At 37.8% G+C, this 144179-nt stretch overlaps 1 protein-coding gene and 1 long non-coding RNA gene across 6 annotated transcripts; one reads left to right on the top strand and one right to left on the bottom strand.

Annotated features, from left to right (window-relative positions):
• Nucleotides 1-63979: 63979 nt before the first annotated feature.
• Nucleotides 63980-69186, bottom strand: LOC149750532 (uncharacterized). The gene is made up of 2 exons (XR_016393286.1): nt 68937-69186; nt 63980-66290 (listed from the first exon to the last, which is right to left on the bottom strand). It is a non-coding gene; the product is annotated as an uncharacterized LOC149750532 (long non-coding RNA).
• Nucleotides 69187-69248: 62 nt separating this feature from the next.
• On the top strand, nt 69249-112313 carry NUF2 (NUF2 component of NDC80 kinetochore complex). 5 transcript variants are annotated; one of them, XM_022563272.2, is made up of 15 exons: nt 69249-69388; nt 72050-72167; nt 72785-72927; nt 74130-74204; nt 75190-75266; nt 75779-75840; nt 81578-81675; nt 82878-82951; nt 84295-84391; nt 85282-85344; nt 88128-88265; nt 90274-90414; nt 91414-91589; nt 92549-92684; nt 98638-112313. In XM_022563272.2, exons 3-15 carry the CDS (start codon nt 72805-72807, stop codon nt 98770-98772), a joined length of 1395 nt encoding a protein of 464 aa, XP_022418980.1. In that variant the 5' UTR covers nt 69249-69388; nt 72050-72167; nt 72785-72804; the 3' UTR covers nt 98773-112313. The 5 variants fall into 5 exon arrangements, with proteins under 5 accessions (XP_022418980.1, XP_022418981.1, XP_022418982.1 ...); XM_022563273.2 differs by having other exon boundaries at nt 69249-69392; XM_022563274.2 differs by lacking the exon at nt 72050-72167.
• The last annotated feature ends 31866 nt before the right edge of the window (nt 112314-144179 follow it).

Raw genomic sequence — 144179 nt, 5'->3', positions numbered from 1 at the left:
TAAAACTGCTTGAATCAGGGCTTATGTTATTTGTAATGCAAATCAATGGGTACAAAAATTGGTACTCAGAGTACGGTGCTATGAATAACAAATCCTAAAATGCAGAATCGAGTGTAAGAGGTTGGACGTGGGGCAATGAGGAACACACTATTTATAATGGTGGCTTGTGTTGACCATTTGTTGTAGATCTGTACAAGATTAAGAAAAGCTGACTCTAAAAGTGTCCAATCTAAAGAGGGAAGTGGGAAACGTGACTTAGCTATAGTCTGCAGACCAGGTGGACTGAGAGTCTGGTAATTTGGAGCTATGCAAAACTGGTTAGAAAAACTGAATCTGACCCATGAGTTCTTAATCTGATCTCCATATATCTCATGTGCTTTGAGGTTCTGTTAACAAAATTCATAGCATATATGTATTTGGATGGAGAAAAGAAATTACATCTTTCTTTTCACTAACCTCTAACTGAAATTTAACATTTCCTTTAATTATAAATGTAGACCAAACAAACCAACTCACAGGTGGGTCTGTGTGATTCCATTTGCTATCCATAGAATTCATAGATACTTTCATATCATATTATAGTTATTACAGATGTCTCAAAATATTATTTAGTTAACTACTTTGAAATTTCAGTAGACTCACTGTTAGATATTGAATTAATTTTGAGTATCCTAAGTATTAAATTTCATGAATTAGTAAACAAGTATTTATCAGAAATATGTTTTTAATATTTTCATGTCTATATTTCAATCTCATTTTTCTTGTAACCCTATGCATTTTATTTTATGAACTTAGACACAAACACATTATTCCATGTCTGTAAGTGTCACCGAAGTTCCAAAGGAGTTAGTGGCATAAAAAAGGTTAAGAACAATTACCCACAGTAAAATTAGTGAGAGAGGAGATGGGGAAATAGGAAATTTAGGAATGGGATTGTGGTAAAAGACAAACATTGCCTCAGGCTACTCCCTAATAAATGTTCTCCACCCTACAAAAGGGACAAAGGTATTTATTGTGAAGATGCATCTGGGAAAGAGCTGGGGACAAAGAAGTGGATTATGGCGGTGCTTCCACACCCAAAAGTATTGTTTATAATCCCTCAGACTGAGGTCATTCATGTGAAGGCCAGAGGTTATGCGCTGAAGTCAAAAGCTTGTTGCCGGGAGCCTGGAATTCTCAGACTCTATCTGGACAGACTTGATGACTCTGAGTGGTAAATAGATTTGCAGCTTACTAAGTTTTTATAATATTTTTGATTATTTGTTTTATTCTTTATTGAAGTGTAATAAGTGTAAAGAAAAGTGTTACAAGGCTACAGATCTATAAATTTTCAAACTGAACACACCTATATAACTAGCGTCCAGATTAGGAAACAAAGCGCTAAGAGCACCCCAGCAGTGCCCCCTTGAGTTCCCTTCCAGTCATACTCCCCTATTGTCACTTTTAATAGCATAGTTTAGTTTGCCTGCTCCTGTACTTTCTATATAAATGGGATCATACAATATGTACTCTTGTGTCAGTCTTCTTCATTAAGTTTGGGAAATTAATCCACATTTTTGCATGTTTGTTAAATTGCATTGTTGTGTAAGCAGAGGTTTTCAAAGTGTTTTCTAGGGATTCCAGGGGTTTCTGGGACCTCTTCAGGGTTCCCATAATGCCAAAAGCTCAGCCTCTGTGCACAGGTGCCGAATCAAAACTCGGAGACAGAATTTTGGGTGAAGTAGAAAAGAATAGCTTTATTGCTTTGCCAGGCAAAAGGGCACACATCAGGCTCCTGCCCTCGAAAACTCTGTGTCCCAACCTGGAAGGAGTTGGTGAGGAGTTTTATAGCAATAGTTCAAGGGTGGGGTTGCTGATAAGATTAGGGTTATGCAGGGCCTGCATTCCTTTAATCTGGCCTCAGGTAATGTCTTGATGAGCTTATCTGGTTACTTTAATCTGGCCTCAGGTGGTCTTCTCTGGAATGAAGAATGCTACATCTTCTATTTGGGAGATTTCAGTTCCATAAAGAGCTCAAAGGTATTGTTATGTGTATCCCTTGAGATGGAACAGGACCCTGCCCCAAGGCTGCACTATTGTTTCTTGACTGCTCCTCCCTTGTCTGTGCATTCCCTCCCTTCCTTGATTAGCAACTATTTGAACCTGTCCTTTGGAACTCAGGGAAGGTCTTGGAGGCTGAACAGAAAGGCTTCCTTGCTCAGGAGCCCCACAGCGTCCTGCTCAGTTTCATCCACAAAGTCTCAATCACTTTCTTAGTAAAACTAAAATATCATTTGCCTTTTCACTCACATTCTCTCAGGAGTGTACTGTGGAGTTTCCTAGAGGCTACAGGACATGTAAAGGTACTTACGTATTCCCATCTTTTAAAATTTCTCAGTCTTAATTTCCAATAATGTAAAGACTGATAGATATAACTCGCATAAACAAAAACTCCTTGGGTTTTGCAGTAATTTTCAAGAATTTAAAGAGGTTCTGAGATCAAAAAGCTTGAGAACCATGACTGTAATTGTGAGATTATACTATAATTTATTTTTTCATTCAGTATTGATGAGCATTTGGGTTGTTTCCTGTTTTTAGCTGTTATGAATATTGCTTCTATGAACATGACTTTTGGTGAATATATGGACTCATTTCTGTTGGATATATATACCTGGGAGTAGGTTTGCTGGAACATAGAGTATATATTTAATTTCTAGTAGATACCATCAGTTTTCCAGAATGTCTATATCCACTCCCACCACCAGTTTATGAGTTTCAATTCTATATTCTCACCAGCAGTAAGTACTGTTATCATTTAAATTATTCTGTTGGTCATGTGGTGGTAGTATATCAAGGTTTTAACATGCATTTCTCTGATGACAAATGAAGTCAGGCACCTTTATATGTATGTTGACTATTTAAATATTGTTTTGTAAATTGTTCAATTATGCTACTGGGTTGTGTGTCCTTTCTTATTGATTTGTAGGAATTCTTAACATTTTAAATGTTTTTTCTGTACCTATTGAAATAATCATATGTTCCTCTGTCCCTTTTTTTTTGTCAATGTACATTACACTTATTAATTTTTAAAAATTAAACTACCCTAGAAAAATTGGGTGAATTCTACTTGGTTATGATGTATATCTATTTCTGTATATTGCTGGATTTGATATGCTAATTTTTCAAAAGGCTTTTGCATCTATGTTCATGAGAGAATTTCATCTACAATTTTCCAGTTTTGAAATGTCCTTTTCAATAAGGTTAGGTTGGATTCTAAAAATGATTGTAAAATGTTCCTTCTTTTCTTATTCTCAGGAAAATGTTGTGCAACATTGGTGTTATTTCTTCCTTAAACATCAGAAAGAATTAACCCATTAAATCATCCAGGTTTGGGGTTTTCCTCTCCCCCTCCAGTTTTATTGAGATATAATTGACATGTTAACATTTTATTAGTTTCAGAAGTACAGTATAATGAATATATATGTATATTATATATAGAAATGATCACCACAATAAGTTTAGTTAACATCCATCACCTCACATAGTTGCAATCTTTTTTCCTTGTGATGAGAACTTTTAAGATCTACTCTCTTAGCAACTTTCAAATATACAATACAGTATTATTCACTACAATCACTATGTTGCACTTTACATTCCCCAGAAGTTATTTATCATATAATTGGAAGTTTGTCCCCTTTGACCACCTTCACCCATCACCACCTGTGGCAACTATCAATCTGTTCTCTGTTTTATGAGTTCACTGTTTTTAGATTCCACATATAAGTGAGAGTATACAGTATTTTTCTTTCTTTATCTGACTTATTTCACTTAGCATAATACCTTCAGGGTCCATCCATGTTGTCCAAAATGGCAGGATTTCCTTCTTTTTATGACTGAATAATATTCCATCATATATATATATATATATATATATATATAAAAAACACATTTTCTTTATCCATTCATCTAACCTAAGCTACTTAGGTTGCTTCCATATCTTGGCTATTGTAAATAATGCTGCAATGAACATAGGGGTGCATATATCTTTTCTAATTAGTATTTTTGTTTTCTACAGATAAATACAGGGGATGGAATTGCTGGATCATATGTTAGTTTTATTTTTAATTTTTTTGAGGAATCTCTATACTGTTTCCCATAGTGGCTATACCAATTTAAATTTCCACCAACAGGCACAAGGGTACCCTTTTTGTCATGTCCTGGCCAACACTTGTTATATCTTGTCTTTTTGATGATAGCCATTCTAACAGGTGTGAGGTGACATCTCATTGTGATTTTGATTTGCATTTCCTAGATGATTAATGATGTTGAGTGCATTTTCATATACTGTTGGCCAACTGTATGTCTTTCTCAAAAAAATGTCTATTCAGATCTTCTGCCCATTTTTTAAAAAACTGGACTGTTTGGGGCTTCCCTCGTGGCACAGTGGTTGAGAGTCCGCCAGCTGATGCAGGGGACACGGGTTTGTGCTCCGGTCCGGGAAGATCCCACATGCCACGGAGCAGCTGGGCCCGTGAGCCATGGCTGCTGAGCCTGCGCGTCCGGAGCCTGTGCTCTGCGATGGGAGAGGCCACAACAGTGAGAGGCCCGCATATCGCAAAAAAAAAAAAAAAAAAAAAAAAATTGGACTGTTTGTTTTTTTGCTATTGAGTTGTATGAGTTCTTTATATATTTGGATATTAGCCCCTTGTCAGATGTATGATTTGCAAATATTTTCAGATATTTTGTGATTTTCTTTATAGCAGGATCTTATTTTATTTTATTTATTTATTTTAAATTTTTTCTTTACTTTTTTGGCTGTGTCGGGTCTTTGTTGCACCACACGGGATCTTTCATTGCAGCACTTGGGCTTTTCTCTATTGTGGCACGCGAGGTTTCTCTCTCTAGTTGTGGTGCGCAGGTTCCAGGGCACGTGGGCTCTATAATTGTGGTGCGTAGGTTCCAGATCATGTAGTTTGCGGCACATGGGCTCTCAATAATTATAGCACGTAGGTTTAGTTGCCCCACGGCACGGGGCATCTTAGATCCCTGACCAGGGATTGAACCCATGTGCCCTGCATTGGAAGGCAGATTCTTTACCACTAAACCACCAGAGAAGTCCCTATAGCAGGATTTTAAATGACAGATTTAATGTTTTAGTAGATATCAGTCTTCAGATTCTACTTCTTCTTCTTTTTTTTTTTTTGTGGTACGCGGGCCTCCCACTGCCGCGGCATCTCCCGTTGTGGAGCACAGGCTCCGGATGTGCAGGCCCAGCGGCCATGGCCCACGGGCCCAACCGCTCCACAGCACATGGGATCCTCCTGGACCGGGGCACGAACCCGCGTCCCCTGAATTGGCAGGCAGACTCTCAACAACTGCACCACCAGGGAAGCCCCTCTACTTCTTTATTTGTCTGTTTTAATAAATTGCCTTTTTGTGGAAGTTATTTTATCAAAATTTTCACATGTATTTGTATAAAGTTCTTCACAGTATCCTCTTTTCATCCTTTCGATGTTCATAGGATCTATGGGAATATTGCATTTTTTATTACTGTTATTGTTAATTTTTTTACCTTAAAATAGTTTTATTTCAAAACAGTTTCAAGCCTACAAAGTTACAATAATAATAAAAGAATCCCCATATTCCTTAATCCAGATTCCCTAATTGTTATTTTTTTTCACATTTGCCCTCCATTCCCTCCCTCTACACACACACACACACAACTTTTCTCTGCAATGATTTCCCATCAGTGTAAATACTTCAGTATGAGACCAACCAAAATAAGGACACTTACAGACTTCATCACCCTCCTAATCAGGAAATCAATTTTAACATAACACCATTAACCAATCCACACACCCTATTCAAATTTTACTAATTATCTAAACAATGTCTTTTTTCTTTTTGTTACAGAATCCTTTGTGTCAAATTTAATCATGTCTTATTGATTTCCTTTTTAATCTGCAACAGTTCCTCTTTTCCTTTTCTCATGTCTTTGACAATCTTAAAGAGTTCAGCTCTTTCATTCTATAAGATGCCTTTCAATCTTAGTCTATCTGATATTTTCACATGGTCAATTCTATGGAAAACCATAGAATTAATGCTGTGCTCTTGTGGTAGTCTGAATAATGTACCCTCAAAGATGTCCATACCCCAACTCCCTGTGAACCTGTAGCTTTACATGGGACTTTTCAGATGTGTAGCAGACATTTGGTATCCTGAGGCACTTGCCTCAGTAGGTGCATCAATCCAATCAATCACAGGCAATAATTTAAGTGTGATATCATTGCATTCCATAAATTACTAGCGTTCCATTTATCATGGTCAGAAGCTCAGCACTGAGTTCAAGCCCAAAGACATGACCAAACCAATCTCAAAATTCTATCTTTGAGCTATTGTTTCTGGGGACAATCAGTTTCAGTTTCTGAGTCAATTAGGGTTCAGTTAGGAGGTAAGAATCATATGTAATTTTTAAAGAATGCAATATGAAAAACTGTTAAACAAGTTTAAAACTGTTCACAAGGTATATTTAAAGACAAGAAAAAGCAAACACAATTATCACTGAGGTAGAAACTGCAGGAAGCAGCTACCAACTCTAGGGGGACAAAAAGGTAAGGCTGGAAAGACTAAACTGAACAGCTTAGAGGAGTAGTCTATAACTAGAACCCACACATCTGAGGAGGGAACACTGCTCAATTGGTGTTTGTGTCTCCGAGCTCCACAGAGGGGCACTTAGGACTCGGACCAAGACCTCTGAGGAGCAAGCCTGTTCCATGAATCTATCGTGGTTTCTGAGATGTCCCTCAACTCTACTAAACATGCTCAATATGTTGGCCATGGAATGTTCTGTGACTTAATTTTGCCCATGAAACAAACACCAATCATGTGTACAAAGAACAGCTAAACTGCAGGTTTACTCTCTTCTAATCAACAATAGAAAAACGATTACAAATGCTGCTGAGTTTTATGTGACGTGAGTCTTTGAAGATGATTGCTGTCATATCCAGCTGAAAATAGGGTTTTATTGTTATCTGTGCTTAATTCTCCTAAGAGAGAAAACTAAATATGCTTCTTGCTTACTCCATAATGGCCCTTCAAGGCCAAAAGTTATTTTGCTTTTCTCAACCGCTTCAGTTTTTTTGAAAAATCATCATTATAAACACTGGCCATTCACTTAAGTGATGTGAGTGACAAGACAGCAGGAGTGATAGTCCTAAGTGTTAAACAGAATACAACACTGTCACTCTTTCCACCGCTAGCAGCCTGGTCCAAGACACCAGCACCTCACATATGAATTAGTAACTTAGCCTCCTAGATGTTCACCATTTCTACACACTTCTAAGTGTCCCTTTCAATCTGTTCTTGACACAGCCACCAGAGCGATCATGCTGCGTTAAAAGCTAGGTCAGAGTGTGGTTATTCCTCTGTTAAAAACATCGTGATGACTTCCTATCATGCTGTAGAAAAGGCAATGCTGGGGTCACAGTAGCCTTTAAGGTCTCGCGAGACTTGCAGATCTCCCCTCCATTCCCTGGCTCAGTGACTGCTACCTGTCTGACCTCGCTTTCCGCTCTTCTCTCCTCACTCACCTGTCCTAGCCACACTACCCTCCTTGCTGCACACTGTCCACAGAGGCAGGCACATGTGAACCTCAGAGCACGTGACCTCGCAATGCCCCCTCCTGGAAAACTCTCCCCAGATATCTGCATGGCTTTCCTCCACATCCTCCTTCGGAATTTTACTCAGATATATTTTCTAAGTGAGACTTTCTCTGTGATTCTAATTAAGATTTTAACACACACAGACCTTCTGTTCTTATCCTCTTCCTGCTTTATTGCCTGATTTCTCCCACAAAGATCTAAGTTCCATAAGGTCAGGGATTTCCACCTCTCTCTCTCTTTTTTTTTTTCATCACTGAATTCCCAGTATCTTCCAGATACCTGGCACATAGTATGGCATTAACAAATATTTACCAAATTAATAATTAGATGAGCAAATGATATATAATAAACTAACAATTATTGGCTGGTTGGAAGCAAGCCTCTTCCATCTCTCTCTTTTTAAATATTAAATCATAACAGGTGGTACTGAAGAAATTTACCTCTTAGGGGGCCCTGACAACCATATAATCCTGTGCATTTGTACAGTGTCTTAAAATTTGTAAAATACCTTTACATATATTTATGTAACTAGAGTCGCAATAACTAGAGCAGTTACGATTATTTTTCTCATTTTCCAGGAAAGAAGATAGAAGCACGGCCATGAGGGGGCTTGCTGAAGTTTGTGTACTAATAAAAGACAAAGCCTGTGTTCATATTATGAGGAACTGGGAGGGAAGGATGACTTCTGGGAATGAGGGAAGGAAAACCTTAGATTTTGTGATCCCCAAATGTAATCTCTTGGGAAAAAACACTTTGCCTGGAGTACTTAACAATAGTAAAGCAAACAATGTTCCAGGAATAAACATTGGGTCTAATTTTAGTCCAGTGGTATGCACAAGGCTACAGTAAGTCTGAAGGAATGTGTTTTGTATGATGAAGAATAAACTGAACTTATTTGGTACTGTTTCCTTTTATCCACTGCCTCAGCGAGTCCCGAAGACCATTTATGCTTATTAAGGTTCTGTTATCTTATGCACTGGGAATAAACAAATGGTAAAATGAGACAAAGGCTGAATGGGAAATCTCTTTGGTGTTAAAATTGGTGACTTAAAATGCATGGAGAATATCAGAACTTCCACCTTCCCTTGCTATTGCTACATGTAGAAGTAGAGTATTTCCACAACTATAGTAGTTGATATAAACTAAAAGATGTATTTTTCATATTTAAGGGCAAAAATCAGAGAAGTTGAAATGCAGAGAAAATTTTAAAAATAAGTTATGAGACCTAGATTCTAGACTTCCATTTGCTTTGTTTTGTTTTGTCTTGTTATACTTCGCTTTGTTTTGTTTTCCTGTAAAATGGGGTGGGGATGGGGGGGACAGCGAACTAAGTGTCACTTAGTTTGATTTAAGATGTACCACTATAATTCTTTGATAGGTTGTTTTATGGAAAAACCATGGGATGGAGACTGGTCAATTTGTCTAAAGTTTAAAGTAGGCACACAGCTTTGGTATCTCTTCATTCATTGTTCATACTCAGTGATATCTTCCTGTGCCTTTTGAAGGAAATATGTCTGGTATAGTTCTGGTATTGTTTTCTCCAGACTCTTAAAGATCAGTAAAAACTGGTTATGGGACACCTAGTTTTGTACTCAGTAAGTCTGGGTACAATATTGGCTGTGACTGGAAGTTTGCCATGTGTATTAGTATAGATAGGTATATGCCTCTTGAGAGATTGGGGGTCAGTGGGCAACAAGGGAGTCCACTAGAACAAAGTGAAGCAACATGTAAGAGTGAAAGTTATTAAACAGAAGACATGCCCAGGCACTGAATCTTGCCTCTTCAGTCTCCTGGTATGCTGTGACTTCCAGTTGATCAACTAACCAGTCAATACAGTAATGTATTGCACACAATTGATACTACAAGAGTTCTGAGGAGGGAGAGATGATTATGGACAGAAGTCATTAGAAAAGATTTCAGAGAAGAGGTAGAATTTAAGAAGGAACTTGAAGAAACAGGAGAAAATGCATAGATAGAGAAAATAATAATAATGTTTCTGATGTGAAGGACAGCATAAGCCCAGATGGAAAGAACAGAAATGTCTCTGGGAGTACTGGGGCGGATCAGATTAACTAGCATCAAAGATTAAGAGTAGAAAGCAAGAGGGAGGAGATATGGGGGTGTATGTATATGTATAGCTGATTCACTTTGTTATACAGCAGAAACTAACACACCATTGTAAAGCAATTATACTCCAATAAAGATGTTAAAAAGAAAAAAAAAGAGTGGGAAGCAGTGAAGACATGTCTGTAAAGATAAATTAGGTTGAGACTGAGGATGGTTTAGAAAAGAAGTCTGAACTTGAGATTGTAGAGTTTAAGAGGTTGCAACATCGTGACCCATGACTTGGAACTGACTTTCTGATATCATTTCTTCCTTCCTCCCCTCCTTCCTTCCTTCCTTCCTTCCTTCCTTTCTTTTGCTTTCTTTTTCTTTTTTATTTTCATAGGATTTTTAAAAGCAGAATTTGAATGCAGTAGGCTAAGCATGTGTTATCCTGTTTATGATAGTTTCCACCACTTTTTAGAAACACTTTTTATTTTGAAATTATTTGAAAGTTATGTAAGAGTTATAGGAACAATAAGGCACTTCTTCATATCCTCCATCTGTACACACACATAGAGACATCTACTTTATTCTGAATCATCTGAGAGTACATTACAAATATAATAACCCTTTATGTCCTAAGAATTCAATATGCATTTCCTAACAACAAGGGCATTCTCCTATAAAACCACTGTACATTGATCAAATTCAGAAAATTTAGCATCAATATAATAACATGATTTATTATACTGCCTATATTCAAATTTTATGTTCTCTATATCACTTTTTCCCTAATTCAGGAGCCAATTCAAGAGCTCTATTTTTTTTTTCATTGTCATGACTCTTTAATCTTTTAGCCCATTATGACCTTGACATTTTGGGAGAGTAAGGGTCAGTTTTTAGAATGTTACTCAATTTTTAAAAATATTTCTTCATGGTTACATTCAGGTTATGCCTCTTGGACAAAAATACTACCTGAGTGATGTTTTGTTCTTTATGGTACCTCACATCAAGAGGCACATGTTTGGTGACATTAACCTTCTCCCATTATGTGTCCCATTATTGGTGATATTAGCTTTGATCACTTGATTAAAATGATGTCTGTGAGGTTTCTCTGTAGTAAATTTAACCATTGCTTAGCTTTGTAATTGATAAGTGATATGTGGGGAGATGTTTTGAAATTCTCTAAGTATCCTGTTCCTCTTTAAACTTTCACCAAATAACTTTGCTATCTATTGATGATACATGAGCAGTTTATTTCTTTGCTTTAAAAATTCCAAGTGGTGGCAGGATTCTTTGGAAATTTCTATGTGAATAATCATGTTATTAAAAATATATATATTTAAATCAATCAATATTTGTTCATTTCCCACCCCAAACCTTTTATTTATGTTTCTTGACCTACTATTTACTAGGACCTCAAGTACAATGTTGAATAGAAGGGATAAGAGCAAATATCCTTGTTTTCTTTTGGATTTTAGGGACAAAGTATTCTGTCTGTTCATTGTAGGATTTTAATAGGTGTTCTTTATCAGAGGACGTTCTTTTCTATTACTATTTTTCTCAGTGTTTCTTAATCATAAAAAGGCATCAATTTTCAAATTTTTATGCATTGATTGAGATGACCATATTTTCCCCCTTTATTCTACTAAGATGGCAAATTATTGGTTGATTATCATTAGACGAAACTTGCATTCCTGAGATAAAACTCACTTGGAACTAATGGATTTTTCATTTTATAAATTTCCTGATTCAATTTTCCAATATTTTCTTAGGGATATTAGCAGGTACGTTCAAAAGGGATATTGACCTAACACTTGTAATAAATATACTTTGTTACATCAGTTTTGCTGACATCAAAAAACTAGATGTGAAATGTTCCTTCCTCCTTTATTTTAGGAAGAGTTTGTGTAGAATGGCTTTATTTATTTAATAAATATTTTATAATTCACTTGTGAAGGCATCTAAGCCAGGGGTTTTCTTTGGGAGAAAAATTTTGATAAAATCAATTTCTGCTTTAGTTGTCTATTGCTGTGTAATAAAGCACACATGCATTTACGGGCTTAAAACGATGACAATTTATTGTTTCTCAAATTTCTGTGAATTGTCTGACTTTGTCTGGGCTCACTCATAGGTTTGTGCTAGGAGTCCCAAGGTGGCTTCACCCCAAGTATGTTGGTTGGGGCTGGCTGATGGTTCAGCCTTTTCCTTCATGTTTTCTTTCATCCTGAGAAGTCTCAGAAGGATGTTCCAAAAGATTAAAGGTGGAAGCTTCATGGCATCACATTCTGGAATTCTGCCAGGCCTCAGTAGTTACACACCATCACTTCTGCACATTTTATTGATCAAAGCAAGTCACAGGGCCGTTCCAGATCAGGAGCAGGGGAAGAGACTCTGCTTCTGAATGGAAAGAGTAAAAGGACATGCAGAATATAAGGGGTTGCTGCGGCTAGCTTTGCAAATAACCTACCACAGTCAATTAAGGCCAGAATAATCCATATCCCTTCCACATGCAAAGCATACTCACACCTCTTTCAGATCCCAAAATTTCATCCAATCAGAGCATCAAGCATCCCTGATCTCATCACGTAAATCTTATCCAGATATAGATGAAATACTTTGGATGTAGTTTATCGTGTAGTTCCTCCATACTCTTAATGCAGAGACCTGTGGACTAAAAATAACATTATCTCCTCCCACTCATACAAGATATAATGTTGAAAGAGGGGTAGGATATTTGCTATAGATACTCCATTAAAAAGTCAAAGGACAGGAAACTCATGGAACTGCTGGTCTGTAGCAATTCTCACCTCTAACCATATATGTGTTAATTCTACCTTCTACAGGTGTAAAGAATGTTTCTTGATTAGGGCCCAATACTAAACCCTGAGAGGAGTCCCATAACTCATAATTCTTCTCAGCTCTTGGTTTTTCCCTCTGGGTGTCAGTACTGTGCTCTAGATATCTTTCTTTATTCATAGGAAATGGCTGTGCTTGTAGCTGACTAACATTTCCACCTTGCTTTCAGCCTGAAGAAAGTTAGGGTCCCAGAGATCTCTTTCATTTTCCATTGTCTTTGACCCTTCTTAGTATAATCTAATAGCCTTTCCTTAAATACTTTTTGGGATTTCTATGTATCATGTTCTAGTTCATTCCACAAGATAAAATCCGTTTACACAATCCATTTTCAGACAGACTTCCCTCTACTTGGAGCATGTCAGGACAGTGCCTTTGAGATTCTTAGATGCTCTTTTGCTTAGCTGAGAGAGTATAGCAAATATCACCTTAAATCTTTCAAAGAATTTTTAAAAAGGGTTTTACACTCTTGCCCTTGATTTTATCTGTATCCTGGGGTGATTTCTTACTTTGAGAAACTTACACTAATTATAGAGACTCGAAATGTGAAAAAGTTTCATTTTCTAACCTTATGTATCCTTGGTCCATATTTCCTCTGAATTGTTTGGAAACTATTACTGCTCTAGATTGTTTCTCTTTTCTCATGCCTTATGCAACTTAAAAAAATGGATACTTTCAAACTTCTGCTCGAGAAACGTCTTATCCTTGACTGGCTACAATCTATTTTTCACACAAAATACGGAATGATCCTTGTGAAAGTTCATGACAGTGGTCCACCTCTAACACAAGTAGTGTTTTTGAGTGAGTTTTAAAAAGTTGTCTCTTCCTGAAGACAGTTGCTGATATCTTATGGAGAATTGTAATGGATATACATATCTATGATGTCTACAAATGTGAATGGCAGCCTCTGAAGTTGTACAGTGCAAAATCTGTATATATCTATGACTGGTTTTGCATTATTCCATGCTCAAAACCTTCTGATGCCTTCCCTTCGCAGTCAGAAAGCAATAAAGTTGAAAGTCCCATGTACGCAGAATATATAAATAATTCCTACAAACTAATAATGTAATTGGTAAAACACTTGGATAGACTCTCTACAAAGAATGATATAAAAATGGTCAATATGCACAAAGTATTCAACATCATTAGATGTCAGAGAAATGCACATTAAAACTCCAATGAGATAGTTCTATGCACCCACTAGAATGGCTAAAATGAGAAAAGGCTGACAATACCAAATGTTGGAGAGGATATGGAAGAACCAGAACTCTAATGTTGCTGAAGGGAATAAAGAAGGATACAACTCTTTTAGAAAGTCATTTAGCAGTTTCGTTTCATTTAAAGTCAAAAATACACTTACCCTATGACCTAGCAATTTCAGTTTAAAATATTTACCCAAGAGAAATGAAAAGATATGTCAACACAATGACTTGTATACAGTAACGGCCAGAGGAAATAATTCAAATAAATACTAATGAAAATAGATAAATAATTTTGGTATGTTCATACATTGGAATACTAATTAATTAGAAGTAAAAAATAGGCTAATCATACATGCAAGAACCTGGATAAATTTCAAAAAAACATATTGAGCAAACAAAGACTTACCAAAAGAATGTATACTCTGTGATTCCATTCATATGAAGTTATAGGATGGGTGAAACTAATCCATGATAGAAAAAAATTAGACTGTATGCTTCAGGAGGCAGGGTGGAGACTGACTGGAAGTGGATATGAAAGAACTTTCAGGGGTGATGGAGACATTCTATACCGTGTTTGAGATGGGGTTACAAGGGTGAATATAATTATCAAAATGTATCTGATTATCTACCTAAGATCTGTGCATTTCACTGTATACTAATTTTATTTAAAAAAGAATCAGGGGCTTCCCTGGTGGCACAGTGGTTAAGAATCTGCCTGCCAATGTAGGGGACATGGGTTCAAGCCCTGGTCCGGGAAGATCTCACACGCTGCGGAGCAACTAAGCCCATGCACCACAACTACTGAGCCTGTGCTCTAGAGCCCCCAAGCCACAACTACTGAGCCCGCGTGCCACAACTACTGAAGCCCACGTACCTAGATCCCATGCTCTGCAACAAGGGAAGCCACCGCAATGAGAAGCCCATGCACTGCAATAAAGAGTAGTCCCTGCTCACCACAACTAGAGAAAGCCTGCGCTCAGCAACAAAGTCCCAACGCAGCCATAAATAAATACATTTTTAAAAATTTAAAAAATAAAAAAGAATCAGTGCCTGGGTCCAACACGATCCTTCTCCTGGCTGCTTCCCCCGTCTCATATCCTACCACTCTACTTCTAACTTACAGTGCCCCAGGCACTATGCCCTGCTTGTTCCTCAAACCTACCAAATACACTCGCTCATTCTTTTTTTTTTTTAAGTCTGTTCAGTTCTTCTGCCCATTTTTAAAAAAATAATTAATTAATTAACTTTTGGTAGGCTTTCTCTAGTTGCGGCGAGTGTGGGCTACCCTTCATTGCTGTGAGTGGGCTTCTCATTATGCTGGCTTATCTTGTTTCAGAGCATGGGCTCTAGGCACACAGGCTTCAGTAGTTGTGGCACACAGGCTCAGTTGCTGTGGCTCACGGGCTCTAGAGCACAGGCTCACTAGCTGAGGCACACGGGCTTTGTTGCTCTGCAGCATGTGGGATCTTCCCGGACCAGGGATCGAACCCATGTCCCTTGCATTGGCAGGCGGATTCTTAACCACTGGTGATAGTATTTACCAGAAGAAACTTGAGGTCTACAGTCAGGAAGATAAAGCCCATGTGCTCCATGACAATGGTTTTACAGTTTTAACAAATTAATATCCATACACAGAACACAGAATCCTCCAAAGTCTGTTTCAGGTTTAATTCCCAGAAATTACTTCAATGAGTAAATACTTTCTAACTCACTTGCAGCTTCACTATGTCCTGCTAATTCATTGTGCTGCTCTTGCTCAGGAATGATCTTCAAAGCATTTAACCTAGCAAAGTTTATCAAACATATTGTTCCCCAACTGCTTGAAGCTTATTCTACGACAGCTTCTATGACTCATGGAGAAAGCAAGCTATAAGGATTACAAGTGATTTTTTAACCTTTTTAAATAACAACAACAAAAATAACTTTAGTAGAAACAATATTCCTGACATAATATTTATTGAATCAGTATTGAGAAGGCAAAAGCAAATCCTAGCTTTTACCACTGACTACCCATGAAAATTTAAGAACAGTATTTTACCTCTTGGAAACTCTGATTCCTCGTCTGTAAAAATGATTACAAAAATGTAAATTTCAAAGAGGTGCTGTAAAGACTCACTATGACAGTATATGTAAAGCACTTGGAATGGCACTTGACCCATTGCGTGTGTTCAACAAATGATAGCTTAAACAACTTCTGTGTTCTGTACGGTTGAGGTGTAGTAATTATATTCTCCAGATAACTCATTCAGATAATGTCCTCAATTTGGCCTGCAATTAAAAGCAGGACAGCCACCTGTGAGAAAGAATATCTAAGTACTTAATGACAGCTCTAATCTACAAGAAGAACAGCTCTTCTTAAGGTGACTTATTGTCACCAAACCCATTTGTCTCTATGAACAATTTACTCTGCAACTAGTCTAGTATTAGCTGCCAAATCCTCTGGGATTTATTGCAATGATAAACTTCCCAAACTATGGAAAGTCTTCCCAAGGGACATTAAATAGCTATCTGGATAATTTAAAGAAAAACTTTGATGGGAAAATGCGAGTTTTGTTCTAGTCAAGTGAATTGGTGGGGTTTCAGGGCTCTTCACAGCCTTGCAGTATGGTACCATTCTTAAGCCATGTCTTTCCAACCATATTGTCTGTGACGTGGGTGAATTTCTATTTCAGATCAATTTAGTATGTAATCAGTAACTATTAGGATTGACTATCAGGCAAACATGTTCAATTAAATTACATTTAACTGTACCATAACATTTCAAATCATCTATATACTTCTTTAGTTTTTGAAATTATATTGCATATTGCAATTGGATTGAAGTATGTACATATTTCCTTTCCTGGAAAAATGGCCACTCCTTCCTGACTGATCCCATTGTATATTACACAAAGTTCTTTCACAGCACTACCAATACATTATTGCTCCTGGGGGGCAGGCAGCAACTAATATTTACTCATCTTTTAATTCTACTCTTAGAGCCTAGCACAAAGCTGGCCCATGGTAGAGGATCAACAGTTTATTCTTTCAGTCAATTCATACGCTTTCTCAGTTGCTCCTACTCCATCACTAAGTTTCTCTGTGATGTCAAGTAGATCATTTCTCTGGGTAATGCCTCTGTTTTCTCCATGGAAAAGGAAGGACTTGAATCTCTGAAATTCTATAATTTTATGAAAACAAGGAAACAGAATGAAAAGAGACATTGAATACAATAGGTTTATCCCTAGGGCACTCACAGATATGTGGGCGAGACAGTCCTGGTGCTCAGCTTTCCAGATCTCATTTTCTTCCTACCCATATTATCTCCCTCAGGACAGAGAGTGACAGTGTTAGTAAGAGCAGAGATAAAACCACCTTCTTTATTAGATCTGCGTGAGACCAACAGGCCTCCCATACATGTAGAGATTCAGATCTTCCTTGGCTTTAATATGGTTAGAGAGCGTTGCTGGACCTCACCCTTTAATTTTTTAATGAACTGATTACCGGGCCCAGGGATCAAAGACTCCTGTTGTTTATCTTTACTCTTTTAGTTTAATGATTGCTGACACTCGATCAGGGTGTCCTAAAGACCCAGATGAAGTTTGATTGCCATTCAAGATAAAATAATAAAAAAACTCACCAAGCTCTATAGTGTCCTACTATGAACCTAAGGGGTGATGGACAATAGCATTACCCATGTTTAAAATGAGCTATCCCTGATCCTTATTTGACAGATAAGGAACCTAAGACTCAGAGACAAACTGATTTCCTTGTTCTGGGCACTAGTCAAGCAGGGAAGCAGGGTTTCCTCAAAATATTAGGGAAGGATTTTCCTAGAAAAACACTGCTTGATGAACACAAATCTTTTATTTGTATCCCCACTGATGCTCCTCTTGGAATCCCAGGTGTTAATGCTTCCTCTAGGATTATAGCAGGTATATAGAGATAAAAGGTGGAAAGAATCAGCTTTACTGACGGCTGTTCAGTACACACAAAATTCAGAACTTCTCGATAAGTTGGATTTGAAATTGTGGCTAGGATCTTGGGCCAAACTAGGACCATCTTAACACTTAGCCCTAAATGTAGACATTGACATCAGTGGGAACGGTAGGGTTTGATTTACTCATTCAAATGGCAAGGAAGAAACTGGAAAATGGTCCACCTTCAACAAACGGAGGAACATCTACCCCATTTATCTGCTTTGTGATGGGAGGAAGAGTTGTCCCCTCTTATAAAACTAGGGGCAGAAAGTACACGAGAGAAGGAGAATGAGAAAAGTACTTACAATGCCATTCAATTTAGTAAACATACTGCAAGTGAAGTTACCCCACTGAGCATGAGGTTCTCGAATTTCGAATCATCTGCACCTGCTCCTTGAGTTGGAACAAAAATGGGTGGAAAGAGACAGGAAGTGTCCACTCCAATAATCTACTTCATGGAGAGTAGAGTAAAAGTGTCTCTTCTATGGAAATGTAAGTAAGGAAGAATCAGTTCCTCCTTCTGGAAGCTTTTAGTTTAGGTCTTCATTTCTCTCCTGTAGTATGGCCAATAAGCCTCTTAGTATGTTTATCAAGATTCTTCTAATTTATGTTTTTCATGGCATGAAGGAAGGTCTTCTTTATAGAAGATGAAATAATGCCTCCAACTTTCTACCAAACCTTCAATATTTCCTTGAGAAAGTCATCCACTCTTTCCTCAGATTCCTATTAAATGGGGGAATGATGGTAATTGCTGTGCAAGGTTTTTGTGAAGGTTAAATGAGTTAATATCATAAATCACTAGTTAGTACTAGTTATTAGTTTCCTCATTATATTTACCTTCCACTGCCTTCTCTCAGCTACCCCTGGCTCAGTACATGGTATTCCAATCAGTAGGTACAATACTACCATCGTTCCTAGGGAAACATGGGCTTGAGCCTGGAAGTACTTAGCTCATTCATTTAATTTAACAACACCTTATAGATCTCGGCTGACCCAGAACACAAGGTCCCAAAGACATCCATTGGGTTCTCCAGTTGAGTCCTAAGTCTTTCTGCAAACATGGGTTAGGCTATGGTGTTGCAGAACTAACTGCTGATCATCTAGAACTGAGGCACTAGTAGACAACATGACTAGAGACACAGTTGTGAATTTAATATTTTGGAAACAATCACTAAAGCTATGAAATTATCATAAACTGAGTGCAAAGAAAAAAGAAAGCCAAAGACAAATATGTAAAGAATATCTATTTTTAGAGCAATGACCTTTAACCATCTATGTGTCTTGAACCAATCATGAATATTGTCACAAGTGTTCCCACAGCAAATTTAAAAGGTGGTTAGGGTGAGTCATTATAGCTTCAAGATTAAATGGCTTGTCCAAAGTCACACAGTGAGCTAGTTGCATAGCTATGAATAGAACCTAGGTTTCCTAAATCCCTGCTAAAGAAAAGCTGCTAAAGTCAGGTAAGGCGGGACTGGAGAAAGCCTTACTGTTGCTGATGCTAGGGTGAACTTTCAAGATTTGGTCTTTGGAGCAGAAATGCCTTTCCCTGCTCACCTCACTACTTTTAAACTCTTGGCAGAGAGAAACTGAAAACATAGAAAATATTATTAGTGTTAGAAAAGTGCCAATCTCAGCTAAGCTCTGTTGAGTCAGTAATTCAACATAAGAGGATTGGTAGAGAGGGTAAGAATAAATAACTTCTAAGGTTCTCTGAGCATTTGAATTTATGATCTATAAAATTCCATCCATAAAAGGGAAAAAATTTGGACATGTAAAATTATAGACCAGTTCTGCCCAGGGCTTAGTCATTAGCAAGGGAGTTTTTCATAAATAAAAGGTTAGGGGTGTTTCTGGGTTTTTAACAGACCTAAATGTCTCAGATGTTATGGAAACTTGCTAAGTGGAAGGCACTGTGCAAAAAACTTGATAGGTACTATCCCTCACCTTATGAAGCTTAGAATCAAGAGGAGAAAAAATTCAGTGCTAAAAGTTGTCCAGTAATGCATTCAGATTGTTTTCTTTTTTCCTCAAGTTACATTTATGTAAGACAACATAACACATACCCAGAGGAACTCAATCCTCTGTCATGCCTATTAAACATCTTAGCCAATATATTCCTTGATTTAACAAGTTCTTTGTGAAGATATTGGTTTCTCAGTGGAGCCAGAGTATATATAAGGATCACTGAGCAAGCAGTAGATTTTTTTTTCTTTTGTCTTTAAGGAGCTTAGAAACATAACAAAAAAGCTTTAGTTGTACTTTTTTCATTTTTGAAGGAATAAAACTACACTGAGAAAAATATGAAAAAGAAAAAAAAATGTCACCCATAATCCCACTATTCTAACACTCTCTGGTCACATCTTAGTTTCTTTTGCTGATCTCTCCTTTTCTCAAGGATTCTTAACTATCTCGAGACCTAGGACTTGGTCCTTGGACTCTTCATCTTTTCTGTCTTAACTTTCTCCAAAGTGATCTCACTTAATCTCCTGGCTTTGTGTGCCATCTGTATGTTGATGACTCCCAAATGTATAACTCCAGCCTAGATTTCCAGCTAACTCCTTTATAGTTATACCCATCTCCCTCCTTAGCCTCCAGCAACCAATAGTATGTTCACTACCTCTATAATTTGGTAATTTTGAGAATGTTACTTAAATAATATCATACAGCATGTAACCTTTTGAGATTAGTTTTTTTTTTTTTTTTTTTTTTTTTGCGGTTATGTGAGCCTCTCACTGTTGTGGCCTCTCCCGTTGTGGAGCACAGGCTCTGGACCCACAGGCTCAGCGGCCATGGCTCACAGGCCCAGCCACTCCATGGCATGCGGGATCTTCCCGGACCGGGGCACGAACCCGTGTCCCCTGCATTGGCAGGCGGACTCTCAACCACTGCGCCACCAGGGAAGCCCCTGAGATTAACTTTTTTTGTTCAGCATAATTCCCTTGAAATACTTTCAAGTTGCTACATATATCAATTGTCCATTCATTTTCTCATTATGTATGTACCACAGTTTATTTAAACACTTATCCATTGAAAGATACTTGAATTGTTTATACTTTTTGGCTATTACAAATAAAGCTTACAAATAATGTTATATGAACACTCATATACATTTTTGTGTGGACATTTCATTTCTCTGCAATAAACCCCCAGGAATGTGATTGCTGAATTGTATGTTAAGTATATATTTAGTCTTCTAGGAAGCTGCCAAATTATTTTCCAGAGCAGCCGTACCATTTTAGCTTCCCATCAGCAACGTAGGAGAGATCTAGTTTCTCCACACACCTGTCAACACCTATTATTGTTTGTCTGTTAGATTATAGCCATTCTAGTGGGTGTATAGTGGTATCTTGTAGGGTTTTCTTTTCCTTGGTGTTTAATGATGTTGAACATCTTTTCATGCATTTACTTGCCATCTGTATACTCTTCTTGATGAAATATCTTTTTCATGTCTTTTGCCATTTTTCCAGTTGTAATTTTTTTGGGAGTTCTTTATATATACTTGATAAATCTTTTGTCAAATATGTGGTTTGCAGATATTTTCTGCCTGCAGCTTGTGTTTTCATTCTCTTTACAGAGTATTTTGCAGAGTAAAAGTTAAAAATTTCACTTAACTGTGTTTATCCCAGTATTTCTCAATTGATTTTACCATGATTACCTTTTTTGGCCCATAATTAGCATCTTAAGATACTGAGCATCTGCAAACACAGATTTAGAAATGCTGTTTCAGCCGTTTCCTTACTCTACCTCTGACATCCAAGTGCACCTGTCTGATGCACCCAATTCTCTCAGGGTAGAGGCCAGGAGCTAATCTGAAATCCAAATTTATGGCAGTGAGTGCTATGAGAATGCACCATATCCCCAGTTTCATATTGTATTCTGTCAGGGGGCTTTCTAGAGGCAAACTCAAAGCAAGTAGGAAGTGATTTGGAAGGTGAAAATTTTAGTCTCCATGGAAGCTGGAAGGGAAAAGACTTCAGATTGCTAAAAGAGAAGCACTAGATGTGGATTCTAATCCTAGATTTGTCGTTAATTGTCTGGGTAACATTAAATAAGCCACTCCATTCTGGGCCTCAGTTACCTCATTTGTAAAAGTGAAAGGGCTAGCTACAGCAAATTTAATATTCTGTCATTCTAAATTACACCAATACACCAGCTGATTGCAAATATGAATCTCATCTTTGATGAAGTTATTTCATGATTCTACTTGGAAGCTCTTAAAGGGGGATAATTTGAGCATTGGGTGTGTTTAAATAAGCCCTTAGACCCCTCCAGGGTGAGCCAATCTTCTGCACCACTTTTCTAATAAAGACATAAGGTTTTCACTCTGTTTCTTCTAGGATCAAAGTGTTGAAGCAAGCCTCCACTTCTACAGGTTTCCCATGTCAAGATACTCTGAAATCTACACTCTGGTTCTTTGATGTTTTATTTCTAATCTAAATCAACATAGAAAATCAGCGATCAGGAATAAATTAGGACAGAATGAAACCATCTTTTCTAAAGTTAAATGGAGCTTGAGGATAGAGAGGGTACAAGAATGGGAGAAGAGGAAGAGGAAGTTGGTGAAAAGGCTAGGATGATGATTAATTAGCCAGTAGGCAGATACACATCCGTCCAATAAAAGAGTGTCATTGAGATTGGTTTATAATTAATTGCAACAGCATCTTTGCTTAAAAGGAACTTCACACAAAAAAAGTACATCACTTAAACAATTTGGTAATCGGTTTCAAAAGATGCTTTTTTCCCAGCCTGTCATCCCAAGACAGGGGAACAAAGAATACTGTCCATATATGGAGGGGAAAGAAGGATGAAAGTAACTGTCAGTCTAACAATGCTGATATCCTGGTGCGGGAGGAAAGAAAGGCAGAAATGTTAAGTGCAAGAAACAGGTACATAGAAGTCTAAGAAAACAGGCACTGAGGGTTGATGTGGAAGAACATCATCACAAAATCATGCTGCTATTTAGAAAGCTATTAGTTAGATCAATAAAAGTTTAACAATCTCAGATCTGAAAGGATTTGGAAGGTAATGTTGTCATCCACCTTTCCCTTTTTCGTGTGCTCACATTTCTTTTCAACACAATCATTCATTCATTCTTCCATTTAGCACTTATTTTTTTGAAGTCCTACTATGCACCAAGTACCACCATGAATCCTGAGAACACTGAAGTGATTAAGACACAATCTTTTTCATCAAGGAGCTGTCATTCTAGTCCATTCTAGTCTAGATTCGACAACCAAAGAAATATTTATGAAATAATGTGATGTGTTTTTTGGCAATACCGACTGGGGGCTATTGAAAGCAAAAAGGAAGAATTCTGCCTGGGTGAGTGGGAAACCCACAGGAAGGGGATTTGTGGTTTGGGAGGGTAAGATTGGGAAAGGATTCTTAGGATTATTTAAATCTAGAATTCCCTTTGGGGATCTAAAAGCGTGAGTTTTTTTCTCTCTTAGGTATTCAACGGGTGAATGTGAGGTGGGGAGGATGGGGGATCTTCAAATTACCAGCCTGCCACCAAATGGCAAAATATTACCCTTTCTGTTCTTGAGGGCAGCACTATAGAATGTTAGCACTAGAAAGTATCTCGCAGAAAGTGACATTTCCAGAAGGAAACTGAGGTCCAGAGAAAGATAGCAACACACACACTCGAAAGTCTAACACAGTTGGGACTAAACTCCTAATCCAGTTTTTTTTTCCATTACCCCTCTCTCCCCCACCCCATGCCCCTTCTCTCTTTTTCAGGCTATACTTATAACCTCCCTAGGGTGCTAGATAATACTTGCATATTCTAGCTATTTTTATGTTCACGTATTTTTCCCATGAAGATTTTGTTGTTTCCTCTTTCAGACATGACCCAAGACCACAGGCTGGCCTCATTAACTGATCCCTATGGCACCTTAAAGGACAGTCCTCCCTAGGGAGACACATGGATGGGGATTACTAGTCCCCAGTTACTGCATTCCCACCAGCCCTGGCCCTTTCTGCAGAGCTAAGATGCAAGCAATTTGCAATCCATGTTGAGGAAAATATTTATGCTTGCAGCCAGTTTGGCTTCTTCCAATGTCGTTTACAACCTTTGTGGTTTGAATCTGTTCACAGAAGAATTAATTGCTGATTTTGAATGTTATTAGGGAAGAAACCCAACTAGTTCTCAGAATACTCATCTGGGAAATTTTCAGCTTCAGGAAGAATCGTCAGATGGTTTCAAAAAAATAACTTGACAAATTAATGCCCTTTACAGAAGTTAGCTGTGGGTGGGTGGGAGATGGATAAAAATCTGGAGTAAAGAAAGATGGCTTAATAATGGCAAAGCCCTTTTCCCTTCTGTATCTTTGTCTTTCTACAGTGACATTCAGAATCCTAAAGCCAAAGCCCATATTACACAGAGGCAGAAAAATGCAGCTATATTTACATGAGATTTGGGAAAGCTAAAAGCCCTCATCTGCTAAAAGTTTCTCTCTCCACTGACCGTCCCTCTGGTTTGGCCTTATACATTTCTCTTTTAGATGCACACACGTTGAGTTATTTAAACCAAACTCACAACCTTATCTTCAGAAGGAGAATACTAAAATGTATATTTTACTACATGTAACATCACCAGCATCATGCTAGGCATGGAGCCAAAGTGTTCTATGCATGTTAAATAATGATGATGGTTTATTCCTTCATTTGCTAAATTAAATATCTGAACTCCCAGTTTACATCCAGCGCTATGGTTAAAGATAAACTAAGACAGTTTCAGCCTTAAAGCGCTTGCAGCCCCTGAGGAGAGAGAGATCTATAAACAGATGATTGCAATACAGTGCAGCAAATAATTACAATGGAGGGAACCACAAGTATGATGGAAGATCATTGGTACAGCTGGAGACAGGGAATGGCCTGTGATATCTGACTCCTAAAAGCCAGTGGGAGTTATTATTCTGTGAATCCTGGCAGTTGCAGAAGTTCTCCATCACTCATAGAATTATAGGCTGGAAAGGGAGAGAGAACATGGCATCAGCAAATCTAGAGTGGCCAGCAGGGGGACAGGGGCTTGCTTGGGAGGAATGCATGAGGGGCAGGAGCCCTGAGCACTGGGTACTCAGGTAACAGACTGACTATACTCTCTACCAGGAAGGGAGGTCACCTAGATAAATGTTGGGGAATGGAGGTCAAGTGCAAATTCCAAAAAAGAACACTGAAGGCATCCTCTGGTTGCTTCAAAATATCCCCGTGTTCCACTCTGCTCTTAAACCAGTGACGTATTACCAGTATACATTCTTTCTGTTCCCACTTCTGTATGTCATCCACACATGTCTGTGAGGGGCTACATGGAAGGGAGCTAATTTTTTTAAATAATTATCATTTATTGGGTGCTTACAGTATTTTACAATTATAATTTATAATCTTCCCAACAGCAAATCAGCGAGTTTGGAATTACTAATCTCCTTTTATGTTATAAGACTGAAAAAAAAAAAGTTAAGAAGAGTTAAGTAACTTGCCGAAGTAATATAACTGAAACAGGAATTCAGATCCAAAGCCTATGTTTTTTGTTCATGATACGGTCACACTTCACAAGTTTTGGAATCAGGCATGTTTGGATTTAAATTAATAGAAATATATTTGTTCCTCGTGTGATTTTTACTTTTATTTCCCTTTATTTTATTAATAGGGCCTTTGGCTGGTTTGTTTTATTTAAGAATCCTACATAAATATTTACTTCTCTCATTTGCCTATTTTCGCTTCCTTGAGAAAATGTTCTTAGCTTATTGAAACGATTGTCAGTGCTCCAAAAATCATGAGTTCCAGTCAAGTCAGTTTAACAGCTTCACTGGGCAAGTATCATGTATTCAAAACTGGTGAATACTCTAGATACCTCTCTTGCGCTGATTTATAATTTTCACGTCCCTAATCACCACCTAAAATGTCATATAGTTGTTCATTTGAATATTGTTCATCTCTTTTTTTCAGGCTGTGCAGACTGTTTTATATTCTGCTTTTAAAAAATTCCTTAATCTTAATACGTGGAATTTAATATGTGCATTAATTCCCTTACATAATACGTGGTACACTTTCACAGTTTAACAGACCACGTAGTTGCCATTTTTAATGTTTTAAATGTTTAATAACTTATTAAATATAAAAATTATTATATTTATTATAATATTTAAAAATTTATTAAATATAATCTTCCCAACAGCAAATAATAATTGGAACTTCTGCAACTGCCAGGATTCACATAATAATAACTCCCACTGGCTTTTAGGAGTCAGATATCACACGCCCTTCCCTGTCTCCAGCTGTACCAATGTTCTTCCATAATGTTTGTGTGCTTCACTGATTTCCATACCACCAGAAGCAGAACATCCAAGGACAGAGGAGATGAAGCAGTCTGGTTCTGAGCCCAGACCAGAAGAATTTCTGTGATCTTGAGTCCTTGAATGGGGTAGATTGTACGTTCTTCTGAGGGCCAACAGAATGTTGTCCATCTCTTGCACTAGACTGTGAACTCCATGAAACCAGGAACATCCCCAGTTTTGTTCAAAGACATACCCTCAGGAACTAAGCAGTCCTGGAAACCCATCGGTGCTTTACAAATATGTTAAATGATTGAGTGACTATTAAATACTGAAGGAAATATAAGGACGTGTAAGACACATTTTGGTCTCAATATGTGCGCCTGGTAGGGGACCCAAGACATAAACGCACGAAGTTGCCAACTGGCATAAGTGGCAGTTTACCTATTATAAATCTGAGGCCTCATATTCAGATGTGAAGTAAATTTAACATTTCTGTTTAATAACTCAGCCTAAACTGGATTTCTAGCCTCTATTCTGCTAGTGTGGCAGAAACTTTATGTGTTTCCTCTCCTTTCCCCAATTTGTGTCTAGGACTTGATGAGAGCTTGTGCAGGCCAAGCCCCAGGGGTGAGGATGCTGTCTGGAACTCATTTATCTATGCACACCAGTCATCAGTGTGATGACCTTTGGTCCACTCTCTGTGGCTCCTCCAGGACTGGAGTTCTCTCTGTCCCTTCTTTTCTTGTGCATAAAGGCACAGAAATCCTTGTCCTGTTTTTCAGCTATCTCTTAAAGTCTGCCTTTGGACCTCTCTGCATCCATACCCTCTCTGAGGTTTTGTCACCTTTCCTGGGCTCTGTCTACAGAACTGGGTCCATTCTCTGCTCTTGAGAGTGCCACAGCCTTCATACCACCTCCTGGGATTATGTCAGAGAAGAAGCGTATAGGGCCATTCTCTCTCTCAGGCCCACAGCACTCTGTTCTCATAAACTCCCCTGCATTGCTGCTTCCTTTCCCAAGCCTGGAAGAGTATTTTTCTAGTGTAGGAGGGGGGGAACACCTCATTTTTCTCAATCCATATGTTTTCCAAACATTTTTGTCTCTCCTCTAACCCCTTCCTGTAAGGTTTTAGGAAAACAAAGCCAGGATCAAGAGACTCACAAGCTTTGTGCTCTTTCCTGGAATGATGAACACAGATAACTAATATCTTGTATAGAAAGAAGAGAAATGGGGAAATATCAGGGGGAAAAAAAGTTAATATTTCAAAAACATTATTTTACTATATTATTCTCCTAGTAAACCTCTGCATTCCTGTGAAAAACAGGTATTTTTCATCCAGTCGTTTTATCTCTACTCCCTCCCCAAAGGGTTAGGACCTGGGTCTGTCCTAAATTGGGCTCTCCAGGGCAATAATATCATAATCAAAGCAACCTACTCAAAAGAAAATAACCTAGTCTGTATAATGGAGCTAACAATCTATAGGTCACAAATCAATAGCCAAACTGGCCAACGTGATTAACACTGGAATTGAGAAGCCAGTTCACATTCTGGGACAAGAGGTGAGCACTCTGTGTTTGATTAGATTTTACTCAAGTACATTGCCTTCTCCTCATAAGGCATTTACTCAGAACATCCATTAGTGTCAGTATTTTAGTAGTTATTTTAGTAATAGGACATGATTTCTTGAGGGTTGGCATGCCCATCGGTGTCCATTCTTGCTCTTGGATGGCACGTTGCTAGAAAGTCTAAGATGCCATCTGTTTAAATGGTTCTATGTAGGGCCAGTTTTCTAGGCAGCTGTCTCTGTGCTGCAGACAGCATGGGACTGGATTGGGAGGGCATGGTCCTCGGATGGCAAACATATTGCTTTATGCTGCTATCACCATCATTTTCTACATCCGCTACTGTGTGCGAGGTAGTCCCCTTCCCCATTGATTAGAGGGTCCCCCGCCTCTTTATTCAGTCCCCCAGTGACTGCTCCCACTGTACCTAGAAGAAGCCCTCTCTCCGAGTCACACAGATCGTTGAGCCTTTTTCCATCACTGCTACCAACATCAAAGTTCTTTCTCACCTTAGACAGCTCCATGGGCTGGCGATTCCTGTGTCTCTTTGAGTAGGGGTGAATTCCTTGCTGGGAGGAAGAACTTGATCTCACAAAGTGGTCTAGGTGGTACCCTGTGCAGCTCACCTCTCAGGTCAGCTTGTCGCCTACTCCCCACTCACACCCACACCTTGTAAAGAACCTCAGGGACTTCATTACCTGAATTTTACAACTCAAGCTCTTTTCATAAAGTGTCATCTGAAAATAGCTTGCTTAACATTTGTGGATCTTACTATTTCTATAATTTTAATTTGCTTTTATCTTGCCATCTGTAGGTTCACTCCATCCAAATTCATGACAATCTGACCATTACGCATTTCCCTAAATTGGGGGCCCTTTCTTGAGTCCTCCAAATATTCATTCTAACCTATAGTCAAGGAAGAGGTTACTTCCTCAGATTCTTGAATTCAGTTCTTTCACCTTTCTAACCTCTATAGAAGTGGTTTTGGGTATTTGTACCTCCCACTGTTGAAATGTTTTTTCTCCTGATGGGCAGTCCCCTGACTTAGTTACTAGGTTAAATGTAACTTAGTTACCATTTCTTGAGTGCCTCCCATATTCCAGGTACTACTATTGGGTAGGGAAGGAGCACCAAGGACTCCCCCAAACCTCATTCCTTCACGGATAAACGCTGGATGCAAAAATCAAAGGAAAGTGGTAAAGAGAAATTAATTCTTTTTTTCGTTTTTAATTTTCTGCCTTCATAGTTATGGTGAGTCAAACAGCAGGAATAAATGGTCATAATGTTGTCCAAAAGTACGGAGTGTGATTCTTCCTCCCAGAAAGTTTGGTGTTTTTAAAACATTTTGTTTAAATAATTATCAGTACTTTTAACTTTGAGAGGAAATTGAGAGTCATTAGAGAGAGATAAACAACAAGATCTGAGCCATCCACTTTTTTTTTAATCCACTTTTTTATGTTGTTGTTTTTAAGCAGAAATACTTTGGATTCTCCATCCCTTAGTTTGTGACCTCTTCATCTGACAATTTAAAGGTGTAATCAAGCTGAGCTCAACATCAAGTAGCATTTGTGGTGTGGCAGAGGGTCAGTTCCACTCTACCTCAGGCATCTGAGGAAGGGTTATGCCTCGTGTGTATACATAAGCCTTTTTCCTTGGTACAAACTGGCAGAAACACTCTTCTCTTCAACCAGAGGCTTCTAGGAAACCACCTTTTACTTAAACCAATGTGCTTTAAATTACATATTTTTGGTTTGGATTAAGGTCTTATATCTTTAGAGTACCTCTGTGAAATGTGTGCTGGAAGGGGTAAAATTTTATGTTTGTTAAGACAGTATTGGGGCTTCCCTGGTGGTGCAGTAGTTGAGAGTCCGCCTGCCGATGCAGGGGACACGGGTTCGTGCCCCGGTCCGGGAAGATCCCACATGCCACGGAGCGGCTGGGCCCGTGAGCCATGGCCGCTGAGCCTGCGCGTCCGGAGCCTGTGCTCCACAACGGGAGAGGCCACAACAGTGAGGGGCCCGCGTACCGCAAAAAAAAAAAAAAAAGACAGTATCTTATCCTGGAAAGGAAAAAGGATGTGTAGTCAAAAGATGTGGACTTGAATTCTAGCTTTATCACTTACTGGCTGAGAGGTTTTTGTTTGGGGGGTTCCACTTAAATCTCTTTTTATCTGTAAAATGAGACTAATAGTCATGTCTGTGTCATAGGTTGTAAAGATTAAGTAAAATAATACCTGAGTAACATGGTGTAAACTCTGAGTTGAATAAATGATCATCTGTTCATTATTTATCCTATATTACATCCCACATCTCTTGTCATTAAGCATTCTGGTATGACTCACAATCTTCATTTTTGTCCCAACACCTGCCAAGATCACCTATGATTGCATCATGCATGTGGATGCTCAACCAACAACATGGTCTTAAGCTCCTTGACTCCAAAATTCTTCCACTTCAATAACCCAAGCACATTACTGAACTTGGGCCTTGGAATGCCCTCATCTCTGGAATGGTAAATTGCAGTATTCCAAGATCTATTATATCCTATCCTTATAGCCATTTTACTCCCTTATGTCAACCTATTCTTCAACTTCCTTGAGACTTTTTTGCTTACATTTTTCCTTTTTGTTCTCAATTCATCATTTTCTTTATGCTTTCCCTTCTTTTCCTACTCAATCTAAAGCTCTAGTAAGTCTCTTAAATTACTCTCAATAGTACTTCAATGTCCACAGACTCAAACCTCTATATCCTCCCTGTCAATTCATAGCCATGGATAAACCCAGACATGTACCCTCACCACTCATGCACTTGAACTGCTGAGCATTACAAAAGGCTATTACATATGTATGTGTATTTTTACCACTAGAAATATGTGGACTCCATCTCAGTGGTACCCCCTGTACTCTGTGACAAACCTTTTACCTGTCCCTGCTCAGTCTCTCTTCCATCCCTCAGAGGAGCTGGCTAGTTCATGCATCCTTTACACTCCACAGATCCTTACTCCGTCTCTCCCGCAACTTCAGCAGATTTTTATAGGGAAAAAATGAGGTTATCAGAAGCTAAATCCTTTATCATCTTACCTCTGACCCTACAAACCTACAACTTATTTAAGTGTATATTCGCCCTTGCTGTTTCTGCTTCTATATCAAAAGAAGCAGTTTCTCTTCTCCAGTTCAGTACTATTTTCTTCACATTTTCTACATCTGTTTGTCTATTCCTATAAGTGAGCTTATACCTTCATTATCCTCTTCTATCATGTATTTACTATCCTTTCTGTTTCTAACTCCTTTCAAATAGGATATAAACATGATCAAGCTCCTTTAACCATAATTTTTAAAACATCTTCTCCTTAAACCTTGCATCCTTCTCTATCTGCACCCTACATCTATCCTTCCTTTTACAACTCAAGGCAAGACCCAGTCATTTAGCTGGGAGTCACTCTAGTCTCCTCCCTTTTGTTGATCTGCTCACATTTACTCACCCATTAAATTATATGGATATTCCTTATTTTACTTTTCTTGTATTCATCCCCACATGCACCTCACTGCCATCATCATCTCATCATCTCTGTTTTCATTCTTACAGTTGTCACCTAACTTGACTTGCATCCCTCAAATAACCACCAGAATGATGTTTCCAAAGCATAGTGTTTTTCTTCCATGGTTCCCTACATTTTATAGGCTAAAGTTCAAACCCTTTAGAAGGTGATAAAGGGCTTTCAGTGACCTATCTCCATACCTTGCCTCAAAGTTTAATGTCCACACCACTCAAATCTTTCAATCAAATACTTTATACTTGAAGATTTAGCTAAAAATTACTTCTCTCTGTGAATTCTTACTCTACTCTTGATGCCCCACAGGCTCTCTCAGCTCCTTCTGGTAGAATGAGTCATTTTCTCTTTTGTACAACTAATTTTCTTTGTCTAGACTTATATCTCTGTGTCTTAGATACTTTATTATATTTAGCATTTACTCATCTAATAGATTGCAAGGCAAGAGAAAGCAGGGACATATCTCATTTGTTGTTGTATTTCCAATACCTACTACAGTGCCTGGAAAATACCTAGTTCTCAAGTTTTTGGGTTTTTTTTTTGCAGTACGCGGGCCTTTCACTGTTGTGGCTTCTGCTGTTACAGAGCACAGGCTCCGGACGTGCAGGCTCCGCGGCCATGGCTCACGAGCTCAGCCGCTCCGCGGCATGTGGGATCTTCCCGGACTGGGGCACGAACCCGCGTCCCCTGCATCCGCAGGTGGACTCTCAACCACTGCGCCACCAGGGAAGTCCTCAAGTATTTTTAAAGAAATAAGTGAAGGAGTTGGAACCCTAAGTGGGCTTTGGAAGATGAGTGGAATAAAATGATATAGTAAAAAACAAAGTTGAAAGATGCTCCAGAGAGAGAAAGGGACAATAGTTGTGAAAATTATGCACTTTATGATTCTAAGAAGTGCTATTCACATGGTGTTGTGGAATAAATGTTTGTGTTCCCAAAACATTCATATGTTGAAGCCCTAATTCCTGATGTGATAGTATTTGGAGGTGGAGCCTTTGGAAGGTAATTAGGTTAGATGAGGTCAGGAGGTAAAACCCTCATGATGAGATTAGTGCCCTTGTAAGAAGAGTCACTAGAAAGCTCTCTCTTTTTCTCTCTTTCTCTGAGGATACAGAGAGAAGGTGGCCACCTATAGGCCAGGAAGAGAGCTCTCACTGAAAACTGAGTTGGCCAGCACCTTGATCTTGGACTTCCCAGCTTCCAGAATGGTGAAAAAATAAAAATCTGTTGTTTAAGCCACCTGTATGGTGGTATTTTGGTATTTTGTTACGTCAGCTTGAGCAGACTAAGACACATGGTGATTATTGTTGGCATGTAGAGCTTCTCTGGTCAACCAAACCAGAGGTTATTTATCTATCTTATGAGACTCTGAAGTGCCTTTCCCCTCACAGTTTCTTACACTTACATGTTGCAAGATGTACATCTTATCTAAATTGAAAGCATCTGGAAAGCCAGGATTAAGTCCGATTATGAACCATGGCCCCTAGATTTGTATAGCCCACAATCCACACAACCACACATGGCACTTCTATTCTAAATCTATTCCAAAGTTATAATGTATGCAGCCAGGTTAGTGTTATTGGGGAGTTATGTGAGTTGTGTAAAGGTTAGGGAGGGAGAATAAAGATTTAAGATCATAGATCATAAACAAAAACCATGAAATGAAAATTACATTTTCTGAACTTCTAAACTTTTAATTTATGTGTTATAGATAATAATCTGAAAATAATACTTCTAAAATTACCTGAGCGGTGCCTGGCCTCTGTAAGTTTCACAGATATACATGTGACCATATTTGGCAAATGAATCAAGGAGTTGAATATTAATTTTGTCCAACTAAAAGATTAATTTCATTCCTAGTGATTTATATATAAATAATATACCGTATCTGATCCAACTCATCCTCTAATAAAATTTGCATGAGATTTGTCTGACACTTTCCCCCACTTCCTAAGGTTTCTGTGGTTTCACTAGATAACTCAAAATCTTTACCTGCTCAGTTCCTATTGAGGAAAAAAATGTGTAAATGAGACACTAAATATTTTGGTGCTAGAGTTGTTAGGCTTATCTCCAAAAAGTATAGTTATTCAAACATAAACAATACCTTCTAGTGAAATAGAGCCACAGTTTTAACTATAAGAAACTATTGACATAAGAAAAAGCTTGAAGCACATAACCCAGAGCCAAGGGATTTTTCCTCATAATCAGAGAATATTAGAAATACATTAGAGGCCACTTCTTTCAATACCTTCATTTTACAGACAAGGAAACTGAGGTCCTGAATGTTGAAGCAGCTCAAATAAGGTCTGTATTGACTATATTTTCTAATTTTCTATATCCTTGATGCTCTTGCAAATGAGGTCTTGATACTGGAGACACTGCCCCTCCTAGGGCTGGCTAATTCTTAAGAGATAGCAAATGACTCCCCTGTGTGTATGCTTTTGATACACAAATCAACCAATCCAGAGTCCCCAATCCCAACTATCTCCTTTATAAAACTCACACACAAAGTCAATATTCCCTCTGCCCTAAATCACTCCATGGTGCTGGGACTGTGACTGTAAACTTCTTCCTTCATGACAATCATTTCCATGTCTGCTGTCTTATCCGTACCTGATTAAAACAAATCCTAGGTACATTTTTATTTTATTTATTTATTTACTTATTTAAATTTTATTTATTTTTGGCTGCACTGGGTCTTCGTTGCTGTGCACGGGCTTTCTCTAGCTGTGGCAAGCGGGGGCTACTCTTTGTTGTGGTGCGTGGGCATCTCACTGCAGTGGCTTCTCTTGTTGTGGAGCATGGGTTCTAGGCATGCAGGCTTCAGTAGTTGTGGCACGTGGGCTCAGTAGTTGTGACGCATGGGCTTAGTTGCTCCACGGCATGTGGGATCTTCCCGGACCAGGGCTCGAACCTGTGTCCCCTGCATTGGCAGGCAGATTCTTAACCACTGCGCCACCAGGGAAGTCCACCAGGTACATATTTAGAAGAAAGTCACTTACATTAATAGTAAAAGATCTGTGACTAGGACCGGAGTCTCCAGACTTCCAGACTCTGTGCTTTGTACTAGCCCCCTGAAGCACCTTCCGCAGTTCTAAAAGGGATGAAGACACCAGAGATGTATCTCTGGAGGAGAGGAGCAAAAGAGGACATAAAGATACATTGCTCTTGGAAAATAAAATATTTTTAAAAGTTCTATACAAGTGTACTGCATTACTACAGTTTCTGGGAATATCTAAAGAAATCTAGGAAATATTTATGTGTGTGCCTACTTGTGCTTACATGTGAAAAAGCGTTATTATGAAATTGGGCTGGTGCTGGAGTAGGGCATCAAGTTTGCTCATTTGTGTTTGTATCTATGCAAGGTTCTGTGCTAAGCATAGTGGTAAATTAGAAGATCAAGGGGTCCAATCCTTGCCTCCAGTTGCTTTCAGTCCAGATAATACCTAAACATATTTTCAACATATCAGGGTCAGAGGGATGTGAGAGAAAAGGCACTACAGGATTACAGAGGAAGGAGAAATCCATTCTGGTTGGGATAATTCAAGAAGGTTCTATGTCCAAACAGTAACTTCACGTATTTCATATAAACATTGTTTACCATATGACAGGGTCACACCTAAACTTACCCTAGAAATCAGTTTGGTTGTTTTGTATACATATGGGAACGAAGGTATCCAAGTATCCTCCTGCATGTGTTGATACGCATGGGGTAAAAGAGCCTTGAAGTTTTTGTGCTCCATTCCTGAGACAATTAAAAGATGCTGTGTATTTCTAACCAGGCCCAGGAAGAAGATCTGACACCTGTTAGAGATAAAAGGACAAGGAAAGTGCTAAAAAGGCTGTCTTTATGAGGAATTTGAGGCCCATGAAGTACTGCTTTAGGGCTCAGGTAACAATGTGATGCAGAGATGGGGAAAAGAACTACTCATTGCTCTGAAGAAGTTGGCATGTTTCTAGGAACACCATGAAAACTAAAGGGAACAGAGCTTTCAAGCACATGAAGGGTTTGTGATGTTGAAAGTACAGAAAATTAGTAGTCAAGGCAGTAATGAGGGGTCCCACACAAGTGACAGACAATAAGAATGAGGTGAGGACAGCAAAAAGATGAGAAAACTTATTCCTGAGCATTCATGAGATCAAGATTCCTCGACTGGGGTTGGAGCCTTATGGTCCTGAATCATTTTGGGATTTTAAGGCAGGTAAATTTAGGTTATTAATGTTAATATTACTTCATTTGTATGTACCCTAGGGCTATAGGACCTGGAGATGTGTTGGTTAAGTTAGGTTACACATTAAGTTTTTCATTTTATCATCACAGTAGCAGCATACAACTATTATTAATTCCCTTTAATATGTGGAGAAAAAAGAGAATTGAAGATTTTAAATGCCAGAATCACAGTTATTAGTAACAAAATGGAAAATAGCCTCACAGTTTTCTAACTTCTAGTCTACCATTGGCTTCTGTTTCATGTTGTTTCTGAACTATCATAGTCAGCCCTCTGTATCTGTGGATTCTATACCCATGGATTCTACATTCATGGATTTGAACCGCAGATCAAAAATACTTGAAAATTTTTTTCAGAAATTTCCAAAAAGCAAAATTTGAATTTGCCTTGTGTGGGCAACTGCTTACGTAGCATTTATGTTACATTTACAAATATTTACATGTTCATTCGTATGTTGAATTCACATTGTTTAAGGTATTATAAGTAATCTAGAGTTGATTTAAAGTATATGGGAGGATCTGCATGGTTTATATGCAAATCCTATGCCTTTTTTTTTTTTTTGCAGTACGCGGGCCTCTCACTGTTGTGGCCTCTCCCGTTGCGGAGCACAGGCTCCGGACACGCAGGCTCAGCGGCCATGGCTCACGGGCCCAGCCGCTCTGTGGCATGTGGGTTCTTCCTGGACCGGGTCATGAACCCGTGTCCCCAGCATCGGCAAGCGGACTCTCAACCACTGCACCACCAGGGAAGCCCCCTATGCCATTTTTTTTATAAGGGACTTCAGCATCCATAAATTTTGGTATCCACAGGTGGTCCTGGAAAGAATTCCCATTGGATATTGAGGGATAACTGTATTTGGAACATGAAAAATATTATTTAAGCTCCAATCTGCATGCATATAAAACTGACTTTACTGCTTTACTTCCCTAGAATGATTTTTCTTTTCCCCTTAATGAATTCAGTGAATGAGCCATTTATTTTTGACATATTTGACTCTATCAATTCTAATTGGAAAAGGGGACATAATCTCAAATATAGCAATAAAATAGGAGAGCTATATTATTAAAGTCTACAGAGTAACTATTTATCGATATATAACTACTTACTATTTTGTGAATGCATAAAGTTATCATGTATGTGCTTAGGGTTACTCTCCCTAACCACTCAGAGATCTTTGAATTCTTGACACAATTCTTTTTCCTTGCCTAAAGAGTTTACAAGGACATTATAGCCTGCTATAATTTTGTGTGCCCCCAAAATTCATATCTTGAAGCCCTAATCCCCAATATGATGGTATTTGGAGATGGAATCTTTGGGAAGTAGTTAGGTCATGGAAGAACCCTCAATAATAGAATTAGTTCTCTTACACCAAGAGGCACCAGAGCAATGATCCCTCTGCCATGTGAGGATATAGCAAGAAGGTGGCCACCTACAAACTGGTAAGAGGGCTCTGAGCAGGAACTGAATCAGCCTGCATCTTGATCTTGGACTTCCCAGCCTCCAGAACAGTAGGAAATAAATGTTTTTTTTGCTTAAGCCACCTGGTGGTTATTTGTTATAGCAGCCCGAACTGGCTAAGACATAGCCTTATAGTTAATTTAGTCTGTGGGGGTTTCAGAAAGTGAATTTACCTTTTGAGAAGAGAGACTACTGGGCAAATAAACAGAACTACTGGCACTCTGTCTTAAATTAAAAAAAAAAATTCTACAGTTTTCATCATTAATGAAATTTGTGCCTCTGTTATTTGGATGTTTCTCCTCTGAAGACAACAGAAAAGCCAGAAGTCCTCTAGGGAATTAAGCAATTAAATTTCCCATAAACTTTTAATATTGAAAGCAGAGTTAATCAAGTCAGACAAGAAGGAAAAAATAATCTTTTGCAACCCAGTCTTTATCTAAATATACAAAGCCAGACTTGCTCAGAGACCTTGGTCTTTGTCATTCCTCATGGGTTTTTAAAACTTTTTTTGGAATAGCTATATTGAAGTATAATTTAAATGCTATGAAACTGTAAGTATACAATTAGATGATTCTTAGTACATTTATAGAGACTTTCAACCGTCACCACTCACCAGTCTTAGACCTTTTTTATTACGCCCAAATTTTCCTGCAAGGTCATTTGCAATCTACTTTTTCACTACAGTTCTCACTAGCCCCAAGCAACCACTCCTTTCTGTCTCTGTAAGTTTCCTTTTTTGACTATTTCATATAAATGGAACCATGGAATATGTAGTCTTTTGTATGTGGCTTCTTTCACATAACATATTTTAAGGTTAATCTATGATGTGGCATGCATCATTATCTTTTTCTTTTTACAGCTGAGTAGTATTTTATTGTATAGATGTACCAGACTTTAATCATTCACCAGTTGATGGACATTTGGCTTGTTTCCAGTTTTAAGCTATTATGACTAATGCTTCTGTGAACATTTGCAAATGACTTCTTTTGTGGGCATATGCTTTTATTTCTCTTGGATAGATTCCTACCAATGGAATTGCTCGGTCATATGGTAAATATAAGTTTTTAAAGAAACTAAGTAGCAAATTGCTCTCTAAATTGACTATAGCACTTTACTTTCTCACCAGCAATGTATGATGGATCCATTTGCTCCATTTCCTAACCAATGCTTCATATTGTCTTTTTGACAATAGACATTCTTTTGGGTGTGTAGTAGCATCTTATTGTGGTTTAAATTTTTATTTTCCTGACAACCAATGATGTTGAATACATTTTCTTTCATATGTCTTCCTTGGTAAAATGCATATTCCTGTATTTTGCCCTTTTTGTGGCCTCTCCTGTTGCGGAGCACAGGCTCCGGGCACGCAGGTTCAGCGGCCATGGCTCACGGGCCCAGCTGCTCCGCGGCATGTGGGATCTTCCCAGACTGGGGCACGAACCCGTGTCCCCTGCATCGGCAGGAGGACTCCCAACCACTCTGCCACCAGGGAAGCCCTTGCCCATTTTTAATTGGATTATTTCTTCTTACTATTGAATTATAAGAGTGTATATCCTGGAAAAAAGTCCTTTACCCGATATATAATTTGCAAATTTTTCTCCCAGTCTGAGGCTTTCCTTTTTGTTTTCTTGATAGTGTCTTTTTTGAAGCACAGAAGTTTTGATTTAATGAAATCAAATTTATCAATTTTTTCTTTTAAAACTTGTGCCTTTATTATATTATGTAAGACATTTTTGGCTAACCCAAGGTCACAAATATGTTCTCCTATGTTTTCCATTAGCATTTTATAGTTTCAGCTTTTATATTTAGGTCTATGATCTATTGTGAGTTAATTTTTACATACGGTGTGATGTAGGGTATAATAATAATTAAACCATGAAGTATAATTTTAGGTGTAGGTACTTTGGAGATGCCCTTAAACAGGTTGAGGAATTTCCCATCTATTCTTACTTGTTGAGAAGTTTTATCATCAGTAGGTATTGGATATTGTCAAATGCTTTTTCTGTATTTATTGAAGTGGTCTCGCATTTTGGGTCTTTTATTCTATTAATGTGTTATAATACATTAATTGATTTTTTTCTAATGATAAACAAAACTTTGATTTCTGGGATAAATTCCATTTGGTCATGGTGTGTAGTGCATTTTATATGTTGTAAATTTGGTTTGCTAACATTTAATTAGGGAATTTTGTGTCTTTGTTCATGAGATATTTGGTCTGTAGTTTTCTTTTCTCATGATATCTTTGTCTGGCTTCAGTATTGCAGTAATACTGTCTCACAGGCAGGCTGGAAAATGTTCCCTCTTACCCTGTTTTCTGAAATAATTTATTATAGATTGATATCATTTCCTATTTAAACATTTGACAGAGCTCAACAGGATTCACCAGATAGAAGTCATCTGGCTCTGAGTTTTACTTTGTGGGAAAAATTTTAAGTACTAATTCAACTTCTTTACATGGTAGAGATCTATTAAAATTTATGCTTTTCTAGAAATTGTCCATGTCATCTAAGTTGTTTAATTTGTTGGCATGAAGTTGTTCATAATAGTCCCTTATAATGCTTTAAATTTATTTAGGGTCAGAAGTAATACCTCCTCTTTCACTTGATTTTGGTAAATTGTGCTCTTATTTTTTTGGTACAATCTAGCTAAGAATTTGTCTTTTTTTGTTTGTTTGTTTTTTCAAAAAAACTTTTGATTTCATTAATTTTCTTTTCTTTTTTTTTTTCTTCTATTTATTGATTTTTGCTCTGACTGTCATTATTTCCTTTGGGTTAGATTCCACCTTTTTAATTTTTTAAAGGGGGAAGCTTTGTTTTTTAATGTGATACTTTGCTTCTTTTCTGATATAGTTGTCAAAAGCTATACATACTCTTTAAGCATTGTTTGAGCTGCATCCTAAAGATTTCGATGTTTTAGGTTTTTGTTTTCACTCATTGAAAATAAAAACTTTTTTTCTTTTTTATTGCGGTACGCGGGCCCTCTCACTGCTGTGGCCTCTCCCGTTGCGGAGCACAGGCTCTGGACGCGCAGGCCTAGCAGCCATGGCTCACGGGCCCAGCCGCTCCACAGCATGTGGGATCCTCCCGGACCGGGGTATGAACCCGTGTCCCCTGCATCGGCAGGCGGACTCTCAATGACTGCGCCACTGGGGAAGCCCGAAAATAAAACTTTTTTTTTTTTTTTTTTTTTTTTTGCGGTACGCGGGCCTCTAACTGTTGTGGCCTCTCCCGTTGCGGAGCACAGGCTCCGGACGTGCAGGCTCAGCGGCCATGGCTCACGGGCCCAGCCGCTCCATGGCATGTGGGATCTTCCCGGACCGGGGCACGAACCCGTGTCCCCTGCATCGGCAGGTGGACTCTCAACCACTGCGCCACCAGGGAAGCCCCGAAAATAAAACTTTTTATCAGTATGAAATATCATAGTAACATTTTGACTACAGGATTTTCACTTGGTTCTTTTCTATAATTTCTATCACTTTGTTGAAATTCTCTATCCATTGAATCATTTCTATCATACTTTCTTTTAATTCTTTAAACATGGTTTCCTTTAGTTCTTTGAACATATATATAATAGTTGCTCTGACGACTTTGCTAAATCCAACATATGGGGACACTCAGAGACAGTTTATATTGACTGCTATTTTTCCCTAAGTGTGGCCACACTTTCCTATTTCTTTGCAGCTCTTTCAATTTTGTTGTTGTTGAATATTAGGCTTTTAAAATAATATATTGTAGGTAGTATCTCTGAATTCTGATTTTCCCCTCTGATGTTTGTCATTGTTTTGCTTGCTCAATAACTTGCCTGGAAAGTTTTGTGGAGCCTGATTTTCTGAAATGCTGGTCACTGATGTCTTTGTTTTTATCTTTTTCTTTTTATATTTGAGTTTGGATTCCTAGTGGTCACACCTGCATCTGCGTAGTTCAGTGTTTAGCCAAAGATTTAGTCAGATATTTTGCTCAAACACCTCACTCCAAAAAAGCATTCAGTCTCTGCTGATGGATTGTGTGTTTGCTGGTGTCAATCTTCATTTTTTCCTCTGAGATAAATAGAAAATTAATATCGTTCACAGTGAAATTGTTTATGTCACAGGTTCCCTGAGGAGAGGTTTACAGGTTTTGGTCCACAGCTGCAAGGTGGTTGCTTTTTCCCTTCTCACCTTTACTCCACTTCACCTCTAGGCAGTTTCTCTGTGTAGAAGGCTAGGTCAAAGGAAATATAAGAATGGCTCCTCTTTCAGCTTTATTCTCCTTGTAGTATTTATCTGGAACCTGGTCTTTATAGAGACATTCCCCAACCTCCCCCTGTCTCCCTAACCCCACTGCCAGTTATACTACTTTCATACAACCCACACTACTGGGTCTCATCGGTTCAATTAAAGAATCACTGATGAGCTGTCAGGACCATGCCCTGTACTACTTAAGTTCATTTATACCCTGGCAGATGTCTAAAATAATGGTTATACACTGGTCCATGCCATTGGATTACATGTTATAGCTGGTGGCTACAAGCCTGAAGTTTCTGAGAAGTTATTAGGGGGCCAAAGATCCACCCACCAAATTCCTTCCACATGCCTTCTGAATAGAAAAGACATCAAGGATTCCTCCAATGCATAAACCTCATTACTTTCCACCATAGCTTTCTCATTAATTTGTCCAAATGCTATAAAATTGAGTGGACTGCCTTCATATTTTTAGTCTTCCTCATGTCCTTCTTTCAGTTTATTAAAGATGGAGTTTTATTCTAAATTTTTGATTGTTTGTTATATTCACTGCATTTTCTGAAGGCAGACCTTCAGGGTGTCATTGTAACTTGAAGTCCCCAAATCTATTATCAGTTCTTTCTGAACATCCTGATAATTGAGCATCTTGTAAGCCATAAATACAGAAAATAGATTAAAATTTTCCTTTATAAATTACATAAATTTAAAAGCAGAGTTTCTATAAACCCTTTCCTCTTGACGCTAATGCATTTTCTTTTCTTTTCAACTAATAGGCACAGTAGAAACTGTAAATTTAGGTCCAAGAAAGAACTCACTGAACCTATTAGCTCGGAAGTTATATGCAACAGTTCTATATTTAGGCAAAAATGCATAGCAATAATAATCATCTGTAAATGGATTTTGAGTCCTTGGGAGAGAACAGAAATGAGAGAGAGAGTTTAAAGTTTTATAACGATATTGTATAGTGGGAAGAGCTCTGGACTGGGAGTTACTTCAATCATTTGTTGTTCCACTGTGTAATCTGATTTCCAACACCACGGTTTTGGCAGAGATTTCCAAACATGACCCAATAGCCAAATCCAGTGACGCTTTTCAAGCCTTATCTTTCTAGCCTTCGCTGCAACATTTGATATCGTTAACAACTTACTTCATGAGATCCAATTCTCTCCTTTAGCAACTATAATCTATTCTATTGATTCTCCCTTTTTCTTCTCTGGTCATTTCTTGATAGCTGTGTTTATGCTTTACAGATTTTTTATACAGGGTCCAATAGTCTTTATTATTCATGCAGTCTCTAGTTATCTCATCCACTCTCATCATTTTAACTAAGATCTATAGGTTGATGATTCTTGCATATATCCCCCTAATCTGACTGTCCTGAACTGGAGACTGACATATTCTTTTGGACATATCAACTTGGATGTCCCACAAGCACCTCACACTCTATGTTCAAAACTGAATTCAGTTTTTCTTCCAAACACAAACTTTTCCCGTTCCAATACTTAGACACCATCATCTATGCAGTCACTCAAATTGGAAACCTGAAAGCAATCATAGACTTCTTACCCTTGACAATTTAACCTCCTCATATTTCTTGAACTGCCTCTCTTTGGCATTCCTGTGTTGGCATATTCCAGTTTTATTACTGTTCTAGATCACGGCCTCATCACTACTTGCCTGGGTTGTTCTAATCGCTTCCTAGTTGGTCGCTTTTCTTCCATACTGCAACCAGATCAAATAAATTCACATTCAAGTCATTATCAGGCTAAAGACCCTGTGAATGCCCCATATTACTGTTCTAAAGAATAAAGTTCAAATTCTGGCAATGTTGCCCTCCGAGACCTTGTGCAACAATCTTAGCAAAGCTCTTGCTACCTTCTGCTTCCACACTCTTCTGCTCATTGTTTCCTGTGTACAAAATACCCCTGTGCCTTTGCTCCTGCAGTTACTTTTCCCCAGAATGCCCTCCTTGTCGTCCTCGGCTTGGCTAACTCGTGTCATCTTCTCTAGAAACTTCATGTCAGGCACTTTGTACGCCTCTATCAGAGTACTTATGATACCATACTCGATTTTTAAATCTAGGGAATGCATGGAATGCATGGCTCTCCTGCCAGATAGTGAGTAATCAGATCAAAGAAAGGATTTGTCTTATTTTTAAAAATCTTTGTAAGTGGTTAGTATAATTATGTTGCATTAAACTTAATTGTGATATTAACTCTGACCTTGTGAAAGTCCATCTTTCTGAACTTTATTTTTTATAATTTGAAATGCTATGGTGGGTTTAACTGATCTTTTAGTTAAAAAGATCTTTTTAACTTTATCTATTAACTTCACTAAAGAAAGTGTACATTTGATATTCTGAGATCAGCCCAATTTGAAATCTTCTACTCACAATTAAATACAGTCTTAAAAATGGCTGTTATAATAAGAAATATCACTTGAATAGAATTCTTTGGGTTTAAGACTAGGGAGAAAAAGGACAAAATTATGCTTGTAAGTGGCAGCCACAGGAATTTAATAATTTAAAATAATGGAAGAGTTCAAACTATTTGTTGTTCTCCCACCTCATGGATTTTATTGACTTAACCAACTGAATAGAAAGATTTCTTTTGATACCAGGTAAATCCTTAGTGCTGCAGATAGCTTCAAGGCATCCATTCTGAGACAGAGAAACCAGGCCATTAAAAAAAGATAGGGTCCTCTGTTGAATCAAAGAACCGTCTACTACCTCAATCTCTAGTGTAGCTTTGTTATTTTCTTTAATGTATTGTGAATTCCAAGGATAAAAGACACAGATGTGCCAACACAACTACTTTCCAAACCCAAATGGAAATGATTTTGATGTTATATAACATTTAGGATTGAACCCATTTCTATCTTCTCCTTTCTCATTATTCTGAAAAATCTGGAATTGTGAACAGATCCAATGTAGAATAACCGTTTTACTTGTGGGACTGATAAACAGAGTCTTTGTGATGCGAACCAAATGATGTTAAAGAAAGAGAAAATAGCACGTGTTCAGGTTCTATCAGCCAGATTACTCTGATAAAACAACATTTGAAACATACTGATATCATCTATTTTTACCATTTAAACCTAGATTGACAGTAAAATCACTGGCATTAGGAATCTGGAGAATACATTCCAAAGGAAACCAGGCACTTCTTCTTAGTTTCATATCTGCATGTATAATTTAGTCTGGATAAGTTTCATTTTGGAGGGGACACAAACATTTAAAATAATGTTTTAATTATTTGTCAAAGTAATCTAAGCATATTTAGGTAACTTAGAAAATATTCAAGAGTATAAAGAAATACACAAAAGTTCCCTATGATCTTATGCTGGAGGCAACTCCAATAAATAATTGGGGTTAACCTGTACCTGTAGTGTTATGTTCTGACTTTAAAAAATGTAATAGTGTGTTGTGAGTATTTGCTGTAATGGCACTTTGATAGAAAAGGAAACACAAGATTTTATGTAAAAAATATGACTGAAAACTAAAAATGGAAAACCTGTTCCATTAGTGAATTTAGTTTAAGAAATAAATTATGTAGATGTGAAAAAAAGCGGGAGCTTGAGCTATTTCCTCGAAAAGAATTATAGAATCAGCAAAGATAGTGATAGTCTCCTGTTAATGGGAAAACTAAACTCATGGCTGTGCTATGTAGGGAATTTGGAAACCAAACAAAATCGGGATTGTCACTTAGGACCATAAGCGAAATTTTTGTTAGCTTATCCAACATACATATGTAGCCCAGAAGAGGGGTCAAAATACTTGCATTCTTTCCCCATCAAAACACCACCAATTCAATAGAGACAGACTCAGCTAATGTTGGCTAACATTTATAAAATAACTACTTATCACGCACTATTCTAAGGAATTTACATGGATAATTCATTTAATTCTTAAAATAACTCTTTGAATTCAAGGCTATTATCTTCCTTATTTAATAAGGTGACAGATTTAAACTTAGGCATCTAATTCCAGAGAATCTGACATTAACCACCATACCGTACTGCTTCCCAGATCAGGATATGCAAGTTGCTCTATCCTTCTGTTTCCTCCCACTTTTTCTCTTCCTAGTCTGCCCATCCCCACTCCAATCTCACGTACTAGAATCCATTTTGGAGGCGCACCATCAAGACATCAAGGTTTTAAGCAAATATCCTAGCTTCATCCTTGATGGATGACATCAGATTGATACTGTGGATCTTCAGAGGAGGCTTTTTGATCGTTAAATTCTTCAGAGCATGGTATTTACAAGACAAAATTTCTTTCTCTTTATATATTGACTCTCACTTGTTATGCTAGCCAAGTCTCCACCTTTGTTTTTTGTTTTTTGTTTTTTTTTAAATCACATCTCCCTTTTCACAGAAATGGGCAGGGCAGAGAAAAATGAATAAGGGAGAAAGAGAATTCCATCCTACTACAAGTGTAAATCAGAACAAGGAGCAAAATGAAATATATTCCCAAAAGTATATTCAATCATGTGATTGAAATATATTCAATCATAACTGAATTTATGATGAACAAATTATTCTGAAGACACTTGTAACAACAGAGCTAATGTTTTGTTTTATCTTATTTTATTTTTTGAGCTGGTAATTGTTGATTGCCAAGTCATTTAGGAACATCAGCAAGGTTGGTTTTGCTTGGAAACTATTGATTTGTTTTTTTGAAAAAAAAAATACTGCCACTACTGTTTACTATGGATGGGTTTGTAGATTGAAGTTTTTCTTTCATTTCATTTCTGATTGATTTGACAAATATTTGTTGAGCACTAAAAATACACAAGGCCCAATGCAAGGAATGAAGGGGAAACAGGACATAGAGATATGAAATATGTTTTACACATGTATATCATTTCATTTGGAGTGGCAGGACACATACAAGCATATATGTATATAACAATTAGTTAAATTCCAAGTTACTCTAATGACTGCTATTATGTAGTTTAAGTAGATCATTACTTACCTGTGGCTGCTGGCAGGAAACACAATCCATACTTCCCTTTAAAACAATTCTCAAATTTTTGTGATAGAAGCACACAATTGAGAGGATGGCCAGTTGTGTGTTTCCCTTGTCCCTACTCTGAAATCCAAACACTATGTTTCACAAGAATTATTAAGCCAATGGCATGTTCTCCTTTTTCTTGGGGTAGGTACTGGAGGGATGCAAAAAGGAGCTATACAGTATAAACTCTTGAAACCATACGATCTAAGTGGACAGTGCAGCTGTACAGCATTGGAAGAACAAATTATCCTCTTCCATCAGAGAAGTGAGTTCTCTTTGAGCAACACCTCAGTGTTTCAAATGCCAGTCTTTCTTCCTTTGTAGCTTTTAAATACTGGGAGGAAATGGCTGTAGAGAAGCTAAGTAGAGAATAGCAACCAACATTTCTCCCTTCTTTTTGCATGTCTTTCCAAAACTTGGAGGGCTTCTGAAATAATAATACCAGCAGAGGTTTATTATTATAATAAACAATTAAGGACCACATGTGAAAATGCCTTGAAAAGCTAGAAGCATATTATATGTACAAGGTAATATTCTTTGTTGACGGAGAATCTAAAATAAACACTGGGATGTTTTCTCATGGAAGGAAACTATCTACAGATCACTGAGATGTGAAAATTTTTGAGAAATAATGATTTGGATTCTGTTTCCTAGAGGCCAGTGTTACAGCTTCTGAGTAAACATCATTGCTGTATGATTTTGATCTAGTAGGGTTATTCTTTCCTAACTGAAAGACAGGAAAAGAGTCTTCTACCAATGGTGTTTCCATTGTTTTAAATTACAATTTTGCTCTGTCATTGTTTTGGGAATACAGGCTTATCTCATTTTATTGTGCTTCCTTTATTGTGCTTCACAGATACTGTTTTTCTTTTTTTACAAATTGAAGGTTTGTGGCAACCCTACACTGTCAAAAGATGGTTAGCATTTTTTAGCAATACAGTATTTTTTAGTAAAGGTATGTACATTGTTTTTTTAGACATAATGCTATTGCACACTTAATAGACTACAGTATAGTGTAAACATAACTTTATATGCACTGAGAAACTAAAACATTCGTGTGACTCGTTTTATTGCAATAGTCACTTTATCCTGGTGGTCTGGAACCCAAACTGCAATATCTTGAAGTTATGCCTATATTTGGAGAGGCGGCAGAAACTAACCTTTCTAAAATGACTCATACATGTTTTGTTTTAAAAAAAAAAGAACAACACATTACTCCAGAGTATCAAGTCCCACTTTCAACTTTATAGCATGTAATGCTGGTTTCAACCACCATTTATATTTACCATGTTTAACTTTCATGTTTCCCAAGGTAAGCAGTAAAATTGTCCCTTTCCTAGAGAGGCAGAAAGACAAGTAGAAAGGAGGTTTTCACTCAGCTATCTCACTACCAAAGTGAGTGGCTGACTTTAGTGAGCCCCAGGGAGATTAAGACTTGGAGAATAGATGGGATGGAGGCCAATGGTCTTGCAGTCAGCCTCACCCACATAAGAGAGTGTTCTCTTGTACAGGGAGACAAATGAGAGCTAAGTTCTAAAGCAGCCTGATCTCAGTGTTCCCAGACATTGAATACGATTGGTCCTAATTCTATGCTCTGTGATTAAGCTTTCTTCAGTTTCTGCATCTAAATTTAAATTCAGAATGTCAAGCACTAACCAGGTTTTCAAGTCCTAACCCAAATAATTTGATGAAAATGTGGTGTGATGTGCCTGACCATCTTGTTCTTCCTTCGTGTCACAGTCTTATTTTCATGTCGGCTATTTTAAGACTGAAGGTGCTCTAGCAGTTAACTAAGGACGGCCGTGATAGGCCTCAACAGGATTCATGAGTCTCACGGGAGATTCAGCTTGGAGAAGGGGAAGGTCACCTTTATGTAATTGGAAATAAATTTGAGTCTCACAAACACGAACCCAGAACGTTATTAGAAACAAGGCAGAGGCACTGCCAAAAATGTCACCCAAGCAAATCACCCAGGGGCTGGTCTTCTGGGACTGATAACCACCTCTGTGTGTTTAAAGTCTGTAGGAATCCTACTGTGTCACAGCTGTGCACTTACTGAGTTTATTGACCCCGAATACAAAGTGTGAGAATGAACCTAAGACACAGCTCACGTTGTGCTGTACATAGGAATAAGCTTGAGAGCAAACTGTAGGCCTGATGGGGAAAGACAAGGGAACAGGTAGTTTTTCTTCAGCTGCAAATCTATTTTGGATACTGAACAATGGGGACCGGAATGAGGTCGAGGAGAAAAGATATGAATAAAGGTAGCTACTGAGGAGAATTCATTTTTGGAAGAAAAATGCCCAAATGGGGAGGCATTATCTGTAAACACACAATTCAGCAATGGTGGCTATTTCAGACCATGACAGGGCACTTTGGGTAACCATTCCTCTAGGTGCTATTCTCAGAGAACAAATTTATCATCAGTCTTTGTGGCCCATTTTACACAAACAACTGAGAATTCTAGGGGAAAAAAACAGAAACCAGAATAATAATCTAGAATGAATCTTTACAAGGGATAAACTGTCCTATTATTCCTCAAGTCTCCCCTTACCTCTGGCTCTCATAGGCGACACACACTGTTACTCCAACAAGCACAGAGAATCCCTGAGACTCCCTGGTTCACCAGTTGAGGTATAACTTTCACATTGTCTGGTTAGGCCATAGATAAGTAAGTAGAAATGTCTGCTTTCACTTAATAATTACCCAGAGACACTCAAGCTCTTCCCAGGATACCCATTCTACCCACGCAATATTTAAGTTAGGAAGGAAACCTAGTTTTTTTTTTTTTTTTTTTTTTTTTTTACATCGAGGAACCAATTTAAAGCAAATATTTGGCCCCGATATTCCAAATATTCGCTACTTGGTTCTTCCTGTTTTTTTCAGTTCAGATGGGTATGCTGTTCTTTATTTTAAAATATTTAATTCTTTATAAAGAGAAAAAATAAATATTTTGAAAGGAAGTTTTCTATTTACTGATAGCATCTTCACCTGTTACAAGAAAATAAACTCTGGAAGCTAGAGAGGAATAAGTATTTAGTAAGCAAAATAATAAAGCAGTAATTAGTATCTGGTGAGCTCCTACTGTGTTCCAGGTACATGTTGGTACCTACTCACAACATCTAAGCATTAACAAGAGCATTGTTAGTCCTGTTTTACAGTTAGGGAAACCACACTTCAGAGACAGGAACTAGCTTAAGGTCAGAGGGGAAATGCAGGTTTGAACTCGAAATGTTTTCACAACAAAGCTTGTGGTTTTCCCACTTTACCACATTTCCTCTCCACTTAGTGATATTTTAAGATATGCTTTTTCTTTTGTGGACAAAGACGACACTAATGGGCTATGTTTTCTTGGAGATGATTGGTTTGGGATGATTCGCCATACTCTCCTTGTCTCTTTGGTGTGCAGTGTCACCCTGGATCACAAACCTTTAAGCATCAAGTCAAACTCCTTGGCCTATTCAGACTTCTAGCCTCCATCCCTCATATCTCTGTCTAGGCTCTCTTTGGCCCAAACTCACCTTTCAGAACTTCAGATCTTCTCTGCTATTACTTCCCTTCATTAATCAGGCTGCAGTCAAACTGAGTGACTAGCGGAACTCTCTCACTCTGTGCTGTCCCTCCAAGACTTCACTGAAGCCATGAACTCTACCAGGAATGCCTTCTCTCTCTCCCCTACCACATTCATGTGCCTTCATCCTGCCATCTTTCTCAGCTCAGCTCAGAGGCTTCCCCTGCTTCTCAAGCCTGGAAGTAATCTCTCCCTCTTGCCAACTTTTATAGCCTTCTCACTGTATGTTTCTGATAAACTTAACACTTTTCGCTTTGTAATATGGTTTTTCCATTTGAATCTCTTTTGACTCAAGGGCAGGATTCACTGTTTCATCTTCCCTGGAGCCTAGGTTTTAATAAGAAGAATGCAAGATTTAGAAAAAAAAATTTTTAAGATACCTAGTTAAATTTGTTTCAATTAAAGATTAATTTTAAGCCTAATATTTGAATATTTAAATATTACTTGGAGCATACTTATAAAAAGTCATTTTTCCTTACTTGAAATTCAAATTTAACTAGATGTCCTATAATTTATCTGGCAACCTTACTAATAGATGCTCTTACCAAATAATTTTTAACTGAATGAATTTCACCTTAGTGCTCCAAATCTGACTATGATATCATTAGCACTGATTGAACTAGCCTCAAATACTCGTAAATTACAGATAGCCTTGGAAAGGATCATAGTGGTAATTTAGCCCAACCTTCTAGTATTAGGATAATTTTTAAAAATGGGATCTCTCGGGCTTCCCTGGTGGCACAATGGTTGAGAGTCCGCCTGCCGATGCAGGGGACGCGGGTTCGTGCCCCAGTCCAGGAAGATCCCACATGTCGCAGAGCGGCTGGGCCCGTGAGCCATGGCCTCTGAGCCTGCACATCCAGAGCCTGTGCTCTGCAGCGGGAGAGGCCACAACAGTGAGAGGCCCACGTACCACAAAAAAAAAAAAAAAGGGGATCTCTCTGCGACTTGCTCCAAATCACACAATCAGCCAATGTCTTAGCATACACCTCCTTGAAACTGGAACTTTTAAAAACATAAAGTAGATCATCAAAACTTTAGAGGGCTATAAGGATGAAGAGAACTTCAACTCTACTTCTGTATGTGTTCACTTCCTCATTCTGAGGTGAGCATTTGCACCTAGGTCAGCTCTTGTTTTATTGCTCTATGTGTCTATACGTCTGCACACACTTTTTCAAATTGGAAAGCCTTAAGAGTCAGTGACTGTCCTATCTGGTCACTGATTGATTCTGAAATAGATCAACAGAACAAGGACAGACCCAAGTAAATTGATCCAGGCTACAGCTTTGGTTCCCCCTACTTCTGGCAGAGCTTCTCTTCCTGGTATCCCTGCTGCTCCCCTGGGGAGGTTCAGGGAGCCCTGCTTTCCAGGCTTCCCTCCTGTAGGGCCTTCTCTCTCTGGCACTCCTTCCTCCCATCAGAACTTTCCTGCCCTGCTCTCATCGAACTGCCAGGTGGAAAAACAACCCTATAAACTAATCTGAGCAAGGTATTAAAGGTTGACATGGATTTCAGTCTTAGTATGCACCTACTCCAAGAACCAGCTTCATGTCTTGCTTTCTGTGAAGCTTCTATTGATTTCCCCAGGAGGTCAACTGCTTCCTTCTGAGAGTTACTCTACACTTCTCTCCACCCTCTAGTAGGTCTAGTAGTTCTATGGTTGAGGTATAATTAGCTGTTTATAAACACACACACAATGACCTAAAGGACAGGACAATACTTTCTTTGTATTTATAATGCCAACACCTAATATGGTTTCTAATAATAGGTCGCCAATATATATTTGTTAAATAAATATTTTTTGTTAAGTTTATTCAAACAGGGATTCCTAGATATACAACAATCAAATAGTGACTCTTTGATGATTAGAGGGTCAACCACTGAGAATAGCCAGAAAGGAAGGCTTTTTTAAAAAAGCCCTGTGGTCTAACAGCAGTCTTCAATTATGCCTAGCATGTCAGCCCTGAAGATCCTTCTGGGACTAGGACTATGTCTGATTCAAGAATGTTTACAATGTAAATATTATAAACCTTAAACTGTTTTGTTTCTTCTAATTATTACCTCCAACTAGGCTATCTTAAATCTTTCATTTCTTTAATAGTATCTTGAGACAGATTCCATCCCTTTTTGGTCACTTTTAATTACTAAACACAGACTTATCAGTTTAAAATGGGAGGGGAGCAAGTGAAGCATGGCATCACTTCCACTGCTCCCCTCCCCTCTTGGGTCTATTTTTTCTGAAGTTGGGGGCAGGCGAGAGGGACAGGAGAATCAGAGGTCATTTTACAAAACCATCCATATAATAGATCAAGGTGTAAGGCACTTCTAGACTCTCCCAGGCTTGGAATGGCTCTATACTGTGTCGGTGGCTTCAATTGATATGATGGTCTCTGTAAGGATGGAGTGCTTACTTCTTGAAGAGGTGTTCAGTTGTCCTAATCCTAGTCTCCCTCCAACCCTGCTGAAATATTTTTTTCTGGATGGGGGCTCCCTCCCTTGGTCCTGTGGCTGTCTGAGCTGCTTTAGAGATCTTGTCCCCCACCCAACCACAATATCCTTTCCCATGCAGTCTCATAATCCATGGGTTCTCTTACAAAGTATTCTTTACTTTGGTGCCTTTAAGCCCTACCGGGACAGGCTACACTAATATGCTTTCTGTTTTCAGAATATCTAAATAAGTAATAGGCACTTTCTTCCATGTTTACAAACAATATCTTCCTCTGAATTCCTTGTCAAGCTTTCCTAAGAATTCTCTCACCACACTCCACTCTGTTCCAGTGGGAACTCTCAAGCAGGGCTGTAGTTTCTACAGATGAACACGGAACAAGAGAACAAGCTCTCCCTTTTGTTGGCATATCTACCTCTACTTGTGATTCTCTTGTACCATGCCTCCCTTACTTTATCCCCTTAGCCAGATTTTCTTAAGTAGGGTCACTGGTCTGCAGTTGATCAGCTGTGGGTGACGCTACAAAACTGTGGTACAGGGTGCCCCCCCCCCCAATGCTGATATATAACTACCTTCAGAATAATATGGATGTAACGTGGTCATTGAAAGCTGACTACACACATTAAAACAAACTTTTTCACTATTAGCAAACTACCACGTTATCAGCAGTCTGGAGTTTGGGCTTATTTGTAAAGTTGTTTCTAAACTGATACATGCTCACTCTGTTATGTTCCTTTCAACTTTATCTTTGTGTATTCACTAAGTGCACAGTTTTAGAATTCATAGACCCTGTCAGTCCTCAGTAAATTAGGATAGCCCCCTATGATCTGTTGAATGAAACCTACTTTCCTCTATGATGACTCAAAGTGTCACCAATTCAATTACCTTTGTTTGTTCTCTTTGAAGATATTCAGACAGTGCTTTTTAAGAGTTCTGTTTCTAAGAAAAATAAAATGAACCACATGTACTGAGCATGTTGCACTCAAAGGACATTAGTAAATATAAAAAATAAGTAATTAGTATTCAATTTAAAAAGGAGATATAAAAAGGGATTGTATTCTGCTCTGAGGGGAGCTGGCACATTTGTCCTCGTTTGAACCCTCAGGCCATTCATAGATCCTGTTCAGGAAGGCTTTTGTTTCACGGTGGTGTGAATCATGTTTTTATGGATTGAATTATGTCCTGCCAAAGACCTATGTTGAAATCTTAAGCCCCCAAATCTCTGAATGTGACCTTATTTGGAAACAGGGTCTCTATAGAAGTAATCAAGTTAAAATGAGGTCATTAGGGTAAAGCTTAATCCAATATGACTGGTGTCCTTATGAGAAATTTGGACACAGATACACAAATAGGGAGAATGTCATGTGAAGATGAAGGCAGAGATTGGGTGGTACATCTGCAAACCAAGGAACACCAAAAATTGCTATCAAACCACCAGAAGCTAGGGGAGAGGCATGGAACAGAGTTTTCCTCAGAGCCCTCAGAAGGAACCAACTCTGTTGACACCTTAATCTGAAACCGAGTCCCCCCAAAACTGAGTTACTCTGCCGAGTTTATGATTAACCTCTCTATCTGAAATTGTATTGCCTTTCTGATCCCAATCCTGTTCCCCTCAAGATTGAGGTGTATCAAATAAAAGGGGGGATTGAAACCACATACAAGCCCCTATGTCCCTGTCCTTTGAAGTAAAAGGCTTTGCTTTAGTCTCCCAGGTCTCCCCAGAGTCTCAACAGCCTGTCTCAAGAGTTAATGATTAGGAAATGTGAAGATGTAAAAATAAAGAATAGTTGTTGGGTTGGAAACTAGTAACAATTTAGACTATAAACCAGCCACATAGCAGAGTCACTGAACTCCCAGTTCCCTGAAAGATATAGATAAAGGCCTGACACACATTCTTAAGTTGTTTTTACAGGGAGCAGACCTCCACCAGATGAAAACTGCTGACCACAAGCATGTACACTCCAAATTGGTTGAAACCAGAAGACTGGTGATGCTCGAAACTTCACCTGGATTTCTTCACCAATCAATCTGAGAATTGTGCACAAGCTGATCATGTACCCTGCAGCTCCCTCCCTCACACTGCCTTCAAAACCTTTGTCTCCAGCCTGCAACTTAAAGATGGTCTTAGGACCTTAGTCCACCATCTTCCCAGGTTGCTAGCCTCCTGAGTAAAGCAAGTTTTCCTTTCCACTTTTCAAACACCGGCCTTTCAAGTGGTGAGTAGCTGAACTTAGGGTCAGTACCAGCCTTGTTCAGTTACAAATCTTGTACTTCTAGTCTCCAGAACTATGACAAAATGAGTTTCTGGTTGCCAAAGACACCAAGTTTGAGGTACTTGTTACAGTAGCCCTAGCAAATGAACACATAATGCCTTTTTTCTAATCTCTGAATTTCTGAATTCATATACAAAAGAACTCATCCCACATTTGCAAGCAACTCCTATAAGGGGTAAGGCTAAAACAGAGGAAAGAGCTACTGGGATTTTGATATCACCAGGCTACTCAAAGTGTGGTTTTCCCACCCTTATCTCTCTAGCCCCTGCTATCTCTCCTTACCTCATCCCCTTTCAGAGCCAAAGAGATATCATCATTCAGTAAAAACTAACTCTAGTATATCCTTTACTTATTATTTTTCCTGAAATAAAATAGTTTTCTCCAATATAAATCTAGAATTCTACATTGGAAAAGTGATAAATAGTTGGAGAACTTAATGAAGTCTTCTCAATTTTTATTTATGACATGAAAATGAGAAAATTTTTGTCTTTTTTTTTTTTAAGCAGGAAGAACCTATCAAATTATCTAGAAAAAGTTCCTATTTTATTGAGTAGGAAACTGAAATAATAGATGCAATATATTGGTCTTTGCCCTTGCTTCCTGGAACAGAGCTCTTAACACCCTTGTAAGTTAAGGGTTTCCTAAGTGATGAGAGCACTAGGAGCATCTTTTGTTCTAGTAATTGGTCTTTGACCCCGTTCCCTGACACAGAGCCCCTAAGTCCCTTGGAATTTCCTGGGTGGTGATAAGGTTTTCCTGGGTGATAATAAGGTTTTCCCAGCACCACTTATTGAAGAGACTGTCTTTTCTCCATTGTATATCCTTACCTCCTTTGTCATAGATTAGTTGACCATAGGTGTGTGGGTTTACCTCTGGGCTTTCTATCTTGTTCCATTGATCTATGTTTCTGTTTTTGTGCCAGTACCATATTGTCTTGGTTACTGTAGCTTTGTAGTATAGTCTGAAGTCAGGGGGTCTGATTCCTCCAGCTCTGTTTTTTCCCTCAAGACTGCTTTGGGTATTCAGGGTCTTTTGTGTCTCCAAACAAATTTTAAGATTTTTTGTTCTAGTTCCATAAAAAATGCCACTGGGAATTTGATAGGGATTGCATTGAATCTGTAGATTGCTTTGGGTAGTATAGTCATTTTCACAATATTTATTTTTCCAATCCAAGAACATGGTATATCTCTCCATCTGTTGGTATCATCTTTAATTTCTTTCATCAGTGTCTTATAGTTTTCTGCATACAGATCTTTTGTCTCCCTAGGTAGGTTTATTCCTAGGTATTTTATTATTTTTGTTGCAGTGGTAAATGGGAGTGTTTCCTTAATTTCACTTTCAGATTTTTCATCATTAGTGTATAGGAATGTAAGAGATTTCTGTGCATTAATTTTGTATCCTGCAACTTTACCAAATTCATTGAATAGCTCTAGTAGTTTTCTGGTGGCATCTTTAGGATTCTCTATGTATAGTATCATGCCATTTGCAAACAGTGACAGTTTTACTTCTTTTTCAATTTGGATTACTTTTCTTTCTTTTTCTTCTCTGATTGCTGCAGCTAAAACTTCCAAAACTATGTTGAGTAATAGTGGTGAGAGTGGGCAACATTGTCTTGTTCCTGATGTTAGTGGAAATGGTTTCAGTTTTTCATTACTGAGAACAATGTTGACTGTGGGTTTGTCATATATGGCCTTTATTAGGTTGACGTAAGTTCCCTCTATGCCTACTTTCTGGAGGATTTTTATCGTAAATGGGTGTTGGCTTTTGTTTGTTGGAAGAATTTTAATCACAGTCTCAATTTCAGTGCTTGTGATTGGTCTGTTTACATTTTCTATTTCTTCCTGGTTCAGTCTCAGAAGGTTGTGCTTTTCTAGGAATTTGTCCATTTCTTCCAGGTTGTCCATTTAATCAGCATATAGTTGCTTGTAGTAATCTCTCACGGTCCTCTGTATTTCTGCAGTGTCAGTTGTTACTTCTTTTTCGTTTCTAATTCTGTTGGTCTGAGTCTTCTCCGTTTTTTTCTTGATGAGTCTGGCTAATGGTTTGTCAATTTTGTTGATCTCCTCAAAGAACCAGCTTTTAGTTTTATTGATCTTTGCTATTGTTTTCTTCATTTCTTTTTCATTTATTTCTAGTCTGATTTTTATGATTTCTTTCCTCTGCTGACTTTGGGGATTTTTTGTTCTTCTTTCTCTAACTGCTTTAGGTGTAAGGTTAGGTTGTTTATTTGAGATGTTTCTTATTTCTTGAGGTAGGACTGTATTGCTATAAACTTCCCTCTTAGAACTGCTTTTGCTGCATCCCATAGGTTTTGGGTCATCATGTTTTCACTGTCATTTGTTTCTAGGTATTTTTTGATTTGTTCAGTGATCTCTTGGTTATTAAGTACTGTATTGTTTAGCGTCCATGTGTTAGTATTTTTTTACAGATTTTTTCCTGTAATTGATATCTAGTCTCAGAGCGTTGTTGTCAGAAAAGATAACTGATACAATTTCAATTTTCTTAAATTTACCAAGACTTGATTTGTGGCCCAAGATATGATCTATCCTCGAGAATGTTCCATGAGCACTTGAGAAGAAAGTGTATTCTGTTGTTTTTGGATGCAATGTCCTATAAATATCAATTAAGTCCATCTTGTTTAATGTATAATTTAAAGCTTGTGTTTCCTTATTTATTTTCATTTTGGATGATCTGTCCATTGGTGAAAGTGGGGTATTAAAGTCCCCTACTATGATTGTGTTACTGTCGATTTCCCCTTTTATGGCTATTAGCATTTGCCTTATGTATTGAGTTGCTCCTATGTTGGATGCATAAATATTTACAATTGTTATATCTTCTTCTTGGATTGATCCCTTGATCATTATGTAGTGTCCTTCTCTGTCTCCTGTAATAGTCTTTACTTTAAAGTCTATTTTGTCTGATATGATAATGCTACTCCAGCTTTCTTTTGATTTCCATGGAATATCTTTTTCCCTCCCCTCACTTTCAGTCTGTATGTGTCCCTAGGTCTGAAGTGGGTCTCTTGTAGACAGCATATATACAGGTCTTATTTTTGTGTCCATTCAGCCAGCCTATGTCTTTTGGTTGGAGCATTTAATCCATTTATATTTAAGGTAATTATTGATATGTATGTTCCTATTACCATTTTCTTAATTGTTTTGGTTTGTTATTGTAGGTCTTTTCCTTCTCTTGTGTTTCCTGCCTAGAGAAGTTCCTTTAGCAATTGTTATAAACCTGGTTTTGTGATGCTGAATTCTCTTAGCTTTTGCTTTTCTGTAAAGGTTTTAATTTCTCTGTCGAATCTGAATGAGATCCTTTCTGGGTAATCTTGGTTATAGGTCTTTCCGTTTCATCACTTTAGATATGTCCTGCCACTCCCTTCTGGCTTGCAGAGTTTGTGCTGAAAGATCAGCTGTTAACATTATGGGGATTCCCTTGTATGTTATTTGTTGCTTTTCCCTTGCTGCTCTTAATATTTTTTTTGTTGTATTTAATTTTTGATAGTTTGATTAATATGTGTCTTGGCGTGTTTTTCCTTGGATTTATCCTGTATGAGACTCTCTGCACTTCCTGGACTTATTTTCTTTCCCATATTAGGGAAGTTTTCAACTATAATCTCTTCAAATATTTTCTCAGTCTCTTTCTTCTTCTGGGACCCCTATAATTCAAATGTTGGTGCATGCAATTTTGTCCCAGAGGTCTCTGAAACTGTCCTCAATTCTTTTTATTCTTTTTTCTTTATTCTGCTCTGTGGTAGTTATTTCCATTATTTTATCTTCCAGGTCACTTATCCGTTCTTCTGCCTCAGTTATTCTGCTATTGATTCCTTCTAGAGAATTTTAAATTTCATTTATTGTGTTGTTCATTGTTTGTTTGCTCATTAATTCTTCTACGTCCTTGTTAAATGTTTCTTGTATTTTCTCCATTCTATTTCCAAGATTTTATCTTTACTATCATTACTCTGAATTCTTTTTCAGGTAGACTGCCTATTTCCTCTTCATTTGTTTGGTCTGGTGGGTTTTTACCTTGCTCCATCATCTGCTGTGTATTTGTCTGTCTTCTCATTTTGCTTAACTTACTGTATTTGGGGTCTCCTATTCGCAGGCTGAAGGTTCGTAGTTCCCATTGTTTTTGGTGTCTGCCCCCAGTGGTTCAGGTTGGTGCATTGGGTTGTGTAGGCTTCCTGGTGGAGGGGACTGGTGCCTGTGTTCTGGTGGCTGAGGCTGGATCTTGTCCTTCTGGTGGGTAGGACCGCATCCAGTGGTGTGTTTGGGGGTGTCTGTGACCTTATTATGATTTTAGGTCTCTGCTAATGGGTGGGGTTGTGTTCCTGTCTTGCTAGTTGTTTGGCATGGGATGTCCAGCACTGGAGCTTGCTGGTCATTGAATGGAACTGGGTCTTAGCATTGAGATGGAGCTCTCTGGGTTAGCTCTTGCTGATGGATATTACATGGGGCTGGGAGATCTCTGGTTGTCCAATGTCCTGAACTCAGCTCTCCCACCTCAGAGGCTCAGGCTTGACACCCGGCCGGAGCACCAAGACCCTCTCAGCCACACATCTTACATGTAAATGGGTTATATTCTCGAATCCAAAGGCACAGGGTGGCTGGCCGTCTGCGCTCCGCTCAGTCCTCCAGCCGGGCCTTGTCCTCTGGGGCCCGTTGATATGGATAGCCTGCTTTGGATCCAGGTCCCGCTGCATTCCCTAGCATCTAGAAGAAGCAGCTGATGCCCCCCATCCTACCCTATCCCTGCTGCAAGTCATTACAGTCCTGGAGTGCCCAGAGGGTATGTTTTAAAAAGTAGTAGAAGACAGAAACAGACTCACAGACAAAGAGAACAGACCTGTGGTTGCCAAGGGGGAGGTGGGATGGAGGAGGGATGGACTGGGAGTTTGGGGTTAGTAGATGCAAACTATTACATATAGAATGGATGGACAACAAGGTCCTACTGTACAGCATAGGTAACTATATTTGAAGTCTTGGGATAAACCATAATGGACAATAATATAAAAAAGAAAGTGTGTGTGTGTATATATATATATATATATATATATATATATATATATATATGTAACTGAGTCACTTTCCTGTACAGCAGAAATTAACACAACATTGTAAATCAACTATACTTCAACAACAAAAAAAATGTAGTGGAAGATTAAGTTGGATAAAAAAAGTGGATTGGATGATGTGAGAAATAGACTAGTACCAGAATAAGGAGTCTAAATTTGAGCAGATAAAAGGGCATTGCGGTTTCTCACTGTGATATTGTGATATAATAGGACATATATATTTGGTCTTAGTCCCTGGCTCCTGGCTAGAGCTACTAAAAAACCTACTAAAAAACTGATAAAGGTGCTAGGAGCATCCTCTGTTCTAATAATTGGTCTTTGACCCTAGTTCCTAACACAGAGCTCCTAAATACCTTGGGTAATAGGAGCATCTTTTGTTCTGAGGCAATTTTTGGTGAGTTCCTGGATAACTTCAGGATGAGGGCTGATCACCAGAAAGACCAAGCCATGATTAGAAGCTTGGAACTTGCAGCCCTGACCCCCATTCTCTGGAGAGAGGAGAGGGGAGAGGGGAGAGGGGCTGGAGACTGAGTTAATAATCAATCATGTCTATGGGATGTAACCTCCATAAAAATCCCTGAAGTACAGGGTTGTGAACACATCAATGTGCCAGGAGTATGGGGCACCCCACCTCCATGGATACACAAGCTCCTGTGCTCAGGACCCTTCCACACCTCACCCTATGTATCTCACATCTGGCTGTTCCTCTTTATCCTTTATTATATAACTAACCGGTAGACACAAGTGTTTTCCTGAGTTCTGTGAGCCATTCTAGCAAATTACTGAACCTGAGGAGGGGGCCGTGGGAATTCCAATTTTTAGTGCATCAGTCAGAAGTACAGGTGACAACCTGGGACTTGCAATTGGCTTCTGAAGTGGTAGCAGTCTTGTGGGACTGAGCCCTTAACTGGTGGGCTCTGACAATAACTCCAGCTATCAACAGATAGTGTCAGAACTGATGCTGGTATCAGAGAATTGGCCGTATGGGAAAAACCCCACACATTTGGTGACCACAAGTGAAACAGTGTTGAGAGTAGAAACAGAGTTTTTCCTTTTCACTCACCTAGAGAAGAATACAAAGTTAAAACATTATTTTGCACTTGTAGGCAATCTGTCCTAATTTTGGGTTCTGAAAGTAGAGTGTCTGACACATACAAATATTCAATGAATTCCTGTTGATGGTATCATGGCCGTTATCTCTACAATTTAGACAAAATCTTTGCAATCTTGTCAATTCTGATTAACCTAGGGGTTAGAATCTTAGTTTAAATTTCTATTCCCTACTAAACTACCACCCTACGTGGTTTGCCACTCTGCTTTCTGTCTCCAAGTCTAAAATGAAAACATAACACAGTGAAATAAAATGTCCTCACCCTTCCCCCCAAACAACCACACCCCCACTGTGGTTAGGGAAGAAATAAAGTGATTTTGAGATAATTCATTGTCACTCAAGTTGGGAATGATCTGCTAGCATAATATAGTCTGGTTTATTCCTAAGAAATAAGTCAAAATTATGTTAATACTGTGATTATGAATTTCTCATGTAGAGCAAATAGTTGTTTTCCTAAGGAAATTAATCGTTGGGGTGGAGTAAATGCATTAAATGTGTTGTTTTAGTTAATATTAACTCCACGAAGAAGCTTTTGGTGGAGCCCGCATCAATGAGCAGAACCAGAAGCAAATGACAACCAACAAATGGCTATAGCTGTGAAATTTCCTGTTAAGACAAAGGCAGAAACAGAAAGCCTGGAACTTTATTCTTTTTCTTTGGAATGATCATAGGTCCCAGGGAAATAAGGGCTGGGAGAGACCCTGGAAGCTGCCAAATTGTGGGAAAAGAGGGTTAGAAATGTGAGAATACCTACATAGGACATCTCTGAAGGCCTGGAATGCCCTTGTGAGGCAGGCTGCCAGTCTACCCAAAAGCCTACAAGGGGACATAATCCCTAGAACACAAGGGAAAAGTAGATCAAAGAATCCAATCAACTAAATCCCACCCCAAAGAACTGCTCAAGGCTTCATAGGTATTTTGTGAGTATTGTAGGGGGGTGGTAAAGGGTGGAAGGTATCTAGGGATACAATCTTTCCTAGAAGGACCCAGGGATACAACCTGAGGAACATAAAAAGAAGGGGTCTACTGCTCACAAAAATGAACACTGTCCCTACCAGTTACAGGGTTCAAGATTAGGTAGCACAGTATAGCAGATAAAGACAGAGCTTTCTCCAATTAGATTACGTGGGTTCAAATTTTGGCTCCATTTTTCTAGATATATGACTATAAGCAAATTGTTTTCTTTAGTGAGTTAAGTTTTGGTTTTTCATCTGAAAAATGGGAATGGAAACTACTTCATGCAGTTGTGAGAATTAATGAAATAATACATGGAGAGGACCTAGCACCTAGAATATCTTCTATGAATGTGAATTATTATTTAAGTACTGTAGGCAAAAGGTATATAAATGGAAATCATCGTAATGGGTTATCTTAGGAGCAATATTCAGGTATCAATTTTGAATTTATATGGTCAACCTGTTTATCAGGTTGCCTGCTTAATAAATAGTCAGTGAAAACTGAAGGGTAATTTTTTCAAATACTAATGATGAAATTAGATACTCTTACTTGGTACTTAATGTAGAAATGTTTTGATAAAACACTCAGATACAGTCTCCTTTTTGAGAGAAAACAGGATTAGGGGCTATGAAAAGATGTTGAGAACTCAGAAGTTATTTCCTTCTAAGGGTTCATTAAATAAAGTCCATACTAGAAGATTTACTCTAGATAATAGAAATCACCAGTAAAAAAGAATCTATAGGAATGACAACATGACACTAACACTCTGATAAAAAAAAAAAACTAGTTATCTCCAGAGTTTTCTGATTTGTGATACTCTGTCATTATTGGTTCTGTTTTTAACTTCCTTTTCCAAAATTTGTTATAAATGATTAATTTTAACATAAGCATTCATTAACACTTTCCCCCATGAGAATCTTTTAAACTGCTTTGAAATAACTGGAAACACCACAGAATATTATGATACTAAAATTGGTCATACCCAGGGAATAAAAATTGCATTTAAAAAAGTCACGTCGGACAAATATTTTTATCAATATCCAACTTTTTGGGCTATTAATTCCTAAGGCTCTCCATACTGTGTTAAAATAATATAGGTTGATGTGAAAGCTGGGGATAGGATACTAGGAGGTTAGAGTATAACGTACCAAATTTTTGCTTCCTTAAATCTGCTTTAGAGTTCATCGCAAATTAACAAAAGATATATATTTTATGGTTTCAAACTGAAAATTTCATCTGAATCCAAAACAAAGATACTGTTTACAGTACCTCAAACATATAGCTCAGTTTCCAAATCTACTAACAAAGATGAACACAGCTGAGGAATGAAGTAGATTAACAGGTCTGGAATGATTAAAAGGTAATGAAAAGCAGACAGCTACTTTGAATTCAATGCTGCTTGTCTTCTTAAGCCTGAACTCTAAACATGTATCTTAAAGCCAATAAATTCAGAATCTAATTTTTTCCACCTAGAACATTGTGTTCAATGTTTATCACTCTAATTCTATTTACTTATGTAAAGGAAAATGAAACAGAACTTCCAAATTGTGTAAGGTTAACATTAATACAATAGCGCCACCCAGTGAATATGCTGTGCAAACAAAAATGTTACTAGAATTTACCACTTTAAATATTAGTGCATCTTCAGTATACCTATAACCCCAACCTTTTAAATAAAATTATACACTAAAATGTCAATTCACAAATATATAAAAGCATTTTTACCTATTCATTCATAATTAACTACAGTTAAGATGTGTAAAGGATATTCCAACACTTGTAAATAAAGGTTTTGCATATTAGATACTACTTGTAATGTTGGCAAGCAATAAATGTTAGCTGCCAGGTCAAAGAGGCATGCTGTTTCTTCTCACATGAATTGTTAGGCAGATGTAAAACTGACACTCAGTTGCTTTAGTAGGTTTTACCTATCCCTCACGATACATCGTTTCAAAGATTTTTTGATGCCCTTAATATAAAGTATGTGTTCATAATTTCACTTTAGCCTGCTACTCATGGTTAGTCATTATTTTTAAGACATGAATAAATATTAATTATTTGCGTAAGTGAATTGAACAATGGCATCAATGATGGTCATCAAATTTGTAAACCAATTGATAATGTGATGTCGTCAAAAAATGCTAGTATGACCTTAGATATCATTACTATTCTACTCTATACCAATCAGATCATAGTTGGAGTAGTTTTCAGTATAAAGTTCATACAAATAGAACACTTCTTTCTCATCTTTTTATTTTTCATAGGAAATATAAGCACATGGGGGAAAAGTATAAAGAACCAAAGTATATTCAATAAAAAGAAAATCTTTTCACTCTGAGCCCCAGTCTCCCTCCTCAGAGGCTACTACTATTACTAATTTCTCCTGTTAGATGGACCATGTTTAAAAAGGAGTAGTTCAATTCAATAAAAAACATTGACTGGGTACCCAGTTTGTGCTAGACACAAGTGTTAGGTGCTAGGGAATCAAGTCATTTAGCATCAGCCCTGTGCAATAGTGGAGACAGACACAAAACTGATCATTTCAATAAAGTATAAACTTTTATTTTTTTCAGTGTACAAAGAATACACGTGAGATCTCTCCCAATCGCATTGTATCTATCATTTTCATGTGTATCTCCCACAGGCATCTTGAGCTATACATGTCCAAAACTCAATCATCAGTCACCTCCCAAAATGAGTTCACCTCTGTATTTCCTAAATCAGAGAAGAGCATCCCACTTATCTAGGGGCTCAAGCCAGAAAACTCTCACTCAGCAGATATTTGTCAAGCATCTACAATGTCTAACGATGTCTAGGCCATGAACATATGATAGCAAATAGGGTCCTCACTAAAACTTGTTTATGGAACTCTATCCTTGATTTCTCTCACCTCTGCCCTCCCAATTCAGTCACCAAGTCCTGCCACTTCTACTTCCTGAATTCCATCCATGCTGGCAATACCCTAGTATAGGCTGCCGTCTTCTTTCCCCTGGATTACTACAATGAGGTCGTAACTGGTTTTCCTTCCTTCAGTCTTGCCACTCTTCAATTTTATTTTCTCATAGCAGCCAGTCATCACCTAAATACAAACCTAATCTTGTTGAAGCCCTTCAAACTTCCTATTACTTTTAAGAAGTCCAAATGCCTTAACATGACTAGTAATACTCTTCATGATCTGGTGCCTCTTTACCTCCCCAGCCCTGTGTCTAGAATCCCTGTTCCTAGGCTGTGCTCTCCTCTTATGTCTGGGCCTTCCCAGTTGTTACCTCTTTCTTGCCCTCCACCCTTTAACCTGGCCAATTCCTAGCTATTCTCCTGCATGGAGCCACTCAGACTAAACCACAATTTTTTTTTTAATTACTTTTCTCCCTTCCCTATGAGAATATAAGATCTATTAGGTCAATTATTAGATTGATTATTATCACATTTGCTTGTTCATTATTATACTTCCAGTACCTAGCTTAGTGTCTGGCATAAAATAAGAGGATCAATAAATATTTTTGAATGAATAAATCTATACCTAGAAAGTCAGAAGGAAAGTCAACTAGTTCAGACTGTGGATTAGGGAAAGCCTTCTTAGAAGACATCTGAAAAGTAAGTAAAGAAAGTAGGGATCAGGCAAAGAAAATCAAGACAGTCCAGACGGAGTCAACAAGAATAAGAAAAGGTCTCAAAGTATAAAACAGCCTCATGAATGGGAAATGGGTGTGATGGGAGATAACAGTGGAAACATAAACAGTGGCAAGATCATGGAGGTCCCAGGGTGCAGGCTATGGAGTTGGACTTTGTCTTGGAGGTGATGGTGGGAGGGGTTGTAGAAGTTTAACCAGACCAGTGAAATAGTCAGATTTACATTTAAGACTGATCATTACAACAGCTACTTAGAAGACAAAGTGGGGGATGCAGGTAAGGGTTGTAAGGCTGGAGACCACAGTGAGATAGATTGGGCAGTTGAAAAAAAGAAAGGGATAAATTAGGATTTGAATGGCTCACGAGCCCTCCCAAATGCATCTATCTAGTAGGCAAGAAAATAAAAATCTGAATCTCAAGGAGGAAGTCAGAGATAGCAGTAGTTTTTGGATCCTTGAGCAAATAGATTAAAACAATGAGAATGGATGGTACTCTGAAGGAGAAGATTTATGCAAAAAAAAAAAAAAAAAAGAAAACTCAAGGTTGAAACTTACACTGTATAAAGGGCAGGCAGAGAAAGAGCCCCCTAAGAAGCACGAGATAGGCAGAAGATACAGGAGAGAAGCAAAGGGACTTAGGTTTCAAGGAGGGTCTGATTAATGGTGTCAAATGTAGCAGAGAGGTCTAGAAAGAGGCACTGATCAATAGCACAGGAGAAGTAGGCACTATTCATCTTCTGAGATCAATAAGAGAGAGGCAGATAAATGTGGTGGTAAGGGAAATGGGTGGGCAGGAAGTTAAGGAATATGTTGCATGATGGCTTGAATTTTCTCAATTAACCGGGAACGAGGTTGCTGGAAATGTCTGTGGCCCCTGGGAAATCTCTATATTCAAATAAGTGGGTTCTTGATGGCAAGGAGGGTGTAGGACCCAGTCTGAGTATTTTATCTATTCCTGCCACACTAGACTAAGTGAATCAACTGTTCATCCTCACTGACCCACTTAAAACAAAGCAGAAACAACAATCTGGAATTCTTGTCACTTAAAAAAGAGATTTAAAAAATTTTAACCCAAAGCACTAGCTACCACAGGACCGCCACCTGAATTAAAGATAAAGTCCTAGTTGCAGGTTGCCATGGTCTCACTGAGCATCCCATCTTGTCAGTCAAAGGTCTGCTCAGTCCTTACAGGTCTGTCATCCAGGATCTAAAGTGCAATCTAGAAAAGGAACATGGAATTAAAATTAGAAAAGAAACTGGCATAAAGGTCGCAGATGCATGTGAATGTGTTAAGTGCTTGAAAAATATCTTTTACACTACTCTAGTCACCTTCGAATAAAAAGAGAAGTTGAAACTGAGGACGAAGGTAGTTATGAGAAATCACTGCAAGTTATAAGACAGGGAACTGAAAAATGATAAAGGAGTGTCAAGAATTGGGGGTGAGCTGAAGCTGCAGACCAAGAACCTGTTGTACATCACTTTGTGTGATTTTCTCCAGGGTGCCCAGCTGGGGATTTATGGGACAGATTCAGGGCGGGGATTTATGGGACAGATTCAGGGTTAGGATTTTGACAGGCACTGGGGTCAGAGGCAAGGGATGCAGGGAGTTTGGATGTTGATAAGCCATGCAGTCTAGGCTGGGAAGGGAGGTAATGGCAGGAGAGCTGACAGGGAAAATGAAATATAAGAGCAGATATAGAGCATGTGAGGGTATATAGGTCCAGGGGAAAAAAGATGCTACAGCCATAAAGAGTACTGGAATCTAATTTTCTGCTGTAGTTAAGGTCTTTATGGATAATGACAAAACTCTAGAAAGTTTAGGCTGGGATTTCTGGATTTCTGCCCTCTAATTCACAATGACCAGTAACAGACAACTGAATTTTGAAAAATCAAATCTACCCTTATAATCGAGACAATCTGAATAAATACCCATTTGTTTTTTCTTAATTTTACTTCTAATATAACTATCAATTTGCCATATCTACAGTAAAATTATCCACCAAAGAAACAATTATTTTATTGTAAATACAGTCATCCTGCTCTTCCTTCACCTCATTTTTCTCTCTCCATATGGTTCATTCTATTCTTGGTTTACATATAGGTCACGCTTTCCTTTTCTGGACTCTTAACAATGGTTCAGGCATTTGTCGAGCACTTACCATTTGCAAGATATTTTACTAGGACAATGTATAAAGAATAATAGTCAAAATAACAGGTAATACTTATCGAGTGCTTACAATTCTGCCAGACACTTTACATGAATGAATCCATTTAATCTTCATGACACCCTATAAATAAGATATTATCGCTACCTTAAAGATGCAGAAACCAGTTTAGTTAGGTTAAACAACTTGCCTGAGTCCATACAGATAGTAAGCAGTGTGATGAGGGATTTTTTTATATTTTTTTGGCTGCATTGGGTCTTCGTTGCTGCGAGCGGGCTTTCTCTAGTTGCAGTGAACAGGGGCTACTCTTCGCTGCGGTGCGTGGGCTTCTCATTGTGGTGGCTTCTCTTGCTGGGGAGCACAGGCTCTAGGTGCGCAGACTTCAGCAGTTGTGGCACGCGGGCTCAGTAGTCATGGCTCGCGGGCTCTAGAGCGCAGGCTCAGTAGCTGTGGCGCACGGGCTTAGTTGCTCTGCGGTATGTGGGATATTCCTGGACCAGGGCTCGAACCAGTGTCCCCTGGGTTGGGAGGCGGATCCTTAACCACTGCGTCACCAGGGATGCCCCGTGATGAGGGATTTAAACCCAGCTCTTTCTGACTCAAGAGCTGAGCTGTCAGTCATTATGCTAGCTATGGTCCTTTACCCTGCCTCTAAGAAGATACTGCCTAGTGGAGTATGTGCATGCACAAGTAATCGGTTTGATTTGTTAAGTGCCAATGAGAAAGGTCTTTTTTTTCTCCTCTCCTCACTCCAAGTATTTTTTAAAAAATCACTTTTGAGTTTTACTAGATTCTGACTTTTGAGAATTACATCAGTAATTGGACATAGAAAAGGGAAAAGGAAGCCCTAAACTAATGAATATGAAATGTATTTTTATTTCAAATCGGTATAAATTTCTATATCAACAGGTATAGCCTCCACCACCCCCCTACAACAAAGCACCAGAATTTGTGTACTTTCAATAGTCTTTCCAGTATATTTTTCACTTGATTCAGTGCAGACTTCCCATCCAATACACCACCCTCACTAGATAATACTTTACACTGCAGTCAGAAGCAAGTCCTACTACGGCTTCTACGGCTCCAAACCATAATAAAACTAAATGGTTTCCCCCCGCTGACAATTAGGCCAGTCGTATCTTCTGCTGCAAGACCCATTCTTTTGATCATGTATGAAGTGCCACGCATCATTTGAAGAATCCAACTCACTCGCGGATGTGCAAATTTGGGGAAGAGTTCAATGTTGTTAGCACCGGGAGTGCCTTGCTCCTGTAGAGGGATGAATGAAGGGAGGGAGAACAAAGGACACGGGTTCTACACTAGATAGTGCCACTTACTATACAAGTGGAAACAAATCACTTCTGAGCCCCAGGTTTCTTGCCTGTAAATGTGAAAGGATTTGACCAGATGAACTGTTAAGACTGCTCCCACCTCTTGAAGTTGGGCTCACCAACGCAGAATCAGATGATCTGTGTCCAAATCCTGGTTATGCTACTTGTGAACTACTGCGCACAGCTTTGGGCCAGTTGCACAATCTCCCTGATTTAATCCCTCATTTGATGATAGTATCTATTAGCCCCCTTTCCCTTTTTAATGAAGCCTAAATGAGATAATGCCTATAAGCATCCAACACAGAACCTGGCGTCTCAATCAACGCTCAAAAAATATCGGTGTTATTACTCTGAGACTCTATGACTTACCCGGCCCCACTGCCCCACGTCCTCCTTCCCTTGTCATCTTGAGTTTAGCTCGTCTCCAGAAACCCTCTATTCACTTCCGCTCTTCACCTCGGACGCCAAAACCGTTCAAAGGTCTCACGGAACTTCGTATTAGCCTCGGACTCCTCCCCCAAACCGCGGCGCTCCCATTTCCTGCTGAATTTAGATCCGACTAGACTCCAACTCCGCGAAAAATAGTTCCGCTCGGAGCCCGGCGTCCTCTCTCGCAACTCCAGCACCAGCCGTCTCGTGTGTATTGAGCCCAACCGGCACCCGGCGCGGCGGAGCGCAGGAAGTGGGCGGGGCGGAACGGGGCGGGAGTTCCAGTAGGAGGCGGCAGGTTTGAAAAGTGACAACGGTCGGTGTTTGCTGATTTTTGAGTTCGTCTGTAGCTGCTCCGCGGACTCGCAGCCTTCCTGTGGGCGGCTGGTGCGGTAGGTGAGCGCAGACACTCGCGGACAGAGGACGCGAGACTGAGTGTGCCCTGTCGCTCCGGAGCAGGGACGCGGAGCCTGGCAGTATTTTCGTTACGCGCAGAGCTGGGGAGGAGGCTGGAGAAGCCAGCCCCTGGGAGGTGGGGGAAAGCTCATAGATCGTGTTTATTGGATTTTAGTCCCCCAAACAACCTGAGCCCAGTTCCTACGAAACGAATGGGTGTTTGCTGGTACAACATAGACTACGGGAAAAGAAACTTGAGGTGCAGCTGATCAGTTAAATCTTGTATGTGTATGTTTTTAACCCAGTGATTTAGAAGATTATGGGGTTGCAGATGCTGATCCACTGTCTTTGTAGATAAGTCTCCGTTGCTCAAACATCGCTTAACCAAAGTCAAACCCAAAAATCAAAAGGCAAAAATATCATACTTAATCCAAAAGTCAGAGGAAGAGAGGGGTGTATGCATGGCGCTTTGCATGCGTGGCACGATCATTTTCCCTGATGAGTTCAGGAAACTGTTTACTTAATTTTTTGATGTTGGGAGTCTTTTATCTTTGTTTTTGTTTAGCCTCTGCTTCCTGGGATTTTGATTTCCACGATCTAGTTTATTTTAGAAAAATGAAGTGTCTGAAATTTAATCAGTATTCTTTCAATACCTACTGTGTACAGGATCATGGTGTTGCAAATAAATGAGGAACGGAGGGGTAATTAGTAGTAAATGCCTTCTACTTGGTAGGCGATCTGAGGGTCACTTTACATATACTAGGTCATTTATATACTTTATCCCACCAGAGCTCAAACTGTATTGAAAGGCCTCTCTCTCCCTCTCTTCCCTCTGTCCTTTTCTCTCCCTCTCCTCTGTCCGGCACTCCCTCCCTCTCTACACACACACGTGAATGAATTGGAACTGAAGTTGCACTATCAAAGAAAGATAGAATTTGGATATGGGAGGTGGTTCCAAAAGGAAACATTGGAAGTTTGGGAAACGTCTTGAAGGAGACTAACTTGTAACAGAAAATTCATTAGGTTATTTGATGTGGTAGGTAGGATGAGTAATTAAAGTATTTTTGTAAAGATGTTACATGATGCATTTGGTGTTCTATACAGATTCATCTGATAGCACAGTGCAAGACTTTAGAAGAGAGGGATGTGCGATAATAATTAATGAAGATATTTTAGACCTCTTTCTCTATTGTGATCATCTCTGATCCAGATATAGTTTGTTTTGGAAAGTTGACTTTTTCTGCAGACTTTGGGCAATTGATGATTTTTAAATCTATGACTTAGGTGAAAACATAGAATGCATATTTATGTTGAAAAGGACATATATGAGGTGTCAGAATCTGGATCCAAAAAGATTCTGGCTGTAGAAGGAAAGCTTGGAATTATGAAATTCAATAATAGGAAATAGGAATAATAGGAAATTCAATGATAGGAAATGCAAATTACAAAATTCAATAATAGGAAATAGGAATAATGGGAAATTCAATAATAGGAAATGCAAATCCTTGCTTAAGGTTCAAATAATCAATTATGTAAAAAGAACATGGAGAAGTCCTGGCTTGTTGGCTACGAAGTGATGTAAGAATTCATGGAGAAGCGGGCTATGTTGAAGAAGTTCTGGGAGTTTCAGTCAATCACACACACATATATATATTTGTCAGTAAGTGTTATAGTAGCACAAGATCAGCAGTGACCATCATCAGCTGTGTTGATATTCTGCCCTAAGCAGACCATATCTGGAGTATTGTGTTCAATTTGAGCATTACACTTTAAGAAGACATTGACAAAACAGTTTTAGAGGAAAGTGAGTAGAATGGTAAACTTTCTAAAACAAAGTCATAAAAGGAGTGGCTATTCTTAAATTATACTTACCTTAGACAAGACAGGGCTAAGCAGAGATATGATAGCTTTTTTCATGTTTTTGAAAGTGGAGTCATAAAAACAAGGATTATTATATTCTTTGTAGTTGCAATGACTAGAAGTAGGACCAGAAGGTAAGAGTTACAACAAACATATTTCTACACAGTATGAGAGAGAGTTATCTGATTATTAGAGACATACTAAGGTAGACAGAAAGTTTCCTTGAGACAGTGAATTCTGTGATGTTTGCAAGTGTTTAAGCAGAACTGAGAAGTTATTTGTTAATCATCTTTTAGAATGGCTTCCTGCATTTGTCAGTGGTTAAAGTTGACAAGGCTGCCTTTTAACCCTGACATTCGGAGAAACATTAGGAGCCTAAAGAAATAGATTTCCAGAATTGTGGGTCATTTCAGTTTGTTTGCAAAAGTGAGTGTATTCACTGTATCTCTGGGATCACACTGCTTCCCTAGAGAGTAGGAGATCCATAAGTAATGAACCAAGTATTGTTAACTGAGTGGCGGAGAAAGTGGCTTCTGTTGCTGCTGCTTCTACTACTACTGTTACTATTGCTATTCTGTTAGGCATAGCTAGAGATATGGAGAAAATGAAAGTGTCTTAGCTTATTGTTGGCTCACAGTGCAGTGCCAGAGTTCTATAAACATTATCACAATACACTGTGGCAAGTATTATAACAGAGTTCAGTGCTAGCTGTAGGGTAGGATTTCTTAACCTCAGCATTATTGACATTTTGAACTGAGTAATTCTTCGCTGTTGATTGGCCCCCTTATGCATTGCAGGATGTTTAGCAACATTCTGGGCCTGCTACCCACCAGATTCCAGTAGCATCCTCACTGTAGTCCTGACAACCAAAAGTGTCTCCAAAGTTGTGAGAACTACTGCTCTAGGAGAACACAGGTGGGAATATTTTACTATCTAAGGACATTAGGGGAAATGTTTTTTTGTTTTATTTTATTTTTCAAGTTCTCACTCTAGTGATTGGAATTCCTGCCAATTACAGTTGTTTTTTTTTTTCTCTCTCTTCCTACTTACATCTCAAACCTTATTAATCATCTCACTGTGTGTACATTGAATAGAATGTTAAATCAGAGTACAGTTTTATTATTTATGCTGTTTTGCTGTTGTTTGTGTATAGATTCTGCTGATAGTGTTGCCTGTATATCTTGCTTTGAGGATTAATTCTCAGGATAGATCTTATTAAACTCTGTGCCCCCCAGATTTAAAGAAGTTTCTCATCTGTCTGTTCAACCTGTCTTCTTTCCCATATGAAAGAAAACAGCATTAGGAAAACTAGAAAATGACTGTGTTGCTTTAGAATAAAAGTTATTTTAGGAGATATATATATATATATATTTGTCTTTAATGTTATATTACTAGGATGTTTGATGATTTGGTGGTAGTTAACACTACTATCAACCTTGGGTTGTTAATTTTGTCCTTATATTTATCATCTTCTAGATAATGAAAACTGCTAGTTGTGCCATGTTTCTGATCTTTGTTTTCAATTCCTTCAGACTAACAGGAGACTCCCAAGATGGAAACTTTGTCTTTCCCCAGATATAATGTAGCTGAAATTGTGGTTCATATTCGAAACAAAATCTTAACAGGAGCTGATGGTAAAAACCTCTCCAAGAATGATCTTTCTCCAAATCCCAAGGTAAAATGTGGTTGTGTTTGCATGTGGTTAATGTTATTTGAAAAGAAATTAAACTACTAGGTCTATAGAATGTGGAGAAAGACATGTATATTACTATTTGATATAGGCTAGTCATCTTAATCCAGAGAAACTCCCTCACCTAGTGTAGTTTTAAAATAACATTAAGTTTATATGTGGGGCAACTTCTACATTCCCATTAGGAATTCAAATCTTTAATATGGTCGTTTTCTCCCCCCGCCCTGAAAAAAAAAGCTTCTAAACCATAGGCATATTAAAGTATATTAAACTTTTCATTATCGGAGTAGTGGTCTGAGGGTATCATTTATTGGTAAAGCTTGAAGGAACTTAACTCCACAAGTGGTTTCCAATCAGAAAAAGTGCTTAGAAACAGTCTTCTTTGGAAGCTTACAGATTAATTTTCTTGCATTATGTCCCAAGGGGGAATTGACTTGTTTTGACAGACACTGTTCTTTATATCTTTAGTTATTAAATGCAAAAAAGAACTATTCACATGTCACAGAAAATCCCAAAGTCTCCTTCCAGTTTCCTGTGTTCATCTTGAAGTGATAACATAATAAAACCTGGTTTAATGATGTAGAACTTAAACTTTTTGATATTGATGCCTCTTTAATTCTTTAAAATAGAACAAATAATCTCAGAATAAATGAACTTGTATATGGATGAGAACAGGTTGTATAGGCCAGCATTTGGGAACCACTGATTTAGAAGATAAAAGTTAAAAATCCCATACTATCCTATTAAATTTATACCTCCTGGATCATAGTAGTCACTTTAACAGCTAAGGCATCTTAGCCTTAACATCTGAGGCATCAAACAAGGTTTCCCATGTTCTTTTTAAAAAAATACACCCTCATTATTTTTGTCATATGTCTGACAACCTGTTTTGAAAGACTAACCCATCTTCCATTCCCTAATGTGGATAGATTGCCTGGACTGGATTTGAATATACTTGCTAACATTCTGTATATAAGCTTAAACAACTGATCTTATTGACACTTATCACATGTGAGCAAACTGATAAGTATATAAGGTGTTTTAAAATTTGGAAAAATTAAGAAATATTTCAAGGGGAATGGAGTAATGTTATCACTCTTTTCTTCTTTGTATCCATTTACGATAATATTGGACAGTAATGGTGATAGTGGTGCAACAGAGTATTAAAAGTTATTTTTCTATTGTAGCCTGAAGTCTTGCATATGATCTACATGAGAGCTTTACAGATAGTATATGGAATTCGACTGGAGCATTTTTACATGGTGGGTTTAAGATGAGGCAAAATTATGTTTTTTGCTGCATTTCTCGTGCTCACATTGAGTACTGGTTTTCCGGGCAGGAAGTTATTGACTTTATTTTTAACAAAATCAAGGCTTATTTAAAATTAATGTCACTTACACGGGAATCTTAGGCATAATAATGGCCTATACTGATAGCTTTAGTAAGATGAAAACTATTACTAAAGACCTAAATGACACAAGTTATTGATGCTATGCAGTTATTGACAGATTTACAGTTTGTCTTCAGAGACTATAGTAAGCAACAACGAAGTCTTTACAGATACTGTTCTCTTCTCAGTAAGGACTCCCAAATTAGAGTAGGAGATACACACTAAGATTGAAAACAATTGAAATAAGGCAATTGAGCTTTTAGCAAATTAGGTATTTCTAGTAGGAAGATTATTTTTCTTAATCTTTTTTTGCTGTTGTTGTTAAATCATCAGGGCATCATCTGAAGATGTACAAAAATGTAATATCTGTAGAGTCTCACCAATATTATATATTATTTAAAAATCAGAGGGTTTGTCACTTATTTGCTATGAAACCTTGCTAAAGCTTAGTTTCTTTGTCTATAAAATAGGGATAGTACTCTGTCCTACTGTGGTTATAAAAATTAAGAAAGAATATATTGAAAATGCTTAGCATAGTACCTGATATTTAGTAAATGCTAACCATTAGCCCTTTATTTATTTATTTTTAACATCTTTATTGGAGTATAACCCCTTTATTTTTTAATTCATTTAAAAAGTCTTTATTGAGCACTGACTGTGAACCTAGCATTATTAACATTAATGACAACTCTAGTTTTGTGCCAGGATCTGTATTGTTTGCTTGTTTGTTTTAAATTAATGATAATAAGTTAATATATTTTGATTGTAATCTATGACTAAGATTTCTTGAGGTTGAAGATTTTTCTCATTTTGTCTAATCAATGTGTAACTTAGATTTTCTGGTTTATTACATTTAGATGCCAGTGAACTCTGAAGTCATGTATCCACATATAATGGAAGGCTTCTTACCAGTCAGCAATCTGTTTATTAATTTGTGAGTAAAGAGTCATTATTTTCTTAGTCCACATTCGTATTTACATTACATTCAGCTTTCTTAAAGACATGATTTTCTTTGGGAGGGAATTTCTACTATTTTTCTTTCCACTCCATCCCATAAATATCCAAGATTGTACACTTTCAGCAAACACAGCTAACTGCCTCCACCTGTGGCACCTTCAGTTCATTCAACTGATGTATTAAGATATTGTGAGTCTAAAATTGTTGGAGGGTTTTGCATTCTTAGAGAGTCCTAGTACCTCAAAGAGTGTGGGTTGTTTATTAGAATCTATAACGATACCTTGGTATTACATGAATATTTGTGTAATATACAGAAAAAGTAGATTTCAGTGCTGTAGGATTATATATTGTAGTAGACTTCTGACTTGGTCCTTTGACACTGAGAAATATATCCAGAAATCTTTTTGAAAATAAGATGTTTATGCCCTTTGGCTTAGTATGTAATTCACAGTACACTTTTCAATATGTTTGCTCCACTTTATCTTCAAGGGACTCATTTCTGCCCATCTGTCGGGTGAATGACTTCGAGATTGCTGATATTCTATATCCAAGTAAGTGAGAATTTAAAACAATTTTTAACATTTGGCTTCAATCTAACATTTTACCTTTCCGTCAATAAATGTGAAAAAAAAAGAGAAAAGACTTCAAGGAACTTGGATTTAGAAAGTATATCTGATTCTCAAGGATGAATTTCTTCATATCCTATTATTGGAAATTTTTCCTTTGTAAAGCCACAGAAAAGCTGTTTTTCTGGTTAGTTTTTCTTAACTCCTTACATTTGAAAAATGTCCTGTAAATTTTAGAATATGAATACAAATAATATGCAAGCTATGATGTTGCATAGTGGGTTAATTATACCAGTTTTATCAAATGTAGTAATTACTTTTTACCATGAAGAAAGTACCTTTTAGCACTGATAATAGTCATGATATTATATTAAAATGTAAAATTCTCCTAACTTTGTGTCTGTTTATTCATTTGACCCTTTTGTATTTATATATCAGGTTATCTTATGTTGGAAGATATTTGGTGTGCTATTTAAAAATTTGTTTTTTATCCTCTTTTGGATCTCTTCCTTTTTTTGTTGTTTATTGACATATAATTTACATAAAAGTTCACCAATTTTAAATGCATAATTGAATAAATCTTAACAAATATATACAGTTATATAACCAGTGCCACAATCATGACCCCCCCAGAGTTCCCTGACATCTTTGAAAAGATGTCTTTTCAAAGCAAAATATATTTCAATTTTGAATATTCTAATTGATCATTGTTTTCCTTTTGTCATTCATAAAACTATTTTTTGTGTTCTACCAAGAAATCTTGGCCTCAAGGATTTATTTGGCTAAATTTTATCCTATATTTTGCTGTAAGTGTATTGTAGTTTCAGCTATTATTGTTTAATGCCTGAATTTTTGTATATCATCTGAGGCAAAGGTCAAGGTTCGTTTTTTTTCCTTTATGCATATGGTTATAAAATTATTCTAGCACCACTCATTGAAAAGATTATCCACTCCCCATTGAATTACCCTGGCACTTTGGTCAAAAGTAATTGATTAACCACTGTACATCTATTAGAATGGCAAAAATCGAAAACACTGACAATACCAAATGCTCATGAGGATATGGAGCAACAGGAACTCTCATTCACTCTTTGTGGGAATGCAAAGTGGTATAGTGACCTTGGAAGACACTTTTCAGTTTCTTACAAGACTAAATGTATTGTTACTGTATGATCCAGTAGTCATGCTCCTTGGTATTTACCCAAATACCAAGTGTTGAAAGCTCATGTCCACACAAAAACCTGCAAACAGATACTTGTTGCAGCTTTATTCATAATTGCCAAAATTTAGAAGCATCCAAGATGTCCTTCAGTAGGTGAATGGATGAACTAGTACATCAAGACAGGGGAATATATTCAGTGCTATAAATAAATGAGCCATCAGGCAATGAAAAGACATGCAGGAACCTTAAATGCATATTACTAAGTGTAAGAAATCAATCTGCAAAGGCTATTTACAGTACCATTCCAATTATGACAATCTGGAAAAGGCAAAACTTATGAAGATACTAGAAAGATCATTGTTTGCCAGGGACTGGGGGGAGGGAAGAATGGATAGCCAGGGCACAGAGGATTTTTAGGACAGTGAAACTATTGTGTATGATACTGTTGTGTCATTATACATTTGTCAAAACCCATAGAATGTGCAACTCCAAGAGTGAACCCTAATGTGAACTATGGTCTTTGGCTGATAATGATGTGTCAGTGTAGGATCATCTTTTGTAACAGATATACCACTCAGGTGGGGGATGTTGATAGTGGAGTAAGCTGTGCGTGTACAGGGACATAGCGTATATGGAAACTACTTTCTGCTCAATTTTTCTGTGAACTAAAGTGCTCTAAGAATTCTGTTTTAAGAAGTCAATGATTTTATATATATATATATATATATATATATATATAAGTATATTTCTGGCTTCACTCTTTGCTGCATTGATCTATATGTCTGTCTTTACACCAAGCATACTACCTTTATTACTTTAGCTCTATAGTAAGTCTTGAAATCAGGCAGTGGAAGTCCTGCAACTTTGTTCACTTTTTCAAAATTGTTTGTTATTCTGGTCTTTTGTATTTCCATATAAATTTTAGACTCAGCCTGTCACTTTCAACCCCCCTCCACTCCCCATAGCCTACTGTAATTTTGACTGAGATTACTTTGAATGTATAGTTCATTTGGGGGATAATTGACAACTTGATAATATTGGGTCTTCTAATCCATGTGTATATCCCTCCATTTATTTAGGTTGTCTTTGATTTTTCACAACAATGTTTTATAATTTTCAGAGTACAGGCCATATACATTTTGATAAATTTATCCCTAAGTACTTCAATTTTAAGGGACATTGTAAACTTATTGTAGTTTAAATTTCTGATTGATTGGTCATTGCTAGTGTAGAGAAACAATCGATTTTTATATATTGACCTTATTTCTAGTAGATTCTTTAAAATAGATTCCTTAGGGTTTTCTACACGGACAATCATACTGTTTGAGAACAAAGGCAGTTTTACTTCTTTTCCAGTCTAGATGTATTTTACTTATTTTTCTTGCCTTCTGCAGTGGCTAGGACTTCTAGCGTAATGTTGAATTAAAATGGTGAGAGCAGGCATCATTGTCTTGTTCCTGATCTTAAGGGGAAAGCATTTAGGCTTTCACCAGTAAGTATAATGTTAGTTTTAGGATTTTCTTAGATTGCCTTTATCAGGGTAAGCAACTTCTATTCCTAGTTTGTTTCGTGAATGGGTGTTGACTTGTTTTAAATTGCTTTTCTGCATCTAGTGAGAAAGTCAAGTGGTTTCTCTTTTTCAGTCTAGTGGATTACATTGTTTGATTTTTGAATGTTAAACCAACTTTGTATTCAGGATGAACCCCATTTGATTATGATACATTATGTTTTTTAATATATTGCTGGATTTGATTTGCTAATATTTTGTTGTGTTTTTGTGATAATGTTCATAAGGGCTACTGGTCTGTAATTCTTTTGTAATTTTACTGCACTGACAGACTTTGGATATCAGGGTATTGCTGGCCTCTTAGGATGAGTTTAGAAAGATTCCCTCTTTCATTTCCAGGAATAATTTTGTAAAATTTGTGTTATTTCTTCCTTAAATGTTTGGTAGAATTCACCAGTAAATCCATCTGGGACTGGAGTTTTCTCTGTGAGAAGGTTTTAAATTAATTAATAATCCAATTTTTTTTTTTAATAAATAAAGGGCTATGTTGTTTGTTTATTCCCAAAGCTACTGAATGAGCTTTTGTAGGCTACCTTTTTCAGCAAGTTTATCCATTTCATTTAAATGGGCAAATTTATTAACGTAAAGTTGCTCCTAATTTTCCCGTATCATTTTAATAGTCTTTGGGGTTAGTAGTGATGTCCCATCTCTCATTTTGACATGAGTAATCTGTTTTTTCACTCTTTTGTTTTCCCCTGATCAGTCTGGCTAGAGGTTTATCAATTTTGTTGAGCTTTTAAAAGAACTAGATTTTTGTCTCACTGATTTTTATTATTTTATTTCTGTTTTCTGTTTTCTTGGTTTTTGTGCTATTGTTATTCCTTCTTTTTTCATGCTTGCTTTGGGTTTGCTCTTCTTTTTTTTTTTCTCCTAGTTTTTTAAAGGTTAGAAGCTGAGACCATCAGTTTGAGATCTTTCTTCTTTCCTAAATAGGTATTTAGTGCTAATAAATTTCACTGTAGCCCTGCTTTAGCTGTGCCCCACAGACTGATTATAGACGGTTTCGTGTGTGTGTGCGAACGCGCCTGTGTACACACACACGTGCATTTTGGATTATAAATTTAAGCTCATCTTCAGCAGGATAGTCCTGTGCTTCTTTGGCTTCTGGGGTTGAGGCCATATCCCTCCTGAGATATCTTTTGCTTTTGGAAGTTATTCCAGGATTATCATTGGCTAAAGACCACTTTTTATCTTAATTCCTGATTTCGATAGTTCTTGGGTCAAATATATAGTTTAATTTAAACCAAAAACCCATATGGCAATGGGCCCAAGGTTTAGAATTCTCAGAGGAGACTATTTCCTTACTAGAGACAAGGCTGAGCCACTAGTAACTTTGTCATTTCCCTGCACTGTTATGAGAAATTTTACTTTCCTTAATCTACCTTTTCTCTAAGGATGTAGCCTTTCTAGAGTCCCACGTCAAGTAGGGATCTCAGTTCCATTTCCCTGTGTCATGTGAGTCCAAGGCATCATCAACGGTTTCTATATGAAAGTTAATAATCTAAACCACTTGCTTACTCAACCTGGAGTTATTCTCTCTTGGTTCTCCTCCTTTCTGGCTGTTTTTTTTTTTAAATAAATTTATTTATTTATTTAATTTTTGGCTGCATTGGGTCTTTGTTGCTGTGTGTGGGCTTTCTCAAGTTGCGGCGAGCAGGGGCTACTCTTCGTTGTGGTGCGTGGGATTCTCATTGTGGTGGCTTCTCTTGTTGTGGAGCACAGGCTCTAGGTGCGCGGGCTTCAGTAGTTGCAGCACGCAGGCTCAGTAGTTGTGGCTCGTGGGCTCTAGAGCGCAGGCTCAGTAGTTGTGGCGCACTGGCTTAGTTGCTCCACGGCATGTGGGATCTTCCCGAACTAGGCCTCAAACCCATGTCCCTGGCATTGGCAGGCGGATTCTTAACCACTGTGCCACCAGGGAAGTCCCCGTCTGGCTGTTTTTAATAAGACTTTCTCTTTATCACACGTTTTCAGCAATTTGATTATAATGTGCCTTTGGGGATTTTATTTTATTTTATTTTTTTACCCCCACTTAGATTTGCTCACTTCCTTGGATATGTTTATAGTTTCTACCAAATTTGGAAAATATTTAGCTATTTTATACAAGTTTTTTCTGCCATTTGTTTTTGTAGGACTCCAATTACACATTTGTTATGCTGCTTGATATTGTCCCTCAGTTCATAAGTTCTCTATTTTTTTTTTCTCTCTGGCCTTCATTTTAGGTAGCTTTTATTGCTATGTCTTCAGTTTCACTAATCCTTTCATCTGTATGTCTAATCTGCTCTTAATCCTATCTAGTGCATTTTTCATTTCAGGTATTTTATTTTTCAATTGTAAAATTTGATTCAGGTTTTCCCTTTCTCTCCTTATAATGCTAATGCTTTTCTCTACCTTCCTGAACAAATGGAATATATTTATAGAATATATTCATAGGCTGAATGAATTCAAAGGCTGAATCAAGAAGATAGAGTTTTTATAAATTCTAGTTGCCTTGGCCTCTTCAGACTCTAAAAATTATAGTTGCTTTGGTCTCTCCAAACTCTGAACTCTATCTTCATGACTCAGCAAAACCCATGAGTTCTGTTTATATTCTACCTCCCTGGTTTACAGCCTGAAAATTCCCTTAAGTGGTGGACTAGTGCATTCATTAATAGGGTTCACCTCATTTACTTCTCTTGTGGATTGCTGTCCTGTATTGCTTGTTGTTCAGTGTCTAAAATTTGTTGTTTTATATATTTTGTCCGGTTTTCTGGTTGTTTAAGATGGGATAGTAAATCTGGTTGGTCTCTGTTGTTCTTTCATGGTCAAAGTGCTTTTTTTTGGTTAAGATAATTCTGATCATCAAGTTAGAGCAGTTCTTCACTTTGGTTAATTAGCAAACACATATTTTTGTTCTGTAACTATGAGCGGAATATATGGTGGAAAAAGGATAAATTTTCACTTTTATATTATATTGTTTCAAAGATTTATTTAAGGAGTCTTTCTTTGTATTTTAGAGGCAAAACGGACAAGTCGGTTTTTAAGTGGCATTATCAATTTTATTCACTTCAGAGAAGCATGCCGTGAGACATACATGGAGTTTCTTTGGCAATATGTAAGATTTAAGTGTATTTTTTTGGTCACATACCAGATCAATAACATCATTTGTGCACCACTAATCTATTTTGAAATGGTTGTCACAGATACCTAATTGTTTTATGGCCATTATAATTAAATTTACATATCAATATTATATTCATATGAAATTGCAAATTTTAGTAAGCTGATCTCAGAATGAGATTTTCTTCTATATTTGGTATCATTAGGGAGAAGCTGGGGTTTTTGTTTTAATTTTGTAGCTGAGACTCCTTTTCCTTTATTAGGAAATGTAAGGGAAGAGAATAGTGATAACCCATTCCTTTTCTTTGAAGTTTAATAGATAATGTAGTGTTCTTTAAATAATTGAGATATTTGACATTTATATTTGCTTTCTAAATAATAGACTAATTAGGCGTTTTGTTCTATTTATCATGCTTACTTGGCATTGCATTATAAGATTCAGTTCAAGTAAATCACTTTAACAGATAGAAACTCATTTCATCAACAATTTAGGGAATTTGGAAAGATTATGGGTCATCTGTGTGATTTGTTCCCATCTGTCCGCAGTTTGAGGGCACCATACTTTTAGAAAAGCACCAGAGTAACACCAGAGAATTAGGCCTTTAGTGACTGAGCTACATGGATAAATATTTCCTTGTACAAATCACGTTCAGCTTATACCACCTGAACATCACATACTCTCCAAAGTGTACAGGTGTATGTGCCAACACATACAAACACACAATTTTGTTTGGCTAATTTCACTTCATTTTTTTAAGACATGGCTCAGACATCTATCATTTCTATGAACCCTCTGCGATACACCTTCCCAGCCATTGCCCAGGTTGGATAGGATGTCATTATAATCAGTTCTATGACAAGTTGTTTTGTAGTTTTATATTTGTTTTTCTGACTCGTCAAGGAGACTGAACTACTTAAGTCGAGGAACTATAAGTTAGTCTTCTTGGGAATTATTCCTGGTACCTAGCACAGGGCCTGACTGTAGTAAGAACTCAACATTTGTGTGTTGAATAAGTAAAGGAATTCCTAAGTCACTTGTCGTAAATGCCTAATTCTTTCTTAAATTTCTTATTTCTCATGGTGAAAGTTGTAGAGTGAGGAAGCATTTTGTAGCCAGTACCAGTAGATATTTTTTTAAACATGTCTCTGATTATGTTGAAAAACACTAATATGAAATTGTTAAAATTGCTTTAATAGAAATCTTCTGTGGACAAAATGCAGCAGTTAAATACTGCACACCAGGAGGCAATAATGAAATTGGAGAGACTTGAGTAAGTAGGAGATTTACAAATAAAATAAACGCAATTTCAAAATGCAAAATGAATGTAAGTAGTATTTTACAGTCTACAGTCTACTTCATCTCTTTTATCTTCCTTATTAAATAGCAGAGTGTTTAAGTTTACCTTTTTTGAGAAAGAAAAACTAACTTTTCTTCTTTTAGTGCATAATTTACTCTTTTACTTTTTTTTGTTGTTAATGCATCAGCCAGACATGTTTAAAGCCATTAACTTACTCTCCTAAATTATATCTAGTGGTATTTATCTTAGTAGGTGAGCAGTAACTGACAGGATTCTCTTTTTTCCTTCAGATCAGTTAATTCTGTTAAAGTTTTTATTCCTTCCACAGAGGTTTGCTGTTTTGTTTTGTTTTTTGACTCAAAGGTCAAATAGGAGAAGGAATCATTCAAGGGTTATGATTTCTTGGCTTTATATGTATTGATTTTGAACAAAAGGATTTTTTTATCCCTTCTAATATGTTGATGTCTTTGGAGTTTTCTGTTTCAGGTGAGAGCTCTTTTTTAGCCTGCCCTGGCATAAATTGCCTTTAGAGACAGCAGCAAGCTGAAAAGACTGGGAGTAGCAGGCAGATATTAAAATTTAACATGGTAAATTCACCATAAACCAAGTCAAAAGAGAAATGACAAACTGGAAGAGAATATTTGCAACATATGCAGCAAAGCCTTACTATCTCTAATAACAAAGGCCACATAATATTCTTAACATACCAAGAACTCCTACAAACTGATAGGAAAAAGGATAATGGAAAAATGGGCAAAGGCTATAAACAGGGAATTTACAGAGGATTAAGTACAAATAGCTAATTAAAAATATGTAAAGATCGTTAAACTCAATAGCAGTCAAGGAAATGAAAATTAAAGTACCAATTCTACACAATGTTTTAAAAACTAAAGTTGAGAACATTCATATGGAAGAGACTGAAACATGCGTAAGCGCTATTAGGAAGGATTAGTAGAGCAAAAGAAATGGGTGATACAGGAGAGAGATGTGAGAAAATGAGAGCCAGAGCAGAGGTGGAGGAATCAGCACTAAAATTAGGAGTGGAGTTAGAAAGGGTAGGTGTGTACACAGATGAGTCCACACAGAGATTTGGTGGCAGGAAGTTGAAGGAGCTCATCTGATCTTTATTTTCTGTTTGTAGTAGAGGCCAGCCAGGTCATGGATTTTAAATTACTGTCATTTGGAAGAATGAGAACTCATAAACGTGAGAGCAGATAGTTTTTTTCATTTAAGTTGTTGGAGGGAAGAGACTGTTTTTGGCCTTTCAAGATTAAGAACTTGATGTATGTTATTTTAATTTATTTTGCTGTGTTCAGTTCTGTTCCGGTTGAAGAGCAAGCAGAGTTCAAGCAGCTTTCAGATGATATCCAGGAGCTGCAGCAGTCGCTGAATCAAGAGTTTCGTCAAAAAACGGTATCTGTTGTTGGACATCTTAAACTTTTTAAAAGTTGTTTTGTAGATGTGGAGGAGCTAAGATCACATTGCTTTCAATTACTAAAGAAATGGGGTATATCGCTGTGTCCATCTGCGCACCTTATAACAGATATATACTTCTGTTGTCCAGGTCAAACCATGATTATTTATTGATGTTGTCAAAGGTATATGCTATCTTGTTGACTAGAATTTTTTAAGATTTTTCTGTGTCTAAACCTGATGTTTCCAAACTGTGTGCTGAGGCGCCCTGGATACTGCAGCAAACCCTCAAGGGTGCTTCAGGTTATTTTAAATTTTAAAGGGAAACAACATTCAGCATCTGTCATGCACTGCTTGAACTTTTCTAGCTCAAGGTAGTTCACAGTTTCAACATGAACTCGTGTTACCTTCCTTTCGTATCTTTGTGAACATGGGTTTTTGGCTTTTGCCATGATAAAAAGCAAGTGCTATGCGAAAATCATCGTGCAACAAGAAATAAGAATTGTCTGTGTCCAGTGATTATAAGATGTGTGAATTTGTGTAGTGCCCAATTTTTGCAGTACACACATCCAATTTGGAAGTAGTTGTGGCTGTTTAAGAATAAAATAAAAATAGTATTTTTCTGTCAATTTGTATGTATTACTTTTTCAAAGGGCTACTAAGTTATTAGGACATAAATACTTATTCAGTTGTTTGGATTTAACTACTTAATAAAGGAACTGATAGGTGTTTCTTTTGCCCTTAGGGTCATAATGAACAGAAAGTTTGAGATTATCTGGTCTAATCCATTTAATTCCTGTCCTTTCTTACTTTTATTTTATTAAAAAGCATTGACTAAATTGAAATCTGTTTTGAATCATTATAAAGCAGTTGTTTGCTTCTTTCCCTAGATAGTGCTGCAAGAGGGAAATTCACAAAAGAAGTCAGATATTTCAGAAAAAACCAAGCGTTTGGTAAGCATCTTTTCATTTAACTAGCATTTAAGGTTTGAATCTTTTGTTTGGAGGAGTATTTTAACTGTGTGTTATTATTGTTAAATGTTTCTCTCTTTTTCCCTTAAAGTGAAACTAATTTAACTTTTTACAATTTAAATATAATAGATGACTATTGTTTTAAAAAATGTGGAAACACAAAAATGTATGACAGAAGTGAAAATCACCTGAAAGCTCACCACGCAATCAGATACATGTCATAGATTACATTTCTCTGTGCAAATATACACATATATGTGTAATTCTACATAAATGATATTACACTCTACATGTCTCAAACCTGCTTTTTTCATTTTACAATATAGTGTAAATAGCTATCACGTCAATATATAGCCTCATTATTTTAATAACTGCATATGGTTGTGCATTCTATGTATGTACCTTAATGTAGATTGTTTTAGTGTCCTATTGATAGACATTCACATTGCTTCTAATTTTTTTGCTATTGAACAATAGCACATGTGTGTTACACACCTACACATGTACCTGTATATTTGTGCACCAGGCTGCTTTTTATCATACAGTAGATTCCTAAATGTAGGATTTCTGAGTTAAAGGAAATCACACTTAAATTTGGCCCACATTGCCAAACTGTCTTCTAAAAAGATATCAATTTGCACTTCTACCAGTAGAATATGAGAGTATTCTTTTCCCTACATTGTAGTCAGAAGTGGATGTTTTTCTTTTTCTTTTTGTCTTTGCCATTCTTATAGGGGAAAAAAAACACCTCATTTTAATTTTGATTTTTTTTTTTTTTTTTTTTTAGTGACTTAGACCACCTTATTCAGTGATTTGTTGTTATTTCTTACTTCGTGAACTACCTGTATATGTTCCTTGTTTATTTCATTTTTTTTTAAGTCCATGAATTAGAGGTATTAACTCTATTTGTCTTTCAAATTCATCATTTTTTCCTATTGGCAGGTTTATGTATTTATGTAGTAAAATTGATAGATACAGTGTTCTACATTTGGGTTTAACTCTATACATAGAAAGGCCTATCTCATTCCTCATTTTTTTAATCCCATATTTTCTCTTGTACTTTTATTATTTCCCTATTATTTTTTTTTTGTTTTCTTTAATGAATTTATTTATTTATTTATTTTTGGCTGCGTTGGGTCTTCGTTGCTGCATGTGGGCTTTTCTCTAGTTGCGGCGAGCGGTAGGCTACTCTTCGTTGTGGTGCGCAGGCTTCTCATTGCAGTGGCTTCTCTTGTTTTGGAGCATGGGCTCTAGGCGTGCAGGCTTCAGTAGTTGTGGCTTGCGGGCTCTAGAGCACAGGCTCCGTAGTTGTGGTGCACGGGCCCAGTTGCTCCGTGGCATGTGAGATCTTCCCGGACCAGGGCTCGAACCCATGCCCCCTGTGTTGGTAGGCGGATTCTTAACCACTGCGCCACCAGGGAAGTCCCCCTGTTACTTTAATGTTTATACTTTATAGCTATCTGAAATTTACTTTGGTATAATATATTCCTTATTTTTCTGTCACTTCTTATTGGCAGATGTTTTCATCAGAGTAATATTGACTATGGTTCAATTTTATTATTCACTTCTCTCTGTCCCATTTAAATCTATATTAAAACAAAATCACTTTGTAGTTAAAATAGCAAATTTAGGCTTTTTGTAAAGGGAAGAAAGTTGATGAAAGTCAATGCTAATGTAAGGAAAATGATCTCTAATTCTGTAGGGCATTAAAAGAGTAGATAATGTGGTGGTGTGCTAAATTCTAAGAAAAAAGTAAATAATATTGTTTCAAACATTCAGTTTTGGCCTCTGAGTTAGTTGATGAAAAGGTAAGAACTTTTTAAAATTTTTTAGTTGGAAATAATTTAGGCAAATTATACAAGCTGTATAGTAATACATTCCTATTGTAAAATACTCTGATAACACACATATGCATATATAAAGAGAGAGAGGGAGGGAGAGAGAGAGAGAGAGAGAGACATGAAAGGCCCTCTTCTCTCTGCCAACTGTACCTAGAGGTTACACTTTTCCAGTCCTTTTTCTGTGCCGTTACATGCACAGATATAGGTGTATATAGTCATTTGTTGCTGTTTTGTTGTCCTGTTTTCATAGGAATGGATTTGTGTTATATAAGAGAATTCTCAGATACCCTTCATCTTAATTCCCCCGATGGTTTTAAATTCAGGAGAAGGAAATTTGTTTTAGTTTAGTAACTGTATACTGAGTACCTTCTCAGTGCTGTTACTTTCATTGGGTTCTGGGAAAGCAAAGATAACTGTTCACAATCCCAGGTTGCTCAGTTAATTCAGAAACACATATTAAATACATAGTTATAGTATCACATGTACAATAACTGTTTATAGAAGGAACACAGAGGAAGTAGGAACAGGATTTTCAAGGATTAATAGAAACTCACTTGCAGTACAGGAATGGGATGATGGTACTCAGGAGGACCATACTATCAGAGAGAGATCACTTATAATTGTCCAGACATAAGACTGACTATATTACCAGATTGTAGAGTGTAGTAGGAAGCTGGTGGAAGATGACACTGGAAAGGAGAGTAAGAGCTACATAATGAAAGATCTTGAATGGTGTGTTAAGGAGCCTGATCTTTGGCCTGCAGACAAAAGTGAGCAATCAAGCAGGGGAGTGATGTGGTCAAAATTTAATTTAACCCCCACTACAACAAACACAGACCCATTTCTTTGTTCTTTTCCATTACCGTAGTGGCTAATCACCAGTTTTATTATTATATCTAACATATAAAAATGTTTTCTCAACAGAATGAACTAAAATTGTCAGTGGTTTCTTTGAAAGAAGTACAAGAGAGTTTGAAAACAAAAATTGTGGATTCTCCAGAGAAGCTTAAGAATTATAAAGAAAAAATGAAAGATACAGTCCAGAAGCTTAAGAATTCCAGAGTGAGTTTCCTTTTTATTTTAATGCTTTTCTTTTTTTCTTTTTAGCAACTCTTGTTTAATTTTGTGTTAATTTTCTAATTTCCAGATTATCTATACATCTCTTCTTCTTGTGCTTTTTGCCCTTGTCTTTAATTTTTAGCTCTTCTCTAAAATGGATGTAGGAAGAGAAGTATAATTTCAAGACATTTGTTTAATTATGCAACAAATTTTTGAGGCTTTTGCCCTGGGTGATCAAAACAGAAATGACCTGTCCTCATGAGACTTAGTTAGTTACTTTATCTTAAGTGAGAAAGGTGTTAAACAATTTTAAAATCAGTTCTATAGTTATAAATTATAATATGTATTATGAAAAAGTATAGGGTGTGCATGTGTAGAGGCAGGAAGTATATGGGAACTCTCTGTACCTTCTGCTTAATTTTGCTATGTACCTAAAACTGCTCTGAAAAATAAAGTCTATTTTTTAAAAAGCACCAAAGAGAGAAACAAACAAATAAAAAATAGGATAGGGTGCTTCAAAATAACATAATGAGAGTAGCCTAGTTTAGTATTGTGGAAATCAAGAGGTGGAGGTGGGAAGGAATGGAAATTTATGTTGACATCTGAAGGATGAACAGAGGTTATATTAATAAATTGATATTGAAAGAGCATTCAAGGCAGAGGGAACAGCATATGCAAATTCTATGAGGTAGTAGTAGAGAGTAAGTTATATTCAAGGAAGAAAGCATGATGTATAAGAAGGAGAATGGCATGAGATGATGATGGAAAAATGGGCAATGGGCAGATTATTCAGGGTGCTGGATTTTACCTTAAAAGCAAGGGCATACCACTAGCTAGTTTAAAAGGGTAGTGTTGGAACATGATATGATTTAAGTTTAAAAAGATTATGGGTTACTCTGGGAGATGGATTGAGGTATGTGGGACAAAAGTAGAAGTGGGTAGACAATTTAGCATCCTTTATGAGGAAAGGTTTTTAAACTGTTAATTAAAAAGAACATTTCTGGTTTATCTCTGAATTTGTTATTCAAGTCATTCCTGATAATTAAGAATTATCACACGGGAATAGACAAAGATTACTAGAACAGAAATGAGAGCTCAGAAATAGATCTGAGTATTTATGAGATCTGTTTATTTAATAAGCAATTCTGATTCAATTGGCAGTTCATCTAGATGAAAAGAAAGTTGGGTCTATACCTTGCACCATTTACAAAAATAATTTTTAATTGGATTGAAAATTTAACAAGTTTAGAAATTTTAGGAGAACACTTGTATTATCTTGGACTGGGATAGAGTTTTTAAATTAAGATTGGAAACTCAAAAGCTATAGAGAAAAGTAGACGTGTGGAACATATATATAGTGCATATGACAGGTAAAGGGATTATATCCATGATATGCAAAGACACAAAAGAGTATATACAAATTAGTAGGAAAAAGACAACTTAATGGAAAAATGAGCTGAAATATGATTAAGCATTTCACTGAAGACAAAATCCAACTGGTTAATAAGGTGGGAGGAGAGAGAGACTAGTGGGGAAAGGAAAGAAGCCTTTGTATTGTTGCAGTGCTTGTGGTAAACATATGCTCATTTCCTAATTTTAGAAGAAGAATTAATCTTTTTGAAAGAATTAGCTGTACTAATAGTTATTATACAAATGAATAGGAAGATTATAATTGCCCAGGAATAATCAGGAGTAGTTTGAGTATTAGCAGAAATGAACTCTTTAAAAATTGTTATGAATAAGCTTTGGAAGGTACTTCAATGAGTGATTTAGTAAAATTATGGTAGTTTTTCTTTGTTCAAGGATATTTGGCAATTAGGAAGCATAATTATATGTGCTTAGACACATGTCAGTAATAGTGCTTTGCTACTGACCTAGAAACTTAATTGTTCTCTGCTCTTTAGCTTTCAGTATCAAGTACAGAAATTATTTAAGAGCAAACAAATTGACATTACTGCAGTTTCATAAAGGAGAGTGCCAACCTGGTTTCTGTGTTTTTTTTCTTTCAAAGCAAGAAGTGATGGAAAAGTATGAAATCTATCGAGACTCTGTTGACTGCCTGCCTTCATGTCAGCTGGAGGTGCAGCTATATCAAAAGAAAATACAGGACCTTGCAGATAATAGGGAAAAATTAACCACTATCTTAAAGGAGGTTTGTATTGTATGGAGTTTTTATGTCTTTATTATGTAATAGTTTACTGTAGTCCCTTGATTTGCTTTTACTTTCTGTTGCTGTTTTCCTACAGAAAAGCTGGGTCATTCTACATTATAATAGATGTGGCAATGTGTGCTCAAGGATAAAACAGTGTTCTTTTTAAACATAGCAATAGTAGACCCATTTTAACCTTCAGATGAAATGAATAATAAATTAATTAACATAGCATATTACCATGTATATTTTGGAAAAAAGTAATGGAATTTTAAACTTGTTCTGACAGTTGGAAATGATCTTCTAATCAGGAAGCATAAAGTCCCAACTTACTGTCTAACACTGTAGCTAGGATCTATAAAGAGATTTAAAGTTTACGACACAGACCCTACCCTGAGTGAAGATGGACAGCTAAGGCCAACGTTTTTAAGCTTCTTAGGCTAGAAACTTGAAAATCCTTTTCACTTCATTGTCCTAATCCAGACTGCCCCCAGGATCACTGACATAGCGTTTAATGAAAGATTTCTTTCTTGAGGGAAGAAGGGGTTGAAAGGTGAGTAGCCTGAGATATTCTTTCCCAGCTACACACTTCCCTTATCTCCCATCAAGAGTCAGCACAAAAAAGGATTGAGATCCACTGCTTTTGTTTCTAGGGTCTACTGTTTCCTCTTTATTCCTACTACCTTAGTTCAGACCCTCACCCCCTCAACTTAGCCAGTTGGCTGATCTTATTAACGTGTTCCTCTATTCCAATCCTTGCTGATAAAATGACATGAGAAATAACACCTCTTTAGGTGTCAGGTTCTTTCTCAGTATCCCTAGTGCCTTCCTGTTGTCTGTTTCGTTCAGTCTGCATTCTTGCGCTGGGCTTTCAGTGTTTAAACAGTTTTATCACATTTTAAAATTGTATTTTATTACAGCGCATCCTAGAAAATAGTCCTTCATTTTATTTGTAAATCCTAATTGGTTGTATTGACTTTAAATACATCTCATAAAATACAGAGCCTGAACTTGGAGGACAAAATTGAGAGTGATGAGTCAGAACTGAAGAAATTGAAGACTGAAGAAAATTCCTTTAAAAGACTGATGATTGTGAAGAAGGAAAAACTTGCCACAGCACAGTTCAGAATAAATAAGAAGCATGAGGATGTCAAGCAGTACAAACGCACCATGATTGAGTATGAACTTATTTTAAATTTAATGTATTAGAAAGTAATTAGAGAAACCTAATTCACTTTTTCCCTAAGATTCCAAGTCTCCTATAATTTCAAAAAGGTATTCCACTGTTAGGTGGCTAAAACAGATGAGTTAATTATGAATCTCATAATGTTGCTATATCTAGATTTAGAGATGTTTTAGGTACTAGTTTTTTTTTTCTTTTCCTGATATCACAATTCCAAATCCTTTGCACAATTCTTCAGAAGGGTGCTGGTGCTACTGCTTATTTCAGTGCACTTTAGAGACAGTGGTCTAGAGTTGTATTAGAGTGAATCAACTGGTTCATTTTACTGTCCAGCTGGTCTGTAACATAGCATATTTTGAGAAAAAGTCTTATTTTTTTATTCATATACGAAGTAGTACTTTGCTAAGCATTTTGTCATGGCTGTCGTCATCGTTGTTGTTGGCCAGTATGTTTGGGTGTTTCATTGGTAGAGTCTTCTTCCCATCAGTTCCAAAAATGTGTTTTTAGAATAAATGCCCCAGATATGTCTATGAGATGACACTATTTCAGCCTCTAAAAGGTGTATTAGGATGGTCTGAAGATTTCCTTTGCTCTCCTCATGCAGATGAACCAAAAGGGCAGAACCTGAGGGTTTTAATTTGTTGCCACACGCCTTGCAGGAAAGTTGTGCTGGTTCACACTGCTAACAACAGTACATGAGTGAGCACAACTGGGGAGATGTGACTTAAGATCTCCATGTTAAATAACAGCTTTGTGTGGAAGAGCTTACTCTATGCCATGAGCTGAATATAGCGCCACGCTGCGATTCGCGTATTTGCTTTCATATCTTGAGAAGAGTTTTAGGTGTGTCAGTCAAATACAAGCAGTCTCTTTGGAATCAAAATTAGAGTTAAATGCTTGACTGTTTAGATGCTTAAGAGGAATTATAATTTAGCTGTCTCTATTTTCCTTTAGAGATTGCAATAAAGTTCAAGAAAAAAGAGGTGCTGTCTATGAGCGAGTAACCACAATTAATCAAGAAATCCAAAAAATTAAATTTGGAATTCAACAACTAAAAGATGCTGCTGAAAGGGAGAAACTGAAGTCTCAGGTGAGTATATGTTCATAAGAAATTAATTTCAGATAATCTCACAAGTTTAAAATGTAAATTATGTCATCCTCATTTTGAAGATTTTGTCAGTTCTCCAGAGTAGAAATTGACCCCTCAGGTCTGTTGCTTTTATTTCCATTTATAGCACCTTTTCCATTACCCTGGGATAGTTTGCATGTATGTCTCCTCATACCTTTTTTTTCCTTGCCTTTTTTCCCTGTTAGCACCTAGAATTGTGCTTTGCAATGCGAGTAGGTGCTCCATAAAGGTTCTGAATTTTTTTGATACATGAATTTAGATGGTGATTTAAAGTAATGTCTTCTAAAAAATTTTTGCATTTTTTCCTGATAAAAGGATCTCAAAAGTATTTCTTATCATCAGTGTTAAATGTATTTGAGTTGTTACCGGTATTTTGAGATTTTTTTTTTTAATGATAACTTTATCATAATTACCTAAAGTTACTCTGCTTGTTTCAAGTATATTTATTTTATTGTTTCATACACAGTCTCAAGTTTAATGAGGATAGGCATCTTGTCTTCTACATTTTTATCTTCCAAAATGTCAGTATAGTGCCAAACATAATATGCTTATTATGTTTATTTCTCTTTTTTTTGTTGACTGCCAAAGACCCAAAAAAGTAGTCTATTCCTGCTACCTTTATCACATCTCATTCTATCCTTAGCCTTTAAAGTTTGTTCAGTGTCCTCAAGATTGTCCCAAACTGCTCTACCAGAAGTCACTAAAAACAGCCCTTTATCATGTAAAATCCCTTGGCCTCTTTTTTTCTCATTCTTCATCTTGCCTATATTGATATCTTATCCTAAACCTCTGAAACCTGAAAGATATTTAAACATGCTATCATTACCTTTCACCATTCACATTTAATTTGCAAGGATTCTTAATACTAAAAGAACCACAGTAGGCAATCCCCTCTCTTGTTCTCAGGAACTTTTATCCTCTGAAATATTAGATTGTTAGCACGTGCACATGTAAATGTATATATACATAGTGAGGATTGTCTCAAGGCTACTTTAAAAGGAAGGGAAGAAAGAAAAAGAAAATTGCTGGGTTTCCCCTCCCATGGTCTGCCCAGTACACTGTCCTGATTTTTACTATTCTTCCTTTTCTTTCTACATTCCAACCACTTTTTTTTTTTTTTTTCTGTCCCTTAACTGGATATCTACCAAGCCTTTGGCCCTCTGTTTATCTCTAGAATGGGGGTTAGAAAGCCCTTAGGAGATATTTAATCCTACTTCTTAACCAAATCAAATGGGCAGATATTTATTTGTCATCACATGGTCAGATACAGTTAATGAACCAGTTACTAATGTAAGTACCTTTTGTCTATAGGTCATAAAAAGCGCCCGTGCCTGCCTTAAATTCCTTTTAGGTTTGTGCATATATGTCTTGCCAATAACATTTTAAGTTTCTCAACAATAGCAATCTTACTTTTTACCTTAGTATGTCTTGTCAAACCATGCCTAGAATGCTGCCTTATATGTAGTATGCTTTCCATAAATATTTGTAAAATTGGAAAGCCATCTAGCATGCTGTTTCTTAAAATTAGCCATGTAGTAGAACTCAATGAGGAATTTAAAGATGAGCAACCCCCCACGAAAATATATTGAGTCAGAATTACCAGCAGTGGGGCCCATGAGCCTAAATTTTTTAGCATGGCTCTTGAGAACCACTGATGTGTTCTGCTTCATTGTTTTCAATATTACAGAGCTCATCACTACCCAAGCTGTTCTACCTACTAGGACAGCTATAGTTATTAAAATGTTACTTCTTATTTTGAGTTTAAAAATGTTCATTTCTGTACTCTAGTGAACCAAGATCACCTCTCTGGAACAAATCTGTATCCTCTTCTACTGAATAAAACTGTACTTAAGACATTTGAGGGTAAAGATCATGGGTTCTTTCAGCCTTCTCATCCAGGTTAACTAGCCCTAGTTTTCCAGCCATTCTTTATATAGTTTAATTTTCAGATTCATTATTCTGTTTACTGTCCTCTCTACTCTGTTTCCTGCTTTTTTTATTCTGTTTAAAATGTAGAACCCAGTACTAAACATAGTCTTCCAAGTAATGGTGTGACCAGCCCCAGAGCACAAGGCTACTGTCAATGAAGCGTAATATTGGGTTGGATTTTTAACAGCAGCATCTTGCCCTTGGCTCATATTGTGCTTGTGATCAATTAAAGGACCTCTGTCTTTTTCATATGAGGTTCTGCCAACTTAAAATTTTTTCACCACACTTTAATGCAACTAGTTTTTTGAAATTTTAATTCTGGATTTTACTGTTATTTATTTTAGGTTTCATGTTATTTATTTCCACCTTGATTTCCAAAATTTCAAGGTCAGTTTAAATCTATGTATCATTCACGTTAACTATTTCTCGTGGCTTAGCATCACCTACAAATTTGACCAGCATGCCTTTTGCTCCAGGGGAGATAAATGTTGAGTAGGACTGGGCCCTTTGCTGTGTCGTATTTCTTCCTTCAGAACGGCATAGAACTGTTGATCAAAACTTTGGATACAGTTGTTCAACTTGCTAAGTTGTTCTAACCATACCTTTACCCAGACAACACTGTGGTATCCGTTTGTTCCAAAATAGCTTGGGAGAGTCTGTAAGTCCCCTGGTGAAATCAAGATATATTTTGTCAAAGAACCCTCCTTAACTTACTTCATAATCATCTTTCATGAAAAGGAAAGAAGGATATGTTAAGATTGCCAAACTGTGTAATTCTGTTGGACCCTAATGATCATCATATCCTTTTTTTCACTAATTATTCTTTTCCATAGATATTTCATCTCTTCTCGTTTCAGTCATCATCTTTATTTAGATAGCTTTCAAAAATCTGTTTCCTGTTCTGTCTTCCTCAACTCTACTCCTTATTTTAGCTGCCTGATGGATATTTTCAATGGATTAGCTTATCACAACAAAAATAAACAATTATTAAATTACATTCAACATCTTTAGTGTCTTTCCTCTTCCTCACTTTCTCCTTCCCCCTCTGTCTCTCTCTCTTTCCCCTTCCCTTTCCCTCTCTCTTTCACTTATTTTCTTCATATTCTTCAGCGGCATCATCATTTTCAAAATATCAAAGAATTGCAATTTCGGATTTTCTTTAGATAATCCTGATATCCAATCACCAAGATAATGTCATTGATACTGTTCATAACAACCCCTTTCTAATCATACTTCTATCACATAACTTTCTAATACTCATGAATTCCAGCAAAAACTGGCTAAATTTCTTCCTTGACTTAAGATCCTCCTACATCAAATCTGCCCTGAATCCTAAGTATCGCCAAATTTAACCTGCTAAAATATCACTCTTATTACTACACTTTCTCGTTTAAAACAGGAACTCCCTGTTCTCCTGTAGTTATTCATGCATTTAGTCAGTCATTCAACAAATGGTCTATGCACCTACTAGGTGCCAGCCTTTATATTTGATTCAGGGAGTAAGTATGAACAAGGAAGGCATGATTCCTACCTTCTAGGATTTTTAACCTTTTGTATCTAAGCTAATCATTTTCATTGTTTAAGGTTTAACGAAAAGTGTATTCTCAATATAACTTTCTCTGGCTCCTTTTAGATACCTTTGATTTCTCTCCTTCTCAAATACTGTAGCATTTTTAGTCTTATTCTGATCTGTGCTGTCCAATGGGGTAGCTACCAGCAACATGTGGCTATTTACATTTACTTTTAAATTAATTAAAATGAAATAAAATTTAAAATTTAGTTCCTTGTTTATACCAGCTATATATTAAGTGCTCAGTATCCAGTCTGGTCTGGATTGTATGGTTTTTTAGGGTAGAAAGCATAATTGCATGTTCCATCGTACTGTTGTACTCTTTACGGTGCTGCTTGTAGAAGGTACTCAGTAATATATTGGTTGATAAATTAATACAGACTTGGTGGGTAAATGGCTACACTGGCCATAAAATTCCATGGATGTTATGTCATCTTGAATTTCTCTGATTTGAAAAGTGAGATAACTACCTAGACCAATGCTATCCAAAGAACTTACTGCTGGGAATGTTCCGTACTGCTCAGTACGGTAGCCATTAGGTACACGTAGCTGCTGAGCACTTGAAGTGTGGCCAGTGCAACTGAGGAACATGTAGCTGTTTAAATGTAAATTTAAATAATCACGTGTCCCTAGTGGTTGTCCTGTTAGGCACTGTAGAACTAGAGTCTGAGTTTAAAAATATTTAACTTCAGCCAAGCTATCACAGTAAGACTTACTTATTATGTGAATGAATATGATAAGTTCCACTTGGATACAGAATTTAATTGGAAATTGAAATTTGTAGCTTTCGTGAGGGCTGTGATCTATTGCTATTAATATCCTGTGAGGGCTGGCTTAGAACTTCAAATGTTTGTTTGCTTCTGTGGATGTGCCAGTGGAATTGGGCTTTAATGTTTCATTCATTTATTGTGGCTCTACCTGTAGGATTTGGTTCCTCCTTGAGAATATAGGTGTTCTCAGGAGAAAATTGTTCCTCTGAGTGTGTTGAAATGGCTGGTTCAGATATTTACAGATTGTATATTTTTATTTAACCACACTTCATTTTAATAGTTTCTCATGAGTAATGTCTTTGTACCAAGTTTATTCAGCTTTCTTTTTGGAATGAATAAATACATATCTCTGTAGAGCCAGGAAATTAAATTGATCTGTAGCTGCTGAAATGTGCTGATTTTTTTTAAAAAATGGTGTTTACATAAGATAGCAACTAATTCACCTTATTTTTCCTACAAGATTTAAGAAATAAAGGTATCAAAAATGTTTGATTTATTTTCCTAATGATTAATATTCCATCATAGTTGTAGTAATTTGATGCCTGATTTAGATCTTGGGAATCTAAATACCCTCTTCTATTTTTGTATTAGGATTTAATGATCTATGTTTAGATTTTGGGAAAATGTTTAGCCTTAAGCTAAACATTTATATTCGCTTAATCTAGAGCAGTAGTTCTCAAACTTGCACAGGTGGCAGTCTCTGGAAATAGTGTTGTTCTTTTTTGGAACATTTTGAATCCATACTATATTAAATTATAATCTATATAATTTGCTCAAAATCAGACAGTATCTACACTAGAATTTAAACTAAGATAAATAGTAGCCAAACTGTGGGTTTAAGAAAAGTTTAATGGGAGCAGCACTTAAAATTGAGAACATTTTTATACCCATTATACCCATTTATTGCTTTTTCCTTCCATTGGAAAAGGCCTGCTGTTCTATTTCAGTGGTGAAACACCTTTTATAATCTTTCAGAATACTACTTTTTCTTGTATCAAGGTTTGAGAATTGTTTTGTTTAAGAAAAATCAATAATAAACGGATCAAAATTGTATTTGATGAGTATGAGATAGAATAAAATGTATGCAAAGTGGTTCATTTATTATTTCATTCAGTCTGTAGAAATTGTTTTGTAATTTTTTTCTTAATTCTTAACACATCCATATAGGTTTATATGAAAACTCACTATTGCTTATAGTAGGACTGCCTGATCAGTTTGTTAAAACAATTCTAAAAGGTATTCCTATATTTCTTAGTCCTGTAGATTACCTATTAAATCTGTTTACATATCATTTAAATAATGATCAGGGTCAAGTGCAGAGTATAGTAATCTAGGTATTTGCCAAGTAAACATGAAAAGCTCCAAAGTAAAAATTTTTCTTTGATGATTAAAAATATGTTCTTAATGCCTTGGAATTCAAGCCATTGTTAACGTCTCTGCTTTGTTCTTTCTAAGTAGCTGAGTTTCTCATGCATCTGCACAGCTTAATAAGAGTAGGCATACGAGTGTGTACATGTGCATAAGGTACTTTAGGCTTTAAAATATTATTAATAAATATGAACGAGACTGTTGGAATTCTTGTAACTCATTTTTAGTTTAGGTCGTTGCATGGAATAATTCTTATTATATTTCATTTTCTACTTAGGAAATATTTCTCAGCTTGAAAGCTGCTTTGGAGAAATACCATGAAGGCATTGAAAAGGCAACAGAGGACTGTCACACTAAAATAGATGAGAAAACAGCTGAACTGAAGAAAAAGATGTTCAGAATATCAACCTGATTAACAAAATTGCACGTCTTTTTGTAAATAGCTTGCCAATTTTTAATTTTATATTCGGAAAGGGAATAGTTAAGTTGAAGTTAATGGAAGCATCAAAAGTACCAAATAATGTTGGCTCAGTTATTTTTTATATACTTTCATAGGTTATTATCTTGTAAGATAATGCATTTAATGTAGACTTTTGTGGACTTAAAATTAAAATGGCTTGTGCAGCCATTCATGCCTCTACGCTGCTCCTTGTTGTAAGTGGTGGTTGGAGTAAAACAGAAATAATTGCATTTGAGATATATAATGTTTCTCTGTTATTATCATGGCTGTTGCTGCTTTGTTTGTCGACATACAGAGGTACAGTATTATTGAGCCCTGACTTTGCACTAAGCATTGTGGGATCTCATTTGATCTTCACTCAAGCAAATCTAGGTAGACATTTTTGTAACTACTTTATAGATGAAGTAACTATGAAGGTCCTGAGCCAGAATTTGAACCGTGCTCTGTATGAGACTGAGGTCTGGAATGTTTCTACTGTACCACACTTTCTAATGTAATTATTTAAAACAGAAAGTATGAGTGTGGTAGTCCCATTCTTCACTGATGCCATGGCATTTTTATGAGGAAAATAAATTAAAATGTGCAAACCGCTTAGAACAGTGCCATGGTAGACATGTATATGTCTGGTAGACATATGTATATGTTAAGTATTGGTATTTGGAGTTCCAGGTACTTTTCTCTTTGTCAGAAATACTAAAATACTACGGTAAGTAGAGAGTAGGCTTTCAGTGACAGGAAGAGCCCTGGAATAGGAGGAGTGGAAAGAGCTAGGTGTCCAGGGAGGAAGAGTTGGGACAAAAAAATTGAGCTATTGCTCTATCCCTTTCTTGCTTTTCTAAAATAGAATTTTAATCCATAGAAAGGTCTGTTTATGAGGCTAGGTAACGGGTGTAAACAGGACCATGTCTCTCATTTTATATTTAAAAAAGTTTAACTCCCCTGGACCCACCTCCACCTTCAGCTCTTGCTCTTTTCTTTTTCCACAACCAAATTTCTAGAAAACCTAATCTATACGTGTGCTTCTACTTCATTCCCTGCCCATCATGGCATCGTTACTTCTCTCCATACTAATTCACTGAATTTTCTAAGATCACATTAATAGTTATCAAGATTCCCTGGATGTGTTTTAATCTTTATCGTCCTTACATTCTACCTGTCCAGTACTTTTTTCCCTTTGTCTCAGTAACTCTCTTGGTTCTCTTAATTCTGTCTGTTCCTTTTAAATGTTTTTCCATGAGGGCCTCATTCTCTGTTCTTCTCTGAAGTGTTTGTGTTCTCTAGACTTCTGCCCTTGACCCTCCTTCTCTTCTCAACCTCTGTACCCCTCCTTGAAAACTTTTATCAACACGCACCACTTCAATCACGAATTAAACATCCATGCAACTTTTACTGCATTATATACATTTAGTTACACTTGTCATATTTTACCAGAATTTCAGACTTGGGTATCCAATAGCCAGTACAGTTTACCCTTGACAACCCTGCTTTGAACTGCAAGGGTCCACTTTTACGTGAATTTGTTTCAATAGAACTACATGATCCACGGTTGGTTGAATCTGTGGATGCAGAACCACAGATACAGAGGACCAGAGCATAAGTTGACAAAATCTGAGGTGGGTCCTGGGACCAATCTCCAGCAGACACTGAGGGATGACTGTAAATGGTTTTAACCTTTTGGCATTCTGGTGAAGCCTAATGGGCCTTCTCAGGGTCATGTTTTTCATGCATGCAATAAAACACAGGACTGCAAGCGATTAGATTCAAGTATGATTATCGAAATACTTAAAAACATGTTATGGAAAAGGAACTCACCCACTTTCCTTCTTATGCCACTACCCCTCACTCCTTTATATCCATTTAGTTAGCAAGAGCTCCACTGATGTACCCAAGTCTCCTTCTCTCACATCTTTGCCCATGTTGCAGTTTACATCGTCATCATTTCTCAGCTGGTATACTTGCAGTAATCTTTGTTACCAGGCTTCCAGTCTCTAACCCACCTCTACAAAGATATTAGGTTATTCTAAACAAGTAAATTAGATTATGTCAGTCATTTTTACAAAGATTTTTAGATTTTCAAATTGTGCTGCTTGGGTGCCGTAGTGAACTCACAGAGAAACCGTGCAATATTTAAATTTGCAAAGAAAACAGTGATAGTTGCTATCTGTTGGACACCAATGCAAACTACTAGCTCAAGGCAGTTCACAGTTTCAATGTTAGATCACACTACCTTCCTTTCAATGATATATCTTTATGAAGCTGGGTTTTTGGCATTTGCTGTGATACAAATCACATATCACATGACAATCATTATGGAATAAGAAATGAGGGTGGCAATATCCATCTGATTTCAGGGTTTGAGAATTTGTACAGTGCCGGATAGGCATGTACATTCAATTAATAATCGGCTATCTAAGAGTAGAATAAAAATATTCTTTCAGTTTGTGTGTTTTTCTTTCTTAAATACATGTTGCTAGGGTATAAATGCCTATTAAGTTGTTTGAAGTTAGGTTCAACTTGATACTTGAAACTGCTTGATAATGGAACTGTTAAGTTTCTTGTTTTTTGATATTTTTGGCCAAGGGGCACAGTAAAAGGATTTCTGATACACTAAGGGCTTTATGAACTGAGGAAGTCTTGGGACCTGTCACTTACAGGAGAAATTTGCATGAGTTTCAAGACCCTTCATACTCTAGACTCTCATGTCTTTTCTCTTGCCAATTCTCATTTGAACTTTATCCTCAAGTAATACTGAACTGTTTTAGCTTCCTTAGCACCTCACACTTTTGTGTGTGTTTTCACATTTCTTCTCACGGTTTTTCTTTTGTATGTCCAACTGGGAAATATGCATTTTTCAAGTCTCCACCCGAACTACAGCTGTAATACCTTTTTAAATGTCAGGTTTTCCTTTTCTTCTGTTATTATTTTCACTATAACTTGTATCATTGTACTGTAATTTTTTACACGTCCTCCACTGTGCTAGGCTTCATGTTTCTTGAGGCCAGTGACTGAGTCTCTTTTTTTAGTACTAATAGTATAGCATAGTGCCAGGCACCTGGTTAGCCACTTTGTTTACTTAAGGAATAGCCATTTTTCTCTACTGTGACCAAATAATATAGCCATTGAGGCCAAGTTATCTTAATCCAAGAAGAAATACTTATCTTTCATGCATTTTTTTTCACATCAAACATCAACAGACCTTCTAGTAGTTCAGTATCTTCACTCATCTTTTTTTGTCCCCAAACAGATAAAAGCCTTAAGAAGCCCTCAGTATAATCCACATTAAAACCTATATTTGGCTGTTTTGATTGGAGAACAAATGACAAAATTTAGAACTTTTTTTCTAACACCTTCTTGGAAATGACTACTTGGGCTATGTAACCTTTAAAAGTTTATTAATATAGGGAAATGAATGCTCCAAAAGAAGGCAGTGTCATCGTGTATATGCGACATACGCTGAGGCCTGGTCTTGAAGGAAATTCTTGTCTATATAGACTTTAGTTATCTTTTATGAGTCCAGCTACTTATTAGCTATATGTAGAGCAAATATTTAATTTCAAGTTCAACTGACATATTTCAAGGAGCTAATCCATTTTATGACAAAGCAAGGGAAATTGAAATATGCACCTTCATAAGGCTGAAGTTAATGCATCTGATTTTAGTTTAACGGGATGTTTCCTATTTTTAGTAAGGCCAGAAAAGTTTTATATGAAATTCCATTTCAGGTTCAGGGCCTGCCACGTATTTCAATTAAGTTGGCTCTCTTGATTGAAATATGTTTCTCATCTTCCTATCTATATTGCCACCAGGGGGCATAACACAACTTGTATAACCAATGCTAGAATAACTCGATTTTAATATTTGAAGCATCAAAGCTGAAAAATTTTAAAGCGATAGTAACTTAAAAAATTGTCAAAAGGAACTTAAAGACAACCTATTGGATTGTTGAAATCTATCGAATTGAAATAGGTTCTAAACAGTATCTTAACATTATTTTAAAAGTTTGCTAAAAGGATGATCCTTAGGCCAAAGGTCCAACCCTGACCCTATTTTATTATCTTTTTTAGATTATCTTGTCTAAGTTGTCTTCCTAGTACTTGTTCAGGATTTCTAGCTCAGATTCCATGCAACTCTTAAAACTGAACTTTCCTGAGACAAGAATTTGAGATACTTAGGGAATGAACCCTAGACCACCACCTGGCATTGATGTCTCAGTGTGACACGCTTTTTTTCTGATAAGATGATAAAGTCAGTCTCTACTACCACCATCCTCCTCTAATCCATTCATACTGCCACTACATAGATCTCCCTAAAATACAAATTTAATCATCTCTTTGCCACTGCTTTACAAATCTTTGATGCTAACCCATTTCAGGGTAAGATCCATAATACTTTGAAGGCCAATACTTTGATGGAGGCAGTGTGGTGTGGTATAGTAGTTCCCAAACTGTAGTGTGTGTAATATTCGCCTGGGATACTTGTTAAACATGCCTTGATTTGGTGGGTCTCTGGGAATCTACACTTGAAACAAGTGCACTAAGTTCTTGTAACAATGATCTTTGGAGATCACTTTAAGAAGCTCTGCTGTTTGATTAAAAGCATACACTTCAGAGTCAGTATGTATATTTCTTATAAAATGAGGATAATAAATACATCTATAGCTCATAAAGATTGAGTGAGTTTTATAAAACAGCACACCGCCTGCTACACAGCAAATACTCACATGGTAGCTTGTGCTGTTATAAACATAACTGGTAGTAGATTGCTCCAGGGGCCAATCTGATATGTTTTCTATTTTCTGCACAACCTCTATTGGCAGTCCTTTACACCTACTTGGTGATGAATGAATAAATGTTTGCTGAATTAAAAACTCTAGTCTGCTTGACCAAAATGAATGCAGGATCCTAAAGCAAATAGTTTACAGGGAAAGAAATCAGCTTTGTATTTTCAGTGCAAAAAACACAGATCATGACGGTTTTATGTTACCAGGGGAAGATAGCAGGTACACTCACAGAAAACGTGCAAGCTTCCCTTGGCTCCACAGGGTGTCACTGCTGACTCCTCTTTCCAGGTTGAGCATAAGTGTGAGGACTGTGTGGCGTTTGGAGGAGGGTTCTCAAAGCTCAGGTTTCATCAGAATCACATGGAGGGCTAAGACAGATTGCTGCCCCAGTTTCTCATTCAAAAGGTCTGGGGTGGGATTCTAGAATGTTCATTTCAATCAAGTGCCCAGGTGAAGCTGACACTCCTGGTTTGCGGATCCCACTTAGAGAACCACTGCAGTAAAGAAATCCACCCACAGCTGGGGATAGGTTTTTTTCATAGGTCTTCCACAGCAGTAGGGGCACATTGATGTGCTTACAAGTCACCTAGAGATCTTGTTAAAATACAGATTCTCATGCAGCTGGTTTGGATGGGACCTGAGAGCCTGCATTTCTGAAAAGCTCCTGGGTGATACCGATGCTGCTGAACCACAGACCACACTTTGAATACCGAAGTCAATAGCCCTCCTGTCTCTCCTCATTGATTCCACATTCATATCACCAAGTTCTTTGCCCTTCAAAAGAGATGGTATATGTAAAATCCTTGGCACAGCACCCAGTGCATAGCCCAGCACTTTACATTGCGTTAGCAATTATTAGGATGAGGTATTTAGTGCAGTGGTGAAGAATGTGCGTTTTGGAGAGACTTTCAAATTCCATGTTTGCAACTTACCAGCTGTGTAAACTGGGTCATGTTACAGAATGGCATTGAGCCTTGAGTTCCTCATCTGTAAATTAGGGATTATAGTAGTCTTTATTCCACAAAGTTCTTGTAAGAATTAAATCAGAGAATAATTGTGAGCTACTTAGCACTCTTTGTAAATGGCTGTTATTACGAGTGAAATCCAAGAAATAGATGTGACAAAAACGGCTGCAGCAGATGCTAGGTGAGATTTTACAATTTGAAACAAATCTAATCAGAAAAAAACCACAAGATATTCATGATTATGACCTACCCACTAGTAATGTTTATTTATTGCTCTTGGGTATGTCACCAGGCATACCTCAGAAAGGATTCAGAAAACACTGAGATGCTTAAAACCATCTTTTAGACTAGACTTGAAGAAGAAAATGTTATAGAAATATTAATACCTTTTTTAAAGTTCTCAGAAATCAATTGCATTTTATCTCAGAGGCAAATTTGTCCTCATGTAATGAAGGCAACTTTACAACTTTATATCAGTGCTCTTTCAAGCCAGAGACTAATTTTTTTTTTTTTTTTTTCGGTACGCGGGCCTCTCACTGTTGTGGCCTCTCCCGTTGCAGAGCACAGGCTCCGGACGCGCAGGCTCAGCGGCCATGGCTCACAGGCCCAGCCGTTCCGTGCCATGTGGGATCCTCCCGGACCGGGGCAGGAACCCGTGTCCCTTGCATCGGCAGGCGGACTCTCAACCACTGCGCCACCAGGGAAGCCCTGTAATTTATCTTTTAATCTACAGAATTTAGCATACAATGGAAGCAAAATAATATTTGGTGAAGAAACCCCACTGTATTCAAAGGTGCTAAGGTTGTCCCTTGTTAAGTTCTCCTACTAATTTTCCATTTTTCTTAGAAGGGTTCCTTTATTTCTCTCACTGTCCCAGTTTTAGCTCTGAATGCCCCACATTTCAGGAAACCGGCTTCTGAGAGAACCCAGATGGTTGGTCTCCCTAGACATATATATTACATGAAGCCCTATTTGCTCCCTTACTCGTATCCATGGTTGGACTTCTTTACTTTCACAGAATTTAGGTCTCATCTTCAATCAATATCTCAATGGTCATTTACTAAGAGTCCAGTTTATACCAGATGCCATATGAGTATGTACACTGGAAGAAGTCAAGTGAAAAAGATAATTCCTGCTCTCAAGAAGTGTCTGTGGACATTGTCAACTCTTAAGGACTTTCTCTTAAGGACTTTCTCTCCATCCAAATGTTATTAGTCTTTTTCTGCCCAAATCCTTAATTATCCATTGTTGTGTAACAAATTAGATTATCAGGTCCCAGACACTTCTGGAGAAATGTCTCCCATCCTCTACCAGTACAGAGAAGGCTGACATTTTTTTTTTCTTCTTTTGCTTACCTTTTATGTTCAGGGTGAAGGAAACTACCAAACTTTCTGTAAGCGAAGATTATTCTTCCAGCTGCTCAGAAAGGCAAGTGGGGGACAAAAGCCAGAGCTCCACATGCCTTACCCACCCAGAGGTATGCCTCTGCAGGGCATCTGCCCAGAGGTATGCTTTCTTCCCTCACTCCCCAGCCATCTGCAGAAGCCAGGGAATAAGCCCTTCTCCTTTCTACACACTTAGCCCCAAAGTCACACTTAGCCCTCCCCTTTTGTAGGTATATGAAAAAGAAAAACAAAGCAAACCATGGGGTTTGGGCTTGAGTTCCCCCAGTTGTGACTTTTAACTATGTAACAATGTATGGAGGAAATAGTTGATGTTCTAAGGCCCTCTGTGACTGTACATTCTCTATACTTGCACTTAGAAATATTAAAGATTTATTTAGTTATTTAAAAAATTTGCTTCCAAATAGGATCTGATCTTCTTTGAACTTTTAATAAAAGCAAACTCATATTAGCCATATTTCTAGAATTTAGGAACCCATAACCTGAACTCTACAAGCCAGGTGAAATTCCAGAAATTTTAGATCTGAAAACTTTGGGAAGCTCTGTTTGGCTCTTTAGCTGGGGTGCCTATATAAGAAACACAAATATGGTTTTGGGATGCCCAGTTTGATGCCTTTATAAGATACAGATATGGATCTTTTCCCACCCTTGTTTCTATTGTGGCAGTCTGGGATTACCATGTCCCATATATGTCTTGGTTGTCTGCACTGTTTCCTTGAGGACTCCAGACCAGCCTGCCCTACACTAGTCCCAATGATTTGATAGCTACATACCAGGCCCCAAAGAGTGACTCCTCCCAAAGGCGATTGCAGAGTAAACTGGTTCCTCCAATGTAGTCCTGCTTTCATCCACCCCAGGAGACATGTCCCCTCAAAGTCTTTAGAATAGGTCATCGCCATGCGAGGTTAGGTGGCACTGCTATAGTGGAAGAAGACGAGGAATCATAGCCACATTTGTAAGTATCCACTGAGAAGTTTTCCCTAACTCTTCCGGATAAAATTAGTTTTAATTTTCTATTTTCCCTAAGGTCACCATCTTTTTTTTTTTTTCCTGGTTAACAGTGAATTTCTACTAAGAAATTATAATCATCTGACCTGGGGCCCTAGCCCAGAAACCCTGACACAACATCAATGAAGGCTACGTTTTAATTCATACTTCACCAAATCACAGTCACCAGCACTATTCTCAATGTAATGAAAAATCTCTAATGTGCTTAATTTGTCATCAGCAGGTGGAATCTATTCTGGATATTCAGAATGTCAGGCAGACCCTTTAGTTTGTTTTTTAAAAATTTGGTTGTAACATTTAAAAATCAAAATCTTTACATGACGACTGAGCATAAAGATGTTTTTGTTTTCCTTTAAGAAAGGTATTATATTCAGAAACATACAAGGCTACTACATTGTGAATAATAATGAACATCAATGGACCATCACCCAACTTAAAAATGAAGATATTAGCAATATAATCGAAGCCCTTTCCATAGCCCACCATGATGACAAGCCCCAGTCACTGCTCTCAGGTAACTATTATCCTGAAATTGATACTTATTATTTCCATGAATTTCTTTATACTTTTACTGCCTAGATGAAGCATCCCTAACAATATGTAGGCATATTGTTGAATGGCATACTCTATATTCTCCTGTAACTCACTCTTCACTTAATGGGAACAACTTGAGAGTGATGACATTTTTGTTCAATGCTGTCCATATCCATAGCACCTAGAACAGTGCCTGACACATAGGAAGCCTGCAAATATTCTTTGAATGAATAAGCATTCTATTTTTGAGCTATGTTCTTATTTATATATGTAGCTATTTTTGTTTCATTTTCCACTTCTGTATAGTATTTCATTGCATGGCTATATCACATACTCCTATTGAGGGACAGGAGTTTGATTACTTCCTACTTTTTTTTTTTTTTTTTTTGGCTATTGTAAACATGCTAAGCACTAAGAAAGTTTGTTTACATATTTCTTTATGCACTCATGGTGAAATTTCTCTGGGATAAATACCAAAGAGTAGAATTCCAGGGCCTCCAAAGTGGTTTGCCATTTTTCATGAGTACTCGCAGCATTTGTGTGTGCCAGAGATTTCATATCTTCATCACCACTTGGTATAATCAGACTTCCTAATGTTTGCCAATGAGATGAATGTGAAATGGCATTTCATTTTAGCATTCATTTTCCATTTTCCTGTTTACTAGTGAGGATAAACGTCCTTTCATATATTTATTGACCATTCAAGTTTCCTCTTTGGTGAACTACCTGTTCATGTATTTTGGTCATTTTTCTATTTGGTTACTTAGTTTTTTCCTTATTGCTTTCAAGGATACATATTCTTACATTCTGGATACTACATTTTGTCTGTTGTATGCTTTGCAAATGTCTTCCATTTGTGGCTGGTCTTTCATGTTCTTCTCCCCACAGCACTTTTTTTTTTTTTTTTTTTTTGCGGTATGCGGGCCTCGCACTGTTGTGGCCTCTCCCGTTGCGGAGCACAAGCTCCGGACTCGCAGGCTCAGCGTCCATGGCTCACGGGCCCAGCCGCTCCGCGGCATGTGGGATCTTCCCGGACCGGGGCATGAACCCGCGTCCCCTGCATCGGCAGGCGGACTCCCAACCACTGCGCCACCAGGGAAGCCCCACAGCACTTTTTAAAAACTTTCACTGTTTTACTTGTTCCACTGAATTGTACTTTTTTAATTCACTACATCTATTAAATCCATTAAAAGTTTACTCCACTAGACTGTGAGATCCTTGAAAGCCAACTATTTATCATTTATGATTGAGGACCTTGCACCATGCCTTGTACTTACTGGGACACAATCAATGCTTTTTGATTTTGAGTTTTGATTTTTGAAATGAATAAGGCTCTTTTTCCTCAGACAAGGTGAAAAGTAGCTGGTAGGGGTAGTGCTGGGTTTGGTAAACCAGAGCCCATGGGCCAAACCAGCCTGCTCCCTGCTTTTGTAAAGAAAGGTTTATTAGAACACAGCCAAGCTCATTGCTCACATATCGTCTATGGCTGCGATCATGCCAAGATGGCAGAGGGCAGTAGTTGTGACAGACACCATATGACCCACAGTTCCAAAAATATTTACTATTTGGCCCTTCACAGAGGAAGGTTGTGAGCCTGGTCTAGTAGATAAAGGTGAGTGCACTGGGAAGCATGCTTACATCACATATTTATGGCTTCAAAAGAAAAAGTACACCTCATCTCTTTTCTGTCGCTTTCTTTACATTGCCAGACTATGTATGTTGCAACTTCTTACCTCATCCTACCTTAAACGAATTGAATAACAAATTATATAGAATAGTTTAAAATAATCTGAATTAATGTAGGCCCCAAATAATGCCATCAGCCCCCAAATAATGTCATCATTCTATCTTTAATCCATCATTACAGAAATGGATCTGATTTCATAAGAATATTTACCAAAAATTGCCTCCTGGATCGTCAACTACTCAAGGACAGAGGGAATGTCTTTGGATTCCTTTGTAATCCACCCTCCCCCTGTCCTGCTCTCCTGGCACCTCATTCAGTGTTCTGGTCACCGAGGTCAGTCCATAAATGTTGACTTGTGATGTTACAGTGGGTTATTTACCTTGTTGTGCTTTGTAAGAAATAATTGTGGCAGACAGACAAGGTGTAGGATGGGTGTCGGGCAGGCAAAGTGACAGAGGGAAGCAATGGAGACAGTCCTAAAAGCATTTGCTAATTTACAACTCCTGGAGCTGCTGACGCCACTTTCAAATTTTGCAGCCTTTGACATTTTTGCAATTTTTCCATGTCTTTGCTGCTGTTCTAGTACCACAGATAAGAAACCCTCAAACCTTGCTCTGTTCTTGAATAATGAGATTGGGAAGAAAAGATCTTTTTCATCTTTTTAACATTAAAAAAAAAAAAAAAAACTAGTCAAAGCCCAGCCGTTCAACAAATATTACTCATGTCACGGCAAGAAGAAAAGGGGACTTTTGAATAAAGAAAAAAATGGAAAAGACGAACACAAGAGGCATTGTTTGCGTATCAGAAAAATTAATCTACATAGGAAAGTGTAAGAGCCTGCAATTCAGAAAGCAAAGAATTAGGACAGCCCAGCTGAGAATAATTTTCTAGCCAGTTAATTTAATTGCATAAATCATTCCTTTGTTAGCAATAAAGAGATATAATTAAAATGAGATTGCCTCTAGTTTCTATTCTCTAGAAACTAAAGGAATTGATTTTGGGCAAAGCATTCTTCCAAATACCAGATCGGCAAATTACATTTACCTTTTTAGAGAAGCTAAATTATTTTGCCGTAATATCATGGTGGGTTTAATTAATTATAGATCTGCCATATGATCTTAAAGAAATAATTTATTTAATGTCCTTATAACAGAAGTTTGCAATCATGTGTGTATCCCTTTGGTAGATGGTGTGCAGATTTTTACAAACAGGTCAGAAGTTTAACAGGCAGCTGTCAGGAGGAATTTGAGGCAGTATAGCGATTGTTTGGGGTTTTGGTTTGCCGTCCTTGTTTAAAATAAAAAACGCCACTGCTTAGTATTGCATAATTTAACTGAACTCATTTAGATTGGCTTTATTCTAAAATTGCTACTGGTAATTATTTGCTGTCTCTGAACCTTTGGGATTTAAAGAGCCTATAATTGTCTATTAAATAGGGGGAAATCAGATCAAAGAGGATTGCAAAAAGTCTCCTACTATAAAGCCCAGGTCTGCTGATCAGTCAATTGAATGTCAGAGAGAATTGCAAGCTGTGACAGAGAAGAGGCTCATTTTTATGGTAATGAATTTGAATTTTTAAAAATGTACTAAACTACAGTTGCTTGCTCCAGATTTTTGAAATTCATTGGCATTACTTAGCAACAGGGATTTACACAGAGGTGGGAGGGGATCCCACCAGCCTTCAGAGGGCCTGGGCTCAGGGAAAACTATGCCCCTGCACTATGGCTGCTGTCAAGTGTTCATACCACATCCTACCCCCGCAGAGACCGGTGACCCTCTTTCCTGTTTCAAACTTTAATTTCATAGTAATGTTTACCTGAGAGCAGTGGGGGAGCTTGTCATCTTGGAGGGTTACAGAAAGTGTTTCAATTGTATTGCTAATGTTTTCTTTTAAGTTAGGTGTGGAACATGGGTGGTCATTATTAGTCACTCCATAGGATGGTACAGATGGATCTGAACTCCTTCTGCTTTAAAAGTTGCAGAAGATTCCTGTCTCTGCTGGGCAATCTCTGTTTATGGACATCTTCCAGGTAGGTACTGCTAGAGCAGGTCCAGATCTTAGGTCCCAAATGCTTTGTAGACTTTTTACCTAATGCCACAACTTTCAGTCTCACATTTCTTCTCTTGGCTCATTGCCTGACACCATGAAGACTGGCTGGTCCCTCATCGACCCTTTCAATGTGCTCAAAGCCGGCAATATCTCCTTGTCTTTGTGACGAAGACCATTGACTTGAGCAGGCTATTGGTGCAACTAATAACTAAAATGTAATGTTGAGGTTAATCAACAAATGTCCTGATTTATTTGGAAAGTCTGGACTGGAAAATTCATCTGGAGGCATATTTAGTGTTGAAATGATGGCATCAGCCAGAATGGATATGGAATTTAAATATTACAGTGTTAGCATTAGAAACAGCTCTTTACCCTCCAGTAGTTTCAAACTTATCACCCGATTCTGGATAATCTCTGTTAATTAATTTCAATTTTAGTCCCTCCTCCTACATATTGTTTGTCTTAATCCACATCGGTCACATGAGGATTCTGACCTGCTCCACCAACAATGTGATTTTGGTTTTACTTTCTATTCAGTAAGTTCATTCATGGGTGGTTCAGATAATGTTGCTAATTAATTGGGTATATCAAGGGACATGCCAAGATGCAAAGCCTAGTCCCATGTACTTCAAATGTAATGCCTGTCCTGAAGATACATCTAAAAGACATATTAGTGTCACCAGGTGTAACAAGAATACTTAGGATATCTTGGGCCATCCCCCTGAGTGCTTGGTCTGCTTCTGAGACATCATGACATTCATCCTCAAAACGTTCAGAGTGTCACATGCCGTTAACTAGATTACTGACTGGGGACCTTAGGGTCAGAGCAGCTTAATATCACACACTTAGCCCAGGTACAAGGAGCAAATTATCAGCAGTTCCTAGTAGCAGTCTCTGGCTTTCCTACATTAAAACTTAGACCCCGTTCAGTCAGCTGTCCTGCACCAGGTAATGGTGAGCTGATATTTAACCAAATTATTTTGCATCAGTACCGTATATGGCTCTCATTACTGTAGTGTTTGAGAATAGGTTCAAAATACCCACCAGTAACCAAGTGTTTTTTGAACTGTTAGGAGTTTTAAGGGCTTTATTTTTGCGAGTACTGATAAGGGTTAGTAAAATTACTTGATATAACCTGTCCTAGGGTTAGGCATTTGGGCTGCAACCTAGGATGAAACTCACCACCTCCTCTCCATGGTGTTCCAGACCATTACTACCGCTTCTCTCTTCTGTGTCCCACAATTCCTTTACCTACCTCTTCATGTCTCACAGTAGCTTATTATTATTGCCCTGTATGAATAACTTCACCACCATCTATGAGCTCTTGCGCTTATTCACTGTTTAATCTCCAACATCCAGCACAGTGCCTGGCATAGAGACGCTCGATTACTGTTCACTGTCATGAACCAATAGGGAATGGAGGGGTTCCACATCCTTGGCCTCCGTGGCATCCTATTCACGTCCTTGTCTTCCTATACACAGTTCTCATCAAGAGGTATGTTGAATGCATTATACCATGCCTAGCACAGGACCTTTCTCATGCTGGGTATTTAATAAATTTTGCAGAATGAAAGTCATCCTGCACCATGACAGGCCTTTTAACATCCACCAGGAGATATGTTTAGAGGCTGTCTAGAGTACATAACATTGGACATGAAAAACCGCCATGCTCCTGTGTGGCCGCAGCCTGGCACTCCTCAGGGCAGCGTCTGAGGCCCTCATTTCATGCCCTGCACTTTCCCTAGGCTTTGTCTGCTCTTCTAATAACTCCCAGTTCCACATGTCCAACCCAGACCTTTCTTCCGAGCCCCAGGCCCATGTATGCAACTTCCTGCTGGGCACTTGGATGTCCTAGGGGCCTCAATCCAACACACCTGAAATATAACTCATCATTTTCATCTCCCCTTCTTAGCAAGCAGTACCACCAGCCACCCAGTTGCACAAGACAAGGGAGAAAAAAGCCTTCCCTCATTCCTTTCTCTCCCTCATGCCCCACAACAAACCAATCAACAAACCAACCAACTGTCTTTTCCAACCTGATATTTTTTTCCCATCCCTTGGGCCCATCTGCCACATTCTGTCTTGCTCTTCTCCATTTCACATCCTACGGCAAAGCCAAAATAATCTTTGTCTTTAAAAAAATTACTCAGCTCCTTAAAATGCTCCGATGTTTTCCCATTGCCTTTGGGATAAAGCCTAAACTCCCAAACCTGGCTTTCAAAGCCCTTGGTGATCTTCTTTGTCTCATGATCTTGCCTTCCCCAAGCTTTAAACGGTCGCTTCCTCTCAATGTGCAGATCTCAACACAAATGTCATCTCCTCAAAGATATACTCCCTGACCACCCTGGCTAAAGCAGCCCTGCCCCTAACCCACTCAAACTCTGTCTCCATTATTGTGTTATTTTTTCCTTTGATGAACTTATCAGTACATGAGGTTATCTTATTAATGTTTCCCTGTTTGTTGTTTGTCTTCTACTAGGATTTAAGCTCCTCTTCAATGCCTGTCATACTCAAAGCTGCACCTCTAGATTCTAGAACAGTGCCGGCACATAGTAGACACTTTGTAAATATTTGTAGATTCTCTGAAGCCGGCTTTATGTTTTGGTTATTTCCACGACACATCATACTCTGTCTCTCTCATTAGGGGCCTTTATACATGCTATTTCACCCCCCTACCCCATGCCTAACACCCATTTTTCTTTTAAGCTTGCTAGCTGCATTATTTACAATATACAAGATATGGAAGTAAGTTAAGAGAAGGTGTGGTATGTATATACAATGGAATATCACTCAGCCATAAAAAGAATGAAATCTTGCCATTTGCAACAACACGGATGGACCTAGAGGGCATTATGGTAAGTGAAATAAGTCAGGGAGAGAAAGACAAATACTGTATGACATCACTTATATGTGGAATCTAAAAGACAAAACAAATGAACAAACATAACAAAACAGAAACAGAGTTATAGATACAAACAGGAAGTTGCGGGGGGTGGAGGGAAAGGGGGATATTAAGAGGTACAAACTTCTAGCTGCAAAATAAATGAGTCACGGGTATGAAATGTACAATGTGGGGGATATAGTTAATCACTAAGTAATATCTTTGTATGGTGACATATCATAAGTAGACTTATGGTGGTGATCATTTTGAAATGTACAGGAATACTGAATCACTATGTCATGTAACAGGAACTAACAGTGTTGTAGGTCAATTATATGTCAAAAACAAACAAACAAACAACTCATAGAAGAAGAGATCAGATTTGTGATTACCAGAGGTGGGGGCTAGGTGGAGGGGGAATTAGATAAAGGCAGTCAAAAGTTACAAACTTCCAGTTATATAAATAAGTACTAGGGATGTAATGTACAATATGATAAACATAGTTAACGCTGCTGTATGTTATGTATGAAAGTTATTCAAAGAGTAAATCCTAAGAGTTCTCATCACAAGGAAAATTTTTTTTTCTCTTTATTTTTGTATCTATATGAGATGATGATGTTCACTAAACGTGTTGTAATCATTTCATGGTGTGTGTAAGTCAAATCACTATACTGTACACCTTAAGCTTATACAGTGCTGTATGTCAATTATATCTCAATAAAAGTGGAAGAGAAAATAAAGTAAAAACATTATTTCCTCTAGGAAGACTTTCCAAACCTAGGTAAGGCACCCTGTGGCATCCTCACACATACTATACTTTTCCTATTGAAGACATTCAATGCTATTGAAATAATCGAAGAATTAACTGCCTTCCACACTAGACTATAAGGGGCATATTTATGTTGTTCACAGTCATATTCCTAGAGCCTCGTATAGTACCTGGCACATAACAGGCTCTCAGTAATAACGGGAGTGGAAGAATGCATGAATGAAATCTATGTTTCTACTCCGTGTTTTCAGATCAGATCCCAAAGAGAAAGCACTGCTTCCTCCCAGGAGGGTGGATAAATATTCTCCTGTCATCCCAGCATGCAGACAATCCACTGGGCAGAATGCTGATTGCACAGGCAACTCAGATTAGAAAGCTGCAGCACCAAGCAGACAGATAGAGAAGCTATTCCTAGGGTGGTGAGTAATTAGCATACACTTGGCAGAGTGTATTGGAAGGAGCAAACATCCTTAGCAGTACTCTTGGAAAACGCTCAGAACTTAAAGCTGAGAACAAACAATGACCAATTGCAGACAGACACTGAGAAAAATCTTCACATAGTAATAAGAGCCTTATTGTTTGGAGGCATCATTCCAGAAAGACTTGTAGGACAAGAACAGAGTGTAATAGATGGCAGAATCTCCAAAATTAGAGCTAGGCAGAAGAGGAGGAATCTGGCTGTCACTAGAACAGAGCTATTTTTCTTCTCTTGGCCACACCAAGCTAAATAATTTTTTTCTAATTCCTTAATGAGGAACAAATTGAAGAGGAGTGTTCCAATCCTATCTTATGTTTGCTCTGGTTGATGTACAGAGAGTTCTTCCTAAATTGGTCATATTCCTTAAAGTGAATATTTTCATTTGCAGTTCATACTTTTTTTTTTAATAACATCTTCATAGTTTTTAAAAACTCCAATACCATTGTACATTTAGACCAGGTAGCTGCTACTGTGACTCTACCAGTCAAAATGCTGGCTCTCAAGTGAGCAAATTAGGTAATTTGTAGTTTTGCTTAAACAAGCTTATTTCTCTCTGAGTAAGCTACATAAAATTCAGTGGAATCATTTGGTAGATAATGAAATCCATCAAATGACTTGCCCAACCAAAGCATTCTAAGGTGTACTGATGAAAGAAAATGCAGCTGGGGCTCGACAACAGGAATTCTGCCCTAACTGCATCATTCAGACACAACCTCTCACCTCCATGTTCTCCTATGCCTATTAATAGTCCTGTAGTTTCTCTAAAGAAGAGCCTTTGCCATCCCAGCAAAACCTTAAAATTAGGGTTGACAGTTAAAATATAGGGTGCCCAGTTAAATCTGAATTTCAGGTAAACAAGGAGTAATTTTTTAATGTAAGTATGTTCCATATTTATATTTATTGTTTATCTGAAATTCAAATTTAACTGGGCATTCTCTTGTTTCTATTTGCTAAATCTAGGAATCCCAATTAAAATTCATTCATCATTAAAAGGAAAATACCGTTCCTCTCAGTTCTTTCTACCCATAATCACATGAAACTGCAGAAAGTTAGAGAAGGAAGTGAACGAAGGCTCTTTGAGCTCTTACTAAGTACCTATTGCTGTCACATGAAGCATAAATGTTACATTACATGGACTTCTTAGGAAGGGAGAAGAGTTAAGAATCTACTGAGGGAGGTGGCGTTTGTGAAGCTGGTGACTGGATTTCCACACGTGGTTTTTCGTTGTTCGTATGTATCTCTGTTGGCAAAGCAGGTTGGTGTGTTTTGTAGCATTTATGTCCTTTGATAAAAGCCAGGTACTGATGGAGCTGTGGACTCAATTTTCACGAGTACAGGGTGACTCATTCTCTTAGTTTAGGGACCTCAGTTACATTACAGTGGAAAAAAGAGGGGCCCTTTGATAAATCGTAAACAACCAGCTGATTGATTGGTCCCAGGAATTTAAATATATAGGCATTCATTATAATTAAACCCTTCATTGGAAAGCACATAACATAGACTATAGTCTCTAGAACTGTGACAGCTCTATTGCAGGTTTATAACCCCAAACTTAATCAGCAGGTGCTGATTAACCCTGCTCTAAAACTCTCCCATAGCAAGGCAGTTGCCCAGGTTCTCTGTGCTTCCAAAGGGGAAGCGGGGGTGGGTGGATGGGGGGTGGCCAGTGCTAAAAACATAGATGGTCATCCTTTTATTTTTGCTCCCTCGTTCTCTGGGAGTTTTGATCTCGGCTGAAGGCAAACTACCCTCTTTAGCACATGTGTTCATATAAACATCATTTAATATGTTTAAAGACTTAAAGAAGAGTCCCCTCTTAAAATTATCCAGCTTGGAGTTTATAAAGACTGGGTTCAAATTTTCATAGCTCACTTTCAATCAGTTAAATATAAGACCCCTCCTGGCACCACCTTCCCAGACTGACGCCCCTCCTCATTTCGGTCCTCTTCCCCCAAACTGCACAGGGCTACTCCCCTTGACCCGTTCTCCTGCCTAGAATGTCCTCACTTTCCTTTGTTTAGCCAAATGGTCTTTATACTTCTGTCAACCTCCAGCTCAGAGGCCACCACCTCCTGAAGCCGGCTCTATCTTGCCCCTCAGCCTGTACCAAGTGCTCTTCCTCTGTGACCCCACAATCGCTTTGATGTGTCTGTATCACTAGATGCATGTACACTAGATTCACATTTTAAAATATTTATTTTTATCTGCTTCTAAAAGTAAAGTTTGCTTGTAGAAAATGGAAAAGTATAAAAAACTAAGAATCACCAGTAATTCTGCCATTCAGAAATAACAGCATTAATATTTGGATGTATTACCTTTTGGACTCCTCTCCACGTACCTTGTGATGCGTTAATTACAAACATTTCCCCAATTCTTCCCCCCCTGCATGCATTCTTGTCATTTGCAATGTGACTTTGAGGGTCCTTCTGTCAAGAGGTGAGGTCTGTTTTCCCTCAGTTCTGTTTGGGCTGATCTCCTGACTCTATTTGGAAAATAGAATATGACAGAAGTGACAGTGTGCCTGTTCTGAGCCTTGTACACTTCCACTCTCTCTCGGAATCCTGATTCACCATGAGAACAACCCCAGGCTAGCCTGATGAAGGCTAAAAGAACATTTGGAGAGTAGATGGGTCACTCGAGCTGAGGCCATCCTATATCAGCCAGCTCCCAACTGACCAGCTAATCAAAGATGCCCAAACAAGCCTAGCTGAGATAAACCTAGATGGAAATCCCCTAGGTGAGCCCAGCCTAAAGTGACTGCAGAATTATGAACTAAATAAATGGTTATTTTAAGCCACTAAGTTTGGGGAGTAGTTTGTTATGCAGCAATAGCTTACTAATACATATATATGGACAGGGACCTATATATGCAACAGTAGTTTACTGATACATACATACATATGTATACATATATACATTTACATAATAGAGAGTACAGCAATTACAACAAATTTGTATCCCGCTCTCCCTGAACATTTGAATTAAAACCATACCATTAAAAAAATCTTGCCAAGGATTATATTTGTCACTATATGATAGTCTATTTTTTGAATGCAGCATATAAAACCTTACATTTTTCTATTATTCTGTATCTATATTGTTTTTTTTTTATTTTTATAATAGATAGCAGTTTAATGGACATCTTTAAGGTAGAAGTAGAATTACTGGGCTAAAAGCCATATGAACATTTTGAAAGCCCTTGATACACACTGAGTAATTTTTTTTCCAGAAAGATTACAAGTATCTACACAGTCACTGATGCTGCCAGAGACAGCTCATCTTACCATGATCTTGCCACAGTCAAATATTACTTTTAAATAAATTGTAAATTTTCATGGCCAAGAAATGCATTAAATTATATTTAAAAAATTATTTTATAAGTGAAGTTGGATTGAAGTTCTTTTTTCTTAATTAGCTATTTGTATTTATTCTTTTGTGAGTGGTCTCTTCATGCACATTGTTCATTTTTCTTCTTTTTTGTATTGATTTGTATGCTCCGTATATTAATAGCGTATATTACCAATTACTACTATTTATTTCATGACTACGAAGAAGCAAACACTTCATATAAAGTATCTCATCTAAATTCTCACAAAAATCTTTTCAAGGTAAATTCTAGTATTTTCCTTTTTTACAGATGGGAAAAGTGAGGCTGGAGAAATTTAGTATCTTGCCCAGGATTATACATAGAAGTTCCAGGTTCTAGAGTCTGACTTTTACATTTAGACACTGCTACTTCACTTTGTTCATCACAATTTTGCAAGATTTTTCTTTTTTGGTCCTAACTTGTCAGTTATGATATTACATAGAGATTATCTCTTTACAAGTTCATCTGTCTTTCCCACTATACTGTAAACTTCTTGTGGTTGGAATCATATCTTTAAAGCCGCTGCACCTAACATGGTCCCTGGAAATAATATACATTCCATAAATATTTGTTAAACTAAATGGTTTGCTCTCACATTGGCACTGATACTTGATGGCCAGAGTCTTTGTCTAATAGGCTATTAAATATATTAGAATTCCCTCTTCCCCAACCATATATTATAAAATTAGCAGGCTAATTACATTAGATCATTTTACTTAGTCAATTTATTTTTCCCAGAATCAGGTAGCAAATGATGCAAGATCCACAGTCTATAATCATGATTGAAAGCAAATAACATTGGGTTTTAGCATTCCCCAAATGTCTACGATCCCGAATCACCTGAGGTAGAAAATCATTCACAATACTCCTCAATCCTCTTCCATATGACTGGAATTTGGTCAAAAGTACATTGGTGGTAACTTTACCCCTTCTCCTTAAAAATCGTTAGTATTCAATCCGACTATTCCTTGAAAAATAGTTCTGGAAAAAACAAAACATAGTTACTGAATACAAGATCTGTGCACAACTTTTATGGTCTTTTTCATATATCGGTCACTTTGAAAATAAGACCCAAAACTATGTTTAAGAAGATATTAAGCTAACATAATGATACACTGAACTGATGATTTGTTTTACAGTACCAACTTAAAAACTGTGCATGATTCCCCTGCTTTTAAATTTTAAATTCACCCTAAATTGGCCCAATTTTGGACTTTGTAACTTTTCTGAATACCAGATTATACCTGTTATTTCTGTGAAAGTTCTTCGAAATCCTTGGTCAAAATAGAAAAGTTTCTGATCAGATTCATAAAAGAGAGCCTTTCCAATCTGCACGCATATTGTCTGTGGGTACAGTGAAATCTCCTTGGAAACAGGAAGGATGATGCCATATATATTTATACAATGAAATAGTTACTAGGTTAACAAATGAGTTCTCATAGGCGCTTACTAAAATTTGTGTGTATATGCTTTCTAAAGCAAATCAAAATTAAATAAGCAACACTCTTTTCTTTCCTGGTGGGACGTTTAGCAACCTTGGGGATAGATTGACAGAACTGCTAGCTTCAGCCTAGGGAGGGGTTTGAATAGCCTGGAAATGCTGAGCTGTGCCTTTGTAGAAATGTGCAGCACCTGGCACTAGTATTTTAAAACCCCCTGGAGAGAGTCACCAGTTTTTTAAAAGCTGAGCAACAACTTGCTGGGCTCCAAACTAGGTCAGGGAACGTAGAAGGTGGGAACTTTCTGTTAAGATCAACTTCTCATTATATTTAATAAGAGTTTCAAAAACAAGGTGGGGAGGGCATGCACATAGGATTTCTCAAATGGAAAAGACCACCTGGCTCCAAAATTCTGAAGTCTATTTAATGATACTCCAATCATTTTTTTTCTATGTTTTACAGCGGGGTTATTAACCAGTAGATTGGAATCCTTTAGCAAATACCTTTTTCTCTTAAAAATGAGTATAATATCAGCTCAGAAATATGCAACTAGATCAGCTCAGTGGTATACCACTGAGCTGATCTAGTTGCATATTTCTGAGCTGATATTATACTATAGTATAAATAAATAGTGTAGAAAAGATATTGAAATATATATGAATTTATTAGATGATCAGTGTGACATTTCAAAATGATGGGCAATGGCTGGTGTAGATACCAGAGGCTACTTATCTATTTTGAGGACACAAAAGCCAAATTCCTGTTTTGTACCTTGCATAAAAGTAAATGTCGAAAGAACAAAGCATTGAAAGTCAGAATTTAAAAAAAATTACAAATCTCGAGCTGTGTTCTTCATTAATCCTGCACATTGCCTTACATATTTACTTCTGGATACTTTATCCTTTTTCTGCTGATGGGATACCCTTTTCAATTATACTTTCCATCTGATTTTTTAAGATTTTTCCGGAGCACAGGCTCCGGACACGCAGGCTCAGCGGCCATGGCCCACGGGCCCAGCCGCTTCGCGGCATGTGGGATCTTCCCGGACCGGGGCACGAACCTGTGTCCCCTGTATCGGCAGGAGGACTCTCAACCACTGCACCACCAGGGAAGCCCTAAAGATTTTTTGATGTGGACCATTTTTAAAGTCTTTATTGAATTTGTTACAGTATTGCTTCTACTTTATGTTTTGGTTTTTGGCCGTGAGGCATGTGGGATCTTAGCTCCACGACCAGGGATTGAACCCACACCCCCAGAATTAGAAGGCGAATCTTAAGCACTGGGCCACTGGGGAAGTCCCACCACCTGATTTGTTAATATCAAGGACAGCTGTTTAATGTTAATCTTATACCCAGCCACTTTCTAAATTCTCTTAGTTCTAATAGTTATTTTTATTTTGGGTAAATCTCTTGGAATATATACATATGTCTTTTTATTTCATTAGCTATTAACTCCAAAATACTGTTTAACTGGTGAAGACAGTAGGCATTTCTCTCATTTTCGGCTTTAAGGAAATATATCCACAGTTTCACTATGTAATTTTACGTTTGTTATTGATTTCTATTTCATGCTTTTTGTTGTTTTTAAAAATTTTCATTGTATCACTCTCTTGCTTATGATTTTTTTAATGAATTGATGTTTATTTTTATTAAGTACATTTTTAACAGTCATTTTTCAATGTTTTTTCTGTTAAATAACAAACATATTTAAAGTGAAAAACCACTGAACACTAAGATTTTTTAAAGCATTTAATAAAAATACACAAGTAATATCATTTATTGCTACTTTTTGCTCTTACTGAACCTTCTCAGAATAAGTTCAACTTGGTCATGAATAGTTTTTTAATGCATTGCAAGACATTGCTAATGTTTTATTTGGAATTTTTTGTATCTAAATTCGTAAACGTTATTGGTCTATAATTTCTATTTTGTGTTTGCTTCCACCTTTTCTAATCTTTGATATTGTATACAATATCCTCTCTTATTACTGGTCTATTCAAATTTCTATCTCACCTGAAATAAGTTTCGGGTAATTTATTTTCTTAGAAATATGTCTATGTCATATAGAGTTTTCAAATTAATTATTATACTTTATATTTTTAAATAATTCTTTTATATTTAACTGTATTTGTAATTGTGACAACTTTGTTTTCTGAATTTGTATATTTTTGTTCCCCTCCTTTTTTGTCTTTTATTTCCTCTTTGAAATGTGTTTATATATATTTTTTCAAGTTGTTACAGCTTTGTCATTGTCTTTTTGTTATCTTCTAGTTTTATTGCAACATTCTTAAGAGAATTTTGGAGTCTACTTTCTTTGTGTGCACAAATGTGTATTCTCCTTCAGTTAGATACAAATTTCTATATATCCACTAAAACAATGCAGTATTTGTGTTAATCAAGTTATTTCCTTTTTTATTGAGCATCTACCACGTGTTGGGCACTGTATGAAGTTCCAGGTTCATAGTGGAAACCAAAATAGGCATCCTTTGTGTTTCAGATTTTAATAATTTTAATGAGGTAAATTTTACATAAAATAAACCGTTCCCACTCAAAGCACACAATTACAGGAGGCTTGTCAGGTGTGTATACTCGTGAAATCACAACCACAGTCATCATACACGACATTTCCATCCTTCTCTAAGTTTTCTTGTGCCTCTTTGCAATCCATCTCATCCTCCTGCTCCCAGGCAACCAGTGATCTCTATTCTGTCACTATAGGTTATTTTGCATCTTTTAGAGTTTTCTATAAATGGGCTCATACAGTATACACCGTTTTGTGTTTGGCTCCTTTTAAGCTGCATAATGATTTTTGAGATTTATCTAAGTTTCTGTATATGTCAATAGTTCATTCCTATTTAATGCTATGTGATATTCTATTGTACGGATATACCACAGTTTGCTTATTGATTCACCTGTTAGTGGACATTTGGATTATTTACAGTTTTTTCTATGATAGATAAAGTTGCTATGAACTTCTGTGTACAAGTGTTTGTGTGGACACATGTTTTATCTCCTTTTGGGTAAATAATTAAGAGTGAAAGACTGAATCCTAGGGTAGCTATATTAGATTAATCTTTATAGACAGCACAAACTTAGATTTTGGTTTTGGAATAATGTGTACATTTTTCTTTATAACAATAGAATTTAATCCATATATATTTATGGGCCCAACTGAACTATATAGTCTCACTTATGTTATTTTGTTTTTATATGCTTTCTTTTCATTTTTCTACTAAATGTTTTTCCTGATAATTTTTTTCTTTCTGGTGTAACATTTCCCAAAATATGTACTGTAGAATAAATAGTCCTATTGAGAAGCTTTACAAAAAGTAGTTTTCATAATCAAATAAACTGAGGAAATGCTTCTTCTTAAATATTTACAATTCATATTAGTGTTTTTTAACTTATTTTTTATTTATTCATTTTTGGCTGCATTGGGTGTTTGTTGCTACGCGTGAGCTTTCTCAAGTTGTGGCGAGCGGGGGCTACTCTTCGTTGTGGTGTGTGGGCTTCTCATTGTGGTGGCTTCTCTTGTTATGGAGCATGGGCTCTAGGCATGCAGGCATCAGTAGTTGTGGCACGTGGGCTTCAGTAGTTGCGGCATGTGGGCTCAGTAGTTGTGGCTCGTGGGCTGTAGAGTGCAGGTGCAATAGTTGTGGCGCACGGGCTTAGTCGTTCTGTGGCATGTGGGATCTTCCTGGAATAGGGATTAGAAGCTCTGAGGATTCAGCAAAGTTTCTGTGCCCATGTCGTTTACCTTTTGGTGGGGCCAGCCAGCCAATAAATATCTAAAAGTAAACAATATGTCAAGTGGTAATGAGTGTGTGAAGAGAAAGAATGGAGCAGGATAAGAGGATAGGGTATGGTACTTTGATTTATAAAGGTGGGCAGAGAAGACATCTTCCATAAGGTGACATTTGAATGAAGACCCAAGATGAGTAAGCAGTGCTGCTATCTGGGGAAGAGAATTCCTGAGAGCAAACAGCAAGGGCTAAGTCCCTGGGGTGAGAACTCGTTGGGCAAAGAATTGAGTATAGTGATAGCAAGAGGACTGCCAGGGAAAATGGTGGGTGATGAGGTCAGAGAAGGTGGGAGGAGGGGCGTGATGTTGTGCAGGACCTTGAAGGTTCTGCTGAGAGCCTTGAATTTAACTCTGAGGGAGATGTGAAGGTATTGAGCAGAGCAGGGATATGATGTGATTTATTTTAGAAAGGTCACTCGTTCTTGTGTGGAGAATATCATAGGAGGAAGGAAGATTGTTAGAAGTCTTTTGTAAAAATATAGATGCAAGACATAACTAGGTAATGGCACACATAGTGGGAAATGGCAGGATTCTAGATATATTCAATATAGAGACACCAGGATTTGCTAATGGATTAGTTTTGGGGTGTCAGAGAAATACAAAAGTCAGCCATCACTTGTGGGGTTTTTGGCTTAAGCAACAGTTCAAATGGTGTTGTCACTTATTGAGAATGTAGATTGTGAATGAGGAGAACTGAGTTTGGTTTGATCTTGCTAAGTTTGAGATGACTACTAGAAATCCAAGTGGAGATGTAGATTAGGTAATGGCATATATGAGTCTAAAGTCAGGGGAGAGATCAGGGCTAGAGATATAAATTTGGAAGTCAGCAATACATTGATATTTTTTAAAACTACTGGACTGGATAAGATCACCAAAGAAATGAGAATAGATCAAAAAGAAAAGGAGTCCAAAGACTAAACCTTTGGTTCTTTAGTGTTATATCCTCACAGAAGTTAAAATTGACAACCTCACTATCTAAGAAAATAAAATTGCCATAAAAAGCTTTTCTCCTTGTTGCCAAAATTTTTTTTTAATTGTATGAGAAAAATTTCTCTTCTCCTTTCTTTTTGAAAACATATTTTTAATAACCATTTAGATCAGTATATGCTCACAGCTTTCTCGTCTTTTTTCATTTTATGTTGATTCATTCCTCAATTAATAGCACATATATATGTATAACTTATTCACTTTGCTGTACAGCAGAAACTAATACAACATTGTAAATCAACTATACTCCAATAAAACTTAATTTAAAAAATAGCAAATGACTTACACATTTTCAGGATCAGTACATAAATGATATCTTTTCTTAGTCCTCATATATTTGAGAGTATCTTTTTCTTAACACAGGTATTACAACTTCACTGAATATGGAATCCTTGAGTTATAGCTATTTCCTTTGTATGCAGCAGTTGCTGATCTCTTGTCTTCTAGTCTTCTGGCATTTACTGTTAGAAGGAGAGATCCTGTGTTTGTTGGCTTTTCTTTACTTTTTTTGTTGTGGTTATAGGTGTTTGCCTTTTTTTCCCCTGACTGGATACTCATGGGGTTACTTCTTCATTAAATTCAAAAAGTTACCACAATATATTGAGGTCTTGATTTCTGTAGTTTTTTTTCAGATTTTAGTATTAAAGTTATACTTTCTCCATAATATAAATTATAGGACTTCCCCAATTTTTTTATGGTTTAAAACAGTTTAAATAATACCAAATATAAATGATAGAATTTTAATTATTTTCCAAATTTTTCTGTGGTATCTGGGCCTTTTCAAATTTTCTATTTCTTCACAGGTCATTTTTATTCATTTACATTTTATTAGTAAATTATACATTTTCTCTAGGTTTTCAAACATGGCTCCACAGAGGTGCATGTTATATTCTATTCCAATTTTCAAAATTTCTTCCTCATTTCTTCTTCTTTTTTTAAGCTTTATATTTTTACTCATTCTTTCTTTTCCCCTTAAACAAGATTGTGTGGAGTTTTTAAAAAAATTGTTCTTTCAAACAGCTTTTGGAGTTATTAATATTCTTTAACATTTTGGGGTTTAATTGTGGCATTTATCTTTACTAATTCTCTTCTACTACTTTCTTTTGAACCCATTTGTTTCTTTATAAAGTTCATAAATTGTGTACTAAGATCCTTTGTGACTATTATATATTTTAAAAAGAACATTTTATTTTTAATAAATTTTAAATAAATATTTAAGTAACATTTACTGAAATTTTCCTTTGAGTAGAAATTTAGCTATTTCTCACAAGTTACAATATGACACTCTTTCTTTCTAGAGATTGTAATTTCAATTTTTACTTCCTTTTGGATCAATGGCTTTGTATCAATAGAACTACTTTTATTAATTTCTAATGAGTTAAAATTTTTATGCCATCTTTATTTCTATTTGTATTGAAATAGATTATAAAATCTGTTCTCTGAGAATTGTTAAAGTTTGTTTTACGGTAGTTACATAGAGTGATATTTATATATCAGGCTGGGGAAGACAGGAGGGTAGGATAGGGAAAGGATGATATGGTTAGATGTAGGTTCCGGTTGCTTTCTTACCAGTTATTTTAGGTAGGGTTTCTCAGGTGTTTGTAACATAATTAAAAATAATGAACAAAACATTCAACTAACTAAATAAGAGTAAGCTATGAATGGACCAATGGTGATGAGAATATATCATGAACTAGGAATTATGAATAATCCACTTTTGTGAGCCCAGGTTCAAATAAAAATAATAAACTGGGGCTTCCCTGGTGGCGCAGTGGTTGACAGTCCGCCTGCCGATGCAGGGGACGCGGGTTCGTGCCTCGGTCCAGGAAGATCCCACATGCCGCGGAGCGGCTGGGCCCGTGAGCCACGGCCGCTGAGCCTGCGCTTCCGGAGCCTGTGCTCTGCAACGGGAGAGGCCACAACAGTGAGAGGCCCGCATACTGCAAAAAAAAAATAAAAATAAATAATAATAATAATAAACTGGGCTTTAAAAAAATCAATATACAACTTCCCTCTTTGATTTGTTAATTAACTTTAAACAGTACCCCATCTGATATTAATCTTGATACTAACTTGTTTTGTTTGTTTGCATTTGTCTGGTACCTCTTTGCCTAACTCTCTATTTTCAATGTCCTTTTATAAAATTGTTTTAAACATGTGTTTTGTAACATAATATTTCTCAAACTTTAATGTGCATGTGAATTACATGGAGATTCTTTTTAAGCTACAGCTTTTGTTCAGTGGGTCTGGGGTGGGACCTGGGATTTTGCATTTTTAGTCCAAGCAATGTTGATGTTGCTGGTTCAACTGAGCTTTGTTTTTTTGTTGTTGTATTTTTCCTTTGAGCTTTGTTTTTTTAACCAAGAAAACCTCAGTCTCTGTATTTTAACAAGGGACTTCAGCGTATTCACATTTAACAAAAACAAGGAATATATTTGATTTTAATCTTTTCATTCTACTTTATTTAGTGTAATTTAGCATTTTATTTTATTTTATTTTATTTATTTATTTTTGCGGTAGGCGGGCCTCTCACTGTTGTGGCCTCTCCCGTTGCGGAGCACAGGCTCTGGACGCGCAGGCTCAGCGGCCGTGGCTCACGGGTCCAGCCGCTCCGCGGCATGTGGGATCCTCCCGGACCGGGGCATGAACCCATGTCCCCTGCATCGACAGGCGGACTCTCAACCACTGCGCCACCAGGGAAGCCCTAGCATTTTATTTTTTATGTTAGTTGAATCAAGTTACTATTTATTCACTTATTCTCTTGTTTGGAAGTTCTAAAATAATTTTCTATTCAACTCATGGTGTTTTTCTCTTTCTCAACACCTGCAATTTATTACTTCATCAAATATTAATAAATGCCTACAATTAGTTGTTGAGTGTATTTCTTTACTATTCTTTGAAAATAAAATGCCAGCTATTTCCTCCTTCCATACAGGATTCATCCACTTATTCTCCCACCCCAATAAAATTAGACCTTCAGACTATTTTCTTCCTCTCTTTCCCAACAAGGGAATATCTTTATAATTCATTCAACCCATCCCCCTAGTCTATAACCCGCAGGTATTACTGAAGTAGTGTTATACCTTTAAGTTCAAGCTATATTTAGGTTTTCCCTTTCAGCATGTGCCTTTTATTCTAAGAATTTTAGCTTCACAGTGATGCTGCTCATTATCATCACTCTGTCATTATTCTTTTAGATTCAATTATACACATTGCAAGTTTCATCCCTCACTTCTTTTTCCTCTCCTTTTTGTCTTCCCCCGACTTAACTTTTTTCTTGGGATTCATTCATTGTTTAAAGTCCCTTCCATTTATGTTTCTCTCAGGGAGGGTATGTGAATGGTATATTTTCTAAATTCTTATATATCTTTCTCTTATTCTGATAGATAGATGATTGCTATCTTGGCTGGGTATAGAATTCTTGGGTTGTATCTACTAACTTTTAAAATTCAAAACTTACATTTCAAGTTCTAGGAAGTGTCTGTGCTTTAATTTACTTTCCTTAAGTGTTCATAGTATTATTTTACCATTATTTTCAAATTATGTTCAAATTGCCATCTCTCACCTCCAAGAGTTCTTCTTCACTAGGAAGGAGTTTGTGCGGGTGCTTGGCTTGTTATTCTTCTCTTTGAATATTTGTTTTTATCCCTTTTCCTTTTATGTCATTGCTCTTTTAGATCTTGGGGCTCAGGTTCAGGCACTATGCACTCTCCATGGGGTCAGTGTTGGTCATGAAGTTAAAATAGTGATGTCTATCCCTATGGATCAGGACCAGGAATACAATGGCCAGCAAGTCACCTCTCTGTCTCTCAGCTCCAAAGGCTAGTGCTCTTTAAATTTAGATGCCAGATACTTCTGCAGTTTTTCAGGAGCTGGGGAGACCAGATGGTCCCAACACCACTTGTTCATGTTCACTCTGTTCTTTCCCTTGTGGGTTCATTCTACAGGAAGCCTAAGCTCCCTAAAGACAGCATAATCGGACAGTTCTTCTCCTATGATCATTCACCTCCACATTATCATCAACACCAGGATCCCTACTACAATGATTTTCAATCCAGAGCTTGTTTCCAAGATCCAGATGGCATGAGTAATTGTCTAATCGGACCAGGCAGTTATCTGATTACATTAAATTATGTCACACATCCAGGTGCTCAGGGCTCTGACATGATATCAGCATAGAATAGAGTTTTAATAAGATATTTTTCTGAAGGAATGCCTTTGTTAGTTTCTTAGAGATTAAAAGCAAGAAAACTACTGGACTACCATGGCAAATTGTAAAAAATACAGAAGTTAACCATAACATTTAGACAAACAAATCAACACTTACTTCTCTTTAATGTTTCTAAAGCAGTAGCTAGTGGAATATAATTGTTTTTCTTTCCATTTTCAACAGAAAGATCTGTATTGACCACCTTGATAGGAAGTTATGGTTAAAATACTTTTGGAATGAAAAACTATGCTGATTGCCCTGGGAAATTCATTGATTAATTTATTGTGACATCAACTGCACAGATACCTATTGAGTATCTGCTTTGGGTCTGCTGCCGTGGTAATAGCTTGGACTTAACACTTATGTCCACCCTCTGGATCAACTTTCTTAATCTGAACAGTTAGGGATGTTGATATAATTTTAGCTCTTATCACTCAGACTTCATAAGTCTTTGTATTTTGTCACTCTTAGTATTTATATGACATCCATCTAGTGAGTGATTGATCTTCTATAGGACCCTATGGTCATTCACATTTGCTTATCATCGACACATGGAGGCAATCCACAGATTTATGGCTGCCAATAAAAGTTGTTACCAAAAGTACAATTTCTTTTTTTTCTGTGTGTTAATTTCTAATAACTCTTGTGCATGAGAGCAATTACTGACAAAAGTCAGCCTCTGTTAATAGAGTTTATCACACTTCATCATATATCCTTTGTAGTTGGAAGCATTTTGACAAGCCCAGGGTTAATTAAAACCAAGAAGACAATAAGATACACCTAATCAAACATTACAGGTACAGAAATCAATTAGCAGACTTATAGCACTTTGGAGGTTTCCACAATGTCTAAAATTCAAAGAAACTGTCGTTTCCATTTCCTCAGGACAGTGTAATTAAATTTCTAATTGAAACTATTTTTCAGTAGGTAATGTACAATCCACCCAAGTTTGATTTGCATTAAAGTGGGGTCTACAGAGGTTGAAAGAGCCTAAGAAATTAAAGAGATCATCAAGTCATTTGCATTACTGTTATTTTGTCTACCTGAAGTTAGGAAAAGTTATACTGGATAAAAAAGGGAGGAGGGAAAGTAGTGCTTTGCACGATAAAGAGAATAAGTGAAGTCATCGTATATATCAAGGATCTCTGTCTTTACACAGTGCAAAAAAAAATCAAAGGAGAGTCCATATATCAGATAATTCACTAGATTTGTCAGCATTGTTAAATAATAAATCTGACTTATTTGTTTTCTCTAACTTGATTGACTCTTTTGACTGGATTGATTGCAATGATTTGTTGCTTTGGTACCATGTAGATGTGGCTTTAAGTAAATCACATCTTTTTGCAGTTTTATCCCCCACCTCCACCCTCACCGCAGCTAGGTTAAATGTGGTGCTGATTGCCATGCCTGGAACACATTGTCTCAATGGGGAGTGGGCAGGGGGATCGGGCAGGCAATGTGTATTTGTTGAATGTCAGCAAGACTGTGTTCAAACTCCTTGTGGGCTAGCTGACTAATGGGCACATTTTCCCTTACTGTCTGGGGTTTTCTCCTTTAGCCACTTGTAAGAGTTATTAACAAAACATCTTACCACTAGCTAAGCATAGAAATGATCATATTCTTTACCCTGCATTCAAAATGATCCCTGTTTTGAAATTTCTGTGCAATTGACATTTGATTTAAAGAAGAAAAACTTCTTTTTCTTTTAAGTACTATCCTCAAGTGTAATTACTATATTAACAACAACAAAAATAACTTGTATTTATTTCCTGAATTCAGAACCAAACCACACCCATTTTCAGGGTTTTACTTTTACACTCTTAACAAATCAAAATTTACTATTCCTTTCGTAGAATGATTGCTATAGAACAAACCTCAAGGTTAAATTTAGGCTTTAAATATTTCTTTTGGTTTGTGGGGTTGTGCCTACATAACGTCAAGAAAATCCAGATAACTTGAATAATTTCATGGAAAAAATCAGTCGAAACATTTTTGGGGTTAACATAGACAACAGCTAATTAATTATATTTTTCTGTTAAAAGTTAAGATATGTTGTTAACAAAGTAAAACAAATGAAAGATCCAAATGTACATAAACCAGTTTTAAGTCAAGCAAAGGCAGATATAATAATGTTTTCATAAATCAGACCTCGGGCTTCTTCTTCTTCCCTAATGCTACCTGTTTTCTGGCCAGTTCATTATTTTCAACAACTTCAGTTGAGTGTTAATGGGCATTCAATAGATATGAAAGAGGCAATGATCCCGTGGTGGCTGATTTACACTGCAACATGCCCCTAGGTTTAGAATGGTGCTGTTTTCTGGGCTTGCTCTCCTGCTGGTCAGTGGATGGTGCATCAGGAACAAGCTAAGGCCAAAATTAGATTTTAAGCTTGAGCAATCTTTGTTATTTTCATATACAGTCATCCCTCGGTATCCCTAGGGAATAGGTTCCAGGAGCACCCCCCTGGGGATACCAAATTCCATGCATGCTGAAGTCCTTTTTATAAAAAGGGGTAGTATAATAAATACAGCTGGCAGTCTGTATTTGCGGGTTTCATTGCCACAGATAAGGAAGGCTATCTCTAAACCTTTCTCAGTTTTCACTGGCCCTTCTTCCTTCTTCCACTCCGTAACTATGAACATCTATCTAAGACTCAGCCCTCAATTCTTATTCTTACTTTCTTATACTCTCTTCACTCGAGAATTCGTTTATTCTATGGTGTCAACAAATTTTACTTTGCAAATAACAACTCTCTAGTTCCTATTGAGTCCTTTCTCTTAAGCTTTGGTCCTGCTAGCTGCCTAATAGAATTTCTGCTCTGTTTTAGTATTTTCTAAACCCCCAAATGAACATCCCCTTCCCAGCTCACTACTTCTGTTAGTGGTGCCGCCATTCCTAAGATAATGGTTAGATCGTCTGATTTCTAAAATAATAGACAAAAATGTATAATGATTCAAATTCAATTGAAGTTTTCTCTTTACAAAACAGTATAGGGTAGGGAACAAGTCTGCAGGGTAACCCTTCTTCAAGCTGTCATTCTGGAGCCCTGAGGCTTGTCTCCATTGCAGCCAAGTAAAAGAGAGGAAGAGAACAGAAGATTGCCTGCAGGGGGTTTTATGGATGAGGCCAAACTTGACCTTAAAGCATTTCATAATCTCTGATCTCTCAATTGCTAGAGCTCCGTGTGTCATGGCCACACCTAACTGCCAGGGAAACTGGGAAATGTAGTCTAGCAATTTTCCCAGGAAGAAAAAAGCAAATGGAGTTTGATGCGAAGCTATCAATCTCTGTCATAGCCATCTAAATTTAAAACTGTAGATTTCAACTTTGTTTCATTTCCCATATCAGGTCAAAGACCAAATCCTACCATCTTCTCATTTAAATCATCTCTTATTACATTATCCACATACTCCTAATACTATCTCATGGTCCAGACTTCTATCACCTCGCATCTAGATTACTACATTAGTTTTCTAGGTGATCTCCACAACTATAGCCTCTTCCTCAATTCATCAAACAAACCCTTTTCATATGTGTTTTCCTTATGTACAAGTTTCATTGCTTTATATCATAGTTCAAACCCTTCAACAGCTCTCTTGTCTAACATATCAAATCTCATCTCTCCTGCTTACCTTTTAAGAACTGATGTAAGTTAGAAACTCCTCTTCCTACATCAGCCAATCTAGATCAACTGCTTTTATGTTTTTGCAGGGTTTTTCTGTACCACTCAATTTAGATGTAATTTAAACTGTCTTGTGTTGTTTAATATTACTTCATGTGTTTTAGAGCTGTCTTCCCTACTATGTTGTAAGCTCCTTGAGAAAAAAAAAAATGGATGTCTGGTATTCTTTTGTTTTGTCCCCCAAATAGCCTAGCATGCTGCTCAGTGCATACAGGGTTGGTTTCCAGTGAATACTTGTTGATGACATGGCTAGCTCAAAGAAGGAGTTAATTATTATACTGAGTTTTATGAAATTTTACTCCCAAAATGTGCCAGTCATATTGGCAAATCTTTGTTACAAACTGCCATTTATCCATGGAAATCTATGCTTAATTTTTTTTTTTTTTTTTTTCGGTACGCGGGCCTCACTGTTGTGGCTTCTCCCGTTGCGGAGCACAGGCTCCGGACGCGCAGGCTCAGCGACCACAGCCCACGGGGCCCAGCCGCTCCGCGGCACGCGGGATCCTCCCGGACCGGGGCACGAACCCATGCCCCCCGCATCGGCAGGCGGACCCCCAACCACTGCGCCACTAGGGAAGCCCCATGCTTAATTATTTTTATGCTTAATTTTAATTGATGACAAAGTCTCTCAACATAACCAGATGTAAACTGAAGACATTTTATAACCTTGGGGAAACTAATTTCAATTAAGTATTTCTTTCATCAGTTCAACCAACAGTTTAAATTCTGGTCCCTGTCCTGGAGAGGCTCACAGACTGGAAGGGAAGTAAGGATTCCTGCACTTTGTCGAGACAGAATTCTAAGGTGGCCCTCCCAATTCCTGCCCCTGATGTACATGCTCTGTGTAATTCCTTCCCATAAGTGTGAGTGGGACCTGTAATATGGTGGGATATCACTCCCATAATTATGTTACATTATATCACAAACGAATTGTACAGATATAACTAGAAGTCCTTAATCAATTGACTTTGAGTTAATCAAATGGAAGATTACCTTTGGTGGGTCTAACCTAGTCAAGTGAGCCCTTAAAACAGACAGGAAGCAGCTTTCCTGTGGGCCTGGCAAAAAGCAAAAACCATGCTGTGAACTGATTATGGAGGGGGCCACATGGCATGGACCTGAGGGCAGCCTCTAAGAGCTGAGTGAGATCCCCAGTGAAGAGCCAGAAAGAAAGTGGAGACCTTAGTCCTACAACTGTAAGTAACTGAATTCTGCTAACAAACCAAATGAGCTTGAAATAGGATCCCGAGCTCCAGATGAGAATGTAGCCCTGCCTACATCTTGATTTTGGCCTTGAAACACTAAGCAGAGATTATGCCATGCTCAGGTCCAACCCATGGAAACTGTAAGATAATAAATGTGTGTTGCTTTAAGCCACAAAGTTTGTGGTTACAAAGTTGTTACATAGCAACTGAAAATTAATACATACATTTCCTACAACATGCTGTATAATTACTGTGAAACACGGTTTTATATGAGTTTCATCATTTTGAGAGTCTATAAATTTTAATTTTTTAAGATTTGGATTAATTACAATACAGTCGTATATCAAACAAAAATACTTTCGGACTTGAAAATGCTAATGCTATTTATTTCCATTTTCCTGACCTTGAGTCAGTTAACATCTAACCCACAACAAGGAAGTGTAGATTGCCATCACCTGGTCTATTTTCAAAGACTTGTACAGACGCCAGTTCCACCCCATTATCAGTGTTTTGTACGTGGGTCACTCCTTCACTCTTACCTACTCTAGCATGCATATTGAGCTGACTTAACATTATCTTCTGGGGAGTCCACTGGGTTAAATATTCCAAGAATCTTTGGAGGAGAGCCAAGTAGTCTTTTTGCTCTTCAAGAGGAAAGTGGTTTCAAGGAAGCTGCTGCTTAGCAAAGCCATTACTCTGTTGCAAAACAGGCATGTTTCCAAAGTACATTAACAATGCCAATGAGAAAACTAGCCCTGGAGGGAAAAAAAGAGAAAATGAAGAATTCATTTCATCATAGGGAGCCCTGGAGTGCTAGTTGAGATATGTGACCTCTGCTGGCTGGCCCTGTAGAGCTCTCTAAGCTTCAGTTTTCTGATCAGTAAAACAGGAGCATCAACTAGATAATCTCTGAGTTCTCTTTCAACTTTGACGTCAATGATTCACCAATCCAATGACAAAATGGAGGGAAAAAGTGAGAGATCTTGGTGGGAAAGGTAGCATGCTTAATGTTGTGGGAGGATAGTGGTGAATGAATATATACTCTGAAGACCAGTTCCCATGTGAAGACAGACTCTAGGTTGTCTTCAGCATATCAACAGCTCTCTGTCTTCCCACTGTTAAAATTCCATAATTTGAAATGCAGAATCCCCCTAGCCACTTCCTCTGGTCTTTTCCATTCTTAAATTCATTATTTCATTTAATAGTCTTTATGCTCCCTTCAAGTTGAATGGTTTTATATATATATATATATATATATATATATATATATATATATATATATATATTCTATACTGTCCCACCTGTGCTTGGCTTTTGTGGTACTCATAACTGGATTGCTTTACTTTCCCTTTTCACCTGACAAATCCTGGTCATCCCTTAAGGTCTAACTCAAAAATGACCTTCTCCATAAAGCTTTTCCTGCTTGTTCTGTTCTGTGTCCAGCTATGATTGAGCTTTGGAAACTCCCTTATAATCTACCCTCCTCTGAGCACAAATCTTCCTCTACCTTACATGTTAAGTGTGCATTGCTCGTTTCTCAGGCTGCAAACATAGAGATGTAGGAGGTCGAACTGAGTGGTTCCCGAATCCAGGTCATAGCCTGAAGGATAGCTCATATTAGCTTGTTTACCTAACACCATCTTGTCTTCTTGTTCTTCTTTTTCTTGTTACTAGAATGCAGCAAAAGTAAAACTGTGGTTTTATGACAACACATAAGTTCTCAGGAGGCCTTCCTGAAGAATGGTCATCATGGTTATAAGATTCGGGAGACCAGATACTATAAAATTAGCCATGTACTTTCATAGGGGTTTTGCATGAGCCTGAATGTTGGCCAAGGTATCAAAGGCTCAGAGAGCCTAACTGATTTGAGGAGAGTCACACATCCAGTTAGAGACTCAAACTCCTCACTCGTGACTCACAGTTCTGTAGGAGGTTTTTCTCCCCTCCTTTCCAACACAGGACACTGCTTCAGGGATGATACTGCTTTCAGGCCATCCATGAAAATTGCTCAGGGCTGCTATGATCCCCAAGGCAAAAGTATCTTCTGAATGAAGGGAGCACTTATTTATTTCTTTACAAGTTTTACTCTCAGATGGTGACTCCAGACTTATAGAATCTCAATAACTTTTTATTCCCGCTAAGTCCATGGCTGATTTGCAGTGGTTTTCCAGTTATAATTTCCAAGGTTGAAGACTTATAACTTTTCTGTTTCCCTTCTTTTTCAACTTGGAGCTGGAATCTAGAAAAAAATAGTTGTAAAAAAATAGTTGTAAGTAGTTAAGAGGAAATTGCAAAGACTTACAAACAGGAGGTTTAAAAAAGGGGAAAAAATCCTAAGGAAAGAAGAAAATCAGAGGGGTAAAAAGACAGGTGGAGAACATGGTCAGTACTACTCAAAATTACAGAAGTTACGTGCTGTACTAAGTACTTATCTGTGATGCTTCATTTCATTGTCATGGCAACCGAGAAAAATTAAATAATGTGCCCAAGATCCCACAGTTAATAAATTATGGAAACGAGCTTTGGATCAAAGACTGACTTCAGAACTCCTGTTCTTTGTACCACCCTTTGCTGGGGGGATGCTGGATAGCACAAAGGAAGGCTGAATATGCATCACGTAGGGGCTGGTTGGGAGATGGAGGGAAAATGATGGGCACATCTTCCTAGTTTTGAAATTAAAACAGAATACCAGAGCTGGAAGGCACACTGAGACATCCTCTAATTTCCAGCTACTGTGACAGAAATCTAGAGAAAGACAACCAGTGGGCTTTAAGGAACTTAATTTAATATATGCTTCTCGGTTTCCACTTGCTTTGATTTTCCTGAGTATCAAATTAGGTATATTAGTCCAGAAGCTTTGTTTCAAGTGTTCTTCTTTTCCTTCCTCCCTTCCCTCCCTACCAAATATGACATTTTCACTTCTGAAAACCTAGAGTGGCCCATCCACCCTGCCTGGGCCCTTGAGGTCAGTGCTCTCAGACTAAGAGGTAATGGGGAAGTGTCTCAGCAGAAAACAAGGAGTGGAATCCATCCCAGCCCCAATCACTTGGGTGATAACATCAGGCTTCTGATGTTTTTGTAACACATGTGCCACTACCTATCCCAGAACTTCTTAGCTACCTAAAATGTAACCTTATGTCTTTTGACTTGCTGGGATCAGAAAAATAAGGCGAAAGAAAAGAAAAAGGTAGTTTTTTTTTTAGTTCATTCATTTATTCACTCAAAGCTCTGCTACACTGTGAGAGAAATATAGATGAAGTACGTGCACAGTCTTTGCTTTTGTGTTTATTGGAGACACTGACCTAAAATTAGAGAATAATAAGACAGATTTAAGGCAGTGAAACGAAGATGAGAAAGTGTCTAAACACAGTGTAGAAAATAGGTGATAAGGATTATCACGAAGGGAATAGGGCAGAATGGGCTGAATGAGAGGCAAAGAGGGGCAGTTGAAAGAGACAAGAACTTGGACACCAGGCCAGGGATGTCATGTGGGGTGTCCCTGGAGCCTCAGTGAAATTTGCCTGAGAACTGACTTCAATGCATGAAACAAGTGAATGATTAAGAGTTGGTATCCAGAGACAGAACAGAAGCCAGAAGAAGGCAGGCATTCTACCTAGTTGTTAGAGAGGGCTGCATGGGAGAGAGTCACCATGGTGACGCCCCAATGGTGATGTTCCTTCTAAGAGGTCCCTGGTGCAGTGTTTAAGGTAGGCTCTGGAGTCAGACTGACTGGCTTTGAACCCTGGCTTCTGAATGACCTTGTGACAGTTACTTGACCTTCCTGTTTTACAACTTCCTCATCTTTAAAATGTCCATAATTATTATGGTGCCCACCTGAGGAGTTGATTGAATGAATAATTGAGTTAACACAGGTAAAGTGCTATGAGTGGTTCCTAGCACTTGGTAAGTGATCAAAAATGTTAGTTTTCTTTTCTAGTTTTTGCTAGTTAAGGCCACCTCTCAAAATATATGGACGTAAATTTTGAGAATGATTTTCAAATCTGTTCCTTATCAATGCCTTAGCCCATTCCGAACAGACAGCTGAAGAGAAGAAAAGAGAGGAAATAAAGCAAAAAGAAACTAGAGGGGACTAAAACAAGCTCCCATAGTCCTTTGAGAATCTCTTTGTGGGTCTAGTTTTAAAGAAGAGCACATGAAGATAATTTGAAGAATGGAGAATGTACATACTGACCATCTTTTTATATGAAATTTGTTGACTCCGTCAATACACTTCTGGTGCCACCCTCCAGTTTTCCCTGATTTTCCTTATGAAGAATAAGAATTCTGTTCTGTCCTCTCCATCCCAGACTCTAAATGCTCTTTTTTTTTTCTCATGAAAGCAAAACTCCTAGGCTACATCCCGTGTAACTTCAGCAACGCGAGCTTTTGTTCACAGTATTGGCAGTGTTTCTCCTCCGTTTGTCCCCCGCCTGTCTGCAGGTCTCAGAGCTGCTTTGCTGTCAGAGATTGCACAGAGTGGGTGGACTCAAGCCATAGGGCTTCTTTTATGAGCCAACTGCGGAGAAAGGAGTCTTTCACACTCCAGCCTCACACTCAGGTGCTCCCTGGTGGGCTTCTCAGAAAACGTAGGACCTTGGGCCTCTTCCCCTGGAGTTGGCATTTGTTTTCTTACAGGGCATGCTCCTGGCAATGGGAGAAGGAAGAAGCAACCCAAGTCAGCAGCTCCCTCTGCAACCACCGCAGTTTGCTTTAGCGCTCCACCCATAGAAGTCAACTTGTTTGACCCACTCCTCTCTAAAGCCAGCCTGAGTTCTCTATTAGTGAGCCTGAAAAATGCTTCAATCATGGTACCATATGGTACCCAAACCAATTTGGATTGTCAGCTGAGGTCTACTCAATTCCAAGGATTTGGTCTAACATCAGTGTTATTTCCCTTACTACCCATCCAGCCCTAAGAGATGATCTTGCTGAGACGATTTTGATGAGAAATAATATTTTCCTCTACACAGGACCACAACCACTATTTCTTTGCATCTTTATTAATTCATTCAACAAGCTTTTATTGAGTGGCTGCTGTGTGCACTAGATGTTGTAGGGAATACCAAAGAGAAATCCATTTCTATTCAAAAAATTATTAGTTGAGAATGTACAATGTACCAAGCACTATACAAGTCATCACTAAGATGAGGTACTTGTCTTTGAAGAACTTATAGTCATTGAGAGATGCTCAGAGTTGCGCAGTGAGTACTGAGGTGAGGCAGGTGACCCAATGTCCTGACACACCTTTTTGCATTTTTGCTGCTTGAGCTATAAGCTGAATTTTGTTTGGTAGTCTATCCTCTCTTCTACAAGAGAAGTTGTCTATAGCATTAATATACCAACTATGTGGGGCTGCTATCACAGAAGGAGAACGTTAAGAAAGGATGTAGGGGACTTCCCTGGTGGCACAGTGGTTGAGAGTCCGCCTGCCGATGCAGGGGACGCGGGTTCGTGCCTCGGTCCAGGAAGATCCCACATGTCACGGAGCAACTGGGCCCGTGAGCCATGGCCGCTGAGCCTGCGCGTCCGGAGCCTGTGCTCCGCAACGGGAGAGGCTACGACAGTGAGAGGCCCGCGTACCGAAAAAAAAAAAAAAAAAAAAAATGAAAGGATGTAGGGATAGTCATGATTTGGTTCTCTGCTATCTTGCTACCAAAAGAGTGAGCCATGAACCAGCAGCAATGGCATCTCCTAGGAGCTTATTAGAAATGCAGGCCCTGCCCTAGACCTGATGGATTAGAATCTGTATTTTTAATAAGATTCACAGGTGATTTATGCCCATTAAAGTTTGAGAAGCACTGCTCTGCTTGTTATTTATTCCTCAGGTATTTCAACAATGTTGATGGACTCAGTGAAAGACCACCACATTCGTTTTTTCTTTAAATATTTATTGAGCACCAGCAACTCTGTACCTGCTAGTCACATAATCATTTTGTAAAAAGGAGGTGCAGGCAATTCCTTACACATGGGCTACTGAGTTTTGGGCCATGTCACCCTGACCTGAGGGCCACAGATGATAGGACAGGGTCTAAGCCAAAAATAATTTGTTAATGGGCTAGGGACCTTTGCTGCATCCTGGCAAGAAAACTTTCTACAATCGGACTGCTTTATATTATATATAATTCTATATTATATATAACTAACCCAGTCAGAGGCATTTCCTTAGGGAATTAAAAAAAACTATATAAAATTGATATTCACCATAGGGAGAACTAGAAAGATACACAAAAAGGAGCAAGCGGAAACCATTGTAAAGAGTAAATAGGGAATATGAGAGAAACGTGCAGGGCAATACCACCACTTGTATGTGTTCATTTAGGAAAATGTTGAGAACTTCACATATATGACCTTTAATTCTTACTACACCACAGAAAGGCCAATGTTATTATTGTTTTTTTTTTTTTTCTTTTGCGGTACGCGGGCCTCTCACTCTTGTGGCCTCTCCCGTTGCGGAGCACAGGCTCTGGACGCGCAGGCTCAGCGGCCATGGCTCACGGGCCCAGCCGCTCCGCGGCATTGTGGGCTCTTCCCGGACCAGGGAACGAACCCGTGTCCCCTGCATCGGCAGGTGGACTCTCAACCACTATGCCACCAGGGAAGCCCACTATCGTATTTTTCAAATTGAGCAAGCTAAGACTTAGTAAAAGGAGGTAATTTACCTCCGATTACTCAACTGCAGAATATTAAAGTCAGAATTTTCACCCAGTTCTAATAGACTTCAAGCCCAGAGACACCAGTCTTTTCATATTTTTCCTTCAGCTTACTGCCTGTGTCTTTGCCCCAGCCTTCTCCTGGGCTATTTTGGGGCCACCTGTCTCAAGGCAAAGTGATGGACAAAACTTATCCTCAAGAGCCACATAAAGGAAAAGGCTTAGTGTCCCCAGGGAGACTCAGGAGCAGGTTTTCTTCACACACATTCACATGAAGTCACTGTGGGAACCAGGAGATAAATCCTGGCTTGCCTTCTTTATTCAAGTCTTTCTGAGGAAGAGAGGGTTGAAATGGAAAAATAAATGATGATGTAAGTTAGCAGATACGAGATTTGGAAACTTTATGCAGGTGGTAGGATTTTAGCAGGGCCATAGAAGAAGGACTTTAGATAGATGTTGAGGAGGAAGGGTCATTCTAGGTTGGGGTTACCGTGTGACAACAGACAGGAATGAGTCTGTTGAGGTGCATGAGGGAAAAGTGAATCATCTCTTCTCACTTCTCAAAAGAGCGTCTAATTCAGGCTCCGTGAATGCATGCCGTGGTCAGATATTTGCAAGGAATCTGCAGGTCCAGTAGGTACTGAAGACAGACTGCAAAGGGTCAGAGAGGAGAATCTAAACAATGAGGGAAAAGCCACGAATAAATGGACCTACTGGGGGTGGCCTGGAAGAAAGTGTAGATGAGTCAGACAAAGTGCCCAGTAATTGTGTCTACACTCAGAAGAGTGGGTGGACTAGGAAGTGGGTTAATCAAAGTCACCTTCCCCTCTCACCGCTGCTAGGGTGGTAAGAGTTCTGAAGCCAATTACTTCGTAAGTTTATTCTCGGAGCAGGTGGTGGTTCTACCCCCTGAGTTGTCTCGGAATCTGTAATTAAGAGACTGTAAGTGCTCAACAAATATCCATGTGCACCCCTACATTTCCTACCTTCTCTAGAAGCTATAAGGCGGCCAGTGCCTGGGTTTTGTCCAATGGGATGCAAGCAGATGTCAGGCACTTCTAGGCTTGGCCCTTAAAAGCATCTCTCGCGTTCTTCAATTCTCTCGTTCTTCTTCAATGATTTGAAGGCCGCATGTCCCAGACAGTGTAGCTACAAAATGGAGGAGGGCTGCTTATGGGTATTGAATTTGAAATATTCATTTAGAGCTGCTGAAAGTTTCACGTTTTTTGGTTATCATAACCAAGTCCAGTTTATTCTATATTGTTTGTTTCACCCACTAGGCAGTAGATGTCAGTAGGGATGGTCCCCAATATATTCCCAGTGATTACCTAACACATAGTAGGTGTTCATAAATATTTTCTGAATGAATACATGAACCATTATATCAGTCACTGGGACCAAGTTGGTATGATTTTATAATCTTAATTTTCTAGTCTCCAAGAGCAGAGTGGTTGTTTTGTTTTTTTTTTCCTTTTTTTTTGCTCCTTTTCCTTCAAAGTTATCTTGAGGTCATCTTTTCCTGAAGTTACCTGAGTTTTTGAGATAAAGTTGAGAAAAGAGTGAAAGGTGTTAGAGTGATTTTTTCCACTGCCCTTGCCCCTGCTGGTGGTTGTTCTAGGGTCCATCCTCCCCTAGGGACATCCTTGCTAAAGGAACTAAATAGATCAACTAAAAAGTCACTGCAGGGCTTCCCTGGTGGCGCAGTGGTTGAGAGTCCGCCTGCCGATGCAGGGGACACGGGTTCGTGCCCCGGTCCGGGAAGATCCCACATGCCACGGAGCAGCTGGGCCCGTGAGCCGTGGCCGCTGAGCCTGCGCGTCCGGAGCCTGTGCTCCGCAACGGGAGAGGCCGCAACAGTGAGAGGCCTGCGTACCGCAAAAAAAAAGTCACCGCAAAGCCTGCTGTAGTTCTGCCTCTTGCCCATTTAAAGACTGCAAATCCAGGAAAGTTTTTCAGAAGAGCATTGCAAATCTCTGCATCCTACTCAACATCTTACTTGTCTAACACATCCACCCAATCATGTCAAAACCTCTGAGTTTGAAAGAGATCAGTTCTGTGTTGTACTGAATACTTCTGCTATAGCTTGATGTCCACAGGTTCTGATTTGTACTAGAAATGGTGTAGACTTACAGAGTACAGTCTGGATTCAGGGCAAAGGAAGGGGCTTCTGCTGGAGCCCTTCTATTTCCTTACACGCAAACTTTATCCACTTAGCTCCTCAATTGGAACAAGATGAGGATTTGTTTGTTTTGCAATTAAGTGCTAAGTGAAACCTTTTAGAAGTGTAGACTTTGGGGACCAATGTTTCCTACCAGGTCTCTGCCCCTTCCAACCTTTCTGCTAAATATTGCTAACCCACATGCCTGCTGAGAGATCAGACCCCCATAAGGTCTATTTGGAATCAGTGGCCTAATTTTTTTGAACTTCAAACTGATAATATAATAACAGCAACATGAATTTTTGTTTGTAGAAAAGCGTTTGGGGAGCCTGGGAGCATATCCATGATAAAACTGCATCACTCACTAATTAATACCTGTCCCAATTTGAGTCCCAGCAGAGAACTGGTATATTTAGTCCAGAGAGAATTCATTTAACCAAAATTTGATCATTTATTCCAGAATCCATTCAGAGTGACCCCACAGTCTTACAGATGTGTAAAGCTGTTTAACACTCATGGATAGTTAAGACATTGTCTCTCTGAAATATGAATTTAATGCCTCGTTATTGGGGGAAAACTTTACAAAAAGCACTACCAAATGACGCCATCTGTGGCAGGAGGGTATTGAGAGAAGTGCTAGGTGTGGGGAGAACACCCAGATCTTCGTTGCCATTCTACTGCTAGCTGTGTGACCTTGGGCAGGTCTCACTCTTTTTTTTTTTTTGATTGTCTTTGTTTTTGTAAAAATGGTTGGTCCACTAAGTGATCTTTGGTTCTAACAATCTAAAGTTTTCTGGAAGGCTTAACACAAAATAAAGCAGTAATATATTTGCATAGCAGAATGGAAGCGGGGTTTCCACTGTGCCGGACCTCTGATTGGTCCATATTTGTGGAGTTCACTGTGTTTTAAAAATTCCTTTTCCCCCTTTGTCTCTCTTGTTCTCTCTTTCTCATTGTTCCACATTCACACAGAGGAGGCCTGCTTGTCTGGCCCTCTTGCTTGTTCCATTCTGCTACTTTCCAGGGGTGTGCAGGGTGGAGAAATCAGACACAAGGACTTGGGAATTAGGAGCACTAAAATAAAAGTGAGACCTCACAGCCTGCTTCCATCTGAAGCTATTCATGGTAGTGGGAATTGGGAAGAAGTGCTACTTGACCTCCCAACATCCACAGCATTGAATTTGGGAGCCAAACTTACTGGTTCATTGTGCACTTTCCCTCAGGACTCCAAGGGTGTGGGTGTCTTTGATTTTAAAGAGAAATGAGACATTTCTGAGTTCCCTGGCCTAGGACCATGTTAATTCT

This window comes from Delphinapterus leucas, chromosome 1 (assembly GCF_059928025.1).
Source record: "Delphinapterus leucas isolate spDelLeu-1000000601 "Yukka" chromosome 1, BTC_Dleu_Yukka2, whole genome shotgun sequence".
Taxonomy (NCBI): Eukaryota; Metazoa; Chordata; class Mammalia; order Artiodactyla; family Monodontidae; genus Delphinapterus; species Delphinapterus leucas.
Note: the sequence above shows the minus strand (reverse complement) of the source record. Positions and strands in the feature narration are given on the sequence as shown.

Excerpts from the sequence above, each read along its gene's own strand:
- NUF2 (XM_022563274.2), top strand. The coding sequence starts at position 72,805 with ATGGAAACTTTGTCTTTCCCCAGATATAATGTAGCTGAAATTGTGGTT. Across the intron at positions 75,841-81,577 it reads TGCTGATATTCTATATCCAA|AGGCAAAACGGACAAGTCGG; the intron begins GTAAGTGAGAAT and ends TTTGTATTTTAG. Across the intron at positions 82,952-84,294 it reads ATGAAATTGGAGAGACTTGA|TTCTGTTCCGGTTGAAGAGC; the intron begins GTAAGTAGGAGA and ends TGCTGTGTTCAG.